The sequence below is a fragment of the Rhipicephalus sanguineus genome, chromosome 3 (genome assembly GCF_013339695.2).
Source record: "Rhipicephalus sanguineus isolate Rsan-2018 chromosome 3, BIME_Rsan_1.4, whole genome shotgun sequence".
In the NCBI taxonomy this organism is placed as follows: Eukaryota; Metazoa; Arthropoda; class Arachnida; order Ixodida; family Ixodidae; genus Rhipicephalus; species Rhipicephalus sanguineus.
In genome coordinates this window covers 192,661,947-192,795,488 of record NC_051178.1, presented here as the reverse complement: position 1 = coordinate 192,795,488, position 133,542 = coordinate 192,661,947, and the positions used below count along the sequence as shown (strand labels likewise).

At 47.6% G+C, this 133,542-nt stretch overlaps 1 protein-coding gene across 1 annotated transcript; it reads left to right on the top strand.

The window, feature by feature from the left end:
* Positions 1–34,345: 34,345 nt before the first annotated feature.
* Positions 34,346–114,465, top strand: LOC119387950 (zinc finger protein ZIC 4). The gene is made up of 2 exons (XM_037655535.2): positions 34,346–35,275; positions 108,149–114,465. The coding sequence occupies exons 1-2, from the start codon at positions 34,435–34,437 to the stop codon at positions 108,655–108,657; spliced, it is 1,350 nt and encodes a 449-aa protein (XP_037511463.1). The 5' UTR covers positions 34,346–34,434; the 3' UTR covers positions 108,658–114,465.
* The last annotated feature ends 19,077 nt before the right edge of the window (positions 114,466–133,542 follow it).

Below are 133,542 nucleotides of genomic sequence, written 5' to 3'. Positions count from 1 at the left end.
TATCATCTTCTGCTTTGCTCCCAGAACACGGGCTCCAATTAGTCCGGCGCTTGATGAAATAGCTCTGATGGACGAGAGAACGAGTACAGAGAGAGAGAGTGAGAAAGAAAGAGGTAATAGAAAGAAAGAGCAAGAGAGATATAGAGAGAAAGAGAGAAAAAGATAGAAAGACAGATAGATAGAGAGAGAAAGAGATAGAAGGAAACAGACAACAAAAAAAGAGATACAGAAAAGAGAGAGCAGCAACCATGTACAGTGATACTTCACTTGAACGAACCTGAAAGGACCTCAGGAAAAACTTTGCTAAAGTGAAAGTTCACTGAACTGAAACAGCTATTTTGCAGCTTGTTAATTACAGCTATTACAAGATGAAGGAAAGATCAAGTGTTCGAATTCAATTTAAAATCATTTATTTCTCGTGCTGCCTATTTGCATCTGAACTTATGCTTATTGAGTATCCTCTGAAGAATGCAGTAATCTTTTGCTGCATTTGTGCTCTTAAGACTGCAGTAGTCACGAATTGAGTTTCTGTGTCCAAGATCTCAGAACTAAAGTGCGCTGTGCGCTGAATTTCGTTAAACTGAAGTGCGTTACAATTGGGTTCAATGACGCTTTTTGGGGGTATTTAAAAAAGAAGTTCGTACAACTGAATAGTTCGTTTAACTGACGTTCGTTCAAGTGGTATTTTACTGTATAGTATGTATATAGCAAGATGTGGGAAAGGAATGTGAGGGCGGTGACGAGGGTAAATGATAGCATGTTCTTGTATAGTATAGTATGGCAAAGGGAGGGAAAGGGAAGTGAGGTTGAGGGGGAGGGAAAGGAGGAAGCCACCGGCTCCGATGCTGCCTCCGCCTTCGCACCACTGCTGCGTAGCTGCCCCAAATTTTTTAACCTCGAAGCTGCTTAAGCTAGCCGTAAGCTGTGTATGCCATAACACGATTCATAAGCGGGTATGTGCCACAGAAATTGGGCAAGTCTCACTACTCACCACATGGTCCACTAAAAAAGCCCAACACTAGGGAACGAGAATGGCAACGGCGGATGGCGACGTGCCCGCAGATCTATGAGAGGTACAAACGCGTGGTTTTCTGCGAGAGTTTCTTTCTCTGGAGTTTGGACATCCGTGTCGTGTCCGTGACTGTGTGTGGTCCTCTCTGCATGCGCTGAGAATCAACATAGGAGAAACAACCTAGCATCACCTGGCTAAAGCCTAGCAACGACCTGGAAGCAACCTAGAAACAACCCTCATCACGTAGCTAAGGTCTAGAAACAACCTAGAAGCAACCAGATTAGTCTTCAGAATCGTCCACTTTCGTTGTTTGAAGGCTTGCGCTGCTTAGTGCTTAGTGCAAGCTTCGCCAATTTTTTTTATGGAACATTTACGAATTGGCTAAATTAGCACCACAGCCAGAAATATGAACAATCACTCGCGCTAACCGCTAAGCCGTTCAGCTTAACGTTTAACGCAGTAGCGTTAAAGAGCTCGTCTCGCAGAAATTCTGGCGTCGGTGTTTGTGTCAGCGTCGTTGGTTGTGAGCAAAAAATCATAATTTTGTCCGTGACCGAAATATCAAGAGCGATGCAAATAAAATAAATTATAAAAATCCTCGGCTCGAGTGACAATCGAACACAGGCCGTCTGCGTGGCAAGCAGGTGTTCTACCACAGTGCCATGATATTGTTTCAAACTGCTTCGGAAGAAAACACTATATGAATGTCATGTAGTGGAAGGAGTCTCCTTAACGCGTGTAACATTGCGTGGCAGCAGCGCGTAGAATCACGCCAGGCGTCAAAATATGTGAATTGCTCAACTAGTGGGTGTTTTAAAGGCCCACCCATTACAAAGCGCTCAGGTATATTTAATCATCATCAGCTGCAAAAGCATCAACAAGGTGAGCAGCTGCGTAGGTTCGCGTGTTGCCGGGATGGACGCCCTTCGCTGACTCGCAAAAGAAAGAATTATAGCGTAATAGGCACTTAACAACTGTACTTACAGTAGGCATTCAAGGGTACTTTGAAACGGCTAATGTTAAGCGCACAGTCGTTCGTTTCCTTACGGCACAGGCATGCACCGAGAACCGAAGCTAGGCTAGCAGTTGAGAAGGCGATGCGCACGGGGCCCGATTACGCTGTCACGTTCTACTCTTGAAGGCGAAGCGCAAGCGTCCGCCAAGTTTTTTTTTTTGTTGTTGTTTCATTTTATTTTTATTTTCAGACTCGCCGGGGTCCATGGCTCAATGGCTAATGTGTTGAGAGAAAGAAGTCTTAGGTCGACTCATGGGTACGGAAACCACGTTCAGATGGAGGCGACGTGATAATAAATAAATAAATAAATAAATAAATAATAAATAAATAAATAAATAAATAAATAAATAAATAAATAAATAACCAACGACCACTCGTCTTCCTTACTTTTCATGCATCTGAAAAAAAAAATTCCCAGCAGGCGTTCAAAATTAATCTTCACTCCCTACGGTATGGCGAAAACCGATACAAACCCCTCAATATATTTTTTAGGGCGCTGTCGTGCTCGTCAACGAATATTGACTTGTTAGGAGGCCTTCACTCAGAAACAATCGTACAGATGCAACGATTATATTTTTGGCAGCGGTGCCTCGAGAGCTGAGCGTGTTGACTTTTGCCTCCACTTAGTGTGAAATATAAGCAACTCCTCGGACTGCATACTCGAGCCGGGCGAATTCAGTGTTGGTTCTTGAGCACAGCAATCGCCCGCTTGCCTTTACGAAGCGGAGTTGACTCGTCGCTGTCAAAGTTCTCGTCGCGATGACGTCACACGAATTTAAGTTTATGCATACACCATCTCTTGAATGCTGCAGCAATCATCATGATCACGACGATGATGATAGTTGTTTCTTTGAAGCCCAACATGGTTTCGCGTTCGGTTTTGCAGAACAATGAACTTGAAAGAAATGGGCATGGGCAGGGCGATAGCGCGTGGGCAAGATAAGCGCTGGTCATTGAGAGTAAAAGACTTGATTTCAAGAGAAGGCATGCACGTGAGGGGGAGGCAGAAAGTTAGGTAGGCAGATGAGATTAAGAAGTTCGTGGGTATAACGTATGGCCGCAGCAAGCACAGGACCGAGTTGATTGGCGGAACATGGGAGAGGCCTTTGCCCTGCAGTGGGCGCTCAGGCTGATGATGACGATGATGAACTCCAAATATACAGCATTTGTAGTTTTCTAAGTTTTTACGTGAACTCGCCGCAGTGGTTTATTGGTTATTAGCCCCGAGAAGTTGGGGTGGCGCCGCCTGGCGGGAGGCGTGGATGACGTCACGGCAAGGACCCTTCGACGCCCGCCGTGACGCGCCGGCATATATAACGCGCTTGCTTCGTGCGCTGTTCCGCTGTTTACGTTCGCTTTTTGCCTGTCTCAAGGTTCAGATCAATGACGAAAACAGCATCGATAATGTTCCTAGTAAAACGGCAAAAAGTTATACGCATTTTTTCTTCACAGTCCCCAACGGTGCCCGCGCGCCGTCGTGCACACTTTGAAAGGGGTGATCAGGTTTGTTGTTGTGCCGCGCTGCCAACTTCGGGGATGGGTCTGATTCCCGACCACAGCAGCCGCATTCCGACGGGTGTGAAAAGCAACATTCCTCTGCTTAGATACAGGAGCACGTTAAAGAATTCGAGGCGGTCAAAATTAATCTGCAGCGTGTCTCACCATCATGTCGCGGTCTTGACACACAAGACACCTTAGTCAGTCAGTCAGTCAGTCAGTCAGTCAGTCAGTCAGTCAGTCAGTCAGTCAGTCAGTCAGTCAGTCAGTCAGTCAGTCAGTCAGTCAGTCAGTCAGTCAGTCATTCAATCAATCAATCAATCAATCAACCAGAAATTAGGGAGTTTATACTTGTGTCTGCACTGTGAGCTTGAGTCGATGAGACTATAGAATATATGGACGAATCTATCTATCTATCTATCTATCTATCTATCTATCTATCTATCTATCTATCTATCTATCTATCTATCTATCTATCTATCTATCTATCTATCTATCTATCTATCTATCTATCTATCTATCTATCTATCTATCTATCTATCTATCTTAACATAATCAAATAATCATAGCACAAATAACACAAATGACATGATGCAAACGTCGTGAAGCCGTCACGGTCATTTCGTTACCTTATTCACATAATTAGGTTGTGTTTTTCACGGGCGATTTCCTTAAAGAATATGATGGCTTCGCCTCCACAAGTTTTATTTGCATCGGACGCATCCGCGATCTGCAGACAGTGTTCTTGCCGATGTACCAAGCCCCGCGCACGATTACGAAAGCGCATGCAGTATTGAGCTTCGCAACATATCTATAAAGCGCTTGCCCGAGAATACTGCCGCAGTTGTGTTTGTTTTTCTTGTGTACTCGCTCACTCATCATGTTGTTTAGTTTCACGTTTTTCTCGCAATAATTTCGGGGCTTCATTTCACAACATAAAATATTGAGGCTAATTGCGGAAACTCCTTATTGCTGACAGATTGTGTCTTCATGCAGCATCATAGTAACGGCGCTGTTACACTTGTATAAGTACTAGTTTAGATAGCCAGCTCGTAAATGAATCTTCTTTGCATTTGATATACCCCTGAGCATCATCAACTTTTATGTGGACATGACGTGCGAGACCAATAATTGACTCATTGAGGCGAAGGACGTTTAATTATTACGTGGGCCACGTCGCTGAGAGTGCCATCGAAACAGTTCAAAACGCTCATATCGACTTTCAGGCGTTTGTTTTGCAGGCGATTGCTATCAACAGTGCTTCCACGTGAATTTAAGATTACCGCTTGTGACCCAGCGGTTGATCGGACCAGCAGTTCAAGAAATCAGGGCATACAGCCACATAATCCCAGACGAGTGTTGAGCAGAAATGTTTACATAATCCAAGTATACTAACACCTCAGAATTTCCGAAACCATTGTGTGCGTGGCAGTATTATTTTGTTTAATTTCCCGGATCATATTAAGCGATTCTTTACGATAGACAGATTCATCTAACGTCCCCTGTAGCAGAAAGCGCAATTCTGTCAAATCACCTATAATCTGCAAAGGTAGACATAACTTGTACGACAAAACCGCAATGTAGTTATTGGATTGAAAACGTCTTATAATTTAATTTGTGATCTTCGGGACGCGTGTTTTAACCGTGGAGTCTACGCCAAGTTGTAATGAAGTAAGAACCATTAGCGTAAATTTTTTAGCACCGATGTCTTGGAGTACGCGGTGAAAACAACGAATGTCTTGCTCTCGTGCATCACCATTTTCACGGTGAATATTCCGTTCGGACGGGAATGCGCACAATATAAGCTATATTATCCAAACTTTCTACAGCTGACTAAACTTTCGTTAGTAGTGCAAACTTCCACCTTCTTTCTACCTTGGGAGATTTGCATCGCAAGAATGAGCAGTATAATGGTATAATCACCACCGTATCGCGAAAGAGCGGGTACGCAGCGGGCGCAGAAAAAGGCGATCCTCCGCGGAGCAAGCGAGTCCTTGCCGTGACGTCACATCGCCGCTACTGCCGCGCCGCCAGTGTTCGTTCTCGGGGCTAATAATGCTCGACTGCCGACCCCAACAGGTCGCGGGATCGAATCCCGGCCTCGGCGGCCGCATTTCGATGGAGGCAAAATGCTAGATGCCGGTGTGCTTAGATGGATGCTATGAGCGTTCCCTTTACAACGGGGCGGTGACATGTCTGCCACCAGGCTCGAAGGAGAAAAAAAAAAGAAAGAAAAAAAACTTCCTTGTTTCATGTTGTCCTAATGCCTTATCTACGTTGATTAAATCTATGTTATTATACCAAAAAATATAAACTCACGGTTCATCTGCAGAATGACCTTTTTTTTCCCCAATTATTTATTTTTGTACTTTATCTCTACTTTTCTGCCACCAATACTCTAACCGTCTCTTACTTATTTCTATCGCGGGCGTGTTCAGCTTTCCATTGTTGTCCCTAAAACCCAAGGCTTCCTGTAAACTCGTGCCCACACGTATACCTGGGTGAATATCGCCACATTCAATCAATACATGTTCCATCGTTTCCTTAGTTCCCCCGCAGCATGTACATTGTTCTGCAATTATGAAGCACAGAGCTTTATGGGGATACAATAGGTACGAGGTGCTTCGAGGGCTGTGGAAGGGTGTGATGGTTCCGGGGCTTACATTTGGGAACTCAGTGGTGTGCATGAAGTCAGAGGTGCAATCAGGAATGGATGTAAATCAAAGGACGGTGGGCCGCCTCGCGTTGGGCGCTCACGGGAAGACGACAAATGAGGCGGTAACTGACTTAGATTTAGGTTTAAGGTGCCCCAGGCGGTCGAAATTTGCGTCACGGCTTCTCTCATAATCTTATTGTAGTTTTGGGACGTGAATTTCTAACAGTTATCAAGTTCTTACGCTAAGAATAGACAGTGATGCAGCAGCCAAAGAAACAGGTGCACCAAACATTATGTGCAGCGATATCCGCAAACCTCGAAAATTACTTAGCACCTGGCACATGCGCAGATGCACTCTCATAAGACGTGTGGGTCTCAACAGCAAGGCAGAGGCACATGCACAGGAACATACTCGTTCGTTTTTTTATTCTTTCCTACTTCAGGCCACTATACGGCGTTTGTTGACGAGACGACGTATAACGAGCGTATACCTAGCGGTGTATACGATGTCCGCTTTATTTCTTTGCGCGGGAGCTTCCCGCGTCCACAGTTCCATCTGAGTTGCGCACTTAATTAAGCGTTTCGGATGCCGTTGGTCGGCCGTCTCCCGCTGACGACTACCCGCTGTCTGGGGCCCGCGCCGCGGGACCTCCGCCATCGCGCCTCCCACGTGCAAGGCTCCTGTGAGACCGGATCCGAGCCGTGCACCGTCTCCGCGTGAACCACGTGTACGTATACGCTGCACACACACACCGCGCATATACGACGACCACCGCGTATGGCCCTTATCGATTCGAGATGCACAGCTGGGACCTCCTTTCCGCTCGCCACTCGTCTCCGTGGTATGAATGGACGCTATCGTTGTTCTACACGGCCAGCCGTTTTCTGGCAACGGCCTCCATTCTTGGGATTCTGAGGAATATATATGAAGAATTCCGTTCTTGAAAATTGAGTGCAGAATTAATTCTTGAGAAGCTTTAGGAGTAGTCGTTGCGAATGAAAACAATGTTCGCGTATATTCCTTTTATTCTATAAAGGGACACTAAAGAGAGAAACGATTTTTCTATTATCAGTAAATTACTCTTTCACAATTCCAAAATCCCCACGCTTGCCGCTTGAAGACTCCTGGTAAGCGAGAAAACGAGCGAAAACAAAATGTGCACTTTGAAATTCACTCACCAAACGCCATGACGTCATAGATTTTGCCAGCGTCTACTAGGGCCTAAGTAGTTCCTAATCGGTAAAAATGAAGCACATTGACCTCTGAGGGGCCCACAGACTTCACATACCAAGCTTCAGGAACTCTCGTTTAGCCAGTGTCCTTTAGATACGACAAACACACTTCGAAATCCGTGACATAACGCGCGGAGATTTCGGCGCGAAATTTTAAAATGAATCTTTGTCCTTGATTTCCTCCTGTATTAATAAACTTATGATGGTCAAATTAATCACATTTTAGTTCTCATAGTAGACTTTATCAGTCTAAACCAATTTATTGTTTCACATTAGTGTCCCTTTAAAGGGGCCCTGCCACAATTTTTCAGTCCGAAAACACTGCCGATCGGTAGTCGAGGCTCCGGAGAACACATGCGCCAAACAATATAGCGCAGCACGCGGCCTGAAATTTACAATGAATTCTCAAAGTCAGCTAGAAATCTCTCTTTCTTCTCTCGACAAATGATGCCATGCATACACCCAAATGACTGTGCCGTAAACCCAAAGTCCACGGCCATTGGCTGATTTGAGCATCGTTAAGTGCACAGTTACTGCGGCATGCCCGAGCGCTCGCTCGCGATCACACTGAAAGCCGCGCGTTTGAAGAAAAAAAAAAAAACAGAAGGACAGAAAAGAAAGTGCTCAAGGTCATGACGCGCGCTGAGGAACGGATGCAACTTCTTGCCCCCTCGTCTATACCCCACTCCTCCCGGCGTAGCTTTCAGCGCGCTCCCTTTAAGCGTTCTTCTAGACAAAAAGGGAAAACATTTTTTTCAAGAAGAATGCTTAAAGATGGAGTTACTCGATAGAGTAACTGCGTGGAAAAGGAAAACAAAAACATTGCAGCAGAAAATGAGTTGTGACAATTATCTAATTATCGTCGCCAATGTAAATAGCATATTAACAGTGACTCGAAGACACTGCCCCAGCGTTGTGAAAACACGTCAAGTATCTCAACGCTGGCCTGTATACGAAGGAAATTCTTCATGAAACAGTAAGCGTTGCGGAAAAACGCGCCATTGCCAGCATTTGAATGCGCTTGCTTGTGTTCCGCCTGGTGAGGCAGGCTGTACGGCACAGTGTTTAGAAAATCTGGATGCCGTACTAGAGGGCCGGAGTTCAAACCCAGCTACCGGAACATCGTTAACGTTATTTCATGCGGTTACTACATATCCGCTGCACTGACGTCACTTGCACGAATATATGTGGCGTCACGTCGAGAGGTGAGTCGTTGTATAGAGACCCGTCGTGCTGGCCAAATAAATGCTAATCGCATTTCAAGCGAAACGGGGAAGGAAGTTCAAAGGAAAACCCCTTATATTATGTGCAAGCCAAAACAGCAATAGCCGGTTAGGTGGTGGTGGTGGTAAATGTCGTCGACGAAGATGACAACAGCATGGATATAGCAGCGGCGGGGCAACAATGAAAACACGAACATTACGACACAATAATGACGTCGACCGCACCGACAACGTCACGACGATGACGACTCAGACGTCACGTACATTATTGTTACTGCTGTTTCTGCTGCTGTTGTTGCTGTTGATGTTATAATGGTGATGAGCGAGAACAAACGACACCACGAACGTTTGCGGAGGTGCCCTTGAGATGTGTGAGTATGAAACAAATCTGCAGGCCAATGTGTTGGTGAGAGCACTCACGCCTTCCTAACCACACCTTGCCTTCCGGTTGATATTCGTCCTCTGTTCTTTCACTTCCTGCCTCTATACCTGGGACTGTTATGAATCACGAAGTCAATAAGTAGGATCGGCATTCGCACTTTCGGCAAATGACAGAAGAATGCGTGGGTATAGTAAAGTTCAGATCTATGCATGCTCTTAACTGCGAGATGGGAAGCGTCATAACAGCTTTACGCCTTCCTCTCATAAAAAGACATTATGAGATACTAAAATACAGTATAGGAAGTCACATGTGGCGTTCTCTGAAGGAACTCGTACTTGTGTTCGGTACTGTAGTACTCGGTCACCTTTCTGGAAAGTAGATATACTTTTGTGGTGAAGACCGGCACGCTCAGAAGCCCATCACCATTGGCTGGCTTAATGGACTGCTTGATTTGGCCTAGATGGACTACGTTTGTCGTCACCATCCGTGCTTTGTGCCTTCATTGGAGCTTTTCTGACTGGCAGTCTTCCAAAATACCTTCGCGGCATGTTTTGACGTCGCATTTACGTCCTTAGCGCATCTATATAACTTCTAACTCGGCGTCTATGGTAGCGCATCCAACGACGCACAATGCCCGGACACCTGCGGCACTAAATGGGCCGTTAAGACAGCGCGCAGCTTCTTCGAGCGAGAGAGAAAGAACGAGAAAGACCACGTGGCATCCTCTCCCCGAGAAGTCTAAGACAAGAGCGTGCCAGCTGCCACCGCCATCGCCTCCTGCGCTCGTGCAGCGCGGATCTCTTACGCGCCGCGCCACGAGGAGACGACGGAACAGCGGGGAGTGCAATGTGGAGCAAGCGCGGCAGCGGGAAGTCGGCGTCTAATTGCGTCAATTTGTCACCGTGCCGTCCATTGATTCAGGGGCGACCACCTTTCCAGGAGGCCTAATGATCGCGTACCTCCCCGCCGCCGCCGGCGCGGCCTTGGGACGCATCGACGCGCCGTCCGTCGATCACCGCTGACTTGCGCGCGCGCGCCGACGCTGACGCACAAGACGCCGGCCCCGCGACGCGACGCACGGCTGCTCTGCGCAGCGGCGATGCCCTGCCGTGAAGCATCTGGTTGCACCGCGGGGGCGCTTTCGGAGCGTCCAGAGACGATCCGACCGCACGCGTTGATCTAGTGAATGCAATATCTTGGAGGAGCTGGTGGTGCAGTCTCACCTATCACCAATCACGCGGCATTGTGCTATCGCGATGAAAGGAAACGCGAACAGTGCGGCATCTACGTGCTCTGCTGTTCCGCATTTCTTTTCAAGCAGTTGTAGCCTGGACGAAGCCACTGGAGTCGTCCATGATACAATCAAGAACCACTCCAGCATATTTTTCATTGCCACCGAGGTCAGAGCGCGATGAAAACAGTGTGCCGCGCTGTTCGCGTTTCTTTTCATCGCCCCTGTGCATCACGCACGTTTTAAAGTGCAAAAATAAAAAAATAAAATATCGAGGATATACTACTGCTGAAATTGACTAACTAATGGGCCATTTTAGATGTCATATAGGCTTTCATATTACTTCATTAATTATTATTTAATTTCCACCCGTGTTATTCTTTTTCTCTTCATGGCATGCCGAACACCTTATATGAAGTAGAAAGGTGATCAGGCCCGTAGCCAGGGGAGTGCCCTAGCCCTCCCCCTTCCCCCCTTTAAAAAAATTCCTGGCTACGGGTCTGAAGGTGATATATTCAGTTTCCATGTAGAACTGTCATTCTTTTACTACTGTGTACTTGTGGACTTTGTCTTCTTACTTTTCACTTTATATTACTACTTGAGTAAAGAATCTAGGATTTTAGAAAAGTCGACTGTAACATAGCCCACCTTCTGGCGTTCTTAGATACTACTTTAAAGAAAAAAGCAGTTTGACCATATAACGCACCCCGGGGGTGACTAAAGACCTTGAATATTGCACGACTTGACGCATCCATGCAGACCCGCAGAAACGAGCGGCAGACCGTTTATAAATTTTTATCGGCTTCGTCACAGCACGACTGTGTCCAGCAGTGAAGCACCTGGTTTGGAGTGCTCAGCGTGAATTTTTTTAATGAAATGAACGTGACGCATGACAATTGCGCGCCGATTCCAGGTGCTCTTGTAACCCTGCGCCAGATGACTATATGCGATGTACAAGTCAACAGAGTTGTTGCTGTTATACCTTATTTTTATTGCCGCAACGACGACGCATGCGCCTCCAAAACCTGCTAACGCAAGCGTCCCTGTTGCTAAACAACGTTCGTTGCTGAAAGAGAAACCTAATCATACGCGTGTGCTGGGTTCTTCATTAGGGATGGGGGAGGAGGTGCCCCCCGCCCCCGCACGCGTTGGTCGAGTCCGCAAGAAAACAATCTTCGTAATTGATGCAGAAATGAAAATCAAGCATTGACATGCTTCTCACAACGGCCTGCCTTTGAACACCGGCTTTCCAGGGCTAAAAAGTGGGAGGCATAGAAGTTCTTGGAATGCAACATCAGGGGTTTTAGGTCGCCATTATTGCCGAAAGCCTGCGTGGCCGTAACCCTGCAATTTGAACAATGGTGGGACTGACTAAGGGTAAGAGGCAGACTTTGCGGCCCCCATAGGTGATTGGTTGGGGGGGGGGAGTTCATGCCTATGAACGTAAAATATATTTTAAAAAATCCTGTAACTGAGGTGCCATGGTATGCTACCATGCCTTTTTTTTTTTTTTTTGTAAAGATCCGAGTTCTATTTGATTTGTGCATTTTGAGAAAACACTGCGCACACGCGTGGACATTTCTGCTCCGATTGTACTAAACTAATTAGGCTTACTCCGACTGCTGATGTGCGATAGAACCAGTTGTGCGTCTAGAATGCCGCCTCGGGGAAAGTGGCCACAACACGCGCGCGTCTTATGTGTCATGCCAAGAAGCGCCCACGCACGCGGACCTATTGCGACACAAGGCAGGTGAGAATTCAAGACGGAGCGGAAAGCCAGCTTTATGCGCGTATCTGCGTCGCTTTCTTGCGCAGTTTCTTGGAAGATCAATTGTCATCGAACAAAGCCACGGAGTGCTGCAGCAGCTGCCCGCACATTGACGCGTGACTAATTAGCGAGGCATTGCGGAATACTCGGCGTCCTAACTCACCGTCGTGGCGGGAGAGATATATATATATATATATGATTTCCCGCATAAATTTCACGTGTTACAGTAGAGACGCTAAGCGAACGCGTTCGTCTGCAGTATGCTGCCAGATTTCGTGACTGGAATATATCGACACATGAAGGTCACCGTTTCTTGCGTCCATTATCTCCGTTTACAACTAACTGCGTCTTGAGTGTGTGCTATACTCTTCGTATAGCCAGAGCAAGGGTAGAGAGTAAATGTAGGGCTCGTGTATAGCCACAGTATGCCACACACGTACCGGTACTAAGAGAACCAACGAGCGGCTAAACGAGCCCACACATTCTAAACGAACCGTGTTGCTGGTGATAACATACGGCAAGTCAGCACGTGTCCGCGGCCTAATCGATCAGAGTACTGGCAGATTTCTCAAAACCATGTATACTGCGAATAGATCGCTGAGGCGCTCACTAATGAAAACCACTCGAAACCGGTCGGTCCAATCGGTTCCGCGCGCAGCCAGGGGTCGACCTTCGTCGTACAGTTGCCGGACGACGGCCGCGGAACCAAGGCCTTCCGGAGCGCATGTACGACTATGCGTGGTCGCGAGCGCCTATACACAAACACGGTGTGAGACTGTGGACACTGAATGGGCCAGCAGTACGAAGTCTGTTTCGCATCTGTTCCGTGGCACCCTGACGTGATGTAGCCTTACCCACAGCCAGATAGCGAGACGGCTTCCAGACAAACTCCGAGGCTCCCGTCTTCCGGCCAGCCCTTGGAGCAGCACTCCTGGGCAGAGGGGAAGGGCTACCGCCGGGAAGCGCGGGAAAGAGAATCCACAACAGTGGGTCCAAGACGAAGGAGACCGGTTGGTGTGGCATCTCTGCGCAACTTCTGTACATGCACATATCGGCACAATCGCCCCGTATACAATCGCGGGAGCGAGGCTTCTCTTTCAAATCTCCCTCGTTATCTCCCTCTCTCTTTGTATGGAGTTCTCATTCTGCTAGAAGCAAGACGTGCACAATTTGCGCGATGACGAGATTACGACGAGATTACGCTTTCGGCGGACTACTTAATGCAAGCCCGCCCGGGGGTGCGAGCTTACGGAGCTTCGATCGGTCCGCTGAAGGAGGCATGTATATATATATATATATATATACAGTCTGTGAGGAATTGGCTGAACGGAGGGGCGATAACGACGTCTAGCCGAAATTACGGACCGCGGTAGCCGCGCCCTGCACATCGCATGGCTTGTGTGAATCCGACGAAGCGCTCCCGAGGCACACATTCGTCTTGCCAGACAGCGCCATGTGTCACGCTAATAGTGGCTCCCGACTTGCTAATGTCTTCTCCTCGTGGGAGGCAAGGAAATGAGTGAGCTGGAGAGATAAAACTCGAAAATAAGTGGAGTAACGGAGAAAGTTAGCTTTCACAAAGCGCGAAAGCCATCTTACCTCTCCATTCACAAAACCTGAGTGCACGAGGAAGCATGCACTAATTGCCTCTGCACGATATGCGCGCTCCGCTTCGGTGTGTTCGTGAAGCTTTTGGGACGTTCGATGCACATTGAGACGCTATAGCATGGACATTCTTTATTTGGTACAGTATACGTAACGCGTTAGTACAACAGTTCGAAAATATTAGCGGTGCTGGCATCAATATATATACTGAAATGTATAGATTGATGCCGAACATTCAAACTCACTGACATTGATGCCAAAATCAAATCGGACGACTCTTATATAGTTCGATTAAGCGGAGAAAATAGGTGACGGCTCCATTTAACAGGAGCTAAGTCATGCAGAGCACGTCGCGCTGTAGTGACGGCGACGTCCATGGACAAGTCAGACATTTTATGAACGGACTTGTGGCCCGGAAGCAAAGTGATAATCAATTAAAGCGCAACGAAAGCGGTGAACACAGTCGCCGGTCGCTGAAATCTCATCTGCCGGTTAAACGCGTCAGTTATATTTATGCGCAATTCATCGCGCATTCCAGCGTAATTACTGCCACACGCGTTTATATACGAGGATTATTCAAAAAGGAAGGGCCATTTGGTCCCCAAAGAATAAATCTTCGTTAGTAAACGTTTTTATTGGCAGGTTTAGTTTAGTACAAACCTACTTCACTTTTCTACATAACCACCGTTCACTTCTAAGCACTTTTCGTACCGCTGCACCACCAGTTTCTTTAGTCCCTATGCGTACAAGTTTGCCACCTGGTAATTTCTTGCTGTTTGAGTTGGTCGATAAGCATTTTTGGTACCCACCTTGCACACACTTTGTGATACCCGAGCTCTTCAGTTACAAGCGTGCAAATTGTAGCGCGGTCAACAAGAGGCAACTCATCCGACATGCAGACCACTAAGAGTCGTCGATCTAATCGCAATTCCCAGTCCACTTGCTGGACGGTTTCATTGGCCTGGATATTGAACCTGCCACTCCGCTCTTCGTCGTGCACATTTGTGCGGCCATATGGGAAGTGTCGACACTATTTTCTGACCTTTACTTCACTCATCACTTCAGGTGCGCAAACTAGACATAACTCCCCACAAATTTGAAAAGCTGATGATCCTTTTGTCTGCAAAAATCGAATTACAGCTCGACTTCACAAGAGGCGGGAGCAACGATTTTCGCAGACATTGTCCGCTCTTAAAAAAAAAAAAAAAACTCCAGTAAAATGCTTGTCCTCTAGCAACCCCCCTACCCCCCCCCCCCCCCCCCCCCCCCCCCCCCCCCCCCCATTGGGAGTTTTTTATACTCCGGACTTCCGGAGTAAAGCTTTTAATCAGGCTGGCCGGAGTTATTGCGTCGCGCCTACGGAGTATTTTTTGCTATTCTTTCACTCCGGCGGGCCGGAGTTTTTTCGCGGAACCTCCGAAGTATTTTTTGCTGTTCTTTCACTCCAGCTATCGGGAGTTTTTTCGTGGCACTTCCGGAGTATTTTACGAATTTCCTTACTCCGTCCGGACGGAATTTCAGTGAGATGCATCGGGAGTATTTTTTTTTTTTTTTGCTCCGCTGTTACAGCTTTTTTCGCTCTAGGCTGGTTACATGAAGGAAATCTCACTCAAACACTGCAGAGTCACTGTGTATTTTTTCCTCTAGCAGATGAAATTCAAGAGAACACTTGAGTTCTTATTATTTCATTCATTCACAATAAGCTGCAGTTTTTGGTTGATGATCCAGCATTTGGGAAAGCAATACAAGAAAAAACAAATATGCAGGAAGCCACCCAAAAAACAAAGCAGAAGACAGATCACAGAAATCAACAGCACTCAAGTTTTAAGCGCAGTGAGTCGAAATGCACAACAAACGAAGGAAGCGTAGTCGCCGGGAACCATCCACGAAGGACCATCCATCAGATCTATTGACGACGTAAGAGTTCAGCTGATTGCTTCCTGCCTAATTTAGTAAAAAAAAAATAGTGCATGAGAACAGTAAATCATGCCCCATACACGAAACCTGAGGACACTGAAGCCACAGATACTCATTAAATCCCATGCAGGGTGCCAATCCATGAGAACAACGATGTTCTTACAGCATAGTCAATACTAAAATTAACGACAAAGTTTGACCGAGCAGCGCTAATTAAACGGACCACACAAAGAAGTCAATATCAATAAGCAGATACCATGTACTCTGGTGTCAGCCAGCCGATGTGATTAAAACACACCTCCGCGCCGCGAACGAAGTGCAAAACGCGCGAAATTTTTCATACATTTCTAAATCGATACCTCTACTTCAGCTCAATATTTAAAAACCACTTTTTCACAGAAATGAGCGAATTTCGGTACTCTTGACGACAGTGTCAAGAATACCTCTCCGGATTAATTTGCTAATTTTATAAAGTATTATTACTGATTATTACAGTTGCATTCTAATCTGTGCTTATCGTCCTACTTCCCGCATATTAGGCGCTTACAGTTTGTATGCATACGAGTGCTCCATAAGAAATGTGTACCTCTATTCTGCTTTGCAAAACTGGCTTCGGGGCAAGTTGGCGTTGTACCTTTCTTTCTGAATTTGCTGCGCCCACTCTGTCATGAAACTTTCCGTAATGGACATTTTCAAAATAGTTATTGCGTGAGCATGTATAGATTCCAAACGTATACAACCTCGAGCACAAATTTAAAAAAAAAGTTTAGTCCCACTGAACAAAACAAATTAACAATAAAGGGTACAAAAAGTTACACCACCAATGCCAATTGCATCTTCATCGCATACTGACAGAAATGAGGGAATATCAACCAGTCTACTCAACACACAGGTGCTTGGAAACGTCCGGCAGGAGGCCACGGATGGTGTTGCACGCCGAGGCGACACGACGTGTGCACCAGGATTCGAGGAATTTCCCTATTCCCTCTTTTGTTCACGGGCCAGCGTCGTTGCATTGTCCAGGTCCAACCTATATATCCTATCTTCGAGCACTGTTCGTCAGAGAGGAAATGTTTTAATCACAGAGACGCTCTACTTGAAGGTGAACATCTTGACAGTTTTAACTATCTGGTCGAGGAGATAAACTGAGATTTAATAGTGCCTCCAAACCTCCTCCCCCCCCCCCCCCCCCCCAAAAAAAAAAGAAAAATCTACATACACGGCCTTGGCAGCCTGACGGAAAAGAGAGACAAAAAGAAAAGCCGCTACTCAATTGTACCCTCCCCCCTCAGCAACACGGAAAAGACTGCTAATTTCTCAAGAAGGTGCCCTCTCTTTCTCTTTCATTTTCTTTCACTACCATTTCCCCTCCCCACAACGACGCTGAGCCGTGCTCTCATGGGTTGCAGAAATAAGCGCTTTTTTTTTCCTATCCTCAAACCATTACTACTACAATAACCCCCCTTCCTACGAAACGTCAAGCGCCCCACAACCCGTTTTTGTGTCTAGCGACCCCTGCCTTCCTTTCGCATTCCCCGCCACACACAAACTGGTCTCGTCAACCCCCTCTCTCCGTTTCTTGTTATGGACGGACCACATCCTCCGAAGTGTCAATTACATTTCCATATTGATATCTCGGATACCACTTATCGTACCAAAATAATTTTTTCACCAAAATAAGCACGTATATTCGCTCTAAAAATCTGTACCAAACACCTTTCTCTAGCTCAATTCGCTAAATTTGTAAAAAATTTATACTGATTTCAGTTCTTCATGTTTTATTAGTTCAGTTTACACGAAAGGTCAAGATTACTTGCACGTAATGATAGACCTCGACCTGGCGTTTATTAAAGGGACTGTCTACCGTCCTTCATCGCTTTTCTGTTTTGTACCGCAATAGAAAGCGTACTGTCTGAAGTGCTCAACCTTGCAGCGGTTTCTCTGGAAAGTGAGCAGAAATTTTTAAAACACAATTTTTCGATCTCCGTTCGGTGTTCTTCCATTGGCGTGAAGCATGTCCACAACACTGGTTGGTGGACGCGATGACGATTGCAGTGCCGGTAAAAATTGAAACCGAAAGCACATGACATTTCTGTAGGATTACCTTATTTTCGCTGAATACTAATGTAATGAATGTAACAGTCGTTTTCAGCACGCTAGCGGTTAAATGAAGCCTTATTATACGATTACAAAACACTTGTTTTGCTGTAATCGCACTCTATGCGTTTATTCTAGCACCGCTGACGCAATCCAAGCTAAGTTGATTCATCAAAAAGATACGATAAATGCACGCCTTCACAGCGCAGCACATGTGAGACATCCTAACAACAATACAGCGGCACAGTACGACCAGCGTGGAGGGCTGCATGGCATAGCGCTTGAGTTGAAGCAGACGAAATCGAAGACGGCGCCGCAAGCAGCGCCACCGGGCGCCTTTTTGAAAGCGTGAGAAAAAAAAAAGCAAGAAATTACTCTCTGACGCACCGAAAGCTGCCTCAAGTGCGTAAAATACAATTTCAAGTTATGCATGTTTGTTTTTAAGCAAAAATGAGTCTACCTGCGAGGATTTCTTGCCCTACCAGTAGATTGACCACATCGCTGTTGGGTGACGCTAGCGGTTTCTTTCACGATCTTCAAGATCAAATTAAAAATATAATTCCCTTTTTATGGAGCAAAAGCATGCTCGTTGCCGCCGATGTGACAAACGCACTTCTCATTTTCGCCACAATCAGAAATTTTTTTCCGAGCGGTAGACAGTCCCTTTAATATCGAAAGGGGACAAAAATTACCCTTTATTTATGCTAACCAGACCAAAAATATCTCTTTACCAATTAAGTTTACTAATAACTCTTAATAACTCTTTATTGAATCAACCCACAACTATGATGTTTTCCATTAATGTATATCTGTAGATTCACTCCGTGCTCCAAATATTACAGTGGTGTGTTTAAAGCTACTGCAGTTATCTATATTAAAAAAAAACAAAAACGCGTGGTCCAAACAACGCGTTTTCAAAATTTCTGCAGGATTTTTTGTTTATTTATTTTATTTTATTTTTTATTTACAGAATACTGTGGTCTAAAGACCAAGCAGGGGGTCATAATAAAAAGTAATTCACAATGTAACTTCAATAGAAAGAAAGTTCAAGCAATAAAAATTACACCATTTCCCGCTAAAGGGGACCATGAGGCGATGCGAAGCCGGAGCACTTGCACGATCGCGTTCCGTTGGCGTTCGTTGAGCATGCTACCAACCTGGCGTCGTGGAACGCGAAGAGAAACGCTATGCGCGTCTTGTCTTCCCTCTAGCCTGGCCGTGAATTCTCACAGGGCGAGCGGGGAACGCGGTCGACAGGCACGCGAGAGGGCGGCAGCGTAGGAGAGGGGAGAGAGGGGGAGGGGACGCGCATGCGCAGGGGCTCATCGCGGCGTTGCGCAGGAGAGAATTTCGGCATGTCTAGCCCGCGTTTCAGAGGAAGTGTGGAAAGGGGGAGGGGAGAAGGGAAGTGGAGAGGGGGAAATGGGAGAGGGGGAGGAGAGATGGCAAGTGGAGAGGGGGGAGGGGGAAGGGGAGAGGAGGTGTGTGGAGAGGGTATGCGCATGCGCAGTAAGGGTGGTCACGCCGCACACCACCACCACCACCACCACCACCGGATTGAACTCCGCCTGAAGATACTTCGCATCTAAAACATGTTAAGGCTGTAGAACACATGTTAACAATTGAACAAAGTAAAAATGGCAGCAAGAAAATGCAAAACGCATCTAGAAAATGCAAATCAAATACAACGTGAGACAGTCTGAGATCTTGAATTGTACGGTTAAAAACGGGAAGATACATAGTTATCAAAGTCAGGATTTTCATCCTGTAATGCTAGCCTGGTCTTGGTAACCTGTTTGTTTGGTTATCAACATAACAGTACCCAATTTTAGCACTTTTCGACAAAAAATGACCACAGATAATTCAAAAGAAACTCACTCACCAGTTTTGCGCCGCACCCGCGACCGTCCGCTTGTTCGCCACTCGCGAGATCACAATGTGTCGTTTCCTGCACGGCACCATCACACGACTGAAGTTCCCGCATCTTGCTGCTGTCGATGACAACCTTCGTTGACGCTTGTAGTCGCTTGTAATGTCCACAAGGTCCACGGAATGATTTCCTTTTTCTGAACGCGGCCGAAGGCTTCGCACAATCGTCGCAGTTCTTCGAATAGGGTGGCTTGGCCTGTGCCATGATGGTTGTTATAAAAGGGTTCGATTTCAATAACTCGATGACGCTAGGTTTCCAAACGACAAAAAAAAAGTTATTTACATATTTACAACGGTTAGAGAACTCAAGAAGGATCCTTCACCTATCGTTGCTTGAACGCGTCTCTCTTCGCTCCTCGGCCGCCGACTCCCACCGCGCTGCCACCCTCTCTCCTTGTTAGCTGCACCATCCGGTCCAGCAAATGGGGGTACAAGCCTGGTCGTCATCCCGTTCCCAGAACATATACGCACGGGTCCCAATTACCCAACCTCTACCGTGGGAAGGCAAGTGTCGGTCAGAGGCTCCTCGACGGTTCGGGTGAAAGGGAAGATCTTTAACATTGGTTTCTGGGGACCGGCCACCCGGCGAGGCTACCTGCGTCACTTCTCCAGCAGCCAATGAAAGCCGCTGAGTGATGCGCCGGAGTATTTGTGGCACGAGCACCGGAGTATAATCAGGGAATGGGCGCTCTTTTCCTCCGTCTGTCGCCCGCGGGAGGAGAACGGCGGTGAATGGACGTATATACTCCGGTACATTCCGATGTGTTCGAGTTGGGGAGAGGTCACCGGGGTTAAGCGGGAGCATCAACCCCCAAGACCTCCCAGCTGGGTATATTTTCGTTTACAGTGTCGTTTGCATTCCCCGAAGTCAGACGATTACTGAGTCAGAACAATAACTTCAGTACCTACGCGAAGAATTAACAGATGGCTCTGCACAATTAAATCTTTATTATGACGTGTGAATAATATTGCGATAGCAATTATATGGACATTCTCGGCTGATTTTTGCCGTCGCCGTCTGTCGACGCCGCCATGTCCCGGATATGTATGTATGTATGTATGTATGTATATATATATATATATATATATATATATATATATATAGATATAAGTGTGTGTGTGTGTGTGTGTAAGGCACAAAGAAAAATAAATCAGCAAGAAAGAAATTCGGAAGTACCCGACCGCGGATTCGAACCAGCAACCCCTCGCTCCCAAGCGCGCTGCGTTAGACAACTCAGCCACACGCCATGTATGCGCCGGCGAAATAACGGCGAGCTATTTATATACACCATGTATCGCTGGTGGTAAGCAAATCTCGGAGGAGCGTGAGCGTGTTTTCTGTCACGCAACGCTCCTAATTTTCTTTCAGTTTGAAAACTGCCCTTGACTCGCGCACGACAAAGTGGCCCTTTTCTGTACCTCGTGATGTGGAAGAAAAAAAAAGAAAGAACACCGGGAACACTTTGCATCAGACGCCCCCGTGTGGCTGGAGACGCAGGGGGTAACTCCACGCGCCACAGTTTAAAAGAAAAAGAAATATCTAAGAGCGTCTGATTCTCCATTGTCGACACTTGCAGACGCAGCGCTCCTAATTTTCTTTCATTTTCGAATACTGCCCTTGAGACGCGCACGACAAAGTGGCCATTTTCTGTACCCACTCGGGATGTGGAAGAAAAAAAAAGACAAAGAACACCGGGCACACCTATTGCCTCAGACGACCCCTATATGGTAGGAGACGCAGAGGGTCACTCCACGCGCCGCAGTTTAAATGAAGAAGAAATATCTAAGAGCGTCTAAATTCTAAGTTTTCCCACTTATATTAACCGCCGATTTCATGGCCAATCCCTCGTAGTGGGTAAGAGCCAAGAATTAAGGGTCAAGCAAGCAAGCAAGCAAGCAAGCAAGCAAGCAAGCAAGCAAGCAAGCAAGCGTCTGATTCTCCATTGTCGACACTTGCAGCGTGTTGCCCAAGCACATGGGCGTAACAAGTGTGACAGTTTAGTTCACGCTTGCCCTGTGCATGCCTGTGCGTTCATTTAGGGCGTCCTTCTTTGTGCTTCAGCGGCACGCTGCAAGTATCGAGCTCCTTCTGGTTCTTCGTGCGACATTTCGATTTCTTGCTATCGCATTAATTGCTTCGCCCTTGCGGTGAAACTGTGACTTTTTATATATTAGCAAACGGTCCTTACTTTTTGAGTACCCCAGTACTTTCCAAACCGTGTGCCACTTCGCGCTATAGTAATCTCATTACAGACAGAGCTACTATAGAATCTGCGATCACATTTGAAAAGGTTCGTATACAGGAAGGTGCGCCTTACGCCGAGCGATATCTCTCTTATGCCATGGGACCATTCTACACCAGCTAAGAAATGTTACTACAATTAATGTACAGGTGTCAATATGGTTTCTGGAAGGAGCATATACTCACGGAGCTGATGTAACACAAAACGATAGGATACACTACAGAAGGAGAGATATAGGGAGGAAAATGTTGGCGTTAGAGAGATCTGAAGGAAAACCGAGAACTATATAGTTCAGTTGAAAAAGGTTCGAACTCTTTCACACCGACGGCCAGCGCACACTGCTTTAAGTAAAGGAAACACGCCATTAACATTTCTTACTTCAGCATGCTAAAAAATCGACGTACATGCAATATGTGGGGGTATCAGGCACGTAGGCAAGGGGGGGTCCCCCCCCCCCCGAAATTCGTCCAGCTTTCCATATTTCCAGGCAACTTTTTTTTCTTTTTGCCATGGAAAGGCTTTCTTTCGAACAATTAGGCCTTGGGCCCCCCCCCCCCCCGAAAAAAAATCCTGGCTACGTGCCTGGGGGGTATGTACGGTAAACAACATGACATGTACATGTTGCATCATGAGTCCATATATGTGCCGCAAGTACATTTGCAGCTTCATGCCATTAAGCACATACAACATTTCAGACAGTGAATAACGTCGAATCGTCGGAACACTTTCACGGAGCTTTGCGTACTTAACACACTCGAAATTCGCATGCCAGCAGTCGACCCCACACTAAAGCCCTTCCCTCGGAACACACACGTCACTTATCACTCGGCCCGCAGAAAGGTCCGTGCAAGGACACTCCACAATTTACATCGGAAGCCGACACCGTATGCACGGGCAAAGACGCGGCAATTTGCAGTCATTGATTAAACACTCCAAGTTATTGTGGAAACAGGCAGAGGGCTGGGCAGAGATACTTGGAAAAGTATTCCGGAATACAGATATCGAAATACATGGACTGGAAGCCTAATATACAGATACTTAGATACATTTTCCTTTACCGTAACGGGATATTTCGGAGATACTTTCGCAATAGGACGAAAAAAGTATGCCGGAATACAGATACAGCAATACAGATACTGGAATATTTTTTTTTATTTCAAGCATGCTCATACTCCGCAAAGACATTTATAAGTGCAGCGTAATGTTGTAAGTAAAGTTGCAGCGCATTGATACTTTCAGCTCATTTATTTATTTATTTATTTATTACAGCACCCTCAGCGCCATTAGGACATTATACAGACGGGGGGGGGGGGGGTTACAAAGTGCATAATTAGTAATAATTACATAATTAGACGTATCAATTGCAATAAAAAAGTACGCTTTTTCACAGCAAGAGTAACAAGCATTGGACACCGAAATCGACATACTTGGTGACAACAAAATGAGCTATGCTAGAAATAGCACAGTTTAAGCAAATCACTCGAATCACTGATGAACACCAGTGAACTGAGAAGAAGTATACATTTATTTTGCACATAAATTCTGCTTTGCTGAGAAGGTTGCTGTGAGAGCATCTCAAATAGGCTGTCTTATAGACAGCGTCGGTTCGGCCTCAGCACAACACTCGCGAAAGAAGAAAAGTCTCTTTACCGCTGCAGACGAGCACAAATTCGTGTTATAGTAAATAAATACCGCCTTCATAGCCGTATAGCCCTGCAGCGTGGCGATATCTCTTCTCGGGTCATCTAGATACCGAAACACTTCTTCCCTCACGTGGGTTGTTCTGACCGTTCAGAAGCCGAAGTCGGTCTCCATCTTCGGAATCCTCAGCCATCTGGCCCGGTCGGCACCGGGTCAGACGGCTGAGGATTCCACTGCCCACATAGCCGGCCATAATTACCTAAGCGCAATGGAACCCAATGCGTCAAAACTGCACAATTCATACATTGGCTTTCTAAAATCACGTTGTTAGGGTGTGAGAGGGTTTAAGCCCTCCCAAGTCGCTCCTGCTATCTCTCTAAACATATGTGGAAACAGGGACGGCTGCTCAGAGCGCCCCATCAGAAACTACAGCAAGCACTCGTTGCCTGGGCCGATAGGGTCACTCTTCAATAAAGCTATCACCACCACCGACGCTACCAGCACCCATTTCAGCAAGCCGCAACAGGCGAAGTCGGCTCCGACGGTGGGGGAGCCTGGTACCACAAAAGACCGTTTCACGCTTGTGATCAATTAGGAACGCACCCCGACACGCTGGAGAGGTGGCTGAAAGCGCGACAAAGATAGCCATCTTCTAATCACTTCCGCTGCGACAACGGGAAGTGCTTTTCTAAGTGCCGCCGCTTTGAGAACTGAACGCACGCGAAGCATTGCAAATGCTCTGTTCCAAGGCGGTATCCGCGCGGGGGGGTCACGAAGTAATGGCTTACCACCCGAAAAAAAGTAGGCGTGCTGCACTGGCCTTGACAGACCGCGACTTTCGTCGGCAGAGGCCGACAATATTGTCTCCGCGATTCTGCCGTCTGTGGCGTCGCGCTATGGCATAGTCACGCGCTTTACCACATGGGCCATTCTGCGCATGAGGGGAAACCATCGCCGCCCTTTCTGTCGGCGACCGGCGGCGTGCCTTTGCTTGTCTTAGCACAAAAAAAAATTGTCATTCCCCCCTTGGAAACGCGCCTCAACTCATTCCCGACAAAAAAAAATACAGCATATCCACGGGTGAATGCTGAAGAGCTTGGGCGAAGCTCCTGAAGCAATCATGGTCTCGGGATCCGCTTCTCGTTGAGCCCGTTTCGCAGCGGCGTCCTTGGCGCGCACCGTCTCGGGATCCGCCTGGCTGCCGCCAGGCGAGCGCCAAGCAAGCGAGCCTCTCGGGATCTAGAGGCTGCCGCCAAGCGAGCGCGGCGCCAGGCGGATCTCGAGGCGGTGCGTGCCCGCGAAGCCGCCGCCAAGCGCGCGCGGCGCCAGTCGGCAGCCTCTCGAGCTCGCACCTAGGGATCCCGCCGACGAGCACGAGATGCAGCGGCCTTCCGCACCCGGCGCTCCTCGTCGTCCATGGTCCGCCAAGCAGCCCGATCCGGCAAGCGCACTCCTCCACGTTCGGCGACGATCAAGGAGAATGAGAGATAACGGGCGCAGCAGCCAATCTGAGAGCAGCGGCACCTATAACGCCATCTAGCGTGCATTCACCCAACTGCCATATTGCACGTATCTCTATGGGACAGCGCCATCTAGTATATCGTCAACCAACTGCAGTTTGCATGCATCTCTATGGGACAGCGCCATCTATTGAATGATACGGGAGACGCGAATGATACGGGAAGCGGGAGAACTCCGGACGGAGCGACGACCGACCAGGTGATGCTATATTGGCCGCGAGATCGAGCAGAATCGCCGCCTGGCGGCTACTGGCTGAAGCGCGCCTAGTGTGGATTGCTCCCTGCGTCGTCTTCTAGCCACGTCGTGTATGCATGTGCGCGTACGTCCTGCACGTTCTCAAAGGGTGGTTTGTTCTGTTATATTAGCGCGAGTTTAACTGCTCATACGTATACCTGACATGGTGTACAGAAGCAAATGGGCTTGCTCGGCTGCATGTGCATTGTAATAAGATTAGTGAGTGCGACTTTAGAGAGGGCTGTGTATTGCTGTCGTACCCTTCGTTCGCCAGAATCATTTTAGTGTTCGTGCCGCTTTCTGGTTCAAGCACGTCGTAAAGTGCGCTTGGCATAGTCCCAAACATAAGAAGCATTAAATAGTGTGTGAATGCCGCGTTTTAGCGACTCGGTGGTAAACAAAAGCGAGGCTCATGCACTGTCGCGTTGTTGTTAGATGTATAACTGCGGCACTGTAGTTCATGATGAGCTTTAGTTGTGCTTGAGATGTCCTTTTATTGCGATAGCAATTATATGGGCAGTCTCGGCTGGATTTTGCCGTCGCCGTCGCCGCCGTCATGCACCGTATATGTATACGTATGTATATATATATATATATATATATAAAAGCCCCAAAGAAAAGTAATTCAGAAAATGCTTCCGAAGCGCGGAATCGAACCAGGGACCTCTTCCTCTGCAGCGAGTGGCGCTAGCCACTACGCCACGAAGCGCAGATCCTTCACGTAGGTAACGGCGAGCGTTATATACACACCCTTTAGCGCTGGACGGACTCAGAGACGGCTGCGCTTATAAGCGTTTCTTCATTACCAGCGAGATGGCGTTAGGAGCGCGACAGGCGCATTTAAAAGTCGTCGGCGAGATCGCTCGCTACTTCTTATACTTGCGCAGGGAGAACCTTGCCCTTCCGCTGTCTGCTCGCGCGGTTTTCTTGTGCTGAGGGGAAGAGGGATGTTTCACGCTTTCACCGTGATGTCCGCGCTCATGTTACGGAGCGTACGAAAGCCACTCGAGCTCAAGGGACGCCGCTAAACGAACAAACAGAAGATGAGCGCGAACTATCAAGTGTCACAGCTCGACACTTGAAGCACGCTAGTTTCCTTCGCTGCTTCGGCCGCCTTTGCAACAGGAGCGCTGTTCAAACTGAGAGTATCCATTGGCGAGCCTCACTTCATATAGCATTAGTTTCTTGCTATCGCATTCATTGCTTCGGCCTTGCGGCGAAACTGTGACTTTTTCAAATGTATATCGATACAGTATACAGATACTGAAAAGTATCTCTGAAATACTATCGCGATACTTTTGTATCGCGATACTGCCATAAGCGTGCGCAGGGTTCCCCTTCAGGGGGGGCGAAGGTTCGTCGCAGCGCCCCCCTCCCTATTATGTCAATGTATGCGGCTGCCTTTGCGCCCCTCTTCTCGCCCCCCCCTACAATGTATAGGGCTGACTTTGCGCCCCCCCTTCTCGCCCCCTTGCCCCCCCCCCCCCTGCGCACGCCTATGGATACTGCCCAGCCCTGATCTGGCAGACAGGCATCGATGCTAGGAGTCCAAAAGTTATATATTTCATCAGGAGCCATTTAGACAGACAAGAACAGGAACAGGCGCAGCCATCTCGTGCTTGGCGTGTCGTCGTCGTCTTTTCTTGTTCGGATTCTTGTGGCGCGTACTAGTGCGCTAAAATGCCCATGCACCTTCTAGCGAGCAAGTCGCGGGTACGTTACAGGTGGCCAGGAGCAGACTGTTGCGTTGCGAAATACACGCAGCGAGAATGGCAGCCTGGAGTGACTGTAAGAGCAGAAGTTGTCGAAGTGTCGGTATCCAAGACGCAGGTTTGAGACGGTCGACGGAAACCGTATCTTCCCGGCCGTTGATGAACAGGATGAAGTACTTAGGTGTGCAGTTGAGGACTTTAAACGGGCCATCATGCGGTGGCTGTAAGGGAGGCCGCACTGAATCACAAAAAACGTGCGCGCAGTTTTGTAGGTCAGGACTGACATATATAGACGACGGGCTGTTCGTCGCTGTCGGGGAGGAAATATATATGGCACGCATAGCGTTGCGTAGACGGTAGGCGTAGTCAGAAACATCTGCAGGTACCATGGATGAGTGGCTGAAGAATTCGTCAGGAACTCGAAGAGTGGTGCCAAATGTCAGCTCGGCGGCGCTTATGGAGGAGTCACTAGGAAGAGACGTGCGGATGCAACGAAAGCAAGGCGTTCGGTCCACGGTGAATGAAAAGTGGAAGCCATGAGTGACGCCTTCAGATGGCGATAAAACGTTCAATGATTCCATTGGCGATCGGGGTCAGGGGCGTAGCCAGGGAGGGGGGGTTCAACCCCCCCCCCCCCCGATATTTTTTCAATTTTGCATGTGTATATATGCACGCACACATACAAACGCACGCACGAACATACATAAAGTATGGTTGAACCCCCCCGAAAAAAAATTCTGGCTACGCCTCTGATGGGGGTGATACGAGCTATATATAGTCTTGATGCGGTTGACACCGAGGAGCCGAGGTAGATTGGCGAACAATGTTGAGTCGAATTGGCTGTTTCCACAAATTATATATATTTCATCAGAAGCCATTTAGACAGACGCGAACAGGAACAGGCGCAGCCATCTCGATCTTGATGATGATGATGATGATGATGATTGCCTTTATAAATGGCTCACTTGGCACTTGACTCCAGTGGCATGTACTAGCGCGCTGCATCATCACTGCTTTCCATTTGTCTGGCAAATCCAAACTGGAATCGCCGGAACAAGCGGCACTCGCGCTTGCCCTCACACGCACTATTGCCCGATACGTCCCTATATAAAGTTTCAAAAACTGCACCCCTAAACTTAGCACAATGTCTGGTACACGAGACAGATTTGAGCATTATTAGCTCGCCCCCCAGAAACATACTCCGCCATGTGGAGCTGATCTGGATATGTGCACTCGGGAAACCCGACAACGAACCCGCCAATGGCCCCGTTCCAGGTCCCATCAACCAGGCAGCGGCGGAACCACAGTCGTATACTCTTCCCGGGAGCGCATGAATTCTTCCAGCGAGCTGACTTCGCGCCGAAAACCGGCTATACCCCGCACCCGACCAATCAGTTGACACTTATCACCAAATACTGTGGCGCCGCCTTCAGACAGGCACCCTTCCCTCCCCTACCTATCCCGCATCCACCACGCAGTAGCATACAACCCCTCCTGTCTACATTGCACCCACCCCCACGCTACCTTTACCCACATTGTACTCGAATGCAAGGTGGACCCACCCCCGCGGGGTCTGGCCACTTGGGAGGAACGCAAGACACTGCTGCGCAAGACGGACCCGACCAGACAGAAGATTGCCACTGACCGGGCGGTCAACGTCGTGGAACTCTATGAACTCATGGTGTATAATTCACATGGGTCGTGCGGGGACCCATGAATCTGCGTGCCCAAATACCTTGGTCAAATAAAAGTTTCTCTCTCTCTCTTCAGAACTCCAACTACCGATTATACAACCTCAACTGTAATTAGCAACAACAACAACAACAAAAATTCGCCGCAGGGGCGAAGAAATGAATGCGATAACAACCAATTAGAATGTCACCCGAAGAACAGCATAGCAGCTCGAGACGTGCGAACAGGCATATACCATCGGAAAAGGCATCGCTACAAAAATACCGGCCCTGTATGCATCGTTCTCGTATTATGCATCCGCATGAACAACTGCTTTCATCTGGGTATAGCTTATCAGCATTTTGATCAATGCAGTGCATAAACTTAAAGACATGCAGAGGGAACACCGGCCGCGCGCACACTGCTTGAAATTGCGCTCTTACTGGATTAAAGTAACGACAATAGTGCCATATAGAATAAAGTTACACAAAATTTATTTAGCGTGTCACAGTCGCTTCGTGTCACGTTGATTTCACACGTCCGTAAGATCTGCATAATTTGCGCTATTATGCGTCTCTGCGTAGAACTTAGCAAACGTTAGATCTGCTGTCATTTTCGTTGCCCCCCCCCCCCCTCCCCTTCTTCCTTTTCTCTTTCTGACATATGCTCGAGAGAAAACAGAATAATTCCAATAAAATATCCAGCAAAATTAAATTCGTCACATGCGTGCTCCACTCCTCTCTGACTTCTTGCTGTCTTCTTCTTCTTTTTTTTTTATCCCTGCAAAGTGTCACGACGTGCAAGACACGTTAATGCACTGGTCAAAATTAATCTGAAGTACCTCGCTACACGGCGTGCTTCATAATCATATCGCAATTTTGGCACGTAAAACCCCAGAATTTATTACTATTAATTATTAACGCTTGCACTTACCATGATGTCTCGGTGGTGGAGCGGGTTAGCGTAGTTGTCGGGGCCGAAGGGTGCAGGGTTCGATCCCATACGTCGTGAGACACTGCTTACCTATTATTCGAGCTGAGATTTCTTCCCTTATATTATCCCGTGTTTTGTCTCCTTCGATCATGTCATTCCGATTTTATCGGCTTGCATAGCGCTGCATGCTGACCTACACAATATTGCCAGTGAGGGCACTTGTGTGATGCTTAACAAAACGTTATGTTACGGAGTATGGTCTGCATAATGTTTCCGTGCAAGGATCTCTAAACCCCACGGACATTTTTATGAAATAGCGCATGTTATTCGACTCCTATCTTTATTTTCTCAATATATTTTTTATCATTGCACTGCGTGAACTTGATCAACTTATTGATATTATTATATTTTGTTTATTGACTGCGATAGTAAAAAGGATGCTTGGCTACTGAAAAGCCCACGATCTTAAAATTGTATGTATAAAAGAAATTTCTTACTGAAGAAGAAAAAAAGAACGTAAGTGTAAGTCGAAGAAAAAAAAAAAGAAAAAGAAATCAGAAGCGTTCAAAATCGTCATGAAGTGAGAGAAACACACTACATACGTGCACTATAGAAATCGTACTAAAATGTGTCACAGAGTCGTAAATCATTAACATCATGAGCAGTAACACAGTGGACAAGCACGATTTTTGACAAGCATGAATACAGTATACATATATATATGCTTAATGTTAAATTAGTTTTGTTCGAAGCAAAGCGCATTAAATTTAATACAAAATACGCACAACTTTTAACATATTTGTACATGTACCAAACGTCTCTTGTATAGAAGCCTTATATCACCGTTCTTTCCTCGACAGATATCACATATGTCACGAGGAAAACTCACAAGGTTCCTTATGCATTTGCATATAAGACGACTCGAAGGCGAAAGCCTTCCTCTTCTCAGTTGATTGTATTGATCCATGCGCCCTCCCTTCCCGAAAGCTTTCTGCACCTGACGTGATTTTGCACCGCCTCCGGGATCGGAGGCATTGCAAGCGTTCTGCACCTCACTCGGTTTGGCGGCGCCTCCGGGATCGGCCCGCTTTTGACCAAGCGACGATGACGTCAACATGGGACGTCATGACGACGTTATATGGTGACGGTCTTTCGACGATCTCGTGATGACGATCTTTTGCATTGGTCGTGTTGACGCCGCCGACGGTCACTTTTCGCGTTCAAGTGATGAGGCATCCTTCAATACAAGACGATATATCATCTTAGTTCACACGACATCGCTTAGTCAAGATTAAACAAAAATGAGCGGATCACATTCGATTGCGTGGTATTTATTCAGTAAACCGGTGCTTCACTAACGCTTCGCTTCACACAGATTCCAAATGTGTACGTTGGGCTGCGTAACTTTTGCCAAACTCTTACGGTGCACCTCTATATAAGTAAGCGCACCGTAACATATTCACTTACGGCTGAGCTTATATGACAGTTTTCTTGGTTATACAAGGACGCACGCAAATATTCTTGACGTTTGCTATGTAACGTACAAAAATACACACATGAAGGGGGCTTCGGCTTATGCATATTCGCATTGCAGAAAAGCCAGCTTTGACGAACGACTATCTGCGAGTTACGCGCTCTGCATGTAACCGGCAGGTATTTGTTCGTCAAAGCTTGCAGATATTCCTTACGTACTCCTGACGTGTACATGAAGTATATAACCACGTACAGGATTCTACAATCACTTGCACGCCGTATCACTCTTCTGCAATGGAATACGCCGGGTTTTTCCAACGCGCGCCTGTATTCGATTGACCCAAATTTGCAACTTCGTTTGCCATCAGGGCTCTCAAGACGCAATGCAACTTTACTGTGCCGCATGTGGTTGGGCGTGGCATTTACGAATGCGTATTCGTGTCTCATTGGAATGGCCAGCAGTGCGGCATGCAACATTTGCGCCTGCGAGGAGACGCTTGAACACATTCTATGCCACTGCCCATCATACCAAGCTCAACGACGTAGTATGGAAGTCAAGCTCCGTCACCTAGACTCAAGACCGCTGACAGAAAAGAAGATCTTGGGACCTTGGCCTACGGTCTCGCATACGCGCAAGGCCACGAAAGCCCTCTTGTGCTTCTTGAGGACCACCGGACTTCACGAGCGCCTGTGAACTAACAGCGCGAGTTCGTGTTGTGTAGTTCATCCATCCCTTTCTTACTCTTCTTCTTTCTTCTTTACCCTTTCTTTTCTATTATTTCCTCTTCCCCCACCCCAAGTGCAGGGTAGCCAACCGAGCCAAAGCTTGGTTAACCTCCCTGCCTTTCCTTTTCGTATCTCTCTCTCTCTCTCTCTCTCTCTGTTTATAGCAGCAACATTCGTACTTTAAGTGCGTGTGTGCGAATAGCTCATCGTGTCGAATATCGCATCAACTTAGTTTTAATTTCACTGTTATTTTTGCCTGGCTGTCTACTTCTCTGCGCAGCCATAAACTTTCAGTTGTGAGCCAGCGCTTAATTGTGTAGTGACGTCGTTCTTACCTTATTTGTGCCTGACGTGCTTGCACTGTGTGGACGTAAAGATTTTTTGCCACAAATATTCATTCCCGGTGCATTTGATAGCATTCTGCGTGCAACAGACAGCCTTGGGCCATCTTTAGTAATCTTGTGATTTTCCTTTACCCGTGCCTCAACCTTTTTCATGCATCCAATAACCAGCAAACTGGCTTTAGAATTACCTTACAAACTTTTGCTAATGCTAGTGGCATTGCATACAAAGTCCCAGTGCTCCTCCGTGCGAGGCTGGCAATAACAAAGACGAAAGTGTCTTGTCAAAAGATGATATTCTTGTCCCTCCGCAACTGTCATGTATTCGACGCATTTCATCCGTCTCATTTCATACCCGCTACTGGGATAGAAATGTATCCAAACTATTCAATTTAGGGACCTGACGCTGTCCACCACGTTGCGAAGCATTAATCTCGTTCAACGCACTCAGGTCTTCGAGGTGCTGCAGTGGTGCAATTGGCTGAGAGTCAAACTCGTAATATAAACATCCCCGGACCTGATCACAGCTTACGCGCCTCAAGTGGTGATAAAAACAACGTTGTAGATCAATAATGACAGCACTCTTGTTCCCCGCGATGTCCTTCCAATTCGTTGACTATCCAATTAAAAAAAAAAAAATGACAAGCAGGCTTCTCCCCATAAACACTCTTAATGCGGTGAAGCTAGCTTCGACGAGCCGGACTAAAGACCTTGGAAATGTCGACAACCCGAATGAAAAAAAAAAAGCGACATTTTTAGATTATGTTAAATGTATAAACAACACTTTGAACACATGGATTTTAATGAAAGGACGAAACTGTGACTATAGAGCACTCGTTTCAATTCGCGGTTACTGTGGCATGCTGAGCTGCTATCCCGCATACATAAAGGCAAGGCAACATATAATAAGCGATTGCGGCTTCGCTGAAATGACATTTTATCGCAAAGCTAATAATCATATCCAGTGATACTTCAGGCTCGCATCCAAAACTCCTTTCAGTATATACCATATATGTCCGCTACACAGGAAGACCAGGAAAATGCATGCATGCATACGTGCCACGCACATATTGTATGCGGTTGAAAAGGTCACAATTATTATTATAATTTTTAGTGCGCGCAGTTGTCCCACAGAAAATGACAGGATATTTTCGTGTGGCGACGGGTTGGTCACACTTGCCGTGACGAGCTGCGTGACCGCCAGATGCAGTTGGTCATGTGACTTCTACCACTCGCTATAGTGAATGGGCCCTAAAGGTTTCTCCAGCGCGTGCCTTTATAGTGCAAATGTGAAGCGTTACGGAGAGAGGCTGTTGTCAACCTTGACAACGCCTGGACTCGTGCGCGCAGACGAAACAAACTGCCATCGATCGGCCTTGAGAGCAACGCCACGGCGAGACAATTGCGCGAGCGCCGAAGTGGCCTGGGGCGAATATGCGTGCAGCTGCGCGTCAGCGCCGAGTGTCTGGACCGGTGCCATTGAATGTGTGCAGAAAGCGTGCTCTATCCTGGCTAGCCGCGCGCCATAGTGCGTTAAGTGCTACACTACGCGCTTCCCAATGACGGAAGACGACCGTGGTCGATTCAGCTCACGTTTACTACCGCCTGGTCGGAGCCCGATGCGTATGCGCGAAGGCGCCCATGTCACCTTATGCGTTGCCTTTCACGCTTCTTGGGGAGCGATGAAGAATATGGTGCCGCTGCGCGGTGTGCTTTCAGCCGTAGTGACTGAGAAGCGTGTGCACCTGCCTCAGGAAGCAAAACCTTTCGCCAAGGAATATAGGGGGATACCAACGTTTTGGAGCTTTCATTTCTGCTTTAGCGCCTAGATGAGCTTCGCGAAGGGTTAAGAAGCTGGGTAAGTGAGCAAAGTCTCGGAACACAGTGGCCACCAAAGGATTACAATTAAGGAAACTTGGCGACGCGTCCACTATTCGTTAATGCACTCGTAGCGTCGTCTCGCCAGAACTTCGCCGTGACTGGGCTGGCCTCCAAATGAAGCGTAATTCAAAGCCTCGACCGACTCGCCGCACCGGGCGCTGTCAGCGAGCGTCTCGCTTCTACTCGCGCGATTTCGTAAATAGCCGGCCAGCGGAGGCGAAAAACAAGCCGGTCGCGCACGCCGACCGACGAGTGTGGGCGTGCCGCGCGGAACTGCTCCCGTGACGTCATGGTTTGGGAGGCGGGGCGACGCTGCGGGATTGGCCTCCCCGTGGGCGTGGTTCGCGGCGGCGGCCGTACGCACCGCAGCGCCGGGGGCTGGGAAGGGAGCGGGTGTAGGCAACACGCTACGGGGAGTAGCAGTGCCTGAGCGCGCTCAGTGCGAGTGAGGAGTCGTCCCGCAGCGTGCGACGATGCTCCCGGGAGCAGCAACATGATGGACACCGCCGGCAGCCTAGGCCGGCCGCGCACGGCGGCTGCGGCGGCCGCCGCAGCCGCCGCGGCTGCCGCGCGGCTCGACACTTACGACCAGGAGCTGGGGGTGTCCGAGGCGCCGCACTTTCAGAACGGATTCGCCATGCACACCCCCCACCCGCACGTGTCGGCTGCCGCCGCGGGATATACGGCCGCCGTGGCCAGGGACTTGCTGTTTCGCGGCGCTACGGACCTGGGGCCGCCGCCTCCGCACCACCACCATCACCACGCGGCGACCGCCGCCGACGGCATGTTTATGCACCATCATCACCACCACGCGGCCGCGCAGGACCTCTATTCGTCGCGACTGCCGCTCACTGCGGCCGACGTGTATCGCGGCGAAGCGTTCCAGCCGCGGCCCGAGCCCGTGTACGCGACTTCGATGGGGGGCCATCCGCACGGAGCCTTCTTCCGCTACATGCGGCAGCCAGTGAAGCAGGAGCTGACCTGCATGTGGGTGGAGCAGCCAGCCATCCACCACCACCACCATCCGCATCACCCGCATCACGCGCAGCTGAGCAGCAACAGCCCGCGCAAGCCGTGCGGCAAGAGCTTCTCGTCCATGCACGAAATCGTGACGCACCTGACGGTGGAGCACGTGGGGGGACCCGAGTGCACCAACCACGCCTGCTTCTGGCAGGACTGCGTGCGCAACGGCCGCCCATTCAAGGCCAAGTACAAGCTGGTCAACCACATTCGCGTGCACACCGGCGAGAAGCCGTTCCCGTGCCCGTTTCCCGGCTGCGGGAAGGTGTTCGCGCGGTCTGAGAACCTCAAGATCCACAAGCGAACGCACACAGGTCAGTCTTTAAGCACCATTCTTATTTTGGCCTGCGAACAGTTCACGAACACGACGGCATGGGCTCATTGAGGAGCATATATTTTCTTGCAACTCCGCCGTGTTTACGCGAATAATCCCGAAAGAAGCAGCTCATCTAGAACTTGCTTCACTGCGGCCCGCTCGCACCAATTAAGAGAAAATATCGCGGTTAGCGAACAGCACGAGTGGCCTTCGCAGATCCCTGTCTCCGGCTTGGGAAATCGCGCATTCGTGAACAACGCGTGTGAACGACCTGCAGGTTTATAAACTCCAGCCGGGAACCCTGTGTTTGTTTCTATAATTTCAACTCGAGGAGCGCGAGAGAGAGAGAGAGACGTGCAGGCGTGCCTTATAGAGTCGCGCGCCCTTTTCGTCGAAAAGAAAACACGACGCGCATCGTTCATTACACTCGCCGCAGGAGATCTCTCAAAAGCGTAGGCGTGCACGTATCGGCGCATCGCGCAGATCGAAAGTCCAGCGGCGACACAGCAGCCTGCCGTCCATTATTTACGCCGTTAGCCACAAGGTGTTTCTTTTCGCGCAATCCGAGGAGCGAGCGCCTTTCCTTCTCTCTCCCCCGTTCACTCCATGCGGTGGCGACCGACTGCTTCTTCCTTCCGTCACCGCAGCGCGGGGGGCGTCGCGAGCATATTATGCACACATGACCCGAACGTGGACTCCCTTTCCGCTGCGTTAACGCATCGACGGCGACGATGCGGGCGGGTGTGCATCGGCCCGTCATCGGCAATTTGTGAGGCCTGCTGCCATGCTCGAGCACTCATTTGTTAACCGGTCGACAGACGCGCACGCAAACCTTGTCATTTCTTGACGCGAACAGGTTTCGTGACAAATTCTCCCCTGGTCGGCTAACCGATAGAACGGCCGTGTATTAAGCGATATGTAGACGCTGTCTCGTTGTAAAAGCGTTAATGAGGGATTGTTTTAGGACTTGGTGGGTGGCGCCTGTTTGACTTTATATATTCAAAAAAGCGCCTTGCACGCGTATGCAAAAACCATATTGCTAAAAGAGTTCCTCCTCACTTCTTAATGCTAATTCCTTGTTTGTTCGACTATATATACATGAATAGGTAGATCTGTTAAACGAAACCAGCTGACTAGGTATTATTATTATTATTATTATTATTATTATTATTATTATTATTATTATTATTATTATTATTATTATTATTATTATTATTATTATTCATGGAAGTGTTCGAAGTAACCACCCCCTTGTGGCGTTCACTAACCTGTCGACAATAATCTGGGGGTTCGACGTGACTGTGCTCTAATTAAGAAGTTAACACGCAACCTCCAAAACCAAACGATTCTTCCGCGTAAAATATTTACAATATTAAGAAAAAAAGAGGGGTGGGACATCGAGTACTCAGAAATGATGTGAAATGCAATGAAGCTGTATTCCATGACAACGGCAACAATTAATAGTCATTGCCCGCTAATTAACAAGTAATTTGAAACACTTTCTGGCGTGTTAAAATTGATCAACGCATTGGTACGGGCGTGCAGTATTGGTTGGATCTTATAACCTCTTGCGTAATTATTGACTTAAACGAACTGCGGACGCACCATTTTGTGCTAGCAGGAGGCAAAAATCAATGACCACATAAAAAATAACACACCATATTTAGTAAATGAACATTACCGAGATGTTTCAAAATTATTATTGCAAAGCCAGCAAAAGCCACAATTCAATGACAACGCAAGTATATTACAGTGCACTTTAACACTACACACCGAAAAAATATTCCTCGTGCATATTTCCTGTGAAATCCAATGAAGCGAAAACATCCCGTATAGTAAAAATAAAGAGCTCAATTTCAGTACTGTTTTGGTGTTTAAAAAAAAAACTGCATTTGTATGTATTACTTTAAGTAAAACAAAAATGTGATTATAAATGGTAGCGTTTGCAATCAGCCGGCCGTCGATGGTTTCCTTGTTACTGCATTTTTTTTTTTAATTCTGGTGACACGGTGTAGACTTTAACCAAGTGCGCATAACAGATATCTAAGCGAATATAGCATGCATACGCACAGGCACGTAGGCAAGGGGGGGGCCCGGGGGGCCCGGGCCCCCCCACCGAAATTCGTCCGGCCTTCTATATTCCCGGGCAACTTTTGTTTTATTTTTGCCATGGAAATACTTTCTTTCGAACAATTAGGCCTTGGGCCCCCCCCGAAAAAAAATCCTGGCTACGTGCCTGCATACGCACACAAGTTATATGCGAGACGGTATACGAAGAAAACTTCACGTCTTTCAGTTATAACTGCGCACCGCTTTCGGCAACACATGGTTTGCGCAACGCAGAGAGCATCCAGACACACATATTTCGTACATGCAGATACATATTTCAGCAAGATGTACCTTTAACCTTCTCTTGTATAAACCGAGAGATAATGGAATGCAAAACATTCTTCGTTTGGTTTTCCTTGGTTCCGTCGGCGGCATTTAGATAACCTCGTCTCGGTGCTGCCTTCCATAACGAAAATACGTACCCGCCCCTCTTTAAAAAGAAGCCTTCCGTTATATATATGTATACACGCACTCCGTATTATATGCATAAGTCACGTCTTTGCACATCTGTTTAAATGTTGTAGCATACTTGCCGTGTTTTTTTTTTTCTGTTTTGTTTTGTTGCGTGACTAAAGGCGTCAGTATATTATCTGGATATATTATCCTTTACGTGTACTTACTGCGTTTCTGTTACGCTCGTTAGCCCGATGGTTAGCAATAAAGACTTCACTTGTACGAGGAAAGATACAGATTTGTGATTTTATTGGGACCTGGGACAGGGGTGAGGCGCAATCCGCGAATTTTATATATTTATGTCACTCGAGTCCTAATGCGCGTTAATTATTTGGCATTTTGTTGCAGTCACTTGTGTTTGATCTGTTTATGTCTAAGGTGTGTGTCTCCTATAGGTATCGTTCATCTCCTTGCCTTCATTTGAAGAAACACCTATAGTCTGAAATAGAAAACCCTGCACAACACAAGGCTTCTATAGCACCATATTTTATTAATCTATTCAAACGTAAAATCATGAAAATATCAACGAGATGCTGCTGTTTATGTAAAGGGACGCGAGACGCGTCGTTTACAGGCGATCTCCCTCAAAACCGGACGTGTGAATGATGTTGAAATTCAAACGTGAAACGTATCTATGCTCTCTTTATAAAGGTCAGTGGTGTTAGGACACCGTTTTTGCATTCAGCGTAAGAGCGATTCCAAAATAGGACTATCAAGCCAATGTTTAGGGGAACGGATGGTCAACATGCGTGCGCTGCTTTCTTTGCATAACGATGTTCTCTTATAAAAGAAAAAAAAAATCAGGTTATGAAAACACTGATGTAAGAGTTCACTTGTATCTGTGCGTTCATATAGAAATGTTTGAGGTTGCCCAACCTTCCGATGCATGCGTTCACGGTCTCTTCCACTGTATAGGTATGCATGTGAGAACGTGATGCTTGGGATATACGTGCTGTACACCACGTCTGTCTCTTCTGTGGACGATTTCTGTATTCTATACACCAATTAAGTCAAAACTCGTCGTCCGCTTTTTTCAAGTGCGTTGCATAAAGGCCATTCAACACACACAGCGAGAGCACATAGACTATTGCTTCTGAACGCATCATATACATTTTGGCAAGGGATGAAACGTTGTACTTATACTAAAAGGAAAACTATACGTAAGATGAAATATACATTTATAGTGTATATCCTTCAAGCGGGGATTATTCAATACACGCGGGCGTGAGTTAATATTATTGGTCGAGGTATATATATTCTTTCAGCTGTCTATACTCCCTCCTTTTATGTTGTCATGTGAAATGCTCCTGTCTGGATCCCGCAGCTGAAGTGCAGTATAGACAGTCCTCGAACAGCAGCCATTATACAAAATATAGTCACTGCACCTTCACGTATAATGTCCCTTATACAGTGTGAAACAATTCTATACTTTCCTTTATATTGTTCCGAAATTGATTTAAAAACCAACAATTAAGGGCTAACGGCCCCAATAAATGTGTGTCAGGAAAATAATACGCCACACGCCTGTCAGTGACGTTTGGCATGTTTCGTTGCACATGTATGGAAGCCAATTTATTTGATGGTTATAATGAACATTCCCAAAATGCCACATAATAAAAAGGAGCTTGAATGAGTGTCACACATGTATGAAGTTAGGATAGAAAAGACAAATCATCAACAGAACTGTTAATCGGTTATGAATATAATGCCCGCACGCGCAAGCCGGAGAATCCTTCTGCCTGGCAGCGGGTGTTTACCGCAGCGCAAACACTTATGTATTCAGCTCTGCCATGAGACTCTGCTAATTCTTTATACGCCACATATCGTATAGGTACATAGTGCTTGTGATAATATTTCTCTTTTCTTATTATTTTATTTGTTCTAGTTTTTTTTTCTTATTTTCCTGTGTTTCATACTACTATCGTTATGATAAAATGGCCGGCTCTAACGTGACCTACCTTCCCCATGTTTTTTTTTTTCATATATAAATAAAAAGAACATGTTCTTTCCTTCCTTTTTATTTTCTTTTGACTAATTCGTGATTTGTCATTAAATCACGAAAAACCTGTTGGTCAGGGTAAGAACTAGAAAAAAGAAGCAAGAAATCGACGACTTGTAGAACATAATCCAGCTGCGCCGAGAATCTGGCAAATTATTTATTTACCGAGCTCACACTAAAAGCAGATAACTAAGAGCATCGTAAACCAGTTTTATTCGCTGCGTTTCGAATCCGAGAGAGACCAGCAAGACAAAAAAAAAAGAAGTAGTATGCCCACAAATGCTCACGCGGTCGCACTCATCCACCATGATTTAATCTGTGCCCGGTCAAGCGCACTCTCTTACACGCTAAATTAACAGCAGCTTCTTACTTCTTAAACCGAGTACGTCGAAGAAATGGCAAGATATGTATCAACGTTGGTTGCCGCGCTAAATTTGCCTAAATGTGATTCGTTAAATGCTCGCGCCATAAAGATGGGATCTCTGTTCTTCACGCAAGCTGTATACACATGATAGTATAAACATTTAAACGCGTGCGCCCCCTTCGCAGAGTCGCGTGGACACACCAAACTCAAACGCGCACAAACAGACGCGGATGCTATCGGCAGCTCAATCAAGTCGTGAGGCATTTCGGGGGCCAAAGAGCGGCGCAGGACATCGACGCAAAGCGAGGTATACACCGCGCACTGGAGCCGCAGTTTATCGGCCGCGGAGACACGCGCCACGCGCTTAATCCTCTTGTAGAACCAGCCGACAACTAGACCCCGCCGGCCAGTCGATCGATACCGGCCGGGCTCTTCTTGCGGCGAGTGCAGTGGCTCATTTGGAGCGGACAGCGCTGTTCAGTTTGGCCCTCCCTTTCGCCGCATGCACAGACAAACCTCTGATCGTGCGCACCATTTTCTCATGAACAAGCACAATCCGCAGCGATGTATATATATACTATACATAAACTATTGCAACGTGATCGATTTGACTTAGCCGCTCCGTCGTTTTATATATATTATCCTGCACTAACTATACCCTTCTCTTCCAAGCCTTTAGCTCCCAATAACCCAGCTGAGATAAGCTGGCTATCAAGAATAAACTTGAATCTGGGTTTCATAGTGCCCAAATTGCGTTACGATCATGAGGCACTTAGTGGAGGACTTCGGATCAATTTTAACTACCTGCGGTTCACTAACGGGCACATAATTTATGCACACGAGTGTATTGCATTCTGCATGCACCCATCGATATGCGACCGCCACGGCCAGGAATCGAACCCGCGCCCTTGTGCTTATGTGCCAAGTGAGAAATTTGACTTGGACAACATACGTCGTCTTTTAAGTATTTTCCTACTCCAGGCTGCGCCATCCTTTCTGCTTAATAACATCGCTTCCTGTCTTTCTCGCGCAACCCAGCTCAGATAAGCTGGTCATCGTACGGGCGTCAGAAGGTGATTTAGCTATAGACGTTTACGGAGCAGCCACTACTGAATCTTCTCCTCTAATAAGGCGAAAGCCATAAGTGGCTGTGTTGGTGCTGCCATCCGCGAGGTTTTGCGAGAGTTTTCGAAGTTGTAAGTTCTCGCGAAGGTCTCGTAAGGTCGCGCAAGGTTCCGTCCGAAAAACCACGCGACCTTTTCCGAGCGAGCGATGACGTCACATCATGACGTCATCATGGCGTGACATCATGATGTCACGACGTGATGTCACCATGACGTCACATATCACCAATATTTGTGGCCTCACCACACGACGTCACATAATGACGTCACCAATCAACATCGGGGCGATAGGTCGAACGTGGGCTGATCTCGGAGGCAGTGCAGCGCCACCTGAGGGGCACAAAGCTAGAGTGGAGGGGGCAGGAACATTGACATCGACCGAGATCGTCAAAGCAATTTAGTGCGTGTCTCTCACACTGCGGCTCGTTGCGTCTTGCAGCAGGTCTGGTCCCCGATTGTATAACTTAATGCAGTACCAAATGCGCGCCAGGCTTTCGCCTTCAAATATTACAGCGAGTGTAGCATATGTTTCCCATTTTTAAAATATGGCCTACAAGTTAATCGACAATTAATTATGTGCATCGGTGTACATTTATACACACTCACATGAGTGCTGCCTATATGACGTATTGTTATAATCTTGGATAGGTTAGGAAGCATAAAAGGTATACAACTCAACAGAAGCTGATGATGACTGTGGGCCGTCCGTGCCGTTTTGGCAAGGGAAAACTAGCTAGCACGTGAATGCTGGCTTGTAGTAGTTGTTCATTAACGTTATCAGATCCTGCGGCACCAAGGGACGAACCACGTGTTATCGCAAATGTCAGAAGTAAACACCAGCGAATAAAATATATCCTAAAAAAGGATATATTAAAGAAAAACAGAAAAGAATTGAACAGAGGAGTAAAATATCGCATAAATCATGCATAACCTGCGTATACTACATGCATGTATTCCTGGAACAATATATCGGCAACGCGCGAACGCGCAATTACAGTACGTGCATTGCCGTAACATCTGTGCAGTGGCTGCACGAAAAACAAAACATGAACCTCTAGCACACTTGGAATATAAATCACACTGCTACGTATGCACACACATGGAAAACGTGCAATATATGTTAAAAAATAAAACATAAAAGTTCGAACTTGTAACCACTGGCACACTACAATGCTTACGTAATCTTAGCTCGCCTTATATAACGTTGGCGAAAAATATATCAGCTCCTTTCGGATCAACAATTAAAATGTAGCCAGCATTGTGAGAATATTGCCGGATATAGCTAACCGTGTCCGAAAAAGATGTATAATGCAGATAGCGCAAGATCACGGAGAACGTAACGACAAAATACACGACTGCAGTTTGCAATATTACACAGCGACACATTAACAGACTATGACAGCTTGTGCAAGAGCAGTTACTAATGCTTATCCGACACAAATGATCGGCAACTCTAACTCGCCAATACGTTGAGTGCTTTCTTGGGGACCACGGCGCGCTTTAGATACAATGAATACAATTGATACTCATCAAATAAGCAATCTATAAGAAGGACTTAGGGAGGGAGGGGGTTCTAGGCTAATTTTAATGATGAAACAAGCCCAATATGCACGAAGACTTAGAAAGGACACAGGACTTGTTTCATCATGAACCTTTACCAACATGCCCAACTGGCAGTCGTCCTAATTTTAATGTTAGCCTTAACGTTTTCTCCCATTTCGCCTGAATAAGAATGCAGTCATCCCGGCAGGGAGTCAAACCCGGGTCTACGCAAGCCATATCCCCTATAAGCAAAAGAGGCGATTCCATTAATTCTGGACAGAAACATGGATAGGTAAACGCGTATACTAAAATACAAGGGTGTATAAGTTTACGTTTTCCGAATGAACACTGCGATGCCTGACGACGCTATTGTGCTGCTCGGAACGTGAAACCGAAGTCACGTGCTCACTGTAAGTGTTCAGGTGCACTCACGGTCGAGCCGCGAATCCCGCAGGTTCACGGAATGATGAACTTTATGAATGTAAACGACCCCTCCATCACCCCATTATTTCTTCAAACAATGATCACAGAGTAATGCTCAGCAACTATGCTTCGACTCTTTTATCGCAAACGTCGGTAAAGCGTCAATCTCAGGGATCGTCGAACTGATTCCCTGCATGTAGATTAATGGCGCCGAGGTGTTATTCACCGCTTCCGCATGTTTCGAAACTATATAGCATGAGAAGGTATATATAGCCGGCTTCCTTTTTAAACGCCGGAAGTTGTGCATCGTCGTTTAAGCTAAACAAAGCTACTCGTGACGTTATCGAGGCGTTGTCCGACAGGGGACTTTTTTACGCCCGTTTTTTTTTAAGTATATGTTGTTCAGAAGATGTTAGCGCTCTTATACAGCGCCGGCTACTCCTTTTCACAGATAATAGGATGCGTGAAAACCACAGCAATGAAACAAAAATTACATAGACGAGCACATATAGGGAGAGTTCACGGATGTCACTCAAACCACAAAGATTATCATATAATCACGAAGTCCGTTCACGTATAGAGACACGAAAAAAAAAAAAAAACAACAACACGAAATAAAGCCTAGTCACATAACGCTATAAGTTCCTATAAAATACAGTCACACGAACATCGTATATGCTGACAATGTCACTACACATAACGTCCAGTCCCTTAGCAACACTGAAATTGGCAAAGTCCAGTAGTGATTTACATATCCCGCAAATTATTGTCGGAGCTTACCATCTCTATCTCGCTTTTTGCAGAAGTACGACATTATGAACACTATCAGGGCCCTGTAGCTTCTCTATAGCGGGAAATAGCTTCGATCCCATGCTAGCATAGCCAGCAAATTTTTTCCAAGGGGGGAGTTCAACCATACTTTATGTATGCTCTTACGTGCGTTTGTATTTGTGCTTGTATATATACAGATGCAAAATTAAAGATTTTCGGGGGGGGGGGGGGGATTGAAACAACCCTCTGTGCATGTAGATTACTTGACGTGCATACTGAAACAGCTTGGTGGGACGAAAGAATGTCATAATGTCATTATCGACCAGCTCCAGCATTATAAGCCTTCTCTAACAAAAATCGCGCATAGCATTAAATAATGTCTAACACGTACGGCCTACTGCTTTCGTTACCCGCCGTCAAGTCGCTAACAGCCCCTGGTCAAACCAGCGCTAGTACGACCTATTTAATAATATATAGTTCTTTAAGATCATCCAGATGTTTCCCAGCAGCTTTCAGAATACTATCTATAGTTGCTGTGCATGGGCGGCATTGTTATTACCTGTTATACATTCCACTTTTGGCTAACATTAGTTTTTGCTCCATTGAACTAGTGTATAGCTCGCGTGGCATTACCACAATAGGAAAGCTTTATTTTCATTGCCTTTGCTTCGAAAGCTAATTCAGGATTGCGCTCCCTTATACGAACGAAATACTTGTCTTTCGCATGTTTAGGAAAACACCACCAGCCATCTCGCTTTTCCCTTTCACCCTCCGAATGAGGGATCCTAAACCATTTACGTTTCCTGCTACTATCTGTATCATCTACATGTATACATATCGTAAGTGTGTTGCCTTTATTCCTTCAATTCTCACTCCTATTTCCCAGTTTCTGTGAGTACGAAGAGGTCGCAGTTTCTGAATACATGTTCTGTCCATAAGATAAAGGTATTTTGAAAGAATACCCCAACTCCTTTTGCTGCTTCGCGTTCCTTAAGCCAGATGCTCGCGTTACGTGTATCTCTGGCCCCCGCAGCATGCACTTTCAAAAAAGTTCATATGCTGCAATTATTGTCCGTAAGAACAAAATTCAAGCCATTCAAGCGAACGATGTATTCCGATAACAGACAATGCACTTTGGCTTTGTGAATTCGGGATCTGTCGCTTTGCCTTGTATTCTTTTGTTTTCTTTCCTTTCATCTTTTGGTGACGGAAGGAAATTTGTGCACATCTTTACGACACATATTGCGGTGACGAGGTGCATTGGTCGTAAACAAGATATGGCAGTTATCGATACGCAAACGGTATAGCACTGTTATAGTACACCACTGTGGCGTGGACGTTGCAGCATACCTTAACCACGCGCCCCGCGTGCTTAATATATCGACGTTTGTTTTAGCATCATTGCTTTACTGCTACGGCGTTTACGCTGTCGTAAGTGCCGCCTAATTAGGATAAAATCGAAGAAATGCATATTGTACACGCTCTGCATGCTCACGTACCGGGTCACGTATCTGTCTGTTGCGTGCGTATGTATATACAGAAACATTTACTCTGGTAGTATGGAATGTTCGACGAACTTCTACAACTGCATTTTGTGTATACCAACAGCGCAAAAAAGAGACTAACCAAAAACGGAGAAGGTTGGGCAAGCGCTAACTCACAACAAAGTTTCATTCCTAGACAACGAGGTATTATAAGCACACAAAACATTAAAACATTACACCAGGATCCTTTACATATGCGCAATAAATATGTGCATGTAGTGACAAAGTAACTACATATATACCCACAACGAGATATCAACATACGCCATTTTCTTTGGCGAGAACTATATCGAAGCCAGAATAATGCAGTCAACGCACTTGAATGCCACATCCTGCTGTATATAGAGCTGGATAACCCATGTCAGACATGTCTTCGAGTTGGTCGACTGTTTTGCGGCGTCGATCCTCCCATATGAGATCGCGGAGTTTGGCGACGTTGTCGCCGGTTCGCGCGATTGAAGGACGACCGGCACGGGGCTCGTCTTCAATTGCTATTGCCTCAGTTTTAAACCGAGCAAACGATTGCGATACTTGCATTCTACTGAGAGCATTTTCTTTGTCGGCTGTTTTGCATTATCACTAAAAGCTTCTGCCACGTTCTTGCCGAGTCGAGTAAAGAACAAAATTTCACGGGCGCGCTTTGTTCGCGAGAATCTGTTGTTTCTTCGTGTCACAAGTGCACTAAACAGACATACACAGAGAGACGCCAAAGAACAAACTCACAGGGTCCCTTATGCATTCACCTAAGACGATTCGAAGGCGAAATCCACCTTCTTCTTTCTCTTCTCAGTCGATATAGTGATCCTTCCCCGCTCCCCTCCGAAAGCTTTCTGCGCCTAACGTGGTTTTGCACTGCCTCTAAGATCGGAGGCATCGCAAGCTTCCTGCATGTCACCTGGTTTTGCGCTGCCTCCGTGATCGGCCCACCTTTTACCATGCGACGATGTCATGAAATGACGTCATCATGTGATGCCACGTTATGTGACGCCATGAACGTCATGTGGTGACGTCATCATGTGATGATCTTTTGCATCACTCCTGTTGACCCCGAAACCGTGGGACGAAGGTCAATTTTCGTGCTTCATGAGATATATAAGGCTTTCGCCTTAATGAAATGCATCTTTGTCAGTTGACGCGACTTTGCGCGTATATATTGGCTCAGAAGAGGTCCTCCCGCAGCACCCTATAGCGGCGCAACCGCGTGCTATATATAAGCATACGATGCACAGGAGTGTGATTGAATATGGGTATGCTTTCAAAACGAACATTGCCCTTCGGCGCGCCACCAGTGTCGTTCTGACGCGAAGGGGCGTCGGCGATTACACGTACAACGCCCAGAAAACTTCGCGAAGTGAGCCATGAGAGAAGCCCCGCATCATGACCGATCGGGTGAGGCCGAAGTTCGCCAACCGCTGACAGCGCGCGCTGTAGACAGACAAAAGGCTGCTTTGCCGCGGATGGCTGCGGCATATAGGCGCACGTCTATCGCGGCTGGCATCGCAGATGGTGCGCGAATACCCGCTTCGCGAATAGCATATAACATATAAATATACTTTTATGCGTCCGTATACGCCGTTTTCGTTCGTTACGTACGCGGCGCCTATCTCTCCTCGCACGGGATGCATACGCGCCTCTATTCTCCAGTATGCGCACAGTGACCCTACAGTTCATCCGGGACTTCATGGCGCGCAGGTGGTGGACTGGCTTTGATTGACACGCCTTCCGTGGCTCGGCAGATTCTCCCGAAAGCTTGTGTTTGTATGGCTGAGAGGGAGGGAGAGGCGTCGAGCTGGCAGACAAGCCCGCCTATGTACACACACACACAGTACGCGAGGGAACCTCAGCGGTCGTCATGTACACGTGCTGCGGAAACAAACAGTGAGCCGCGTTCTTATTATTTGTGCACAACGTTCCAGCGCGTTGCGTTCAGGGTCGCATTCTTCGATCTGCGGTTGCGAGTTACTCGCAATCATTACACAATCCGCCGACAGACACATGCGAGCGTAAACGTATGGTAAAGTGCAGATGGATATATGTATACGTAGCACAAGATGATCGATATTAGGAAATGATCACTATACAGATGACATTTGTCTGAAAAGTTGTATGTCGGTGTGTTGCTTTTAGACAATGCTATTGTCATGACATTGCAGTGACTCTCTTCTCCTCTTTCATTCTTTCACACTCCCTTTCCCCTTGGGAATTACAGGGTAGCCAACCGCATATTTCCTCCGGTTAACGTCCCGGTCTCTTTCCTCTACCTTTCTCTCTCTCTCTCTCTTGCGCTTTTGTTATTGGCTTTATGTTAGGTTCTTTAGACTTTTCTCTCTAACCTTTATTATCCGGACGACGCTGTAAAGGAATTAAATAAGCGTTCAAGTGCCGTTTGTTGTTTTGTTGAGTAGTTATGCAGATAAAAACGTTAGCAGCTACATCACATCTGTGGAGGTTGATCAGATGGACATGAATACAAACAGTGGGTGTCGACGCGCTGTCGACGGCCAAAATCCCAGAAGCCATGCGTACATCAGGGTCATAGCTTACTTCAAAGATATGCCCGGCACATGACTTCAGATTTTCGCCTAGATTGTAATAGAAGGACCAATAAATGACTTAACGAACAGGCTGTAGGTGACTACTGGTCGCCACAATGTTTCAAAGGGAAGGCTAATAAATCTGATCGGAAGCATGCAGCATCAGACACACGAGGACCAAGAGGCTCGGCAAAAGAGACAACAATGCTATTAGCATTATAATGCTTATAAATGAGATAACCTGATATGTCAACATGGGAGCGCTCGCGTGTCATGTTCTCTTCTGCTTACTATGTCAGTAAGTGGAAGAAGAAAGAAGGATATGTCTGGAAGGCCCTATACGTCCAAACGTGACAGAGCAAACGAAGCTGCAGCGAGGCCGCCGCCTATTCCGTGGGGTCAGCGAAAAAAAAAGAGAGAAAGAAGAAGAAAAACAGACAAATTATTGCGCAAACAGACCAACCGCGAGAGGGCCGTCCAATGCCGCTACACGCGAGGCATCAACAGGTCGAAGAGCAAAGAAAAAAACACGATGCACTGCTCTCGGCGATCGAAACAGTGTATACGAACTAAACAATGCGGCAGCGTTGTCCAAGGGTTTGGTCCTCGTGTGTGTATACAATGTACGGGTGCCAGGGCAGCTGCCGAGGGGACATAAAACAGTACCGCGTCGTGTCGACGTCGCCGAAATGAGGCATAAATCTGTCAAGGTGGCGAAACAATGCGGCCTTTCCCCTTGCACTGGCAGGCGCACGTATCGACGAGGCGTGTATGTGCGCCGATGCAGCTGAACGAACCGCGGCATATACGCTGCAGTCAACAAATGTGCGGCCGCGCTGTCGCGAACTTCGCATGCGTCTTTTCTAACCTTGGACTTCGGAGAATGGAGTGGGAGTGAGCAGAATGGAGTCAGTGAGCAGAGTAGAGTGAGTGAGTGGAGTAGAGTGAGCGAGCGAAGTGAGTGGAATGGAGTGGTGTGAGCGCGTGCGAGCTGTGTGAGCGGAGTGTGCGGAATGGATCGAGTGAGCGGAGTAGAGTGAGCGAGCGGAATGGTGTGAGCGCGAGCGACCTGAGTGAGTGGAATGATGCGGCATGAACCGAGTGAGCGGAGTGGTGTGAGTGCGAGCGAGCGGAATGGAGTGAGTGGGGTGTGAGAGAGTAAAGTAAACTACTAAAAGAAATGACGGTGAAGGAAAAAGCTTGGGGAATGAGGAACAAGATCATAAATCAGAACATGCAAATGCCAGTTGTGCGGTTTCCTTCCTAAATACGCAGCGTGGGATTACCGAAGATTAACAACCGAAATTAACGAGCATATAAGACTATGATTTGACACTGTTCCTGGCAAGACTGGGCACAAAGAACGCTTCGTTAAATGATGGCCTTCACACAGCCGTTAATCAGTTCTTCTCGGAGCATTGCAACGCACCGTCGTTGCCTTTTTTTCGTGATAAACGCACTGTCTTACACGGAGGGCCGATTTGCTCCGCACTACGTCCAAGAACAACTGAACAACGCCCCATAGAGCAGTGCAGCAGGTGCTCCCTCTATCTCTCTATCTCCTTCTCTCTGCCTCAGAGGGCGCGGGCAACGCCTGTGCACTAGGAACAACAGCAGCATCGCACCGCCGGAGTTCAGCAGCGGTCATACACTGCAGCAGAGACGCAAACGACGGTTTCCAGGGCCAGGAGACGACGCAAATGTGGGCCCATTAATTGACGAGCGAGGCGAGGAGCACCATCACGGTGTGCGCTGCAGCTGCAAGCGTTCGATGAATGCGCGCTGCCAACGGCACCACTACACGCACAGGGGAGTGCCCCGTTCTCGCGTATACGCTCTACGCTCATGCGGGAACCAATTGACGCTGCCGGGTTCCTGTTTTACTTCGTTTTTTTTTTTTTCTTTGTCCCGCTCTCGTTGCGAGTCATTGCAACATAGATAGCTCGCAGCAGAAAAGGCTCAGAGCACGTGAAAGAGGCAAGAGAGTCAAAAGGAATAGAAAAGAAGCCGCGGAGAGAGGAGGAAGGCGAAGCCATTTTGAAGCCACGCGCATGGACGTCCGAGAAAGCTGCATTACGAGAGACACGCTATACTCGCGCGCGCGCGCTCCCTTAAAATAGGGGCGACTCAAGGCGTGTCCGGCACTTCCATTCATCTGGAGGCCTGCTCTGCTTTGCGGGCCGAAGAGCAGCGACCGGCGCGGGCGCGCAATTCTCCATTAACACAGCCTCGCCCATCGGCATGGATGGCCGGATGACCGCCGCCGCCCCGAACGAAACCGCAAACGAGACAGGCCTTCAATTTGGCCGTCTCTTCTTCTTCTTCGAGCCCCGCGGCAGTTTCGCGTCCGCGCGCTGGCTGCTGCTGCCTCGGCAACAACCGGGGGCGCGGACGGACGTTCCATTACGCACACCTCGGCACGTCCGCCCCTTTCCTGCCCCACCTGCAAGCCGCGGCAGCTACCGGCCGCGTTGATGCCGCCGAGCGCCCGGTCGTCGAAGTGACGACGACGCTGATCCCTCGGAGCCGCGCGCCGACTATATACCACTCCCTGTTGTATAAAGCGGCCGCCTTCGTCGGCGTACTCTACCAGATGCCTCGCCAGAGACGTCGACCACATATATATATATACACATACACGAACCCTTGACGCGCATTTCCTCTTCGTCGATGTCGGCGCGTGCACCGGGTGCCCTTGCAGTCGCTGCCGTCCAGCGCGGGTCGACAAAAAGCGCGTGGCAGCGCGCGGGCGCGTCGATCAGCGCCTGGACGCGATGTCAGGAGTGAAGGACAAGGTCAAGAACAGAGGAAACGTCCGATCGCGATCGCCGCTCCTCGGCGTGCTGGGCTGCGCCGCCGCGCCAGCGTTTAGTGCTCGGAAGCTCGCTCACGCTTGCGTCATGGCAATTGCGTGATATACGGTCGGTATATAGTGAGCTTTCGTTGAACAAGCGCCAATTCGCGTTAGCGTCATTCGCCGGCTGTCGCGGGAGAAGGTTAAGCGACACTGTATGATGGCCGAGTGACGCTCGGCGAAGTCGCGGCTGCCTTGTTCGAAGGGTCGAAGTTCGCATAACCAAAATTCTAAGCACAAACGCGAACGAAGCAAAAACTCTGAGTCTCATAGTTTTGTTCTACTCATCTATATATTATTCCAACTGTGGCTGTTTCAACAGATTAGAAGAGCTGTCTCGAGTTTCCGTTGCTCTATTTCAATGGTATACCTGCTTATGTGTCTTGATGTGGCGTTCCTGCATGTGTTAAGGCAAGTCAGGAAACTGCACAGATGAACGATGTGTTACTACATACCAAAGCACTTTTCTTGAACGCAAATAAGTGTATTACAATAGGAACCTTCGTGATTCAGTCTCCAAATGATCATATCATATGCATTTTGTATATGTACAGCAATTCCGCAGCTACCATCAGTTCTGAATTACGCTTCGTCCATTTAGCTACAGAAATTACACTCAGTAATGACATGTCATCATCATCATCATCAGCAGCAGCAGCAGCACCTGACTATGCCCACTGCAGGGCAAAGGCCACTCCCATGTTTCTTCAATTAACCCGGTCCTGCGCTTCCAATAAGAATGCCATACTCCCTTTTCAAAATCGCGCAAAATTTGCCGGTCTGACAGCGGTCATCATTCGGCGGACATTAGTTTACTTTGAAAGCGTTTTCTGAAAGCGCATAAAGGATGTGCTATACATAGACCCTGTGAGCACTTCCTCTCAAACGCCCGCATTGCTTTGTTTCACCTGCATGTAAGCACCCGAATAGCCTTCCTCGCTTTTTTATTATTATTATTTTGATCAGCCTGTCTGTTAAAAACTTTACTTTTCTCCTTCCTAGACGGTTCCCACTTTGTCATACTGTTGCTGGCTGTTGACGCCGTGCCACACATAACGCGAAAACTCAAGAATGACAAGATCATTATAGAAGAAACATGGGAAAAAAAAATCGATACAGATTGAATGTTCTTTCGTTTTGACACGGCGCAGTGCTTTTCACTTAGCAAAACACGACGTATAAATAGACGAGACATCAATAGAACTCGCAAAAAATTGTGTACCCTATTTACCAAATATGAGGGTGGTCGGGGTGGGGTGAAAGAGAAAGAAGAGCTTTTTCTCGCCAAGTTTGCGGCAAGTCGTAGGTATACTAGCCCAATCTCAAAGCTTGCTTCCTAGGTACTGCTGGTTGTTCGCAAACGTTCGATTCAGCAGGCATGCACGCATTCACGCATCCGCGAACTCAGAAAAGAGTCAAGGGGCCCCAAAACGATCGGAAGAATGGCGGCTTAACGGCGGTCTTCACCGTCGCTCTCAGAGCGCATTGACGACGACGAACGACGCGCACGAAACGCGCGGTCTCGTAGCCGCGTCGCTAGAGAAACTGCCTGTCAGTCGCACTCGCGCGAGTTCACCGCCGAGACTCTCGCCTGCCGTGTTGTAGTTGCCGTTGAACGAACGCACTGTGTCGACTTCGCTTTCCCGTCGTCTCCTCTCTCGCTCTGCTGCTGCTTCACCGCGCGGAGAACCACTTCCTCCCCCCGACTTCATCTGCAGGTGGTTCGCTCGGGGCGGTCTTTCATTTCGCTTTATGCATTCTCCCCTCTCGCAGTTTCTCTATTCGCTTCTTCTTCGTTCTCCTCTGCATCGCTTGCTATACGTAAGCAGCCGCCGTCATGTTTCGCTCTGACTGCATGCGCTGATAGAAAATTGGTGTCTGCGGTTTGTGTTCGGGCTGAAAGCAAGCTCTCTTCGCCAGCGGAAGAGGGGAGTTGTTGGCTCGAACGAAAATAGAAAGAGACGTTCGGTGAGACTTCGGCATCGCTGGGCAGGGGGACTGCTGCACGTGCATGTGCCTCCCGAAGAAGCCCCCAAATTAATGACCGCGATTATTGCTGCGAGGACAAATGGGACGACGAAGCTCTGCCCCGTGGCTAACGACTCGCCGATCGCGGGAAGATATCGGCAGGCTCCGTCGAGAATTGGTCGTTTTGTATTGCCCAGAGGACAGTCTGAAATACGCGACAATATAATATGTCGCTAGGTGTGGGAAAGGATGTTAGTAAATGCGAGGCATGCATTTTTGTCACGGGTGAACGCTTCGGGTTCATTGAAGCTCATCTATCCACAAGAACTCAAGCACTTTAGTGCCATGCGGCGTTATGTACTGCAATGGGAACCGTTGCTAATTTCTTAGTAAGGCAAGCATGTTCCTATAATATATACAATACACTGCAGCATGAAGAATGCTCGAAAGCTCATCTTGAACACATGAAGAGCAGCTTGGGCTTCTTGGTACATAACGTAAGTGTAATAGCACACACTTAGACAGGGACGGAGTAAACAAGACGCTTGTGTCGTCTTGCTTACTCAGCCCTGTATAAGTGTGCGATATTCCAATTACGTTTCGAACACATGGCCCCCACAAACCTTACGTGAACATGCACATAAGTTTCTGCGGGGCTTTTGTTTGTAGGTGGAAACGGCCGGTGTCGAAATCAGCGTACACATATGTAGAAGAGAGAGGGAAAAGAGAACCCGGACACAGCGAGCGCTCTTTTGCTGCGATTACGGCTTCGTCATGTCGAGGTTAGACGTTATATACGCGCTTCAATGTGGCCTACAGGCCTCACAACACAGGCGACGTATTGCCGCCTTTTATTCGCTGACGACTGTGCGTGTACATACGTACATGCAGAAGCGCCAAGCGGAACAAGGAGAGCGTAAAACCCGCGCCACATTCAGGTTCAAGTGAGTCGGTCAACAACCGAAAAAACCGCGGCGCTGTAAGGCGCGCGTCCTCAGTCGCGCCCTCTCTCTCGCCCTCTTCGTTATTTCGGGGAAGCTCGCCAGCACTGCTTCGTTGTGCGAAGAACCCCGTGTGCGGCGGGCCGCGCAAACACGGCCCGATGTGTACACCCGAGGAGAAAAGAAGAGCGTACCGGACTCGCGAGTAAAACACTCGGACGAAAAAGAAAAAGGCGCGCCATGCCGTGGCACAAGTCGCAGACAAAAAAGAACACGCCGTGACCACAGAAGGAAGGCTTCTTCGAGCGCGCAACCGAACGCGTTCCGCCTGGTGGCAATTAAAAGAAACAAACCGCTCTCGCCGGTGTACACGAATGGTACACACACGTACGGCAGGTCCCTTTCTCTACGTGCTGGCAAGGGCGCGCATGTCTATCTGAAGCCCTTGTCTTTGCTCGCGTATGTACGCAGCGCAGACAACTCGGGCCTCCATGCAACGCTCCGTTCACATTAACTGCAGCTAGGCACCCATCAGTATACCGCATTTACTTCCATTTAAGCCAGCGTCGAAGTATCAAAGCGCAATATGAGCGGCGACCGCTATATCTGAGAGGCAAGACTTCTCTTTCGTATATACGATCCGGACAGGACATGAACAGATCTAAGGCGTTGTATGCGATGTCTTATACGCACTTGCCTCAAAATCACAACTTTTTTCCTAGATTATTGAGCATGACACGTCATAAACTGCCCCTCGTAACGTATTCGCGACCTTCAAGCGGACTGCTAAAGGTGACATTAGTGACTGCAAATCAAATCACCTTGCCTTCAGGAGTAACCCAAGCGCTCGATCACACGACGTTACAAATACATATATTCGTCATCCTGACATTCCGTACTGACGCTAACAACTGCTACCCCTAGGTTGCAGTCTTATTGTTCAAGTCCCCGAGTCGCTTTCATTGACGTAATTCGTCAATAGTCAACAGCTATGACAAGCAATCATATATTGCCAGCTCAATTCATCAGTAACGGCACCCTCTCATAGACACATGCGCATTCCCATGCGCGTTTACAAAGAGCTAATAGAAGGACATAGGCAATTTTGTTTGCGTTTACAACGCCGTTCCTGCACTCGATGAACCGCGCGCAAACGAGATGTCGTAGTGAATAAGATCGGCACAGACAAACGCTGCAATTCTTGCTGTAAAAAAAAAAAAAAAAAAAAAAACACTGAGGATTCAGTCGTTTCCTAAGCTGGCAAAAGTGACGTTGATTTAAGTAATATATGTTCTAATTCAACGGAGGACTCAATTGATAATTGGAAAGAAGAAAGAGAGGAAGGAACGAACTGTACATACGCAGCAGGACCAACTTATGAGCTGCTTTCAGAGTTCCAGTCGTACATTTTGAGGATTTGTACCTCAAAACACATGCAAGTCAGTAGAAAAATATAATAACAGAGAGCTGAACTATAGTTGGTACGTATTCATGTTAAAAGACAGGGTGTGCGAGCACCGACACACAAGAGAAGTCAAGACACCTCAAAAGCCGCGGTTTCTTGACTTCTCTCTTGTGTCCGTGTTTGCACGCCCTGTCTTTTAACACCAGTAAAGGAAGCATGGGCACGAGAACGATGTTTCAGCAAGTGACAAAGAGACGATAAGTGTGGTATACGCGCATCTAGGGGTACACGTATGACATTACCTCCCTTAAGCCTGCGTAATAAAAAATAATAAAAATGCTTTATTTACTTTTGGGTTCGCCGTCGTATATACTAAACTCGGATTCAATGCAGTACAAAACGTCCAGTTACTGCGCATATAGCGGGCTCTCAATAGGGATTCGCTAAACCGTGACAGTGTATACACTCACGCGCACTCGGACCCGCAGGTCCGCCCGCCTGTGTCTCTAGCGCGCGCACTCGTTTTTCTGCCCACGCTTTGGTCTGTCCGTAGTCTGCCCGCACCTTTTGTTTTCTCTCATTGTGGCACCGCTTTTACACACACGCACGCGCGCGGCCGTCTGGCTTCGAATCGTCCGCGGTTGTCTCCTATCCGCGCGATGCGTCCGGCACCTTCGCGCGTCCCCGCCCTTTGTTATTGTTATCGCCGCGCAAACCTGACCGCGCCGCGCGCGCGGGAGTCGCCGTCGTCGTCGTCGCCGCTAGTTTCGAGCCGACGAGCCTTTTGTTACGGCCACGAACAGGTGTACGCGTTGCCCTCACCGCAGCTCTTGCGGCCGCCGCCGCCGCTGCTACTACATCGCCTCGCCACCCAACGCTTGTTTGCCGAGCTCATCAGAGCTCGGCGAGGGTCAGCTGCAGCGGGAGAAGGGCCTCCGGGAGCTTACCAAAAAGCGGCGTACCGCGAGAGCGTGTTTACCGTGACGGCCGCGCCGTTCGTCGCCTACGTAGTGTTATCTGAACGCTATACGCCTGGTGCTGCACAGAAAGGCTCGTTTAGAATTAGTTTATAAAGGACAAGAGAGAGAGAGAGAAAGAAGGAGAGGTAAGAGAAATGAAAGGAAACGAGGTTAACCAGGAGAAATATCCGGTTTGCTACCTACGCAGTGAGGTTGGGAGGTTGGACTAGAAAGAATGAAAAAGAGAAGTAGAAACAGAGAACATGCATATGATCATTGCTGTTACAAGGATGACGTTGTCAGTTCATCTATACATAGAGCTTCATGCGCAAGCATAAGCGTGCGCAGGGTTCCCCTTCAGGGGGGGCGAAGGTTCGTCGCAGCGCCCCCCTCCCTATTATGTCAATGTATGCGGCTGCCTTTGCGCCCCTCTTCTCGCCCCCCCTACAATGTATAGGGCTGACTTTGCGCCCCCCCTTCTCGCCCCCTTGCCCCCCCCCCCCCCCCTGGGCACGCCTATGTGCGCAAGTCGGAGAGGCGCGAATTCAGCGCCCTTGCGTTCTACCGCATGACTGAGGCCTTCGTTCTGAAAGGATGGGTGATCGCTTGTCATCTATAATCGAGGGATCTTATAGTATATATATATATATACTCGGCTTAAAACATCCTAGGCTGAATTCACAAAGCTCGGGGTTCGTATAAGTGCTCTTTGCCATAGGCCAGCCTCCATGGTTTAATGATAAGTCCAGCGTCCTCTTTTAGTCCATTTGACCCTTCCCCCAGTGTAGGGTAGCAAACCGGACGTGCGTCTGGTTGACCTCCCTGCCTTTCCTGGCCGCAACCACTGTACCATCGCGGCGGCTTGCCTCACGGAAGTGTGGCTCAATACACCTTCCAAGCACAAGAAGGGAAACGTAGGCGGTTTGTGATAGTTCCTTTTTTAGAGTTCACAGCACTAAAGGGACGAGGACAAAGTACGAAGAAGGCGACGACACGAGCGTAGACCATACGCATGGGTCAAACGAAAAAGAGCTGCAATATTTAAATTTGAGATTGTCATCCTGATTAAGGCGGGAAAAAGTTTCTTTGCATCTCTTTTAGTTTTTGCTTGTTTGTTTTCTGGACGCACGCGTATGGTGTATACGTGTTCTGGCTTCTTGACATCACTTGGACGACTCTGCTGCACACGCGCAGCCGCTCCGCTGAGGCGTGGTTGGCTTTTGTTTTGTATTTATTCGTGCCGTACCTTTAGCTTAAACTTTAATTGTGAGTCAGCGCTCGCATCGTCGCCTTCTTCGTACTTTGTCCTCGTCCCTTTAGCGCTGTGAACTCTAAAAAATGAACACCTTCCAAGGTTATCAGCACTTATACTCAGGTGGAACCAAACATTACATCTAGCTTAATTTTTTGATCAAATTTTAGGTGTTGCTACAAGCAAAGGTGAAGCTATGTATCTTCATAATCCATACTGACCTCAAGGTTCGAGCAGGATATACGCAATAGAAATGAAAAAGAAAACAGCAATGAACAAATCAGAAAAAATAAACACGAATGTTGCTACAGTAATTTTATTGCGTAGTTTCAACATGTAATATTATATGTGGGAGAAGTTATATGCCAGATCATTTGCTGTTCTAGTAAAAGGAAGAAGATCCAGCAGAAAGCATTGATGAGGATGAAAGAAGCAAGATGATCAACGCGCCCTAAATCCTTATCTGCACCACTCGATCTTAAGCTAAAACTCTTCTTATTGTCTCTCTCTTTCTCTAAATCCGAATCCGTCGTTAGCTTCAAAATTCACAGGAGAAAAAAAAGAAATACATGAGACGAAATGCAAGAAAAAGCACGAAACGAGGACCCACCGCGCAGGGTTCAACGACGGGTGTGGGTATATACGCAGTTTAGGAGGCGAGAAACGCCCTTGGTCCCATAAATTACGCTTACAGGTCCGTCTTTGCACCCTTTGAGTTAGATATGCAAGACCGCCGCGGCAGCAGCTGCGGTGAATGGGTCTATATATACCGTATATAGTATATACGCCTTATCACTTCCCGCCAGGGCACGAAATAAGACGACGTGAAGTGCACACCCTTCGCGTCCTCGGTCAGCGCCGGTAATTTACGTCTTTCGCGTGCACGCTCGCGGTCCGGCCGAACACGCGCGTGATGCCTTTGGTGAAGCATCGCGCAACCAAAGAATAATCGCTCCTTGAGAAGTGCAGTGCATTTACACGCGCGGTGTGGGACGTCCGGAAGGCCGAAAGTAGAGCAATGGCCGTTTGGGGCAGTGTTTCTTGCAACGGTCTTCGCATTGAAGAACACTCTACGTGTGAATATAGGAAAGAGAGCGAGTCATAAGCATTGTTTTTGTGAGTACATACTTATACCTTTATGCTTTATTGCTTTTGCACTGAGATCTGTATACGCGCATACGCATATACGCCGGAATGGTGTGAAAAATCGCATGAATCTCTGCGGCGTGGCTTTTATATAGGCGGGACATATACTGAATGCCCTATAGTGACCTGTATGCATTTTGCGAGATGTTTGGCGTTGTCATGTATAATTCCAAAGGCGCACTCATCTAAGGGTGTAAAGGGGGGCACCGTTCGTAACTGTTAATCCAGTCCCACTGATTCATCGTGCCCTTCATCATGCTTCTCGCCTGTGTTCGTATACTTTATCGAGGTATTTGTGTATGTTTGCGCGCTTAGCAAATGTTCTTTCGATCGAATGGGACAATGCGAGTCTACTTGCTAGGTCACTTTAGGTATGCTCTTCGTATTTTAGAGATGGACTTATATAGCAACGTCTGATTAAACTCCTTATCTTCTCTCTATCTTATACTCCGTTCCCTGTATGACACACACACACACACACACACACACACACACACACACACACACACACACACACACACACACACACACACACACACACACACACACACACACACACACACACACACACACACACACACACACACACATGTGCGCGCGCACACTTTAAGGTTCTTTCCGCGTCTGTGCGAAGAATTAAAAAAAAGACAGGGTCACCTTCTAGTATACCCTTGAAGGGTTGTTATTCGAGATCACATGGGCATCGTCACCCAAGGAAACGTCTTGGCAAGCAAAATATGCATATATACAGGCACTGCCAGCAGGTCGTTTGTTGGCTTTCACGGTGAGTTTGTTCCCCAGTATGAAAGCTGCGATGAGTGGATGCAAAACTGTATTGAAAAATCGCGAGAGATAAGAAGATAGCGATGCGTTTAAAGTTTAAGACATTGCAGAAACGTCCACCTCATCGCCGTCGTACACCGCATAACTGTACATTATATATACGCGACCTATAGAGGTGCACCACTCGTCTTGTTGCACTTTGCGGATGTGCGTGTTCACTCTCTCTCTCTCTCTCTCTCTCTCTCAATCTATTTGCATAATGAATCCTTTATTCATGTTACTGTTGTGCAATTGGCCAAATGCCTCTACTTCATCTGCCTTATAGATCTGACCTCGCCGTGTTCTTGGCTCGAGTAAGGTTTTGATCTCTCGCCCTCCATTGCAATCCTTTTAGTGTTTCTTCTTTAAATGTAAAGTCATTTTCTCTATGGAAGCGTTTAAAGAACAAGTGAGGAGGAATTAGAGCATCGGAGAGGATAGCCAAGAAACAAGTGGCCTGAAATCGCGCTCCCTTAACAATATAGCGTGCGCACGAGCCGGGTCCTTGTGTGTTGAACATACTATATACATTGTTTGTGCGTAGTGTTTTAGAAGGGTAACCTCATCATATTGTGTAGCGCGAGGAACACGTCCATAGGCTTAAAGAATGTGCGCGTATATTTTTTTGTATGAGGTCGTTTCATACAAGACAAGTATGTATAGTGATCCGCGTTATACACACAACATATGCGCACTGCTGGGTCCACTTATCTGCGACACGGCAGACATATATACGCCAACATTTTCGCTGCTGGAAACATGCACGTTAACATCGTTTACTTTCCGCAGAATGCAAGTGTCCTTATACAACGAACACTCTTGTACTTTATGGCACGTTGGTTCAGTGCCGCATATTAAGCGTCAAGTTGCGCAAGCTCCAAATGTTCGTCACTCGGTTTTGTAACTTATGTTAACCCTCACCCCTCCCCAACACATCTGCTTTTTTTAGCTGTTATTAGTCCGTGGTTGATATGTGTTGTACGCGTGTATACAACGCTGTAAGTTATTCTTGACATCGTAGTGCCCTTGTGCTGTTCTAGAGAATAGCACAAAGGAGGCTCACATTTGCTGTATTTATAGTTATCGCGAAAAAATCAACACAAGCGGTGCCCAGTTGCCGCAGCTAAGAAAGATCTCAAGCGAGGATCCATTTCTTCGTGCTTTACGGCAGACGCCGGCGCATCGGTGTGCAGCATGCTCGTTCAACGTGAAAAATGATCCTCATGGGGTACATTTTTTACATCTCGTCTAACAAGGTCACGATCTCGCGTGCGGTTCAGAGATCCGTACTCGCTCGCGGGACAGATAACGAAGGAAGCCTTTCTTTTTTTTATTTCTCAATAACCCGCACCTCGTAGAATGGAGAGATAAGACCACTTCGGGCGCGTATATAGTTCTATACATGCCGTTGTATACACAGAGCCCATCATCTCGAGAGTATCGATCTCGGATGCCTTTGCCGCCTCACCGGCGTCAATGATTCGAAGTGAATCCCAGCAGTATCGGCTGCGGGGATCGGTCTGGAAAAGCCCACGGGCTACGTCAGCGAGTTGGACGAGCGTTTGAATGTCGCCATACATCATCGAAGACACCTCGGGGTCGTAACGTGTGTCTACAGCAGTAGCCGACGTGAGCGGTCCTCGCGACGACCGTTGTCTATACACATGGCTATTGTGTTGCTTTATGGCGAACACATGCCTTTGAGTTCCGCGTATACGGTCCCACTCGTAAATCCAGCAGTTGAATCTCTGGAAACACGTGAGCCGAGGCGAAAGAGTGAAGGTTTTTCTTCGGTGCTCTAGACGTTGGTATCTTTGTTTCTTGATATTGTTTCTTTTTTTTTTTTCCCGCTCTTTCTTATCGTTATTCCTTTCGCCCGCAGCTGTTATCGGGAACGCGCATCAGACCATTATACCGGCGAGCCCAGCTCCCTGGCTTCTCAATTTCACTTTGTGGTGCGCTGCTTCTTGTCGATAGCCGAGCGCAGAGGAACAAAAACACACATAAGTATATAAGTAACGAGGAAGGAGGATTGAAAAACAGTCTCCGTAGAAGCGCGCGCTTAGATCTACGGAGGCGCTCGAACAGCGATCGGGAAAGAAGGGGCGAAGGAAATAAATACAATAATGCGGCTCGTCGTATACGGCCGGCTCCCCCATTCTCCCCATACATTATTTCCTCTTTGTCTCTAACTATGTGTCTGTATACGTGAGCTTTCCTTTCTTTCTTTTCATTTCCTCCGTGACCCCTGCGCCAACCAGCGAACCGCGATGACGATATCGATCGGTTAGGGTCGAATTCGCGAGATCGCGCTGCGCGAAACATCCGGGATCCTCCTCTCCGTGGGCCGGATGTACGGGGCGCGCTTTGGCGTCGTCGCGATTGCTACCATGGGAGTGGCTCTCTCACAAACGGCCGGGGCTGCCTGACGCATTCACCGTATGCTCCGCTTGCACGGCGGTAAAGCACGATGTCACCCGTGAGCGGGAGTGGCGCGCTTAAAGGGGTTATTTGGTGGCATCATAAACAATGATAGATTTAAAAGACTATACATTGTTGGGCGTTGCGTTTGCCAACGCATATACGTGTACCGCATTGGGATGGCCGACACCGCAGCTTGTGATCACTGCGGCAATGCGGAGACAATTGGACATTCTTTGTGAATGGCCACAGTGTGCCCAGCGACTATTCCTTTGCAAAGCACTCAAGAAATTACACGACCAGCCTCTGTAGGAAGAGAAAATTCTACGCCATCGACATGACACAACGTGGCAGAAGGCGGTTCTGAAAGCGCTACTGCGCTTCTTGCGATCCAGCGGCCTTTCTGACTGCAGTCAGAACGCCCTTCCTGTGGGCGTTGTTCTTTTTTTTTTCTGTGTGGGCGTTTTTCTTTCTTTTTTTTTCTCTCCCTTTCTGTCTCTCTACACCTCCTTTCCCACCCCTATTTCCCTGCCCCAATGCAGGGTAGCGAACCGGTGCTAATATCTGGTTAACCTCCTGGCCTTCCTCTTCAGCTCTCTCTCTCTCTCTCTAAAGCCTGCACTGTATTCATTGTAAAGGCGCCATTCCGACAAATCGATAAGCATGCATATAGTTCAGCGACTTGTCGCTATATATACGCTATAGCTCTGCCCGGGAAAAAGACTGCTGAACTTTATCAACCTGCCGATGAAATCCGGTACTTGTGTAACCTGAAACTTACAAGCGCTGTACGCACCGACAAAAAAAAAATTGAAAAAAAAAAGAGAAATGGAGTTTACGCTTTTTTCGGAGGGACCGCATAAGCTTGTCAACTCTATATATGCGTTAGCGCTTCTTCATTTCCTTTACCGAGAAAGTAAGTATCATTTACCGTAGCTTAGCTTGTGCAGGACAAGTATATTTTGGGACTCTGTTGCCAAAAAAGAAAGAAGAAAGAAAGAAAGAAAGAAAGAAAGAAAGAAAGAAAGACAGAAGAAAGAAAGAAGAAAGAAAGAAGAAAGAAAGAAAGAAAGAAAGAAAGAAAGAAAGAAAGAAAGAAAGAAAGAAAGAAAGAAAGAACAGCTAAATGGCGTGTTTTTTTTGTATAACTCCCAGCAGCGGCCTTGTAAAGTATTCGACACTGTTTATTCGAAAAGGGTAAAGCCCTCTGCTTCAATCAATTATATCGGACCCTCTGCGGTGATTTACATATGGTTATGGCGTTCTCCTGTTGATCATTGGTTTATGCGATAGCCCCGTCCGCGTCCCAGTGTGGACGGAATGCAAGAAGAATCGTTTAGAGTGCTCTAGAGTTCAAATTGTCAAAGAATCTCAGGGGGGTATCGAAATGAAATTAACCCCCCCCCCCCCCTATATATTTTTTCTTTCTTGCGCATCAGTTCTATACGTCGCCCGCCTTCGTCCTCCTAGCAAGTTTTACCGTGAAGCTAATCGATTCAATCTGCGCATGCGCAGTCACAACTATATAGTGCTGCGCTCCCTGCGCTCCTTGCGAATAAGACAAATGAATTTGTCTCATCCTAAGTCGAACGGGGCCTGCAATCGCGCGTGCGCATACAAACACACACGCACAAACACACTGCGGGCGCGCGAATAACGATGCTTGTTCGTCGCATTGCTTATCGGAGAGGGGGATCATGCTCGATCTCGAGGCTGCCGCGAGGGGTCAAAAAGGCCAAACCGCACAGTCAGGCTCCGTAGCATCGTCCTCCCGAACAGCGGCGACTTGTGCGCACCGCCGTTCGATGCTATACACATGACCTTCGAACCTGCGCCTACGCCACAATGTACGGCGTTCGTCTTCTGTCATTGCGCTCGCGTATGCCGGTCACTGGCCCCTTTATTCGAACTTCGGGGAAGCAAGGGAGGCGGAAAGTTAATGAAAAAGGACGGCGTGAACACGTCCAGAGTGAATAATCAGGGTTGTTTTTTGCATTAGAAAGTCGTCAAGACTACTAATTCAGTGAACCCTACTACTTTGTTTGTTAATCATAACATCTGGGATTTTACGTGCCAAACCCACGATATGATTATGAGGACGCGCCGTAGTGGAAGGCTCCGGAAATTTCGACCATGTGGTGTTCTTTAACGTGCACCTAAACCTAAGTACGTGGGCCTCTTAAATTTCGCCTCCATCGAAATGCAGCCGCCACGGCCGGGATTCGATCCCGCGACCTTCGGGTCAGCAGTCGAGCACCATAACACTATAGGCCTGCACGACGGGTCACGGAAGGAGATAAATGAATGAAAAGTGACAGCATGAACACTACTGCTTCGATAATGTTTAGGGTTGATTTTTAATTAGAAAGTCAACAAGACCACTCATTGAGTGTATCCTAACTTTGTTTCACTAGGAATGAAATACCAGCACAATTAGCAATCAACTAATTTTTGTTATCGCTAATCAACTAGAGCTTGTTCAGAACCTCTATAGGGTTTTATACATGCTTCGAACTGTAAGTAACGCGAATGAGAACACTCGCATTCACAAGCGAAATATCATTCGTACGCCATCTCACACGAATGCGCGTTCTCAACTTGCTGCAGCCAATTCCAATCAATTTATTGTTATGTATCAATAGTAAACTTGGTGCCAAAAACACGACCACAAAGGAACGCAAAGGAACACATAGACATGAAGAGCGCCCGTTTACTACTGATACAAAACATGCACCAACTGGCCGTACTACTAATTCATACTCACTTTTTGCAGCCAAGACGACAAAAATATGAAGACGGCGCAACCGACAACCCAGCTAAAAACAGTGCGATGTGAAGAGCGTTAAAAATTTGTGCGTATATATAGCTGCAAAGACGAAGAGAAGGGCCTAGCTGAAAAGAGGCAATGAATGTACAAAGCGAGAACGAGACAAAAGCTTTCACAATGCGCATCGAAGCATTTCTCAGTATACACAACAACATGCCGCGTGGGCGCTGACCCCTCGCTCCGTCTGTGCATTGTTGTCTGTGCATACGACGCGGCGAACGTATAAAGAACGCACTCCGCCTCGATATAACATCCACACTCATCGAATGCATGTATAAGGCCGGGTACCGAACAGTCTGATCGCACAGGTTTTGCTGCAAGCGGTAACATTATTTTTCGATCTGCATGGTCGCCTTACTTCACTTTCACAGCGGAGCTCTCTTAATCTATACCCTGTGCCGTCGTTGTCGTCGTAATAGTAGTAGTAGTAGTAGTAGTAGTAGTAGTAGTAGTAGTAGTAGTAGCAACAGCAGTAGTAGTAGTAGTAGTAGTAGTAGTAGTAGTAGTAGTAGTAGTAGTAGTAGTAGTAGTAGTAGTAGTAGTCACGCGGGTCACGCAGGTCACGTAACCATAGCGGGTAAAGAATAAAGAAATAAAACAAAATGATAATGATTATTATTATGCACGAAACGATTATAATGATGATGCCTTCTTCGTACCGAAAGTCATCACCACCACTGCACTTTCGCTGTCCGATGGTCATCACGGCGTGGAACCGGCTCAATTTTTTATTCTTTATTTTATTTTGCTGTCTCTCAAACAAAACGCTTCATTTCCTCTGGACGTTGCTGTGCCATTGGCATTGCTCCCGCAATGCCAACCTGAATTTTCAGTTTTGCATACACGTATGCGCAGACCGCACGACCTCGGTCATTGCCACGAACATGCAATGCATGCGTCCAGCGCCATCCGCCCCCGTGGACACAGACTTTCTATATTTAAATCGCGACCTTTCGGCCGCGCCGGCCCGCCGGAATGCCCAGCTTGCACGCTGTAAATATACGCACCCAACATGCGCACTGCTTCTCGAGGTATTCCATTTGCTCTGAAGGTTGCGTCCTATTCGCTCCCTGCACACAAACCGTGCCAGCTGACGCGTCCTTGGAACGTTGTATACGCTCGTATAATATAAACCAACTATAGTGAACAAACACGCTGTTCGGCGCGTGCATGCATGCATGATGCATGCCTATATAGAGCTTCACTTGCTGTGTGTGAGTGGTAGAACTGGTGATCAATGTGATTCACCCTCACACCGAACCCACAACTACAGCCGGAGCCGTAATGTATTATAGTTAACGTTAGTTTGTGTCTGTGGTTATTTCCGTTACGAGGTAAGTTCTTATACGGCAAATTCACTAATGAGGAGACAAATTCGTCTGTTCAGCTCTAAAGCAATTACGATGTCCACTATTCAATATGGTATACTCTTGCTAATGGGCCACACGTGCGCATGTCTACTCTTGCGTGGAGCAGGCGCGCGCGTTTTCCATTTCGAGCAGTGAAAAATATATCGCTCTAATGTTGCTCCGAATAACAATTAACTGAAGACAGCACACATAATAATAGTTTAATGTTGCCGATATTCTATTAATCAATAGGAAAGTTAGTAATGGCTGCTTCCCTTTTCCTGTGCCACTTTTTCCACAGAAACAATAACACGAAGTCAATAAACCTACCGGATTGGTTTGGGCAGAATTAAATTAAATATATTTGGTCATGCAACGTATGAACAGCTCGTACAACACCTTCGGACATCGTACATATTGTCGACTTTTCTTTTTTTTTTTGGGGGGGGGGGGGGTCGCGCTTTTTGTCTTGGACACGCGTAGGCAAATATCAAGTCCTAAAGGAAGCCAGTAAAAAGGAGGAGTATTCCTGGAATACGCGAGTTGTTCTGCTCAAGCTGTGTTGCATGCAGCGTAGTTGAGTATATATACAAAGAAATACACGTGTAAGCTAAAGGGTACCGCAGGGCAGTTGTTATAAGTGCTCGCATATTCTACAATGTGTAAGGAGTGAATTTACTGACAGTATACGCATACAGCTATACACGCACTTGAGAGTTCCGCGGAAAGAGCAACACACGCACAGACGTAAGCGCTGCAGAGTAAAACGCGCTCATCCTCGTATATATACTACGAAGTATACCTCGCGTTCAAGCTGTGCCGTTGTTTTTTGTTGTGTGCGCGGCCGCGCCGGCAGTTGTCCGCATTTAGCGGCGCGAGGCGTACGCGAATGATTTACGAGTCGCCTCCGTATCACCTGGAAGATCTGCGGCGCAGGAGGGGGCCGACTCTGCAGCAGCAGCAGCAGTAGCAGCAGTGGAAGCATGAGGGAATTTCAAAAGCGCGCGCGAATCGCATAACGGTCGGCGGCCCGATCTTGCCGCTTGGTCTTTTCTGTTTGCAGACGTGTGCAGTCGCGCGTCGTGTGCGCACCTATAATGCGTATACGTCACGTGTGCCGGAACAAAGAGACGCGCCGCTTGACGACATCGTAAGCCCCAAACTTGCGCGACTTGCATCGAGCAGCGGTAAAGGTCTCAAGGCATGGCATCCGCGACCGTTTATACGCGTGCGGTGATGGCTGTTAATGCAATAAAAAAACTTTATTGCCTACCCAGTCTTCACGCGTCTGAGATAGTCCATCGTCTGCATGCGCTTAAAGAGTGGGAAAGATAAGACGCGGAGAATGAAAAATAAAGTTTTCTGCTACCGCTACTACTACGCCGCCATCGAAGCAATCCGTAATGCTGGAAAGTCACCCTTCCTCTTTTGTCGTTATGAGTCCTTCAGTCGGCTTCAAAGTTGCGAATTGCGTCGTGCCTTAAACATGGTGCAGTGCAACAGCATAGACGTCACTGGCGGCCTGATGACGTCACAGACGTCAGTCCTAAGTGAAGGACTGAAATTTGGGCTGTTGTTGACACAAATTCGTCGTTGTGACTTACAGAAGTCAAGCGAAAAAAACAAAAGGAAGAGGATGGACAACTGCACTGAATTTGTCACCGTTGGTCGGCCCTATTACTTCGCGTTACTCCTGCACCAAGTGCACCAATTGACTAGCTCCAAATATATATCATTCTTGAATGCATATATAGGGCATCTGAAGAAAAGGAAAACGTTGAGAGGGATCAAAGCCAATCAGGCGAACGAACTACAGTGCCATGAACGCGAGCTATAGACCTTATCTCAGCGTTCAGCCGTTCCGAAGCATGCAGATAATGTATAACCTTCGGATTCACGCCATTAGATATATGTGTGTATACGTGCGAACCAGCTGGTCAACAGCACGCATCTCTCTTCATTTCATAAGTGCGTCTCTTGACGCATGCAAACGATGCAACGAGCAGGTTAGCCCAATTCACGATGCGCTCTTATACATTTCGGCTTCACGTCGCTAGCCGCAACTAATCCCCGTTCGCCGCATTGCGCGGGTAAGCGCACCCCCCACGTAGCATACAGTTGACAAAACGCTTTCAACAAATTGGACGGCATGCTAAGTCGCTATTGTATTACTTTTATCCAATAGCCCGGAAAGCTATAAGCGACAACTAGAACTACTTTCCCAAAATTGGCGCGGTGCAACTTGACGCGCCTAGTTAAGTCGCCTATCTCCGAGCACATATCGTCTATATATTACGAGCATCTGGCAAACTCCTATATTCACACACGACATGCACGCAGAAGTCCAGTATATATCAATCGCTTCAGTGAACACCTGAATGTGTTCCTATCCTCCTCCCTTTCCAGCATATCAGGTTTCGGTTTTTCACTGCGCGCCTGCGCTTCCTCTTAAACGCGTTTTCATGGGGAGCTTGGGGGCCAGACGCGCTAACAGGCCAGGGGCGTAAATATAAATTACGACCGTCTCCCGGCGGAATCCGCTAACGGGCCTCACTGATTGGGGAAGCCAGCATGTCGGCCGACGCGTATCGCGTGGCGGCGACGCAACCGATTGTTTCTTTTAACGAGCTGCAGCCCTTATCGCTGGCCCAATCAGAGTGGCTCACGTCTCTTGTCGGAGGCAACCATGCGTTTCAGTCCTCGCCTGTATCTGTATACACGCCGCCAGACTTCTTTGGCGTTATTTGGATACACGAAGGCATGCAGGGCTATACCGACGTATAGTATTTGAACCAAGAAGAGCGAGAGAGAGAGGGGGGGGGGGGATAAGCTTGTTGAAGTAAGGGCATAGAACGCATTAGTTACGTTCCAGGTTGTTGTTCTGTTAGTGAACGTTGGTGAACCTCGGCGTCAATCGTGCTCAGCAAGCACGTAACGAACCATTGTGCACTGACGCCAAGGGGCCGCTCTCGCCAGTAGACAAATCGAATCTAATTATTAAGGTTTTAAGCTGGGTTAGCTTCAAATACGAGTTTGTATCACGGTAATTAGCGCAGAAATTCACATTGATACAAGCACAAAATATAATTAGAAACATAGTACGTGTCTATCATAGTTGTTTTCGTCCTCTTGTCATTGTGAACTTTTGCGCTGATTACTGCGAATACTAATCCGATTAATTCTCACAGTGTATGGGTTATTATGCAACCACTGGCCACGGGAACTACGATGACACAAGGAAATTCGCTGTCGTATAAAGGTATCGAACGTAGTTCATTATGCGTATGCCTGCGTTTATGTCGATATATGTGTTATTTTCATTTCATAAAATCTTTTACAACACAGTTAGATAGGCGTTTCACTCACACTCGTGAGAAAAAGACAGAGAAAAGTGACTACTCACATCAGTATCTAAAAAAGGAAAACAAGGACGAAGGACTTGTGTACACTGGATCGCAAACACGTATACACATTTGCGTTCAAGTGACAGGATATGGCAAAAATGAAAAAAGAAAGAAGACAGTTTAAGAAACGCGGCGGAAAACGCAGCAACCTATACAGTGAATATGGCTACAGTTGTTAAAAGCCCAACGAATAACAGCATCACCAAAAAACGAAGAAAAACCTGTCAGGCAGATATCTTATGCGCGTGCGCGACTTGAATAGCAAAAGGAGGGAGATGCAGGAGCCGTATTCCGAAGGGGGCTTTCTGTTGCTTATACGCTTTCAAGTGTAAGGCGCTGCAGCCTCGAATCAGTACAACCACGGCAACCTCGCTGATTGCCAATTTCGCTTTCCTGCAGCCGCATGCTTGCGACATTACTCTTACGGGACATGCCGAACTATCGCGCTGCGTTTTTGTGATGCAAATGGCATATCCTTTTTAGCGCACGGGGAAACGAACTCAATCCTGAGCGGCAATTCATTAGGCCCTTTCGTTGATTATTTTGCGGGTTTTGTTGACATCAAAGATCGCATATCGTATATCTGCTTGCTATTAGACGCGTGTTTTAATTTCTCCTGTACGCATATTTCACTTTCAGGATTTACGTAGTTAGAGGCAAAGATTTATTTTTTCTCTGTTCGACCTTGAGCAAAGAAGATACAGTTAAGGACTGGGCCATAAAGTGGCTGTGATCGCTATAGTTGAGGCAGGACTTGGACCAGCGGCCCACACCCGAAAATGCACGCACGGATTGGGAGAGAAGGAAAGTGCAAGCAATCATTGAGACAATTTCTGAGGAATTAAGGACTAAGGCATGGTTGATTACTATTTCACTTGGCTTCAACATGAGAACTTGCGGCATCTGCTTTTATTTTTTATCCTTATTTTCTTGCACGTATGCTCTGGAGCATACATAATTCAAATAAAAATACGAAGGCCTGTTTCCTGGCTAATATCTATAGGCGCGGCCGTTACGAAAGACGATGTGACCGTGACGGATGTCAGGTGGACGCCCTGGGTGTTAAGCAAAGCTTCGTAATTGGTGCACGGCTAGCACGGGAACCATTGTTTTCAACAAGCTTTTGGACGCGCTCTCTTAATTACAAAACGTATTTCAAGTTTTATCATAACGTTAAAAGTGATTAGAACTGAAATCATCAGATAAATTAGGAGGTTCTAAGTGCCAAAACCACGACCTTGATTAACGCGCCGCAGTGGAGTACACCGGAACCATTTCAATCACGTATCTTTATATATCATACACGCATAATAATGGAAGAACCGCACGCTTTTTGCATTTAGCGAGCATCGAAATGCGACCACCGAGGCCTTGAACGAACCCGAGGCTTCAACCTCTGCAGTGGAAATCCCACAGCCACCTATACCTACCACGAACGGTAAAAAATAAAAAGAACTTACTGAAATTTTCTCGAAAGCTCCCGCAGTATTTTTAGCACCTCCTCTATCCTTCCAAGCCTAAAACAGCACTGATGATTACATCAACAGCTTTGAGAAAAATACATTGTGTACACATACACAAGAACTGCAGGTACATCTGCGTCATTCAGCGAGTACAAAAGAGAACGGGAAGGAGACGATACAACTAAATAGGAAACCTGATACGATGCACAAAAGGCGCATCTATATACATTCATGTTCGCTATCAATTTCCATGGCACTCGCGTCGCACTCGACCAAAGTGGGCGAGCGATTACACAACGACTGACGACAGGCGAAGATCGAGAGGGCGCTGCAATGAGTACAGAAAAAAAAAAATAAGTAATAGAGTAACGAAAATCTGGGCCCGTATTCACAAAAGCGTTTTACGCCAGAAATTTTCGTAAGAGAATATTTCGGCCAATCACGATGTGGGACACATCATTAGCGAAACCGGTTGACCAATGTGAAAAACGTACTAACGAAACAGAAGTTTTGTGAACTCGGCCATATAGCCTTCGTAAAGCAACAGTACGATAGGCGTCCTGTATAAGGACCGAACAAGCAAAGGGTGTCTTGTTATGTGACGCTGTATATCGAAACAACGTTTAGTGCAAGCGTCGCTTTGTGAAGACGGCTGATTAGTGAGGCAACGTGTATTCCTTGTTGGATTGAGAGAGCATACTCCCATTAGCACATCGATGAGCACGCAATCGAAGCGTAAAATTTCCCGGTGCCTACGGCGCGAGACCGCGTACAGCCTTCGTGCTGTCAAGCCATATAGAAAAGCTCGCGCAAATGCGACGATGGCGGAGGCAGATTATGCGCTTCCGATACGTCACCGCGGCTGTCTACCGTGGTCGGCCGTATTGGGCAATCGAGTTCTATTTACGGAGCCTTGGCGGCGCGACAGCAGGGTAGCATTTCCCGCGGCGCCCATCGCCGCGAGGGGCCGCGGAATTCAACAGCAGCGGCGCGGTTAGCGGCGGTAGATTTCGCCTGTCGTATACATACGCACGCTACGCACACATGCGAACTCACGCTGCGCTCGCCTGTTGCGCGTCCTCTTTCCGAGCTTAGGTAAGAACCGCGGTCGCACGCAGCGCGTCGCATTAGCGTATGCACGCAACTGGGGCGAATGGATGAGGAAGATAGCATGTGCTCCGCCTTTGTAAAACTGGGCATCGTTATGCAGCGTTACATAGAGCCGCCGGTGGGTGACCGCGAGCAAAGCTCCTGAATTCGACATGTCGTTTCCGAACTCCCCGGAAGTGCTGCAAAGACAGGAACTATAAAGACATACAGGGAGAAAGAAAGGCTAAGGAAAGACATGGAGGTTAACCACGAGGAGCTCTAAAGTTCGGTACCTTGTACTTGGGTAGGGGAGAGAGAGAGAGCGATATCTTTATTTGCCGAAAGGCATGAAAGTCGGCCTGAACGACGATATATATATGCTCCAGCCTGCTACTTTACACCGGTGGAGGGGAGCGGGGAAGAAAAGGGTAATGAATGACGATGGTAAGTTAGGGAGGTGAGCATACAGTGCCGTCAAGTTGGCCCAAACTACAGCCAAGCATCCAGTCCAGGGGAAATGGAGAAGAGTCTATGAAAGTGACACAACGTCATTGTTAATATATGGCAATGTCCGTCTAACATTCGATAACGTTATCCAGTGACACCTAATTGTCGCGGCAAACGTAGGCGTGCTCCGGTGGTCATAATATAGTCAAACAATTTGCTCTTCCATCCGTTTATTCCCATAAATGCAGCTTTAAGGTCGTTTCGCACGCCATTGGATAGCACTTCGAGAGAACTAAAACAAACTCTCTGATATGGCCGCTTGCTCATTGGCAGTACGCTTCTCGAGCATTGGACAATCGCTATTATATGCGAAAACTCCGATTATATATAGTCACGGGCAGCATTCCTGCGAACGACGTTTCCTGAAAAAAAAAAAAAAGGGTCGAGCGAGTTTTTTAGCTGATAACATCTATGGACAACTATACCGTGCAACTGCTCGGAACCAGAGAAGCCATAACGGCCTCGCGTATATAGCGTGCATTCTTTCATCTCTTCCGTGCGCACTAATGTTAGCTGGCTGTGCGGCATTCGACCCTGAATCACGGGGGCGGGGTGCGGTCTAGGAGAGGCGCATACCTGATACGGACGGAGCGTCCAATGCGGCCGTCCGCCGCTGCCGCACGTGTGAATTAATCGCGGCCCCCGTGGGGAAAGAGGAGTGTTGCTGGGAGCGGAAGAAGCAGCGAAAAAAAAAAAAGACAAGAAAAAAAGGACATTCGGGCAAGCAAGCGAAGATGAGCGAGAATCGGTGAGCGTACAGAGGTTTCTGCGCGCGACGAGAGCGCGCGAGAGAGAAAGAAAGAGGGAGAGAGAGAAAGAGTGATTGTGATGCAACCGCTACGGGATGCGTGCGGCGCGCTCAGCCGCGGCGACTCATCCATTGTATGCGCGCCGCAACCAGGCGCAGATGCGTGGGTAGTACACACACATGCGGCTGAGAGGAGAGAAGGAGCGTCCGGCTCGGCTGCTGCTGCAGGTATATATGCGGAGGAGAGAAGATACGACGACGCATCTCGCCCGCCCGTTCGCGGGGCCTTCTCTCTATTGGCGGTGTATATAAATATGTCCGTTCGCGGGTTATACGTATATGAGCGTGTGTGTACACATCTATACACCCCCGTCCCTTCCATTTTTAATATTTCTTTTGTTTTCTGTTCCACCGGGCGCCTTCTCAGAATGATGCACTCGCATCCCTGCACGCTTGTTCCCGAGCTTCGCATTCTCCTTGTTCCCGCTTCGTTGGCGCGTAATAAAGTGTGGGTGGGAGTGGCGCGCCAGCGAATTCTCTCGCAGTTCGCGGCGATGAGTTCTATTCCGGGATCGAGGGCTCACAATGAAGGGTCCTTGCCTGGAACATTGGATCGCCCCTTGTCGGCGCGCCGTCTACAAGGTTTAAAAAGAAGAGTCGCACGTATAGTACATATGGGTTCAATGTATACGCGGGCCTCCGCTCTCGCTACGGCGTCTGCGCGTGAAAGGTGACGCAACGAACCGCGAAGTGGGCGGAGCGATGCGCTCTGGCCTTTTTTTTCTATTACACAGACTACGCCGTGATACCCAGAAGAGTTCACACGCTGGCATATAGACCATATATGGTGGAACAAAGGCACCTTCGCGAGCCGTACGCATGCACCTATGGCCTCTCGTGTTTACTCGTGTTATCAATTATATTTTGGAGGAGGCGAAGTGCTATAGAGACCCGTGTACAGTTCGATGTCAGCGCACATTAAAGAACCCCGGGTGGCCGAAATTATCCAGAGCCCTCCACTACGGCGTCTCTCATAGCCTGAGTAGCTTTCAGAATCAGGATCAGTTTATTCATGGTAAGAAACGATGACAATTACATGACACGTATACGTAGACATACATATCATGGGATGTTAAACCCCATAAACCAACCAACAGAATTTATTTTGCTCTTCTTTACGGCTTTATTCCTCCCTTCCCCGAAGTATAAGGTAGCGAACCAACAATTTGAATTCCGAACAACTTCCCTATCTATCGCTCATTTGTATATATTTTTCTCTAAAGAGTGTTGCCAGATGGTGTACCTCAAACGCTCCATTTTTAACGCAAGGTCGCCACCTGATGATGATGACCACGACAATTTGATTGGAATTTTGTCTGCTTTATGTTTCCATTGTTCCCATATAAACGCCTTCCTAGTTATTTTTGTTCATTGTAGGTCTTATTACATCCTTGTGGTGGCGAGGTGCCCGCGTGTGAAGTGGCAAGATAGCTCCCGATTTTCTAAATCGGTATATATATTATCTCTTTGGTATAAAGTGAAGTCGTGGAATGGAATGTTACTCGAAAATTTCTGCGTGGCTATTCTAAACGCTACAAATGGTCCGTCGGACAAAGGGTCACAAGGGCAAAGTCGCTAAAAGTCAATCGAAGAAAGTGCGATTGTTCTTAAGGTGACTAAAAACTCTGTTCTCGGCAGCATTCTCGCTAAATTACCACGTTGATGTGCTTACGCTTAAGTCTGTTCGGCCATGCATTTATTTCGACGAAATAAATGAAGTCTTCTTGAGATGCTATCCTCTGATACATGTGCATACTTTTTTCCCATATTTGCACTGTGTACGTTTACGGTATTTCCTTCTTTATGTCTTGTCGCGGTGTATAATTTATCTATGTCCACATCTTTGTCCTTTTCGTTCATTGGTGCTGCTCTTGAACTGTTGCTGCGAAGGCTGAAAACGGGTCCAAGGATCTCCTCAAGCCTTCAATAAGGCTCCTTTCGCAATATGTGATCGTAATTTCAGTGGAAAACAAACAAAAATCAATGAAGTGCTGCTTTGGCTGTGCTGCGCTATTATACTATATATATAGCACAGTGATTACAAGACAAACGTTGGGGCACCTTCGAGTAGCACGTTGCGTAGGATACGGAGAAGAAGAGCGCGTCTCCTTGGAGAGGCACCAAGTGCGCGGCCCCCGAATGACGTGAGCCGTGAAAGGGGCGCAAACAAGCCGAGAGTCCGTCACGCTGCAGCGACAGTCACGGCGACGTCAATCACGACGTCGTCGTCGCCGCCGAGGCCACCGACGCCTCCACAGCTCAGTGACACGCGGGAGTTCCAATAGAGTCCTCTTTACGCCGTCCTTTGAGCGAAACTATACATGAACGGAAATGGTCTTTTTCACAGAAAAGATACATACACATAAATAAAAACGTTATTAAGGCGAAAGCCTTAGACGCCTCATCAAACACGAAAAGTCACCGACGGCGTCGGCGTCAACACGAGTGATGCAAAAAAAAAAAAACATTATCATCACCCTATATGATGTCATCATCAGGGCTCCGCTGGCCTCGGACGCCGGCCAGGCTTGGTGCACATACGCACCAAGTGCGGCCACACTGTAGTGTGACTATAATTGTTCCCCTATGTATCAGATTTGGACAATTGCACACTTCCAACTGCTCCTAGCTCTCTTTGATGGTTCCTCCTCTGCTTACCTAATTTACAGTTAAGCGTTAAATGTTCTCATGCCCACTATATATGACATAGCATGGGGCTGCCTACCCTGCACAGGCACCTTGTCTAGGAGTATTTTGTCGAGAAACGTGGACGCGTTTACACTTTAGCCTCATTCTAGAGGCGGTTTGAAAACGTTCTGAATAGAGATATACGACAGCCGCATTCGAGAACTCTCTTTAGAACGCGTTGAATATGATTCGGTAGTCGTTAAAAAAAAAGCCTGAAAGCTGCGATATACTAGAACACGCACGTATTACCGATAATTAGATTTGATGTCGCTGTGAAGAATGCTTATGGTCGCACTTAAGCTTAGTTGCTGCTTATTGTGCGATTTTCGTAATGCTGGCCGGGGCGATCTATAAAGGCCAGTCGAATATTCCGTTAATAATAATGACAAAGAGATCTGTTTGAACTAGTGGGCTTCATAATTTTACAAAAAATAACTTAGGTAGTCGATGTGTTAGGATATGGTTACTTTCCTTTTCCATTTCTCTCTCTCTCTTGATCCTTAAACAAAGGTTGTTGATCCTTAAACGCATTGTTCAAGTGTCCACATTGATCCTCAAACAAAGATTGTTCAGCGAGTGCGTCTATTTCATATGGTCTACCCTGTGGTTCGAATCGCCAAACGAACTACCTGTGGGAAGATTGCGGGCATTATTCAGGAAAACCTGCAAGGGCAAGTCCACCAGGCTGTCTAATAACAGTTTACAGATACTTCTTTCTTTGTCTCTTTCTTGAACGAGAAGGAAGCAAAGAAATAAAATGGATGCGCGAAAACTCAGTTCATAGCAATTTCATAGACATAAGACGCCATTTACTACTTTTTTATACGCTTTCTTAGCTTTTTTTTTTCAACGAGCGTCCTCAGAATTAAACTTTCGGTGTGAGCGTGCGTTGTCACGTTTCTTTCATGGCTTACAATGCGGCTTCTTCCGAGTGATAAAGTCCACTCCCCGGACAGTAGCGTCGATCCTTTGTCGTCGTGTAACCGCCCCATTGTCACATGCGAGCAACTTATTTCCTCTCGGGGAGCGCAGAAAAATCTGCCGTTGCTCGCCGAGTACGCTTCCCCCTCTTCATCGCCGCCTGCGACGGTTGCCGTCCACCGTGCACGCGAACTATATACTACTCTCTCGCGTACGCACACGCGAAATCTACGAAGCGCTCAGGAAGAGAACGAAGAGAGAGAGTGGTTGAAGGGTGCATTGAGGAAGGGTGGGGAGTGAGGCTGCGTGCTCCATCACCTGCGTTTGACATCCGCGGGTCGGAGGCTAAGCGGCGAGCAATGGAAGGAGACCCCCTCCACGTAGCAGTGCTGCTACGAGGAGAAGAAGGCCTCGGTTCTATATAGCTCTGTACAGCGGGCGCGCTCTTCTAGCAGCAGAAGCAGCAATCCAGCTCTGCCGTTGCGTTGCACGCGGATGGACTGGAGGGCGACGACGGAACGCAGCCGTGGCCGCACTTGTTGCTTGGCCTGCGTGTGTGCGAGCGACCGTTTTCGCTCGATGAGTTATAACCAGCGCTTTCTACCCTCTTTCCTCGCCTGCCTGCAAACCTTGTGTTCGTTTGTTTGCTTTCTATTTCCCCCACCCCCTTCGTAGCTTTCTTTTCCTAGACCCCTTCGCTTGATTTCTTCTTATACTTCTCGGACGTCGCCGAAAGAATTCGGATGAATACACGATTACCGAGAGAATGGTGGAAAAAAAAAAGGCGGAGAATGACGTGGTCTAAACGAGGATAAGGAAAGAATAACAAAAAAAAAATTCTCAAGGTTCCTTATGCGTTTGCCTAAGGCAGCTCGAAGACAAAAGCCACCTCCTTCTTTTTCTTCCCAATCGATTGCACTGAGCCCCCCTGAAAGCTTTCTCCACCTAACGGCATTTTGCACTGCCTCCGGGATCGGCCCACCTTTGACCAAGCGACGATGCCGTGTAACGACGCTATCCCGCGATGCCCTGTCATTACTTTATCATGACGTCATTGTGATGTCACAAAAATCTGACATTGATGACGTCCTGATTACGTCACAGGGTAACGTCATCACGTGATTTTTTGCATCACTTGTATTGACGCCGGCAATCACTTTTCACGTTTGATGAGGCACATAAGGCTTTCGCCTTAACAATGAAAAAGTCTGAGGAGGGTGGGTGCTGAGACGATTGGGGTCTGTATTGGATGGTCACTCGGCGAAGGTTGCCTCATGCGGAAACCATGCACTCACTTTCTATGCTTTGTTCTCATGCCTAGACCATTGTCACGGCCAAATGGCAGTGAAACGGGCAGTGAGTTAGATAAAGGGCGGTTGAAATAGGCAGCTGTATGTAGCCATTTACTCGCTAAATAAGCGAAGATTAACAGCAACAAGATGCAACTTCTGTACGTTATAGACATTCATCATTTACTGAAAGCCAAGTTTCTATATGCAGTCGGCTAAAGTATACAACACTGAAAGAAAGACAGAGAGAGAGAAACGAAGAAGCAAATGCTGGGAAGTGAACCATGGGACATGCCTAATTGACTGTACCCTACATAAGAAGAGGCAATAGGTTTCTGAACGCTAATGCACTTTAGTGAACGCGAGTTACGGAGCTGGGAACCAATAGAGCGCGGTGCTCGGTCGTATATACTATACACCCTGTTCAATTGAGCGTATAGAATCAGGACGATCAAATGTGAAGAATCCGGCACTGAGTTTATAGTCGCGCCGTTTCAGAAACCAACACTTGTCACATCTATACCGCCTTCGGTTGTTTGTTTGTTCGCGCTGTTCTTCTTGAGACGAACAACAGAACTTCAAAAGCGTACAAAACAGTTCTATTTAGTTTATTTTCATGATAAACAGCAGCACAAAAAGACGGCGATGCGAGACGAAGAACTATACACAGGACCAGGAAGAACAACACAGACTTGTGCTGTGTCGTTCTTCGCTTCGTATGTTGCCGTCTTTTTCCGCTGCTTTTACCATGAACAGAACTTCATCCGTACACTTCAAAGAGCTATAGTCAAACTGTATACACGCTTGAGTTGAAATGTCCAGGACGCATAGCAGGCGGCAGCACGTGAGGAAATCACCGAAACTCCTCCGAACACGTGCTGTGATATTACTTGCTCATTTCTGATGCGCGCGTGATAATACACTCGAGTGGCCTGAGCATGCAGGGAGCGATGTTCCGTGGGTCCATTTCGCGATATCGTTCTCTGCTTGCGTACGTGCACAATGTAACGATGTCGAACTGTTGCCGCGCGGAACAAAAAGGACCCCGAACCACACCCTTCGTTCATTCTTGCACGCATGCACGGCATGCGGAGGCGTCGAATACGTGAGCGCACCGCAGCGAGGCGTCTCCCCCTAAATGTATACGGAGGGAGAAAGCGCGACCCGTGCATGCGGTTATATCGTGCAGCTGCAGGAGTTTCGGGTTACGCGGTCCCGGTGTTCGGGCTTCTTTCTTTGGAGAGGAACTTTCTCCTCCCCACCTATATCCGCGGCCCCTCATTGTATTCTTCTTCGTGCCACCGGGCGGCATTGTTAATAGACGTGTTTGGGGCGATCTCTGTTTGCTTTACCGGTACACCTGAGCCCATACCTTAACGGTGTATAGTGAGGTGTAGAGCTTAGCATCTCGAAGATTCACAGGTTTCCGGATTTGCTAGGCCAAAAGCTTGCGCATTATCCGGATATTTTGACCATTAGAGGCCATGAAATGAGCCCGTCTCAAGCGCGATTACTAGTATGTTTCCGGTCCCACAAACTTGAACATTAAAAGTAAACAAGGCATGGACAGTTTGCTAAATGCGAATGCTCTCGCAATTTTGTGTGTTTCATTCAAATGTCTCATTAAGTTCCTTTTTTTTATACATGGTATTTCGTTTATGTACATCCTGTAACCGTATTTGAGCAACCTTCTCGAAGAACACTGCCTGCAATGAAAGTAAAACCCAGAGGTTGTATAGTAATAATTCCATGTGGTTCAGACGTTTATGACAGCACACTTCTGGATTATATAACCAAATAACAGCTTATTTTTTATTGATTTGCACTTGCAAACATACATTGGCAATAAAACACACTAAGAGGGTTCAAAGTTAACCTGTCTCGGTGAATTCCGGTTAAGAAGCCCATAGGATTAGTTTTAAAGTATAACATTGTAGAAGAAATTAAATTAGGTTTACATATGAAATATAATTCTTACGAAAATTATAGCAAGACAAAGCACTGGCACGAGACCGCTATAAAGCCTCTTAAAGGGACACTAAAGGCAAATAACAATTTATGTCAGAGTGAAAGCTCAATGTATGACAACTTTTAAAACGGCAATATTATCGACAGCAGTGCCCTATACTTACCGAGAAATTAAGCTAAATGTATCACAGGATGAGCGCCACGAGTGGGACATTTTCGAAGTAATCCCGATAAGGCACGTAGCCAGGATTTTTTTTCGGGGGGGGGGGCCCAAGGCCTAATTGTTCGAAAGAAAGTCTTTCCATGGCAAAAACAAAAAAAAAAGTTGCCTGGGAATATAGAAGGCTGAAAAATTTTCGGGGGTCCCCCCCCCCCCTTGCCTACGTGCCTGATCCCGATGACGAATGAGAGTCTGCCTACAATAAATCACTAGTAATCAAACTAGCAGCAATAAAAAGAACCTTCCGTGCATCAAAAGACGTAATGAACTGCTGTTTGTTCGTTTCCGTTTGATTCATGAAAAAAAGAACCTCTTTTGCGTTGCCATGGGGAACGGTGCGCGTGGTTCAAAATTTCCGTTTTCGCCGAACTGCGCTTCGCCCGGCGCCCTGCTCGCTCACGCGGTCGCGTCTCAGTGGTAGTTTCCGGATCACCTACTGCCGCGTGTGTTCTGCGCGCTCGTGAAAGTCGCTCTGACAGAAAGTTCGACAAAATACCGCATGCGTGTGATGTTGCCGGATGCCCGAATGGTGCACGCCGCCAGTGCACGCCGCCGCGCAGTAAAGGCGGGCAACGTTGGGCACGGCAGCAGTGACGTATGAAAGTCTGATTTCAGGCGGGTGATTTGAAGTGCGCTAACGCGATGCGGACCACTAAAACGTGATTTTATTTCAAAATAAGCACTTCCTTGGCATAAACTACGAAGTTTCTGGACCGCTATTTCAACAATCAACGTCGACTTAATATTTGCCTTTAGTGTCCCTTTAAACCGTAGTCCCGGTCACCATAAATACAGAAAAAAAAAAGAGTTCCAGAAAGAAAATTGCCGTAAGGATTATTATTACACATAATTACAGGAGAAAAAAAAAAACAGAGATATAATCGATAAGCTTTTTGTACTGAAAAGAGCAAATGGTAACCACGAAGTTTCCGAAACATGTTATCTGCTCACCTTACAACAGAGCGTTATTCCATATCAAGGAGATTAAAAAATTTCAGATGAGTATTCAAAACCTCATCAGCAATAACATTTGACAAGAACTTGAGGCTTCCTAAAGGAACAGTATAACACAAAGACGCACGTTGAGCAGCAACTCTCTGCCTTTCTGTAAAAAAATTCTCCCTCTCTCTCTCTTGAGCAGCAGCAGTCCTGAAAATATTGCCATGTTAAACTCACATGGAAGGAAGACTCTTCCTTTTCTTCGATGAACGGTAACGTTTTATCATGCCCCTATCAATATGGCGGCGGCCACTATCTTTTGGGGGCGTGACTTCACTCTTAAGGCATAATTTCCACTCCAGCAATTCTTTTTAAACATCCTTGTTTCATATACACCCAGCATTCGTATCACCACAATTATTTTGGCATTGCTCAGCTGAGCGCATAGCGCGACTGCAACATTCTCTTTCGCAAAACCACGGCGGCAGGCTTGACACATTCGGACACTCTGACGTAAAGCGTTTTCTCATAATTTCGCGGCGGCCACATGCTCTCGCGAATTCGCTCAAAAGCATCGTTGATAGTTCCTGCGCGTGCAGCTCTTACGAGTGCATGGGTACGGTGTTCGAGTGTCACGCATTCAGCCAAACACGAATACAAAGACCTTGATCGATTCGGTATAAGTATATGCACCTGCCGCACGGCGGCGCTGCGCACGGTCGCTATGAAAATGTACTCTCAACGAGAACGCGTGGCAGCATTCGAGTGTAATACACCCGACCGAGTGTGACTGACACCGACGACCCTCGCGGATCGTGCTAGCGCGTTTCGCGTTTGTCGGACCGAATTGCGACAGCGTGCGGACAGCGAGCGCTATGGAGACGGGCGACTCTCGGCGCTGTCAGTCCTCATTCGCGCAACCTTGGAAGCGAAATGGACACCTCGTTTCCGATACGCGCCATTGCGACAGTATACGCGCGTATGCATACAGTGCGTCGTTGGATTCTCCATAGCTATAGCTGCTCATATTGCTGGCCTCCTGGCAGCCCGTGGATGTCGTCGTATGGTCTATGTTCTCGAGTGTCCGCTGAGCCCGCGCCGCGGAGGCATCGTAGATGCAACGTTTCACATTAACGATCGGCTGGCGTCTTCGGCCGAATGCGTGCCGGTGGGTGCTGCGAGACAGGAAAATAACAATAACAAACGAATAACGGCGAGTTTCGGTTGAAACGAACAAACGAAGCAGACAGAATGGAAGGAGGGGTTTCGGAATTGCGCGAAGCCGCGTCGCTGCGGAAGTGACAGCGGCTGACCTTCGCCCGTCTTGTTCCTATACACCCGCGGAGAACGATCGAAGATCGGTCACGCGCCTCCGGACGAAATATTTACACCGTGCGCTATGTGCAAACCACGACTCGTGCAGGTGGAAACAGTGGGCGTGACACGATTACGTCAAAGTGTCGTATTACGGCAGGCCGAGGGTCGTTGAACGGACAGCGCATATTACATTTCTGTGTTTTGTGTGTGTGTGTCATTATAGCTGCTTGTAAGTACGACATGTGGAAGACGCGTGTTCGATATACTTGGGAAGTTTGGCGTCTGTTTAGCGCCGAGTATAGCAACTGCGTGTGTACGGACGTCCGCATGCCTTCTTTTCACGAGATTCATCACTGTACATATATTTTTTTACCATGTGACAGTTGTGCTTCACTGGAATAGTGGCACAGCTGTCTAAAACAGCAGGAACACGGAAAATTGTTTCCCCCGTTGATCGTCCTTCCAATAATGTGTAACTGACGTAAATTGGCACATTCCGAACAGAAAGAAAATGCGTTCCGGCTTTCTTCCGTTCGAAACAGAATTTCTTTATGCAAGTTGGATAAATGAGGTGCGAAATAAAAGAAGGTTAACCGGTCCGGAACACGAACGTACTGTTTGCTACCCTGCGCTAGGAAAACATGGTAAGCAGATACAGGAATATATATAACAAAAATTGAAGATACACTTCTGTTGGTTCGCGGTATCTGCGTGGCGAGACTAAATATAAACGAACCTGAACGAGGCAACCGTGTTCATTGTCGCAAACGCACCATTCCTTTTCTCTCATTAGAATATATGGATGCCACTGTGTAATCAAGCATACAATGGGGCATTGGGCCCCAGATAAGAGTAAGCAGTAGCAGCTCGCTGCAAGCACATCAGTCTGTGCGCCTCTCATAAATTATTTTGGGTTCAACCCGTCAACAGGTCAAATAATGGGGAGGCGGAAGATGTCGCCTGGGCGCTGAGACGAAACATGCGGACGCCGCGCATTTTTTGTGCAACGGCCACGATTTCCTGGAATCGTGTCGATATAAGGGTTCGCAGTGTGCCAAGAGAGAGACGGCGCGGCCGAGTCGCGCTTCTGTTTGTTGACACGGAGACGCCGAGATAGAGACGACGACAGCGGCGTCCCCCAGGAAGTATATAGACTCTGCGCCACTCCATAGATCACAAAGGGAATCGCGCTTCACCATATACAATTCCGAGAGCGCGTGCCGCATGTATTCGCATTGTTTTTTATCTTTTGAGCCGTCGCAGCATGCGGAACGTATAAGTAGCCAGATGATGTACTTGAGGAAACTCAAGCTCTGTGCGGCAGCACGAGTGTACAAGACGTCAAGGGGTGATATGGAGGGTAATTCCACACACGCCACGCGCGAGCCGTCGTGGGTTTGCGCGGCAAGTTACGTACCACGAAAGAAAACCGCGACGATCTTTGTCCGCTCGCGGCGCGCTTGACGATACACAGGGTTTCATCGGAATGCGCATTACGCGATGACTTTAAAAACGTTGTTTACATCAGGGGAGGGGGTCGGGGGGAGGCACCTCCTTCATCCGACATGGGGTCAGGGCAGATAAATGTGGTCGAGTGTCATCTTGTGCGCTGTATCCTATAGAGAAAAAATTTTCCGGGGGTGGGGGGTGGGGGGAGGCACGGGCCCGGTGTGCCACCCCCTGGCTACACCACTAGTGGAGATTCTGTGAGAAGCCACAGTTGCGAGATTGGGAGATAATCAATCAGAAAGAAAGAAAGAAAGAAAGAAAGAAAGAAAGAAAGAAAGAAAGAAAGAAAGAAAGAAAGAAAGAAAGAAAGAAAGAAAGAAAGAAAGAGCGCGCTTTATGGATCATTAGTTTCAACTGTATCTTCCGCAAGGCAGTTTGCCAAGCTAATTTACGCCGAAGTCATTTTTTTACGACCAGAAGCTGCGTGCGCGCTTCGTGCATATTACAAGGTAGAAAATGCATACGCGTGGATGTCATGTTGAAACAACACTCAAGATCGAGTAAAAAGGGCATCTTTTTGTCCCACAACAATAGTCGTCATCTGGCTGGCTCGCGTATCCTTTCTTGAAAACCCGGCTCTCGTCACTTTCCTATCAACAATGCCATGTCACGCTGATAACGCGCGCGCCGTTCGTGACCAGAAAGTGCCGGGCGCGCAGCGATAATGCGAGGAAAGGGAGGCAAAATAAATGGCGATTATTGTTGTGGGACAAAAAGACGCCCTTTTTACTCGATCTTTTCTGTCAGTGAACGTAACGCAAGCAATCACCAGCGTGCGCATTTCCAAACAAGGTTTTCATTTCATCCATGGAGAGGGATACCGCCAACACTTGGGCACATGTGCAATGCGGAGAAGAGAACTTTCGAATTAGGAACTCGTTCGCATATTAATCAAAATCTGTGGTGCCATAGCTTAGAAGGCACTGCCAAAGGAGCAATGTAAGTGAGTAGATGTGAGAATAACCGATGCTCGTAAAGCATAGCTCCAGTTATCTTGCGAACACTTACACTATATACACGCTGTTTTTCACTACACACGCATTCACAGCGCATAAACGCGACCCTTGTTCCCTCTTAAAAAACTGTCGTCGATAAACGTCGGCCACCATCGGCTGGAGGGCGGCGTTGCTGCTCGACTGATATGGACACTAGATTTAGGTAACATAGCTCAACGATTAATAATATAATTGATCGGGTTTACCGTCCCAAAACCACGATATGATTCTGAGGGACGCCGTAGTGGAGGACTCCGGAAATTTCGACCACCTGGGGTTCTTTAACGGGCACCTAAATCTAAGTACACGGGCCTCAAGCATTTTCGCCTCCATCGAAAATGTGGCCGCCGCGTCCGGAATTCGATCCCGCGACCTGCGGGTCAGCGCAGTCGAGCACCATAACCATTAGACCACCGTGGCGGGTGTAGCTCAATGACTGCTAATCAGTACTTTCGTAGTCAAGCACTTTGCTGTTTGAACACTCCAATAATTCCTCGCCGTATAGATATCACCGACGAGCGTAACGGAACCCGCAGTGACGTATCAGTCAGAACTCAATTCAACGAAACGTGGTTTTACAGAATTAAAGGTTTAACTATCTGCTTTAGGTTTCCCGATACATAATCTCAAAGCAGTCTAATCGAATTCGATGGGTATCACGTATACCATTTCTCTTTTTTTTTCTCACAGAAAAATAAAATTATACGCCCTCTGAGCGTGCATTAAGCGTAACATGTTCAAAAAGTATAAAGTTCAGGTTGCCGTATTATCTGCACTTCAAATAAAATTTAATCGTTGTCTCTCTGTATTTATTTATTGATTCCATGACTGTCGTGTTACGATAACCTCAGCAAGGCACTTGTGATATATATATATATATATATATATATATATATATATATATATATATATATATATATATATATATATATATATATATATATATATATATATATATATATATATATATATATTGGCTTGAGCGAACGAACGTACGAAAACCTTTATTGTTCCAACGTTTCGGCCGGGGTCCGGCCTTCGTCACGGAAGTCCCTGACGAAGGCCGGTATATATATATATATATATATATATATATATATATATATATATATATATATATATATAATATATATATATATATATATATGTGTGTGTGTGTGTGTGTGTGTGTGTGTGTGTGTGTGTGTGTGTGTGTGTGTGTGCCGTATAGAGATAGTGATGTAGTGAGAGTGCCCGTATAAATAAAAGGAAACTACACACGTATACCTGTATACGGACGGCTTCAATCGCTCTAAGCGCCGAACGTTTCCTTGCGAGCAAAGAATACGACGTGTAACAAGTCCGGCTGGCAGTACCATGATGCAGATACACGCCGCTGAGGTATAAGAAGAGCATCAACACCTCATGAATGGGCGTTCCTGGGCCGTGTAGTCACCGCTGCGTTCGTTGCACGCATTTTCAACTGACAGCCAGAACGAATGGACGGCAGCGGTAATAGCCGCGGGCGCTCATTGTTGGGCGAGCTCTTTTGCAAAAAGCCCAGTGCGATTCATCACGCGGACGGATTGTAGTGCATCACGCGCTTTCATCCGCCCTTTCTCCACTCGCGCGAACGCTCTCGTTCAGAGACAGAGAAAGCATATATATGGTTCGTGCATTCGTTCCTGGAATTATCCATTCATGTTTATTCATTCTAGGCACGTTCGTCAGGCCCGCTAGCGTACACGTTAGCCAAGAGCAAATTTCTGATCAAACCGAATGCAATAGGTGGCGCCCGAAGTCACGTCCTATAGCGACGGTTTCCTTCTGTAGCTATATGAATCTCAAAGCAAATGCATTTGTGCACCGTGAGAAAAAGATTCTATTGTATGGGAGCCGCAAACACGTCATGGCCGCCATGACGTCATGTCTGAACCGCCATAGCATCAATACATATAGACACTTATCGTGAAGGTGTACTGACAACATATATCTACTGAATAGGCTCCTCGGCTAAGAAAACAGCAACCTACGTAAGCTCATATAAGATCGCATACGTGTATAGAATGCTGCGGACTTTTGCTGTGCGTTATTATTTCACCTGGCAGCGGCTCCGACGTTCAGATAAACGCCATGTCGTAAACGGTCTTCTGACTCATCATCTTTTCAATGAAAATATCAGGCAGCAATAATAAAGAAGCGTGTCTTTTTTTCTTCTTTTCCTTTTTTCACGTGTAACGTGGATTTCAACCAATGCATAGACTTCTCTTTCCGCGTTGTTTCGGCTATTCGAAACCCAGTGAGGCAAGCAGAAGCGGTGGAAGCTGGCGAGTAATTAACCGTCGCGTTGACTTCGCACGTAATCGAGGCCGAAATCTCGCAGATATAGCGTTTAACCTCTGCCAAACAAAGCATATACTACCGACGTTCTCACGAGCCCTTTCAGACCCGTGTTGATACGCTTGCGTACATTAAACTGAGCACTTTTACAGATTAAACCTCCGAGTTAAATCCAATTCGTAGAATAAACTCGTGAAGGACTAAGCAAACACGGCGGCTAATGCAGGCCGATTTCTACCCAGTAATTATACAACGCCCGTGAGACAGGCTTTTACAACAACCGCCCATGGCACAACAACTCGAAAAAGTACGCCGTTTTATGGCAAGCGGCGGCTACGCTCACACGCGCTCAAGCTAACACGCGAATATGCGCGAACGACAAAGCACGTTCTGTCACTCGCGGCGAGTTCGCTCGTGTCACGCTTTCGCAACGGGCATTGTGGACAACTGAAAGCTCATCGGCGACGCCAGAGCTAGCGCGGGGCTCCACAGAAAGTCGAGAGAAGCGTGTCGAAAGAATGAAGCGAGCGCACAGTAGCGCATTACAAAGGCACGCTGGGCAAGAAGCAAAAAAGCAAACAAGCGCGTAAGAGAGCAGACAAGCAGGGAGAGGAGTACTAGCCGAGTGAAGTAGGCATAGCCCGCGGCAACAAGGCGTTAATCCCGCAGCTATTCAACCAAGTCCACCGCACCGCGCACTGAAGGAGGAGTGGGAGAGGAGCCGTGCGGGCGCTTGGGTGTCGACCCCGGAGTCACGCCTTCCCCGCCTTGCAGCCTTGTTGCGCGGCGAAACGCGGCCGGGACGATTTCGTGAGCTGTGAATTAGTTCGCCGCACGAACACGGGCGAAAACATTCGCCAGTTTCTACGTCGGCTCCCCACCCGTGCCTCTTTCTCTCTTTGTTTCCTTTCGTTACTGCCCCGGTTACGCGGCGTGAACGGCGCGGTCTCCTTTGATCGCCGCGTGAATTCGGCTATAAGGTTACGCGGCGCTTAACTGCTGCACGAAGAGCGCTTTGGTTGCGTGCGCGCTTGCTCCATATTGGCGCGTGCCGGGCTGTTGAGTGTAGGGGCGTATGTGGGCTTGCCCGGTGTTGCCTTCCGAAACGGCTCATTTGTTTCGCGGCACGTGCTTTTTAAACGGGCGCCGGTAATTGCGGCCTTGCCTCTGCGCACGCCCGCGCCGAGGTGGAAGCGTTTAAATGACCCCCAATCGACATTGATTTCGATTGCGCCTGTAGATCAAGTAGAAGCGGCGTAAACGTACGACAGGAAGTTGTGAGCAGACAAGGAGGCGGGTGCAGCTCGGACGAAATTACTGTAGTATGAATAGTTTAAAAGAGTGGGTATGGGTTTATGATATTGAGATTGATGGGTGAAGAGGACATAAAAGCCGTGTTGTGTAATGGAGCGCCTGTGTTCCAAGCTATATCAGGGCACATGCATCTTGTGGCTTGCCCTACATGTCAGGCCTATAAAGTACGCATGAGCGCAATCTATGCAACATCGTCCGAGCACCGTTAGTGCGGCACCTTAAGGAAAAGAAGAATTAAAAAAAAAACAACAACGAGAAAGCCGCACATGAGCACCCACTGCCTGCACATCTAAGCCAATAGCGAAATAAACGAATATCATCAAATGAATACGCTCGACTTAAGTTTATTGACCTCAGTCGGTTAGCCGAATGATGTGCGGTCACTTGTGCCAAAGAATGCTTGCGAATTAAAACAAATATTGCCTGCTTGAATTGTAATGGCAACGACGGTGAATATCTGTGACGTCAGACCCCATGGTTTCGTGTGCGCAGTAAAGGAAAAAAGATAAGGGTTATTCTATAAAGGCTTCCGCCGACAAAAGCCACGGGCAGCCGGGCACGGAAAAGTTTCCTTCTCGACGCGGCCGCGGCTTCCCCATCTCACCGTCGCGCCCGAAACGCGAGCAGTATCGCGAGCGCGAGCGCTAAACCGGGCGAGCGACACCGAGCGTAGTATGCGTACAACTGCGCGCTTACGAGTGGAAAAGCGAGAAATGAAGGAGAGTGAGCGTTTACTACGAAACTCCCAACTGTGCGCTACTCACGCACGGGAGACGCCCCGCGAGGAGGGATGAAGCGGCGGCCCAGCGAGAGACGCTACCGAAACGCCAACGTCGGCTGCACAGGCAGCGTCGGCGGGCGCAGCATGCCCGGGTGGAAACCTGCGGCGATCCCGACAGCGCGCACAGCTTGAGCGAGACAAAGGCAGAGAGCGATCGCGAGGAGGGCTCAACTGCTGCTGCAGTCACTCCAGCGCAGTCGCCGTAGAGCAGCAGCACGTTGCGGCCACAATTGCCGGGGCGGCAACGGCGTGTCTCCGATCCCCGCGGCCGCCTGACAGCAGACAGATGGCCATCGACGCCCGCTCTGGGCAACGCGTGTGTGCGTGCGTACTTACACACACACACACACACAACGCCTCTTTGCCCGGCCAAGCGCCGCTATATGTGGCAGAGGCACCGCTTTCTGCGCCGTTGTTCGAACGGACGGGCGATCGGCTTGTGCCCTTCCGTGCAACTCCCCCTGATGATGCTCCGGACGAGTGTATATACACTGGTGTACACGGCGCTCTCTACGCAAGCAGCCGCACGCACCCCTCCCCAGTCGTTGTCTCTTTCCACCTCTCCCTCCTATTCCCTGCCACGCATGTACGACTCGCGAGCGATTTGAGCGTTTAAAATCCACTTTCACAGAACGGCGTCCTGCCTCCCTTCGTGCACTCTCCTGCGCCTCTTTTCTGTGCGCGCGTCAGTGAGCTATTATGTACTCAACACATCGATTCTCAAATGTCCTCCCGGGGTTTAGTGGATGTGTATACACGTGATCACCGGTGGTCGTCGTTCAAGCCATTTTCACTACGTGTTTGCGGGTACACAGGTAGTCTCATTTTGTTTGTTTGTTTCTCCCCTTCTATCTTCTTTACCTAAGTGCTCTGTGAATTTGATAAGTCTCAGTTTGTAATAGCTGGTCCTTCGGCACAGCTTCACCTTCCAGGTGTTCGTCGCTTTTCCAGCAATTTTTGCGGCTAGTTAGAGTAGATGGTCACACGGAGCTTTATATGGACAGTATAATGTCTTTTCGCGTGAACTGTGGTGCATCCATTTTTCTCGAAGTATCTCTTCAGCTTTCATTTCAGCAACACTGTTGGAATCGCACTCGTACATATACAAGGCGAATCCACCCCTGGAAGTACAGGCGCTTACCTTTCTCGTGCGTTTTCGTCTACGTTTTTTTTGCATTGTACTTACAATGAATTCAACCAACTGTCACAGCTTCTGCTACTCTTCTGGAAGTATGCACTTATTTCTTTCGGGATACAAGCAGCATCGGAAGCACACCCGTGTACAGTGGCAAATTAACCACCCAGCGCTGAGCGCACGTCAATATCAACCGCGGCCAAGATCACATATATATATATAGCTATGTTGTTCGCTACACTCGCATATAGCTTCCCCGGCGGTCGCCCTGAGCGCTCCGCTTGATCGCGGCGCTTGCCGCCTGCCATACATCAAAGTCGGCCCGCTGATGGAAATCTTTCTCAGACAGGAGGCACGGCCGCGTCCATCCTCGCTCTAGACGTTGCCTCGCGATACACCCTCCAATCCCTGTCCGCTCTCTTATTCTCTAAAGCCGTGAGTGGCGATGCCGCATACTGCATCGTGGGGCACGCGTGACGTACAGGTTATTAAACCACGCATGCTGCCGGCGCCCACGCAAGGAGCAAGGCATACGAATACAAAAGTCTGGTAGAGCCTTACGGTTTCACGTCAAGCTGCCTCCTTTCTTTATAGTATACACCTCTGCAAGTCACTCACTATATATATAGTTAACGTACTGAAGGTGAGTGGCACCGTTCCAGACTCGCCGGTGCAGAACTTGTTTTTATCTTTATGTATACGGACACAGAGCGGGTCATCCATCATGCTGCTTGCCCGTCACGCATGCGCTGTTGATCGGATTTTTAGTTGCTGAGTTATACTTGCGTTATACTCTGATGAACTCGGGTGAAGTAACGTGCCTTGTTAATAACCTCGCTTATGGAAACATAAACTCAATGTCAGCGACAGTCATTCTAAGGAGGCAATTCCATAAAATGAGTTTCTGTCATCGTTTAGAAGCCACGTCAGCGAAACAACAACAACGAAGACAAGGGGAGAAGCAGCGTCTCCACCTTGCCCTTGGGTCCTCGTTTATTGCACGCTGTATGTATACACCGATAATCCATTACACCACCCAGCATGCATAAAAAATCAATATAGAACGACAATGTATGGCGGAGAATCACACAGTTATATGCAGTAACAATGCAGAGACGTGTTACATATATATATATATGCGCACAACAGTGTCACCGCTTCCTTTTCTCTTATCGTGTGTGCGCGTCGCCTTTGGACTTAACCGAGAGATCGCGCCATCTATATGCTACGCGGCCTGTTTCTGGATATCCAGAATAGAGAGTCCTGCTTCTGCTTTCAACTCGGATGGTCCCGCGCACATCCGACAACATCGTAACATATATCAAGACACAAGCAGGCTACACGATACATCAAGTTACGCCGCAACTTCAAGCACTGGTAGCGTATTATGAAAAATAGAAGAAAAAAAGCAAGAAGTCCAACTAAATGAGTTGTTAACTAACGAGCTCGACGTATACATTTAATAATTGCGTTTAACAAGGATACACCAGTCTGCTTTTGGCTGAGCGCTGGTAAGATGAACTGGTGCCTATTGAAGACGTCATCAAATTTAGCCATGCATATATTGTCAAAAGCAAAGACAGGGAGCTGAACCATGAGATACCTCCAGTTGGCTGCTGTGCACTTGGGAAAGGGAAATGGGATGTGAAAGAATGGAAGATAACCAAAGAGGAGAAGATGGCGTACGAAGGTGCCACAATGTCAATGTGTGACTAAACACACGAAACTTAGCTATAAATCCAACATATCAATCTGACAAGATGTTGAGTTAGGACAACATGGCGGAATTCGACAATGTCCGCAAGAACACCGCCGCGGGTTGAGTTGACTTTGTCGGAAAAGAATACCTTCCTGAGGAGAAAAAGGGCGCGAGCGGACGCCCGTTATCCCGCCTTGGCCTTCGTAGCTTGGACGATGGAGGACGTTGCGGACGCGCGCTCCGCACGTTGTCCCTAACCTCTTTTGTTATTTTATTATTGCTCTGCTTCATCCCCCGCGGCGTCAAACCGTGTCCCCTTATTGATTTCATAAGATAGCACCACCTTTTCCTTCGCTATAACATTAACAAACTAACCTCCCCCACCCTTTCCCCTATCCCGCCTCCGCGTCCCCGTCACCCAGACGATGCGCCGTGCGGACTCGCGCGCCTCCTCCTAGATCATCCGCACGCCCCAGGAGAAAGGACAGCGGCCGCACGACGCTAAACACGACGCGCAGCTGACCGTCATGATTTACGAGCCGCCAGTAAAGAGAAAGAGCGCGGTGGTGGACAACGCGTCGAGGAGTTCGAGTCGAGCAGCTAGCGCTTCCGGGGATGCGGCTATTCCATTCTTTCCACAGCGCGGCTCACAACTCCCGCAGAGCGAGCGCACAACAGAAGAGGCTCGCAAGGTCGCTACAAAACAGCGCAGCCGATTCGAAGCGTGTGCGTCCCAGCTTGTCCGTCGCTGTCTGTGCGATGACCTGCTGAGAAGCGCGGCTCGCGTGTGAGTGAGCGGTACGATCATCAATTTGGTGGCCGCGCGGGAGAAAGGCGATCGGCGGACGCACGCGGACGCCCGCCGATTCAACGAACGGGATGCGCAGTGGGTTTTCGGCTTCATACACAAAATAGAAAAGAAATACAACTGCAGCCGTTCGTGCATCGACATTAACCTTATACGTGCCCGTGGCGGCAGTCGCCCACGCACGAGAGCGCGCGCGTTATGATGCCCGCGTCGCTTATCGCTTATTGAAAAATGGTTTGCCCATTGAGAGCGGTAATGGAGCTTTGGCGCCGGTAGGCTGCAGGGTTGTAATGGAGGGTCACTGTCGGTGGAGGCCAAAACACTTCTTCGCAGAAGTCGATCGTCATTTGCTCTTTTTTCTACACTCGGTTTCTTCAATAGGTGAGATAGCCGTGTTTACGACTGCCTTTGTTGTTTGTTTGTTTGTTTGTTTGTTTGCTTGATTGTTTTATTTTATAACGATGGTTGGTCTGAAACGTGAAATTCAAAGGTTCGCTTCACAGTTTATCCCCGGTGAATGTTTGTCGCCAGTGCAAAGAAAGAGAGAAAAAAAAAAAAAAGACCGCGAGTAACGCTGCGTGCACCAACTAGCGGAAGAGTGCAGTCAAATAAGTTCATTGCTCGAAACACATACTGAAACGAAGAGGTGACAAAAATGGCGATACAGTCGGTTGGATCTCTAAAAGCAGAATTACGAACATTCTCGTTAGGTTCTCTTTCTTTGTACTTTTTTTTCGTAATTGAACTTGTAGTCTCAGCACTGAAGTAAGCTTTACCGAACGACGTTATCGCCTCGTCTATTTTTTTTTTTTTTTTTTTTGTAGACTGAGCTAAAATAAGAACTGATGACACATTCAAAGAACATGTCCAGGTCCCAGGATGGGCTGATATTCGAATAATGCGCAAGCATTTGCTATATTTAAGTGCAGCAGTAGCGAGATCATCACATCGGCTCATTTAGCAAATAGCAGCAAGATGACATTAAAGATGGTGACGGAAGAACTGTGTGTTGGTCTTTAATAATATTCAAGTCTTCATGAATGATATTGTGAAATTTACTTTTTTGGCTCTTTTGTTATCAAGTACAGGTTCACGCTGTACCGTTTATTCTTGTTTCTATTGTTTCCTTGCTGCGCATAATTTGTCTCTTAGCGAAGCTCCTATGTTGCAATAAACTGTTTTCGCGCGAAAGATTAATACATACACCGACGTCAAAATATTCAGCCGCATATATATATGTTAACCGTTTCGGCTCCAGCACAATACATTTCATTAAAGCTCCGTATAACCTGACATTATTAAGCCTCTAAGTCTCTCCTTGTCTCAATCTTTAATCATATTCTATCCCGTAGTAAGCCTAGATTACATTATACTCTCGACTTGATCTCAAATTTAGATGCTAATTTAGAACAGGCTACACGTCAGAAGAGTGCAGGATACTCTAACAAGAACGTTCGTGCGACGCTTCAGGAACGAAAAAGTTACGAATACTGCTGTTTCTGAGATTCCGCGCCAAAATGGCGGTGTTTATAACGTTACTTGGACGTCAATTATGAAGAGGTATATACTTTCACGCTTTGAGGTGATTATAGAGGAGTAAAAGGCCAATGAATTCTGGTTGGGTATTTTTGTGCGTTGGTGCAGCGCTCTCTGTGAGACTGTTCGAATCATTATTGAAGAATATAAAACAGGCTAATCATCATTTAATGGCACTGTTTAATAACTTCTTCTCCTTCTGTGCCTTTTCCACCCTCCTATTCTCCACTCCACTGCGGGGTATCAAACCGGAACCGCGCATCTGGATAACCTCCCTGCCTGTCCCCTTCATCTCTGCCTCTCTCGTTTCTTTTTTATTTGGGTCATCTACAGAGATGTTTCATGGGGAGAACATCTACCATTTCTGTTCATCATGAGGAAAAAATTAAACGTGTCGAGACACATCTGTCTACATAGGCCTTAATAATTGTTGGGGTTTAACGTCCCAATACCACGATACGATTATGAGGGACGCCGTATAGTGGAAGGCTTCGCAAGTTTCGACCACCTGGGATTCTTTAACGTGCACCTATATCTAAACGCACGGACCTCAAGCATTTTCGACTCGCGGTCGGGATCGAATCCCGACCGCGGCCACCGCGGTTGGGATTCGATCCCGCGACCTTCGGGTCAGCACTAGAGCACCATAACCACTAGACCACCGTGGCAGCTGTACATAGGCCGCATGCCATATATATATATATATATATATAATAAGTACTATCTGCAGTGTCTACGTCAGCTGGCACTGCAGTGCCGTATAACGGTACTGAAATTTAGTAATCTCTGTACGACAAAACCTTAGACGTAGCTCCCTATAATTCCGAGCACTTAACACAAATCGGGAAAGGAATTTGCAATGCTTTTATTTCGTAAGTACTCTTTCCCGGCGTGCCTCGTTTCCGGGGAACGCCAGGATACGAGCAACGTGTCTCGTATCCAAGCGTTAACATTCATCTAGCCCTCTATATGGATACGTGAATGCTCGCTCTCTGTTTTCTTTTTCCTTTTCTTGAATATCCGTTGGGTGTTGATCGATGTGTTACCTATATACCCACGCTTGTGACACTAAGCATGAACTAAAAGAGGGAAGGGTAATAACAACAGACTGATCGCTCCACCGGGGCTTGTTATGGTTCGAGTTCAGTTCCGGATGCAGAGATGCAAACAATAGTAAACACGAACTCGCAACAGCAGCACTCACAAAGTGAACAGAAGCAAGCGCATGAAATAAAGAAACGAAAGCAAAGAAAGAAAGGGAAGTAAGTCGGTCGCCGAGTTCGCCGCTAGACGGGGCTACGAGTCGCAGATGCGCTTAGCAGACGCGTGTGCAGCCCGGAGGTCGTCGCCGTTTGTCACTCGCTCTAACGAGCGAGCCGCGCGAGCATCTGCAACAAGCCCCTCCACATCGCTCCCTCCTCCTGCAACTAGCTTGCCACCACTTCATTCACACACACACACACACACACACACACACACACACACACACACCACACACACACACACACACACACACACACCTTGTGCTTTGCGGTAGTAGCCAGCAGCCGCGCACAACACACCAACTTTCCACGCGGCTCAGCATTGGCTACGGCTTGGATCGACTTCTCCATAGCTACAAGCACGCACGCACATACGCACATGGACTCAGCAAGGCACCGCTTGGCCGACCAAGCGATATGGCAGGCAAGCGACAGGGCGTCGCTTACATCTCTGACGCTCACGGCAGCACTTTTTTTTTTCCTCTTAGGCGAGAAGCGCCCCCTTGCTGCGGCTACCGCGGCCGCCGGTCGCGCCATCTTATTTATTTTTGTTTTGTTTTTATCTCCCGGCGTACGTTTTGGTCTTTTGCTTAGCGCGTCCATTAGAGGGGGCAGAGGAAGAGCTCGATCCTCTTATCTCTTCGTCGCTGGCGAGCGATTGGCGAGCCGATTTCGAGTTTTCACCTGAAGCGTATATACGCTACATCCATACGAGTGACGGCTTCTTCCGGGAAGACAAGCTCTCCTTGTCAGCGCGCACGTCGGCGGCGGCGGGAGATTTCGTGTGTACATCGTCCTGTGGGCATCTATTTATCGCATAGTTGGCGATTTTAGGGCTCGTGAACAAGCGTGCTGCGACTGCGAGGACGTGTCGAGTGCGGAGGCGCAACTGTGCCAGAGCACGCGGGAACGGAATAAGCAGCACGACCACCGAGGTATAGAAAACGCTGATCAGTAGCTTCTTTTTCTTCACGATGCGTTTGGTCTTGGCGCGAATTATGTTTGACTCCGTAGGAAACTACGTTGCCACCGGATTTTATTGCAGCGACGTGCCGGATGGCAGTGCGTTATACGTGCACGAACTACAACCTTCATACAGCTGCATTTGTGAACCATCCACCTGTACTCAGACAAAGTAAAACAGCTTTAAAAAAAGAATAAGAGGAAACTGGAGGAGGGTAGAGGTATCATTATCTTGTCAAGTAAACCTCTTTGTATCATCAAAAACCATGACATTTTAAAGCTTGATATGTACTTCAGAAACCTAATGCACAATAGAACAGTTGACGCAAACAGTTATACGTATAGACGGAGTTACAGCTGCACACGGGTATTTATGTGATTTCACACACGGCTGCATCAATGTCGCAAGTCAACTGCTATAAAGCACCACTGCTGCCTATAGCGCCATCTCACTGGAATATGAAGAAGCGCTTGTCTACACTGAGCGCGCCTTGTAGCGTCAGGTAGAATGCATCAATAACCTTAATTATTGTAGCTAATGATGTGGATTGGGGTTTTAAGTCACCAAATTTTATCTCTACATAAGAGAAAGTTGAACGAATGGCTCGAGAGTCTTACAGATCAATTAAATGTTTAACGACTGAATCTAACCGCTTTTTCAGTTAAAACGGAGGAAGAACAGTGTCGCGCAGACTCCTGCTATGCATATACACTGCTAAGCTTTAAGAAATGTTTTTTTTTTTTTTTTTGTCGCATACAGCTATAGGTAGCGAAAGCGTTGCAAAGAAATCCTCAGTTTCTGACACTTATTACGACAACGAGATGTCTTCTCGATCGTCTTTATCTAATTGAAGCGTTAGTGACGTCAAAATAGTGTTTCTCTTGACGTTGGCGGCTTCGAAGAACGTTTATTTCATTATATGCGTGTAATCACGATGAGAGCACGCCAGCAGTTCCTCATCAACGTCACGTAGCATTGCCATAATCACTGCATGATGCAAGCACGCGGAGGACAAAACCAAACAGAAACATAGATAATTATGTATGTATGTATGTATGTATGTATGTATGTATGTATGTATGTATGTATGTATGTATGTATGTATGTATGTATGTATGTATGCATGCATGTATGTATGTATGTATGTACCAGGCACGTAGGCAAGGGGGGGGCCCGGGGGGCCCGGGCCCCCCCCGAAATTCGTCCAGCCTTCTATGTGCCTGGGCAACTTTTTTTTTCTTTTTGCCGTGGAAAGACTTTCTTTCGAACATTTAGGCTTTGGGCCCCCCCCGAAAAAAAATCCTGGCTACGTGCCTATGTACGTATGTATCGGATTGACTCATCTATCTAGCGTTCTTGGCCATATATGCAGACTATAATATTGTCTCATTTCGGGTGACACTGCCCAGAAGCCACCGCAATTATTATCGCAAAACTTCAGTGCAATCGCTAAGACCTTTCAGTCGAAACGCGGCGCGCCCAACAACGGGTATCGCCGTAAAAAAAAAATGATAAGAAAATGGGATAGCAATAAAGCGGCTCGCAATAAATATCTCGCATCCCGGAACACAGCGGGAGCGCATTCAAAAAGAAAGAAATTTCTCGTGTAGAAGCCGCCCTTTGGTCGACAACGTAACGGCAGAGATAACGATAAATGTGCCAACGCGCCGTCGGGGTTCGCAGCTCCGCGCGCTAAATGTCAAAGAATGTGCGCGTAAAAAGAACCCAAGAAAGAAAGAAAAAAAAAAAGACATTTCTCGCTTGCAAGAAAGAAGTTCACGCGCCTTTGTTTGGGGATATTGTTATTATTTCTTTTTTATAGGCGACGCGCGGTATTTGTCAAGGAACGTGATGCCCCCGGCAGAATGCAAGCCGTCTCGCGCGCGACGACGCATTTAATTGGCCGCGCGGGTATTTTCCCGGCTTTTACGTGTCGTCTGCGATGCCAACGCGTCGTATAATCGATTATTTATTTTTCTTTGCGGCGTTCTTCTTTAGTGTGGAAAAGTGAACATTGTTTGAATATATTATTCGGCCGTCATGCATATATGCGACGCAGAAGCGTTTGTATTATCTCTCTTACCCTGCTTGACAAATGTGTGTGTGTGTGCGTATATATATATATATATATATATATATATATATATATATATATATATATATATATATATATATATATATATACATATATATATATAGAGAGAGAGAGAGAGAGAGGAGGGGGAGATAGGGTGGTTACGATAACAATGAGCAAACAGCCAATGTTTACCAAGGACATGACATATTAATGACATTAATTTTATTTTACTGAAAAGGGCAATAAGAATGTGCGCGAAAGCCATGGCGGTGAGTGGTGGCACTAGCTAGCACACTCCAAGGTTTCGTTCTCAGCAGTTATGAAAGTGGAAGGGAAAACGGCGCTGCGGTATATAGCTCAATGGCAAGAGCAATGCGCATATTGCGAAGTCACGGCTTCGTATCCCACCTGCGGCCGGCTCTTTTACCGCCCACTGTTCATTTCCTTTCCAAATCGTTTCTTTCTCATTTCACTAAAGGAAAATTATGTAATCCCCTTTATGATTTCATTGGTTCCCATTGTCTGCTGGTTTCAGTGTGAATAACTTCCGCCAGATATCACACATTGTGAAATCTGGGAGTCGATTTAGAACGAAGAAGTCAGGGAGTAGCCTAAGCCAAATTGGTTTTGTTCTTGTTTTTTTCTTTTTTTTTTTACACTGAGCCAAACAATTCGATGTGGATCGACGTTTTCGTGTACTTCGAGTATGGCTGTAGAAAGCCGTTTAACTGACGTTTGCCCCAAGGGGCAAACGTCAGTTAAATGGCTCCGGTACGCTGACTCCTCACACTGCTATATATTAAGGACAGAAAAAAATAAATTGCCCACACGCACAGCGAAGGAGGTTGATGCCCAAATACGAGACGCGATACGCGCCTCGCTCTCATACGCCTCGAGCTGTCTTCGTAGTGCCATGACCACTCACTGGGGCAGCCGCGGTTTGACACCATATTTCAAAGCGATCTGAAATTCACTCTCGCTCTCGAGGGCACGGCAGCGTCACGTCTTCGGGGCCATAGGGCGACGCCTTCTCCAGACGGTCGCCTCATCGCGAAACGCACACACGATTCGCTCCCGTGGCTTCTTCGGTCCGCCGCCGGCGGCTCGGGGGTCAAGCGCGGCGCCGGCCGCTTTCGATTAATTCGCGGCGGCGTCTCCAAAAGCGCGCGCGTGAGCGACGCTTTCACTTATTTGTACTTCTTTTCCTCGCCCGTCGAAAGAAGGACCGCCAGTACGGCACACACGCCACACTTTCGCCGTGGTCTAGCCGTACACACCGAGTCAGCGGCCGAAATCGAGTGAGAGAAGGCATCGAAGGACTCGCTCGAAGCCCTCAACGACAACGCATCGCTCGCGTAGCCAGCGACAACGAGCAGTCGCGGCAACAACGCTCGCGCGCGCTCCCGAGAGAGGAGACGACCAAAGACCGCCCGTCGAGAGGAAGAAGAGGGAGGACGCTCCTCCTCCTTCGGCGGCGCCGGCGGCGGCTCCTCGCAACAAACTCACGCACATGCTTTGCCGCGGTTAACTTGCGGAGCCTGATCCACATATGATCCCAGCGCGCGCGCTTCCCATAAGCCGCCGTGGTCATTATGGGAATGCGCATGCGCTCTCCGGTCACGACCGTTTCTGGAGTCACGTCCGCGATCTCTTCTCCCCCACTACCACCCGGCTCCGGCACCTCATTCCCCCCCGCCCCGGTATTCCTCACCTATGCCTGCTCTTCTGCGTCGTCATTGCTGTTGTTTTCCAGCAGCCGCTTGTATTTTTTTATCGCCCCCGTCGGTCGCTTTCGCGGAGACCGGTTCCGAAGCCACGCGATGCTCGGCCGCGCCGTCGTACCCGCCGAGACAACGCTGTCTCGACGGCAGCAGTACTGCAGCGCACTCTCGAAAAACATAAATAAAGAGAGCCTCGCCGCGATGCCGTCCCATCGATTATCTGCCTCGCGGGAGAAAACGCGAGGTGAAAGAGACTAACGACGACAAGCAAAGGGAGCAAGAAAAAGCGAGGAAGCGGCCGGCGCGCTTTCGGGTAAATCGCCCGACTCCGATGCGACCCCGTAATGCGAAGCGCGCCGCTCTCCGGGGCCAAACGAGCGAAGCTCGATTCGCCCCCCAGCTGCCCCAGCGGCAGCGTTGTGAACGCGCGTGCGAGCGCGCACAGAGCAGCCCCGTGCATTCCTTGTTCTTAAGCTGGCCCGTCCTCTTAATTCTTCATCTTCTTTTTTCCGCTTCCATGGCAAAACCTGCGCAGTCCCCAATTTTAACTCTTCTGTACTCCGAACGAGTGTTCTCTCCGGTCGTGACTCGGGTATCGAGTGGTTTTCATTGGTTCGCTTTTGCATCGCAGAGCGAACTGCTGATTCTTGCTCGATAATAATATATAGAGCATGGGAATCACTACTTTATCGAAACGTTCCGACATGCCTGTAACGTGAGCAGGATACTCGCTCTAAAGGTGGTGAAACTGCTGCCAACGGGACGGCCGTTTTCTCTAGCAGCGTATTCTTCCGCCTTTTGTGGAAACCAAACCGAGTCACCTCCAAGCTCAGCCGCGTCACAAAAACGAAAGGACACGACTTCCACGGAGCATACTCGGTAAATTGGTTCAGAAGAGAGGGATGTTCTCTGAGAGCTATAAACAGGACACACCAACTGTGTATAAAGGCCTGAGGGGACAGTTGAAAAAGATGAGATGTAAAGATGAAGAGATTCATATGCAGAAACAAAGCCTATAGGAACACGTAAACTGGAAGTATACTTTGCAAGTCTTAGTTGAGGCCAATCTCCCGCAGAGAAGCCAAACTGCCTCCACTGCACACGACAAATGTATAGAGTCTGTGCTCTTCTCTACGGCCCATTGCACGTGATCAGAAGCCCAAAAAGATATATATTGTCATTATACATGCAAGTGAAATGCATTGTATAAAATTAATACTTCAACTCCTGCGTAGCATTCCAACACGTACACGTATTCACAAGTGTGTGGCAAGAAAATTCGCTAATTATAAAATAAGCTTACGCGTCGGAGTATTAGATGTGACAACGCTCGTTCGAGCAAGCCTTCCTGATCATCGCAGTTGAGTCTGTTGGTGCAAGCGGGTTATGTACAACTGCTAATGACCACTGCAAGCTATAGATATATATAAAATAGCCCAACTTGTATAGGCAGCAAGGCAGTTGTACCAAAGAGCTTGCCCTTTCTATAGAAAGGGCAAGCGATAGCGCGTTCTCGACACGCGTGAAAACGTTTACACGCCTGATACGGCGGACAGCCTGCCGCGTGACAGAAACTGGAATGGCCCATACAGCCGCGGGCGGCATGTCTATAAAAGACGCTTCGCATGCATTTACTGCAGAAAATGAGCTCTATCGCAAAGCGCAACTAACAACGAGTATAGATAGCCTTCTCTACAACCTTAATCTCTATCAGACGCGGCACTCCGTGAGATAAATATTCCCGAAGGCGCTTGTACAACACTATGCAGCCCCCTCCCTTCGAAATCGCACACTTTTTACGTCGGCGTGGACAATTTGCGAGGAGCGAAAGACCTCTCCCACTGCGCGCGCCTATGGTGAATAGCAATAACGTCAAGCATCTACGAAGAAAACGGGCGAGATCGAAGGAACAACAACAACAAAAAAGAAAAGAGATAATATCGAGAGACGAGGATGGAAGTTCATGCAGTGCCCCGGTGTCTGAGAGAGAGGGCAGAAACGCGCCAATGCAGGCGGAATCCGCGAAGCAACTTGTGGTGCGCCAAGAGAGACAACGTGCGTGTGCAAACCGACGGCAGCAGCGGGTATATGGGACCCGAGGAGGCGCCTAAAAAGATGGCTCCCCATCCCGCGGTGACCATTTGTCAGGGGCCAAATCCGGATCTCACACGAACTCAGGACCGGTTTGGTGCAAGATTCCTGCAGCCGCCGCGTTCGGGCCTCGAGGACTCTCCCCCCGGATCAGTGGTGGTGCTGCACCACACTGACACACACATGCATGCAGGCTGCGCACGCCGCCCCTTGAAAATTTTGTGCGTGCGCGATACGCCTAATAAATATCCACGATTCTCGAGCTCGCACTCGTATAAGCACGTGCATAATGGGTCCATGCACTATAGGTATCGGTCTGCGTTTAATTTATCTTCACGGGCGCACAAGCGCACCCAGTGCGAAGTCGGGCCATCAATATGAAAACGATCTGAAATACACATTTAAAATGTGGATCTCGTTAGTCAACGTGGTCTGTACAACAACACACTGTATCGACAGAACGGTGGTGTATGTATACGCAAGACAGGGGCTCTCGTATCAATCATTCGCTATGCTGCTGCCCTCGATTTGCCTCTGAGAGAAGAACACTTTCTGACGCGTTTCGACGATTGGACGATCGGCCTGTCACCATCGTCATCACCATCGACGGTACTGACGATCGATGGTGATGGCCCGTCACCATCGTCAGCACCGTCACTATCGCTCGTCGGCTCACAAGGCAGTAAAAGCACTTTTGTGCTCTTTGAGGACTACGGGCCTAAGCGAACGCCTTTGACTATCGTAAAGTGCTACCGCAACATGCGCGTCAGGGCATTTACTGATATTTTCCATCTTTCCTTCCGTCTCTCTTCCCCTTTCCCATTCCCCCAGCGTAGGGTAGCCAACCGGGCATATATGCCTGGTTAACCTCCCTGCCTTATCTCTTTTCTTCCTTCCTTCCTTCCCTCCTTCCTTCCTTCCTTCCTTGCTTCCTTGTATGCATTAGTTGCATATGTCATGCAATTAATTAGTTTCGTCAGGAATGTGCGTGTCTATGCGCTGGCGACAGATAGTCGGCATGGCTTACATACTTTATAGATGAGTATGAGCAGCTAACAAGAAGCGATGCATACATGCATGGGCGTTTTCAGGACGCCGGAGCCACTGGGTTTACGAGACAATAGCAGCCCACATGAGGATGCACCAACCCTCTCCTATTGACTTTATTCCATCCTACAGGCGTATGTTTAGCACAGTCCAGCATTCTACGCGAAAGCTGCCTATACTATACGGGTTCCTTGCAGAGATCTGTATTGATAGCGCGGCTGCTGTAGTGACGTAAGTATACTAAACATTAAGCTTTCTATGTGAATGAAAGTGCCTCATGAACGAGACTGGAAAGGCGGCTTACGCGCATGCAACTAACTCGTCGTGCTGCACTGCCAGTAATAAAGGAGCTCGCAAAGCCAACAGGTCGTCGTAACGCCCATGCAGTCCATGTTAGACACGAAAGCAGTGTATACCCTCTATAGTATCGATCATTGTGACTTAGGTTAAATCGGCTATTTATTTCTTATTAGTTAGCAACATACGTTCGGAAGCTCGGGGGGCGGGTCGAGGGTACCTCCGTGTACACTTCATGAAGAGTCGCGGACACATTATTCAGTTCTTTGTTTGTTTGTTTGCTTGTTTGTTTGTTTATTAACGAAACCTCGCCGAGCGACAAGAGCGAAATGGCAATGCCCCGTCGAAAATGAACGAACATCGGTGCTGTCTATGGCACCGAGTATAACAGCCTCTCGATTCTCAATAATCAGAACAAATCACCGCCGCGTTGCCCTTCTTCGAATTGCAATCCGCGAAGACAAACTTCGCAGTCCTTCGAGGGGCCACCGCGAAGTTATGCGAGAGCGGCCCCACGCCCTCATCGACCACCACACCGTCTCAGAAGGCATCGCACGGTCCAGAAAGAGGACCACGCAGGGAAAAAAGAAGAGGCGTCCGTAATACAAACCAATAAATTTTCGCTCGATATAGTCCGCTGACTTCGAACGCAGAACGCGCTGCAGCATACCCCGCCAAAGCAATCTCTCCCCCTCTCTCATACAACTGGCTGCTGCCGCGCTTCTGTAACTCGGAGCTTCTTTTTCCTTCTGGTGCTCGCCTTTCGTTTCGCCTTTCTTTTGGCTATTTCTCGCTTCCGACAGCTCATCGCGCTCTCTCATTTTTCAACTCGCTCGCAGCCGACACCTCACCTCTCTCCCTCTCTCGACTCCTCCTCTTTCATTTCTCCCTCGTTGTCGCCGTCGGCGAGCGGACACAGGTGTATACAGGTGTGCACTCGCCGAGATCAGAGATGTGTTCCTTGATTGCCACAGAGCGCGCTAGCAGCAGCAGCGATGGCGGCTGCTATAGAGCATCGTATACTTTTGGGAGTGGCGCTTTGGAGTGAGCGAAAGAGGCTCTTTGGGCGCGTGCTTGCCCGCGTCACCGAGATTCATTTCGACGATTAACCGCACGGAACGAAGGGAGTCCGGCACGGCGAAAACGTCTCACGTCGAAAAAACATGGCGGTGCAGTGCGTCACTGCTAAACGAGACCAACTTTTACAGCAAATGTCAGCATGCGCCTTGTTTAATAGGTACAGTATAGCCGTCACTGGGGTTGTATCGATGTACCACGGAGGTGCCCACACTAACGCTCAAAAAAGCAAAAAGAAAAAAAAAACGACCGAACACGGAATGTCCGTGTGTCTGCAATTCTGCGGCGCATCAATACATTTTCAGTTATGTAATACCATCTAGCCCCGGTCAAAGCATTTCTGACCGTTAATCACAGCCATCAGCGTCTTTCTTAAATGCGACGAGTTTTATTCACTGATACGTGTCTGGCCACAGTGGAGATGGGGTGCCATTACGGACAGCAGTCTTGCGCTCAAAAGAACTTCTTTGTGTGTTCTAGAGTACTTCGGGTTATTATCAAAGGTAAAAGTTAAGTGCAATAAGCCGAGAAAGAAATGAAAGGTTGTGCAATAATTGTCGCACGTGTGCCGTAAAAAACACTGCATGTCTGTGAGCTTGATTGCTTTAATTAATTTATGTATTCATTTATTTTCTGACTCTATGATATAGGGAACTGTACAATACCTGAGGCATTTTCCGTGCCTCAATCTTTCTAGCCCTTTCAGCCCTGGATTTTTTATTTTGGTCAGGGGATATTTTTGTGTGTGTTTTCCTAATAGATATGACCTCAGAAGACCAAAAACGAAAAATTGAGCCAGTGGTGCAAGTATTAATGGATTTACAGACATGACGTCAAATTAGGTCATCAGGGCTCAGCGGTTGCGAAATGAGAAAAATTGCATCTTTTTTTCTGCTAGAGTACACAAAATGTGAACCACGTCTCATTTTTCAGTGTGATACTCATTGAAACAGCTTCGGTACGTCGATCCGAAAATGGCGCTTACCCGCCTCAGCTGACCCGCCTCGGCGTCACCCATGACTTCGGTCAAGCTTCTTCTTCTTTGTGGCTCCCAGCTCCGCAAGCATGTCACCATTTTGGTGTCAATCGCAGTGGGGATGATTGAAGAAGTATTCCCCCAAGAATCGGCAGTTTTGGTTTCATTTCCAAGATGCTAGGGCAAGTTTTGTGTGATGGTGTCAATTGACACCGCCAGGGCCGAAAGGGCTAGAGCACCTTCATATAACAGAACGGAGCCTGTTGAAGACTTCTCACTTGAGCGGGCTATGCTGCATACCACCAGTACAGTGCCCAACATTGGTGCACACAACTAAGTACGGTTGTGAGTAACTTGGAAGAGCAGGAGCTGCTAGTGAGTGGGAGGCGCAAGACGGTGAAGCGGGTCGGGCACCTCACGTTTTAGCCACGCGCCACCATGGCTCCCGAAGCGCAGCTGCGGTAAATATCGCGAGCCCTCCCATGCAATTACGTGGGCACCTCCCCTCTTAACCGCACGCATACCGGGCTGCCGTGCCCCTGCCCTGAAAGCTTTGCGTCCAGCTGCCCCAGAGGCTGTATATATAGTAGTACTACTCACGGCTCAGTCTGCAGGGTGGCAGTGCATGCGCTCGCTCCTCTTCGAAGAGGCAGGCCCGATTGAGTGTGCCCCACAAATTTGCGGTTGCCCGACGGGGCAAGCAGATTTTTTACGCGGAAACGAGCCCCATACATCGTCGACGCATCCCAGAGCCGCTCGCGCGGTTGTTGTCTCGCTCTGTGTTGCGGTTGTATATAGTCGTGACCATGCGTTCGACTTTGCGCTGTGAAACATTTTTTGCCTGACCGTTTGACGACGAGTTCCGTTTTTTCTTGGCACTCCTCGTCGCAAACAAACGCAAACGAGACGTTTGCGTAAGCGTGCTTCTTCTGTGCACGCAGCCATTTCCGCAAGTTCTCTCTTCCTTCGCTGACAAGTCGCAGCTGTCCAGCAAATGAGTTGTGGCGTGCTGCCTGTCAACTTGTTCAACAGTCAATCACATGGTATAGAGTAATAGTAATAATAATGACATGCCAAAGTCTTCCGCTGTTCACCTTCATTATTCTAATAAATGCTCTACCAGAATGCGCTCCATTAAAACCTTTCAGGAAACTTAAGCTGAGTTCCGCAAGCGGGCTTCGCCGCGCAAGAAGCTCACTGCAACCGTGAGGACGGCATTGTGGCAGTGGTGAAGGTACGGTGAAAGAAGAAATCAAGTTATGTTGACAAGATAGCAGGCCGTCGAGTTACGCGGTTACATTTTTCCTAATTTCCACCTGCAGCGTGAAGACAGACACACTATAGTTACATGTCTTGGTTGGGTCATACAAGCAGCGTGGGAAAGCAAGATTACGGAGTACTGCACAGTATGCTGTCAAACGAGGTCAACTCCGAACAAGATCGCGATGCCTGTATGTTTACAATCCGCATGTTATAGGCACTCCAGGGAGAGAGCTTGAAAGAATAACAGAAAACTTATGCTAACTGATGAACTGGTCGATGCTCTCATTGCCTCTCGCACGTTGTAATCGCCTTTCATGTTCTTCGTCGCGCACCAAAGATAATCGATGAAAGTGCTATTCCCGTTACTCGAAAAATGCCCTGCCCTTTTCTTTCATTTTACGAGGAGGGTGAAGATAATGAAACCAGTTGCTTAGCACTAAATAAATAAATAAATAAATAAATTGTACACCAAACTACAAATCAGCTGTGCTTGGCTCCAATTTCGCAAAAAATAATTATTGCCATGCCAATACAGCTGCCGATTAGTGTCTCAAGGCGCTCTTCGTTTGTCTGTTCGCAGGTGAAAAGCCGTTCAAGTGCGAGTTCGAAGGCTGCGACCGGCGGTTCGCCAACTCGTCGGACCGCAAGAAGCACTCGCACGTGCACACCTCGGACAAGCCGTACAACTGCAAGATCCGCGGCTGCGACAAGAGCTACACGCACCCGAGCTCGCTGCGCAAGCACATGAAGGTGCACGGCAAGTCGCCGCCCCCGTCGCCCTCATCGTCGTCCGCCTCGGGCTACGAGAGCGACCCGGGGGCGGCCGGCATCACCGCAGCGAGCCTCGGCACCGTGACAGGCTCTTGCAACGCCGCGAATCCCGCCGTCGGCGCGCTGGCCGGGACGCCGCTGCAGCCGCTCGGGCTGTCCGCGGCCTCCCACCAGCTGGCAGCGCCGGCATCGACGGCGCTGAACGAGTGGTACGTGTGCCAGACCGGAGGCATGCCCACGCCGCCCAGCAACGAGCACTCGCCGCTGGGCGGGCCGCCACATTCACACCACCTGGCGCCACCGCCGCCACCGTACTGACCCCGGCTGACGGGGGCGACAGGCTTCTGAGGACCCCCGCCACAAAAAGCGTGGACCCCTACTTCGGCAACACCGGCGCGCCGTCGCCAAGAGACGCAGCGGCGAGCGACCGCAGCGTTCACAAACGCGGTTACATCTGCCGCACAGCCGCCGCACTGCGGCGACACGGATCCACCGCGTGAAGAGCGCCACCGCCGCGGTTAAAACTTCGTCCTCTCGTGCTACGACGGGCACAAGTAATGCGAGTGTCCAAGTTGGAATCACCGCTCACCCGGAATGAAGAGCGCAAGGCGTCGTTGAAAAGCGGTTCCTTCCTTCGTCAGCGCGTCGTGTCTCTCTGCTCCATAAAACGAACTCCGCATGCTCGCGAGCTATGGAGAGCAAGGCGACGCCTGATGAAAACAAAGACTGACCAATGAGCGCGGTCACTGTATAGAGTGCGACAACGTTGTCCAGCGAGAAAGTGGAAAATACTCTGCGTACACTGTTGTAACGCTTCCGCTACCGTTCTTGCACCACCGAGGCAGTAGAATACGTGTCAGTGGCAGTCGCAAGTTACCACACAGTTGCGGCGCACGGTAGCGGTGACGTGACAACATGGTACAAGGAGGGCTGCGATTAATGAAAATCCGATATTGCGGTGATGTGCAGCATGTGCGCAGTGTCACTGTTGCGCGTTCTAGAAACACGCACTGGCACCGCGCACTTGCCACGCGCCGTGAGTGGATCGGATTTCCGTTGTGCTGCTATTTTTTTCAATGACTCGTTGGACAACGAACGCGAGATCGCGTCTGCCTATTCGCCTCTCTTTTTTTTTTTTTTCTCGGTGCACGCCACAGCACATCCACGCGGCTTGTCACTTCTTCAGCTGCGCCAAAAAATACATGCAAATTCGTACTGCGTCACGTAACAACGATGTACTGTATACGTGGCCTTTTCGTCCTCACAGCTTTCAGTTCGGCGTTATTTGATGCGTGAGGTTCGTGGTCTACAAAAGAATTGCTGAACGCCTGCCACCTTCTTCAGATTTATAAGCTTGAGGACGGGGGTTCGATTCCCGGCCAGAGCGGCCGCATTCTGTGCGGGGTGCAAAAATACCCGTATACTTTGATTAAGTTACTCGTTCAAGAACCAATACTAATAATACCCCTTACTACGGAATGCCTCGTAATCATGTCCTGGTTTTGGCACGTGAAACTGCTGGATTTTAAGTATATTTTCTTTGCCTCTAGTAATGTGCAGGAAGCAGGTCATAAGGATTAGAAGATGTTATGACTGCAATAGTGGCGCTTTCATAATCTCATTATGCGCACGGGCCCGCTTAATTTAGTGGTTAACAGGTGCTTACATCGAGAAAACACGCAAGAACAATCCGGACTGCTCCAGTGGGGGGTTTTTTTAGCATTATCTTTGTCAGATCATCAGAAATCATCGAAAGAAAAAGATGCGAATTTTTTGGCGCAGCAGTAAAAGCGTCACACATTTGCTAACACCAAGCGTGACAAGTAAAACGCTGGATGCTTGAGAATGAGACTTTCACCGCTCGTGATTTTGTTTAGAATCTCTTGCGTCCAAAATAAGTGTACAGATATGCGTGTTTCCGTATGCGTGCGTATGTGTATGTGTGTTTTCTGTTGTTTACCATGCCTTGCCCGACAGATATTGCTAAGTGTACGAATGAAAACAGAAAAAGAAAATCTTCTGTTCTTTTTTTTTTTTTTTGTGATAGAGATGGTTTTGTCCTACATGTATAACCATGCCGCTTCTGCCATTTACGTTGAGCCGAACCGGCGACCTCAGGACGATCACACGTGTACGTCTGCTCCCGTGCGCAAAGAAATGTGTGAACATAAAAACACGAGCTTAAACGAGATACATTTGGCACCACCACGGAAGTTTGAAACAATAACACGACCTTTAGCAGGCCAGACAGAAACAAAAAGAGGAAGTCTACGTATGCAAATGCGTCGCTGGTCTCACATAGGTGAAATGGCGTCTGTTTAGTAACTCACAGAGGCAAGATGGTCTTCATTTTGGCATTCAAATCGGAATCATTACAGCGTGAAAAAAAAAAAAGAACAGACAAAAGAAAACAAGAAATCCATGACTCATCAGAAGAAAACCGCTTCAGCAGACGCCTGTAATTTGTCTCGCACAAGATTTACAAGCAAAAAACAAAGAAAGTGAAAACTGGCGAGGTAAAGACATAGAACTGAGTGCAGGCTTTAACCGTGAAACAGGTTAGCTTGATAGGACCGCTTGATCTTCTACTTATGAGATGGGCGACTTGCCGATATTTTGCAACTTGGGAACAAAAGAAATGGAATGTTTGCACGTATTGTTAATAAACACGTGCGAGAATAATATTGGCTAGACGAGAGACTTAGTATTCACAACTTCTATCTGTCTTGCCAAATGCCTCTTGCGTTTCGAATTCATCCCTGAAGCGATCCGGTATTTCCTTTTTCTTAATTCCGTGACGAAAAACAGGAAGACAAGTAGCTGTGTCATTTCATTTCTCATTCGGCCAGAATTAATAATTAAATTAACCCCTAATTGATGACCAAGTCTGACGATAAGTAGAAGCAAACAGATACCAAATGTTTCTAAGATTAAATCAAAACGCAGAATGAGGCGAGCTGGTTAAATCCTGTAGCAGTTTATCGGCACAGTCATTTATCATTCATCGTCGCTGTCGGTTCACGTGGCAAGCATTTTCCTTATCTCGCAGATTGGGCGTAGGCAAGTTGACGCGTAAGGCAGAGAGAGAGAGAGAGTAACGAAGAGGAAAGGCAGGGAGGTTAACCAAGTTTTGGCTCGGTTGGCAGACATTGTTAAACGGACACTGGCGGTGAAAAATAGATCGGGTTAAACATGGACTTGTCTGAATCTACCCTCACAAAATTTTTTTCTTGAAATTCTATGGGCTCTCTGCAAACAGCGTATGGATCTGGCCTTGTCCTTTCAACCAACTTTCAACAATTAAAATGTACTACATAAATTGGTAAGCTGCAAATGAAATTAACGTCATATGTAGAAGCGAAGAAGCTTGTAAGATGCCCGTAGAAGACAGTATCCATACCTCAAGGGCTCACCGAGTTTCTTGTTCGCAGGAAAAACAACATTAGTGTCAAAATTTACAAATAAAAGCCAGATTTTCCGTCTGTAACTTTTCTTCACATTCATATACCACCGTAGCGCCAAGGTATTTCCGCGATAAAACAGATTTCGCGGGATTTCACCGAACGGTATCCCTTCTAAACTTTCAGTGGAAAATGCCTATTATAAATGCCAGGGCGACTCGCTTTTTTTCTTCTTTGTTTTCTTTTCTTTTCTTAGTAGTGACGCTATGTTTTTCAACACTCATCAGTCATTCGGCCTCAGTATGACGCTGCCACAAACTGTGACGTTACACGAAGATGATCCGGGAATTATAACCGGACGTCGCCACAGGCGTTTCGCTTTCACGGCGTTTCCTTGCGTGCCTATATAGAATGTATTGCCTCAGTGACAGATAAATATTCAGTGTGTCAGTATTGCAGTCTGCCAGGCTAACTGCTCCATATTTTTCGCCTTTAGTGTCCTTGTATAAGCGACATTCACTACCTCAGACGTTGCGAAGCGAAGGTCGCGGGTGCGACAGCACTAGCGCGACTTCGTGGCGCAGCGAATAAGTATTGACACTTCCCTGTATACCGCAATTGTGGTGGCGACATCGAGAGCATGGTCGCTTTCGAAGCTCGTGACGTCATTTCGTGGTGGGCGGTGTACTCCTTACACGTGTTGCTTCGATTTACGGCAGCGAACGTGGCGCCACGAATTAAATGTGAGAGTCGATGACCCGAGTGTTCTATTTTGACGGTGGATGTGTACTTAACAGTGACGCACGTATACAATATTACCGGAGTGAAAAAAAAAAAAGTTATTTCCTCGGCGCGCTCCTTAAGTCAGGGCACGTGATATAATTAAAGTCAGTCATCTTTTGATTATGTGTAATTACGTGACGAACGAAAAACAAACAAACAAAACAATACCGTGTTCCAAAACGCTCGAAAAAACAAAGAACTGCCACTAGTCTTCCAAGAGCCAACGTCGATCTTATTATTATAGCGCCACCTATTACAACTGCGCTTCTTTGTTATAGCTTGCCAAAATTTATCCTGCGACAAGTTGCAGAATTGTCGATGTCGCTCGAGTCTTCCTCTTGCTTATTTACTTCTGTTTTAAAGTAACAAGAACATAGTCTCAAAATCGCGAATGTTTCAACTACAGATAGGCTTCTACACTATAAATCCACGCTTAAAGAGAATTGTGACACTTGTGCTACTTAATAATGTCAATTCATAGTGGTTAGTCAAGGAAATCATTCTACTCTCTCTTCTGGCTGTCTACTTCTAGTGTTCAAAAAAAGAAAAAAAAATCACGCTGAACGAAAGTATACACTGTACTGTTCAGTGCGTTTACGAGCAACGAAAACTGTTTTCATGTTTCAAAGATGAAAAAAAAAACAGTTCCAAAGGAGACGAAGCACAAGCGAAGAAACACGCAGGACGAGTGCTGTCCTCGATTTGGAATCGAGGTGACAAAATCGAGAGCGTTTCTTCGCTTGTTGTTCGTCTCCTTTGGCGCTGTTTTCCCCTTTTTAAAGAATGTGTAACCAAGTAGCCAGTTGAACCACACTTCTGTTTTCATGCGCGCAAACTGAACAGCGAAAAAATTTAAGAAAACATAAATGCGAAACAAGAGCCTAAAGCGTTTGGTCTTAGGCCTTCGAAAAAGAGAATGGAATATAAAGAAGAAAAGAAAAGAAAGAAGACGGGCACGTTTATTATCTGCTTATCGACAGAAAACCCAGTCAAAAAAAAAATTCTGTCATCTACGAGACTGGTCGCTAAAGAAACACGCGTTTTCTTTTTGTTTTTTTTGTTTTTTTTTGTTTTTTCATGCCTGTGTATTATAGTCAAAGGCTGGCAAGCGACGGAGCACTTCACCTCGTATGCGCGTACAGTCCTTGCCAAAAGTATCTGTCACAGCGCTTACGACGGGAGGCATCTCGAAGTAATATTTATGCTCGGTGTGTCACATTATACGAGCTAAGTCATTTTTCAGTATCTTCGTGGCTTTACAATAGGTAATTCTGTATGATGTAGCTCAGTGGCCATGGCACTATGCCGCTGAGACGAGGTCGCAGGTTCGATTGCCCGCCGCGCAGGCCGGTTGTTGATGCTGGCAGAGGGCATAACATGCCACTACGGATTTCAGTTTATTCCAGGAAGCCTATAGACGTACAAAATTTCAGTAAGTCTTTAGATGTACAAATTTTTGGAAAGCGCCAGGCGAATAATTTGTTATGTACACCCTGCTACATACGTTTACGGCACATGGGCTCCACGTCAAATGTGAATTTCTGTCCTCCTAAATGCATCACGCTCCTAATGTAATGGAAAACTGTGTAGGTCGCAAAAGCACTGCTCGGCTGCTTACCTAAAGGACGCGGGTTCGATCCCGGCAGCGGCAGTCGCATTTCGATTGAGGCAAAATGCTATAAACCCGTGTACTTAGATTGAGGTGCACGTCAAAGAACCCCAGGTGATCGAAATTTCCAAAGCCCTCCGCAATGGCGTGCCTCATAATCATATCTTGGTATTGGCGTGCACAAACGCCAGCAATTGTTATTAATGCTGAAAGAGGTATACTACTGGACGAAACTTTTAATCACAGGTTGTTCCCAAGCTAAGCGGGAATTCATGTTTTCGAAAATCCAAAGTAACCGTAATACTTCGTTGCTAGGTGTACTTACAACTTTCAAGAATGCAAAGGCTACACATATCCCGGTATTCAACCCAGTGAGTTAAAAAAATAATAAAAAAAGCTCCGGTGACACTCGCGGTGACCTCATATCTTTTGGCACGGTCTGTACCAGCAACATGCGAGGTTCGTTCGCGCCCTCGCTTTGCGCGCCTGCGTTGTAAGATACCGTATGCCTGCATCATTTTTTCATCCGCTGTGTGTTTCTCCCATGTTATGATCGTTGTCGTGTACGTGCGTGAGTGTTTGCGTGTGCTCGCAAAAGTCAAGCCTGCGCCCATGTGCCGGTGCATGCACTCCGCAGACTTGTTCGAAGTCGGGTTGCCCAGCCTACAGGCGATGGACTTGCGCAACGCTGCCGCCGAACCGCGCCTTGGGACCACAAACAGAACGGATGTACTCCGTCGCACCAGTCATGCCTCGATACAAGAAGAAAAAGTAGTGAGTCTTCATCACGTGATAGACCTCTCGACTGTGCGCGTTTCCACGCATGCGCAAAAGTGGGATGGACATTGTGTGTCTGTGTGTGCCTGTGCCTACGAGTAAACGAATCAACTGTCGTGAGCAAGCGGTGACGGATGTCTGTGCGTGAGCCGGGTCGTGAACTTACGAGAACTGGCGAGAGTAGAGGACGCTATACATGAACATGCATGCTTGTGCGCTCTATATGCGGGCGTGTCTACGTGTGTTTAAGTGCCGTGTGCGCGCGCGTGTGTGTGTCTGTGTACATTTCGAGCTCTCTATTTTATTACGGCGACGAGAACACCTCTTCTATCGACGCCCTGTTCCCTGGCCCGAAAGCCTTTCACCAACATCGCCGATCGACATCCCGCCGAGAAGAAGAAAAACAAAAAATCGCAAGTGATAGCGCATGCAATTCACTCGTCGTCTATTTTTGCAATGAACTTGGCTGAAAGCGTAGCATGTGAAAGTGAGTGCAGCATTAAATAGAGAGAAGAAAAAAACACGAGTTGCAAAAACCGAAGTCGAGTTTGTCCTGTGTTCTTGTTTATTCAGACCGCACCGGGTGACGGCAAGCCGGGAATCTGCTTGCTCACATCACGTGCGGACAAAGATCCGAACGCTGAAAAGCATGCAAATGGTTCTTAATGTGCACTTGATAAACAAACAAACAAACAAACAAACAAACAAACAGGCAGAGAGTCATACAGACAATGGCATATGTTAAACACACAGCCACCGCATGGTTCCATGAATGTATTGGTTTATCGGCTAACCTATGTAAACCGAGAGTAGCGAGGATACTTTTAGTGAACATAACGTATACTTCACGCGGTTAGCAATATGAGCTGGAACACCGAATTCATGTTTGTTTAATGATCACTTGTAATGTATTGATATGAATGAGGCGTACTGAATGGTCAGAGATACTTTTTTTTTTGTGCGAGTATTTAGTATCATGAACACTTCAACGCTTGTCAACTGCGTTTAGCCGCTATGACCCTTAAAAAGTAATTTCAATGTTCCAGCTCATAGTGCTCACGAGTATACATGACATGCGTACCTGCTCAGTGGCTCCAAATGCTGCCAGTATTTTCTGCATTTCGAAGCTAACGTTCTGTATAGAACATCCATGCAGCATATATAGTGAACCAATGACACGTGTGTGCGCCGAAGCCCTTTTGTGGACCACACAATTCTTCGTACGTGCGCTTTGGTGTAGTGAGAAAAAAAGTTGTCCCCCAGAAGTAGAGATGGCAAAATGCTCTTAAATTAATTAAATTAAATTGCAAAACAGAGCTGACCAAAAGTAACCAAATTACCATGCAATTACTTTAACAAAAGTTCATCACTCATGCACCAACTAATGTGCACTTTATTTACACACCTTTATATCTCGGAGACCTTTGTTGCACCGCAGAAGCATCTGAAAGGTGTCCTTGTTTAAAGGACAGAGTATCATTCGTCACACGCTCAGATTAAGTGGTCTTTGTTATTTTTCTTATTAATGCCACAAGGAAATCGTACATACTATATTTTAATCAAAAATAATTGGGGAGTAAAGAGTAATTTTCTCGAAATTACTCGTTTGAAATAATTCCCAACATTACTAAATTACCCGCCCAGAAACGTAATTCGTGACATTAGTCACTACAGCAGAAAGTAACTTAATGATCGTAATTTCATTACCGACAGGTCTGCGCAGAAGGTACATCGATCGGCTGAAACCGATTGTGTGAATAATTGCTTTCCACTGTAACGGTCAATTTAGAAATTATCTTGCCCCAGAAGGTAAATAAATAAATAAATAAATAAATAAATAAATAAATAAATAAATAAATAAATAAATAAATAATCGTGTATAACGCACCAGTTGCGCGACATGAAGTGACATTTCACGCAGCTGTAGTCCTCCTGCTTAACTTATTTGTGATTACCGGTTATGCTCTCCTGTAATAAAACCACATTAGCTTTTCGTGCAAGAAACCTAAACGTGATCTCTATAGAGGTTGTGGGGTTATCGTCGTTATCCGAGACAGCATACACGTAACAGTGTTTTGTACGTGAGTTCAATGAGATAAGCAAGTGCACCGTTGCATATGCGAAGACAAACAATATGAATGTCCTATAATATAAAACAAACGCAGAACGCGGGTAATTACGCAGAAGATAAAGCACAAGATCACAAGACATTGTTATAACACATTGATATATTGATGAATGATCTTTCAGGGCACACTGAAATTTATTATGTACACAAGGTAATCGCAAACTAGAAAAAAATCCGAATGCTGTAACACGGACATTTGCACAGCAATTCTGCGGTTGTTCTACACTGCCGCAAGTATACACAGATATGCGGCTGTCGGTTCATCCGATTGTGAACGAGTCTGCAATTGGTAAAGGCGGCACCAAGCCGCGACCGGGCACAACCGCTTCTTCGCGTCTTCTTAACACTGGGATACAGGTTGACCTTCAAGACAAGCGCCAATGAAACTAGGCGACTGTTCGTGGTACTAATTGTGTTTTACGTGGCAGATATACAGGGGCGTGCCATGCCTCGATGTGGAGCATTTTCGTCGATTCTTGATAGCGCAACTGAGACATAGCTGCCGCTGTCGTGCCAAGATGTGGCGGATTAGTCGGCACAATCGTTCTCACGGCGAAATACCAGCCTGCCGGCAGCCACTGACAAAGCGTATCTTCACGCTTTTCTTTTAAATTTAGTGCACATGTAGTGATGAACGTGACCATCAAGAGATGCCAGTACAACACTCAGCGTATTCAATACATACATTGTACTGGTTGTCTTAAGAGACACCAATGACGCTCTTATAGTAAGAATATGACTCTTCAATCGGCAACTGGTATACAGGTAAGCTGAAGGCAACGCTGTTTATTTGCAAAGTCCGCAGCCGGCCTAATTTGCGGTGAAATTCTTTCAGTGACTACGCCCATACAGGTATACTATACACCTCTACAACAAACCTTCCAATGAGGCCCATGCAAGTATACATACACAAACGCGCACCTTTCTCAACGTCCACCGCGCTTGCGTGACCGAAGCCTATTCATTTGCCACCGCTCGGACATGCGTGATCTCTTCACGGACAACAGATCCGAGTGCCACGAAGAAATTCATTGAATTCGATTCCGCGCGCGTGCAACAGGGCGGGAAGGTTTTCGATGGGCCCTGCAGGCAGGTCGGCCGAGAGCTATACAGCATATGTGCATATACCCTTAATGCATGTATATTCCCGCGCCGGCGGCGACACGCATATCGGTGCGTGGAGTCTTTCAAGGCGCGCATTATAATACGGAGGGTTTCGGTTGCGAAGACTCCCTTGTGCAGCTAGCTGGGGGAAGAAGAGGGGGCTGGGGGGTGGCATATCGTGCGAGAGCGGCTTGTCAGATAGCCCGGGCGAGCCGTCGCCCGCGCATCGCGACACATTCGTGACTTGCTGGCGAGCGTTTGTTGCGTGCCCGCGCATCTATCTCGGAGTGTGCACGCAGCCCCCTGTGTGCGGACGCGAAAACCAAGGCGACAGCAGCAGAGAGGACAGATAGCTTTCATGGCGCGTCCCGGGCATCTATAGCCATATCTGCGGGAGCACGTGCGCGAACAGCCTCTGCGAAGAGCTTGTGCTGTGCCAGGTCTTGCATGCATACGATATAGCTCGTCTCACGGAACATATCCTTTTGTTTCTTTCTTTTTCGCCCACTTTGGTCCAGTCTTCGATGCGTGCTTGCACGTTGTTTGATGGAGCTGTCTTTGCGAGGCAGGAACTACCCACATTGACAGGCGATTACACGAGACTCGGCACTTGAGGCTTGTGAAGATATTCCATCTGTGAATTACCTGAAGGGCTAGTTTTTATTTATTTATTTTTTTATCTGCCCAACATTGCTTCTCCTTTCTCTATCACATGGGCGCGATACGTGAGCTGTATAGCAGAGCGTGCGTGATATTTAAATAAGTCTCAACGCTTTGGACACGCGGCTACCGATGGTGCGCGATGTGCACGAAGGCCGAAAGAGGAAAGCGTACACAATACACAACACGCGGCGTTTGGTGCAGTGCAATATCAAACGTCTAAGGCAATGACCTTCCGAACCAGCAAGGAGGCTGCATGCAAGATTATTCGAAATCGTGGTGTATGTCATAGGCGATGCGGCACACCTCAGCATGCTACGTCGCACTGACTTCATGCATGCAACGCCACGGTCGACCACGTCGAGTCTTTGCGCATGCAGTTTACTGCGTCATACAAGTATCCTGTATATATATGCGGATATGGCTCTGAGCAAGTGTGACGCTCAGAAAATGCTGACAAGATGCTTTATTTTGATACTAAAGTCACTTTTCGCATGGAGCACCTACTCACATCGACACTATATAGCGTGACGTCAGGGCAGTATCCAGTGACTCACACATCAATTCCTGTGACTTCATACATCAGTATGCTGGTTGTGATGACGTCAGGTACCAAAACATACAAAATGCCCACTTGCGCGTCGCCAACGGAGGCTCGGAGCAGAGCGGCCGTGGAAACGTCACGATATTTTGTGCGAGCACGTGACGATATACCGCGTCGGGACGTCAGGGTACAGTGGATACCGAGCTCTTAAGAACATGCTGTAATTAATTTTTCAGAAGGCACTCACGCTTACCAGTACATTTTCTAGGCTCTTGAGCGCTTGGCCTTTCATATATGACGCAAAAAAAAAAAAACTGGATATTTTCGAGTCAATACCCCTTTAAAGAGCCAGAAAATTCGGGAATAACATGTACGCATAGTCGAATAGACACATTCCACTACAATGGTTATGTATAACAGCACTGTGAGCCCCTTTAAGGCTAACAATTAATAGCAGCAGAATAAGTTGTTTGCATATATACGTACGCAGCCATAAGTTTTCGCTTTCTTCATGAAACCTCTACTTTATCCAATGTAATAAAACGCCATTGTATTGTGTCGTGCGAGGCAAGCAACATTTTCTTCCAGCCTGTAATTTAAGTAGCAGTGGAAAAACGGCACTGGTAATGAACGTATATGGAGAAATACCATATGCTATCATTGTGACGTCGTGCGCCTTTGGGTTAAGTGGTGGACGATTTGACGAAGTTGTTTCGTCGATAACGTTTAACTTCGGACTATAATTTGTTCTGTACAATTCAAGGTGTACAAAGCGAGTTCTTCAAACGGGCACGAAAACCAAAGACAACGACAAACACGATCGCTTCCCTGAAATATTTTTCCTCAAATCCCGCAATCCGCTAATTTCCGCAAATCCCGCATTCCGCAAAACGATTTTTTCTCATATTAGTAAAGTGCTCTTTCACGATACCAAAAACACCACGCTTGCTGCGAGAAGACGCTTAGTAAGCGAGAAAACGCGCAAAAACAAAATGTGGGTGGCGACGCCACCTTGAAGTTCACGCACCATTCGCCATGACGTCACATGTTTTGACGGCGCTTACTATCGACTACGTAGTTCTTAATCGGTAAAAATGAAGTACATTGTCCTCTGAGGGGGCCATAGACTTATCATGCCAAGTTTGGGGCAATTTTGTTGAGCCAATGGCACAAAAATACGATAAATACACTTCAAAATAATTAATTGTTGGGCTAGTTGGTTCAACATATCTGGGTTGCAAGTTGAGCGTCTGTTCTTCTGTGTCGTCCTGTCCTTCTTTCCAAGCCTTCGCTCTCCCAAGCCAGATAAATACACTTTGAAATCCGTGACGTCACGCGAAGATTTCGGCGCGAAATTTAAAAATGAAACTTTGAACTTGATTTTCTGCTCTAATAATAAACCTATGATGGCGAACTTAACGACATTAGAGTTCTCAGAGCACAATTTATCGATATAAACCGATTCATTGCTTCTCTTTAGTGTCCTTTTAATGAAGTCTCAGGTTGTTGCCGCCAGAAGCTCCGGTTGCCATCTCCAGTTAAGGCTTTGGTATTCTCTGTGCTCCGTTTTTTCATTATTAGTCATATAGCAGATTTAGGCGCCTTTAAGCCGTGGCAACTACTTTTCATATGCATGAGAGCAGGTACTCGCTAGAAATGTATTAAGAATCCGGTACTGAACAAAAGAAACGCGACGAAAAAAAGAAGAAGGAGTCGACGGACCCCCGGACACTGGAAATCTGTGAAAAGCGAGGTGCCATTCTTTTATACCCTGCATGACCGTGCGGCATGACCACTGTCGAGGATTGGCCATGAATCGGGTGGTTAATATAAAAACAGTCGTGACCATGAGAATCGAAACACTGTGAACTACCAATTACAGCGTTCTCGTGCGCTTACCGAAATGTCCTTCCTTCACCTTCTTCACTCGTCCCAAATACAGGCGCTATAGTTCCGTTACGTTCCCTTTGCATGTGCCTATGGCTGTTTCTGCTTCCTCATCAGTTCAGAAGTGAAAAGAAGTGACACATCTTGTCACATTGTTCCGCTTGTTCATCAGGGCACTTACCCAGTAGTACATGGTCCTGCACTCTGATTGATTGGCCAAGCACTTTTTCCCGTACCCACGCCACATGCCCAGCTGCACATGCCCATATCCAACACATCATTTCTCAACCGTATCCCGCAGCACATGAAGTGTACCTACACGCGCGCTTTATCTAGGGAACCGAGCTGCATTCTACGTAATACAGCAACAGCTCGCATGTACCTGAAAACGGGTTAAAAAATAGCAAAGAAAGCTTATAGTTTGAAGGTCAGACTTTGGTTCAAACGTCATAAATGCCTTAACAGCTCACAGCAATGTTCCAAGAACACGCTGACAGCGAGTTCTCAAATAAATAAATAAATAAATAAATAAATAAATAAATAAATAAATAAATAAATAAATAAATAAATAAATAAACTCTGGGGGGTCACTTCTCCTTCATGCACGTAATGCAGTGAAGTAGGCGGTACGGAGCACTTCATCTGCATTTGCAAGCACTTTAGTCCTCAAAGAAGAAGGCTCCTGGAGAGCACGAGGAAAACAGTATACTTCACCGCGAGCGCGTCTTCCCTGCAGAAGGACCGCGGATGGGAAGTGTCGCACATTCTTCTGGCTTTTCTGCGTAGAGCTGGATTAAATACACGGCGTGGAAAGAGACGCCCAGGCAGAGCGGGTCAGGTCACCCGTGACAGCACCGCCTGTGTCAACGTCACCACGGACGGCCTCCGCCACACACTAAAGGAAGCAGGAAATTATGTCGCATATATAAGTGCATGTTAATTGCACAACTGTAAGTGCAAATTTGAGCGTCGAATAAAAAAAACTATATATTTGGAGAAAACAGAAATTATGATCCACTCGTTACGGAGATTACATGGCATAGGCGTGTCTTCTGTTTTCTTGGCTGCAAAATCTTTTCATCGTAGATTACTGTACGGTAGCAAAGCTGCTCACTGGTAGCAAAGCTGCTTTTGGAAATGTCGTTACGTGAATGGCTCGTTTGTCAATGTGCCTTATGGCCGTTGCTTCAAGGGATTGACAACCAGTTTTTATGATACCTGTTTTCTTTAGCGCAACCGGTCAGAGTGTCTAATCACGGAATGGTGACGCGGAAAACGCCCTGAAACATTTATAATCAAAATTTTTCGATCTGCGGTGATTACGAAGTGATACACACGCAAAACATGCTGCAAACAGTGGAAGGTGAGAGCGAGAGCGGTTTGTGTTTGTGCGCGGCGGTTCGTGCGCACGCGCGCACTCCGCGCATGCGCAGTTGGCTCGACATGTTCCGCCAGTTGTCGCGAAGGCAGCGCCGCTTCTCGGTGTCAACTGTTTTTACCTCGTAACCAGCACAGAATAGAGCGGGGATGGATAATAATACGCATGTTCTAGTTTTGAGCACTAGTCATAGTGCGCATGAAAGCATCAGACTGCGTACAGCAAAGTGAATGACTCCATAATCCAGCTTAAAGGCTCTTCCTCTAGGCTGCGCGACATACCGTTTTTTTTTTTTCCTTTGTGACTTTTAAACACGATTTAAAAATACAAATCCTACTTAGATATCGAAAAGGATACTTGAATCTGTCGCTGTATATATTCATGGTCTTTCCATTTCCACCAGTATCTAATCACACCTTCTCGCCAATTGTCGGTCCCTTTAAGTCCTTGTTCATTTTGAGAACTTCATGTCACTCTCTATATATATACGATTAATACAGAGTCATTCCACACCAAATGTTCCAGCCATTCTGGAGACCATTTCAAATGTACTGGAATAAAAATCCTGCTTGTTTACTACCTTGGAAACGATGAATTGCTGGAATATTTCGGACGGAAAAAAAAACCTGTGGTCCCGTGGGAGCCTTCAGAATTTCGCAGAATGTCTTCCTAGTAATATACGTCAGAATTTTGGGAATACCAAATTTGGTTACCTATTAAGCAAGGATGTTTGTGTAACAGGTTCGATGTTCACTGAAATTACTCCAATTTTTCTGTCATGTACACCTGCGGAAAATCTGCAAAAATGCGCTACGTTTGCATGTATGCCCCCTTAATTGATATCGCGCTATGTCTGAATATGTGAGTAATCAATACTTACTTATAAGATATATTTGGTGCTGAATATATTTCTCTACGAGTGAAGTTTGGAAGTCTCACAAAAAAAGATCACAGATTTTGACCACATTGACATGCGATTTACGCCATGTGGTACCCCAATTAAATGTTGGATTTATACATAAACGCAAATAACTAGTTCTTATTTGGCAAGCTTTGTCATTACATTGTTGTCTTAAGCAAGAAAACACTTCTTGAAGTTCATCATTGACGGCAACCTTCCCATTGGTTCATACCGCAGCTTCACTACATGGTTTATACATGTGACGTGATGGAGCGCATCGCGTTTTTTCCCGTACAACGCGACGGACTGACGCAAGATACTGCGGCCGCACAGAGGAAAGAGTGAAGTTCAAAGCTATAGTCACGCGACAGAAAAGTGTCTACCAGCTCTGTGAGCGATGATTGCTGTCAAACATAGTAGAGACAACGTGAAGCGAAAGTGCCAACGCGCCATGTGGTGAAACTGCCATATGAACCAATGGGAAGGTTGCCGTCAATGATAAACTTCAAAAATGATTTTCTTGCTTACAAAAAAAAAATGTAATAATAAAACTTGCCAGATAATAACAACTACTTATTTTCCCTCATTTGGGGTATAAAGCTGATTTTCAATTTGGGAACCCCAAGGTGTAAATTGCGTCTCAGTGTGGTCCAAGATGCAGATTTTCTCAAACTTGTGATTAGTACAAAAATATTTTAACATAAAACCTATCTTCCAAGGAATCATCTGCAGTTCAAAATACCATCGAGATAACTCGCTGCTGTTTTTTTTTTTTCCTTCGTTATTGTCTCGGGACAAAAGATGCATAGTCATTACAGGCTTACTGTGCTCCCCCTGTGATTAACTCCGCTAGTATAAATTCCGTCATAAGCTGCGTAGTTTTGAGAACTTCGTTAAACGCATCTTACATTATGCGCACTTCTGTTAGGGTGTAACCTCGATAAGCGATATAGATGGTGAAGGACTCGGGATATAAAAAGGTCACCAAATGGGAAGCTGGTATATCAGCAATTCTTGACGTGTCGTCAATGCAACGTGCAATAACGTTATTATTTGATTGGGCTAATCGATCAGTGCATGCCTTCCTCCATTTATTTTGGTAATTGTATGCGCAGTGATTATTGCTGCGTTGCTGTTGCATGGAAGGAATATTTCTGACGTATTATTGATTAGCACTTTCATCCTTAAATATGTACATTGTTCTATACAAATATTGTAAAAATTAAGAAGGAGAGTATGAGCAATGAATCCTGATTGTCTACATATCGCGGTGTTCGACTCTGCCCAGTAAAAAAAAAATTTAAAAAAAGAACAAACGGTTCTTTAAACAGCGTCAGCTGCGCATTTAACTCGAACATTGATCAAATTGATCAATTTTGTTTACACACATCTAGCACAGCAAATGGCGCACTAATAATGCGGCAAGTCCCACCGATCGAGCTGTCAGGAGGTGGCGATACGTCAAAGACTAGAACGCGGCGTACCTCGGAATGAACAATGCGCGGAGCATCCGGGATTCTAGGTGCGCAGCTCTGCACCTGCACAAAGCGCTCGTACAGACGAAGGAGCCCGTTTTACTACACTTAAAGGACAAACGTAGAAAAGAGTGTAAGACCTAAGAAAGAAGAAAAGAAGCCAACGACACAAAAGAACGCAGACACGACGCACACCTCCATCATGTGACTCTCTGCCGCTGGCGCCTGAACGACGGCTGTTCTGTCTTGCACTGTCTTTTTTTTTTTTCCTTGTTTTTCACCGTGCGCTGTTGCGCCTGCGAAGCCCCCGCCCCCCTTTCATCTTGATAGTTATTCGTGGCCGCCACCATCGACTTCTTCGCGGAAAAGTGCGTTCCAAATGTCGAAGAGCGCGGAACAAAAGAAAAAAGAAAAAAAGAAAGCGGACACAAAGCTTCAATGTGAGAGCTTTTTCTGGCTCTGTGAGACGAAGTCACCACCTGTCCCGTAGAAGGCGTACAGCACACAATCTCGTGGGCACAAGTGTGCAGCACAACCGAGCAAGCGTTCCAGCCGACCAGCGAGCATGCAACATACACATATAATGTGAAAGAGAAACACACGCGCGCAATACGCAAGCGTCGTCGTCTCCGCAGAAAGGTATACGAGTGGCTGCAGTGAAAGGGGAATCCAATGACGTCGCTGCTGCCTGTTATGTACGCTATTCTCTTATTCTCTCGGCTGCGCGTTTTCTGAGCGTCCCCCCCCACTCCCTCCCCTCAGCCGCGTGTTTCTTTTGCTGCGCAGAGAAAGCTGTAAATGCTTCCTTCATCGCCGACGAGATCGTAAACGAAGCCATTCCTCCTTTTCTGCTTGTGGCGAACCATCACTGCATGCACCCTCTTCCCCCCCCCCCCCCTTTCGCTTTCCCCGGCCCTGTCCAATTCCTCCTCATCCCTCCGTGCTCCAACAAAGAAAGCCTCGGTTTCAGAAGCACCTTCGTTAGGGAGAGCTTGTTCTTGACCTGTGTACGCCTCGTGCGTCCACCTGACGGTCGAAAACGAGACGAGGCTCCGAAACTCAAATAACGAATGAAAGAGGGACATGGAGATTCTCGGTAGCTGCATGCGCATGGGTTTGCCTTTCTTTCACGCACTCTTTGTCCAGAGACAGCCGTTCCTTTTCACCTTCTTTTACTGCTTTCCAAATGACCTCACGCACGAGGTTTCCCTGCTAGCTCCTAAGAGTTTGACGCGGTTAGTGAGAAAAAAAAGAAAGCAGAACGGTTCGTAGAGTCGGCCCACATTCGCGAGCACAAGTCGTACTCGGTTTGTCGCCTGCAATATACAGCCTGAGCTCAACAAGTCCCGTGTTAGCAACAGTATCTCCGGAGCAGAGCGCGCAGCGTGACAACGCATTACAGTCGCGAAAGCCAGAGAAAGGAAAAGAGAAAGTATAGAGGCAAGGGAGCGAGAATCACTCAAGGTGCACTCTGGGGGACCCCTTAAAGCGGAGCTCAAATGACGACGAAGCACTGACCCGGTCAGGCACACCGCGAGGAGAACGGAAGAAAAAGTTAAGCGACGAACGGAGCCCTGCGGCTACGTTGGAGACAAAAGGAAAGACGGAAGGGCGCAGCGAACGCATAAATGGGCGACATTCGAAAGAGACACCCAAACAACGCCGGGAGGTATGCGGAGAACAGAGTCTACTGTGCTGGAAGAAGAACAGACACGCGGCTGGCGCTAGAATCTGGGCCGTAAACAATCTTTCTGTTGTTCACAGCCAAGCCTCCAGACAACAACAGCGACAACATGTGACGAGTAGGAGTGGGCGGAGGTGCTCGCCCCTTCGCGAGAACTCCACGGTGCTCCAGTAAGGACTCCGCGTTGATGGCGCTCTGCCCCCCGTGAAAACGTGTCCAAGGTCACTGCAGGGCGGGGGTTGAACAGGTAAAGTTAAGGCAGAGAGGCGACCGTGACATGTAGGGTTGCTTGCACTGCGGTGGATGAGGTAGCACGCTGCTGAGAGGCGTCGTGGAAACCAGCGGGGCAGCCAAGATGACATCGCAACGGGAGCGAGCATTTTCTCACGAAGTCGTCAAACTGAGTGAAAGCTGCTGCGGGGGAAGGCGAGATTTTTGACGGCGACGCCCCCCGCGCGCCGGTGAGACGTTAAAAAGCCGGGCTGGACACAAAAGGGACCAGAGGAGTCGTGCAGTGACGCGCAGGCAGGTAGGCAGCATGACCGAAAGCGATGTATACAGCGCAATGCCAAGGAGTCGTGTATGTAATACAGGACCTCCCTTGTTGACGAAAATTCCGCGTACCTATATATGCGGTCCCGAACAACCCAGGCGGTCGCGGAGTGAACGGGTGGCAAAAAAAGCGACGAAACAGTTAGCACGCGACCCAGTGCCCTACCCGAGGCTTTTCGTCTCTTTCAGAAGCGTGCTTCTTAATAACTGAAGACGAGCGCTTTGCACTGGAGCCAAATCAAGCGAGCGCTGCAGGCCCACTGCTATCCAACAAAGCTCGGACGCTTTGGCAGAGAGCGTGCAGAAGATGATGGTGGGGAGGAGGGCGAAGAAGTTCTCCAAAGCGGTCGCCGCGAGTCGCGACGCTGAATGACAGGGGAGAAACAACGGACAGGCAGGCGGCAACGGACCAATCGCAACAACCTGTCGCATAGCGAGAAAGAAATAACGAAACGACACACATCCGCTGTCCGGCACGAAGATATGACGTCGAAGCGCGCAGCCAAACGAGTAGCGAAATATGCCCGACAAAAAATTTCGGTCTGGGTGTGTCTCGACGCTTCTTTCCGAGTGCGCTCACTAAGCATGCAGTCGTGGTGCATCAGAAGCGTTGCCCCCACACCCCAAGCAGTTCGGACTCGTGGAAACACAAGAGAGCACGGAGGGAGGGGACGACGACGAATGAGAGCTCTGTCGAAGCGAGTCTTCATCTTGCGCCTCTTGCAGCACGGTTCAGTTTGAAAAATCACCAGCGGGAACCCCCCCCCTCCTCCTATATCCCGTGTTCCTCCCCCGTTCGCTGTCTACTGCTCACCGCCGCGGCTGCTGTGTAGCCTTTTGCTTTCTCCTCGGTGTGTCTCCTCCGGCCCAGCAGCGGCGGTGGGACTACTACTCTCGCGGCGCACGTAGCAGCAGCAGCAGCAAGCGAGCACCGGCGGCATCGCGAGAGAGTCCTTGAAGTGCCACTTGCCCCGCCGGCATTCCCGATGCGCGTTCGTTCTTCGGCGTGGCAGCAGCAGCAACAGAGCCGTGTTCTCTTGTTTTGTTTCGCAGTTCGCTAGTGCACGGCGCGCCGCGGCTCGGTCGGTCGGTCGCTTGGTCGGTCGGTCGGTCAAACGCCGCGGTGGCAGCAGCATCGTCGTGCGTCGTGCGCCGAGGCATTCCAGGCATGCTTCTTCCTTTCCGCCGCCTGGACAGTCAATCCTCCGCGCGCCACCGGCATACCACCACCCTGATTGCTTTCTCCAGAACGCCCCCGACAGTCGAATGCTCGGCATTTGTTTCTTTCTTTTCTTTCTTTCCCGCGAGTTCGCATTCGCAACAGACCGCGATGCCGTTTTAAAAGAATCGGGGGAATCCGACGGGCCGAACGGGACGAAAACGTCAGGTGTGATACATGCTCGGCCCGCGTGTGGGTCAGCACCCGGCCGGGGGCCGCGGAAACCGTTTAGAACGGTCGACAAGGGAGGTAATTGGTTGGCGATAAAAGCTGAGCGATGCCTCACGCACGCTGACATGTCGAAGTTGCTCTCTCGCTTTCTTTCTACCAGTTGTTTTCGCCTCATACAAGCTCGCCCTTGTACGCAGATGCGTGTTACACAGAGAGAGGCAGCTCTCGTTTTACGAAGCGCAGAAGTCTTCTCAGCAGTCATCGAAACGTGGATGCCTGAAATACCTTCGTGCAGGTCGACAATCCGCTTCTCGTGGGTGAGTCATGAGACGAGAAGACCGGCAAGAAAGGGGAGCACTGATTTCTGCTGTGCGACGATGCTTATTCATCGGCTGTCCCTCGCACTATGATTGAATGCGATGATAGGGAGTTCACGTGTTCGTGCACAGCGCGTCATTGGGGGGTTTCAACCAGTGTTCGTGAGTGTCCCTGTGACACTTGCCGCTGACGAAAATTTTCAACCTACCCAGCCTTCTATCAAAATTACTTTTCCCACTACTACAACAACGTCTGGAAACTGTCGACTGGAACTCCTCCTTGCTCAGACAACGGTGTTTCTTCCCACGTAACATGTTCTACAGATGATAGCAAAACCCTTGAATGCGCGCAGAGCCGCCTCTGACGATGCGAATAGGTGTCAAACTGTCATGTATGGTAATCGCGACTTCATCCGAACCATGTTCAAACATCGTCTGAAACACTGCTGCCCCTTGCGCATTCTTGTGAAGCTCGGCAATATCTCCTGCAGGCGCAGAGAAATTTATTTACATTCATGGGAGCGCTGGCTTCGCCATAACGACACCTCGACTCTTGCTTGGTGGTGGCCGCGAGAGAAGCGACGTTAAAGAAATTGGCTGCAGCACCGCCACCTCCTGTGCACCGAGCTTAGAGAGCGGTGCCAAGTCATCACTTTGTTCTCTATTATAGTACAAGTATAACCACTTGTCGGCAAAGTAACTTCGAACGTATAATACAGTTGAGGACACGAGCACTTATAAATATTTCCAAGATCTTCAAGGCGTCGAGATATATCGATGGTCAACAATTTCAGAGGTATCCACAAATGTTGCTGCAGAGAGAGATTGCAAAACGATCTCGATATCATGTACCCCGCAGAAAAAGTTGCCCAGGTTTGCAAGTTGATGTCTCGGTTGCTTTTGAATGCAAACGTCACCATATGTGGCTTGTACTGACGTCACTGAAACAGCCACGTTGGAGCACCAACATTGTGGGGCGCGAACTTTGTGATGTCACGTTAGTCTTATCAGCACATCAGCATCATCATCAGCCTGACTGCGCCCACTGCAGTACATCGCATGCTGATTATTTCGCTATTGTAGAAGAATAGATTATTTCGCTGTTCATGCACACAGGCCCAATAACGTTCCAGCGACGTCGTTATCACACTGAAGCAGGTTAATCGCCGCGTGATTATACTGCCTTGACGTCATCTAAGCCGCCATGTTGGAGCCATGTTGTGCGTCCGTGACGTCACGTGCAAGCTATCAATTCGTTCTTGCTAAGGGCTTGACTGTGATACGAGAGCGTTGTCACAGCGCATGACTCTGGGAGCTGGTTCGACGGAGTTTCATTCTAAAGGGTTGCATGCCCCTTTTGCGGCATTTATTCCTAATCGATCCTTTGTTCGCACAAAGAATGACCTTACGAGCTGTAATTGCATAAATGTGACATACTAGCAATAAGTTTTTATTTTTTCTTTATTAAATGCGAGAAAAGAAGGCAAGCGTGGCCCCAACTAGGGGCCAGATATCCCAAAGTACATATATATTAAAAACAAAACAAAAAGAAAACACCACAACGAAAAAAAAAGTGAGAGTAGTATGAAAAATTAAAATGAATGCATGAAGGAACGTTAAATGTCAACAAAGTGGAAAAACGCTAACTTAGTAAGGCCGCGGCGGCCGCACTTCAATGAGGGTGCAATGCAAGAAAAAAAAGAAAAGAAAAGAAAAAGTGAAAAGAGAAAAAAACGCTTCTATAGCGTCCTTTAAGCGGCAAACATTAATCATGACCTTTCCGTTGCGTCGTTGCTTATAACGCACTTGCAATTTTGGGACGTCAAAATCCACAATTCGAGAAAAGAACAGCACACAAACCGATTCTCGTTAAAGCCCTGGTTGTAAAGGAGCGTTAAGAAGGTAAGATTTTGAAGCCGATGTCAAATGCGCCTGAGCGCGCGATATTATTCACCTGTTTGCTTACAATATACGACCTGTAAAGATAGGGTCTGCGTTACAAAGGATACCGCAGCCTGTGTACATTACGTAGCCGCAGCACACTGCTGAAAAACCTGTGGAGCTTGTTCTTTTACACTCTCAGAAGTTCTTGCTCTCCTATATACGCAACACCTTTAAACAACAGGTGGCGCTCACAAAGAACGCCTGCGCAGAGTGCAATGCGTGCAGCGCATGCGTTTTCGCGCCAGTCCTCAGATGATCCCCTTGCGCGGCTACTTTCCAGCAGGGCCTCCGAGACTTCCGTGTGTCACAAGTTGGATAATCTCGGAGTCAAAGTATTCAGCTGCCACAGACACGACATTTCCCTCGCCTTTTCCTTTCATTGACGTGATGAAGCCCGTTGCGTAAAGACACGGGCATTCATTCCACAGAGCGCGCAGGAAACGAAACGGTTTTTTTCGAAATACGCGGACGGCCCGCGCACTTCGACACAAAAACACAGGTGCCTCGCGAGGAGAACGACGACGGCTCCGCGCAAGCGGTGAGGACGTCCGTAAGTGGAACGAGTACAAGTAGATACCTACAAGGAGGGGATAAGAAAAAAGAACTAGAACCTTTTAACCGCCTGTCAAGCCTATAGCTTTCTTCTTTTTGAAACATTATTTATCATGTTTGTGTTTTCTCCTTGGTGTATATCTCGTTCATTGTTCAACTCCCGGGAGAGGCCCTTTCGAGTCAGTCTCGTTAGGTTGTTGCTGCCATTTAGTTTTTGTGCTTGCGCCCTCCAAAACGCCTGGTGCTCCATTGGTGGAAACCAGTTCCAAGGAGACGACAGCGGAGCGATGGAGAGGAGGAGCACAGAAAGAGAGGGAGAGGGCGTGAAGGGGGATGAACGTTCGAAGAAAAACGCTTCGCTCACACAACGCAATCTGCGGGTAGGAGAGAAGGAAAGAAAAGAAACGTGAGGGAGGGAAGCGTAGTCTGCTCGTTTTGGAACAATGGTCCGTTAAGTGATCGCTCATTTCTGCTTGACTCGCGGCGCTTCCTTCTCGTCACACCATTTTGTTTCCCTTCACCGCGTCGCTAGCATCGCTATTGACGCATGCGAAAGTCCTCCTACGCACTCGTTTTCATCAGCTCCCTCTGTTTGCTCGCTGCTAGCTTTCCGTTCGACTGATTTCGAAAGTTCTGCTTTTCTTTTTACGCTGCTCATATCCTCGGCTTCACGATTCTTCCCCGAGTTTCTGCGGCTTCTTATACGAAGCGCGCGTTTCCTTCTCCGTGCTTTCGGGTAGCTGTTCCGCTTCTCCTTAGCGCTTCTTCATTAGGCCGTACAGTCGCCATTCGCGTTCCTCTCTCTTGGCGCCGTGCCTACGGCAGCGATTGCGAACGGATGCGGCGAAGACGAAGGCTTTTTTTTCGCGATCGTCGTTGTAGCGAGTTGAGAAACATGTGCCGTAAGTTTATAGTTTGCCACGTCTTGCCGTTCAGTTTAAGTTTCTTATGAAAATAATCGTCTTCGTGGATCTGTGATAACTTCTTTGCAGCTCCGCATCGTGATGTCGACGACATGTGATCTCGACGATGATTTCTGGCCAAATTCAACTATTATGGGGACTGTTGAAAGCCTTCAGCAGAAACGCAGTTCGACGAGGGGAGAAGGGAGGGCCTCGTGAAAAGAGGGTCTCGTGAAGGAGGATGCAAAAGGGTCGCTAACGTCAAATGGTCGTTATCCCGTCAGACAGACGGGATAACGGCTATTTCTAATTGAAAGTCGAGCTTTGAAGTATGCATGAACGTGAGTGGCGATGCCTTGCTTTGAAACAAAATGGCCGTGTTAGCAAGGACAGGTCATTACTCAGGACTCGTTGAAATGCATGGACGAATGAGAACCGCAGTTTATGATTCGCGAAGCGGCGAATGCCGCAACTACAGCCACTGTTCGTAAAGAACGCTAGAAGATGGAGACAAACGGCCGTATTATTATTATTATTATTATTATTATTATTATTATTATTATTATTATTATTATTATTATTATTATTATTATTATTATTATTTCTTTCCTTACCGGGTGTCGCTGTCAGAAGCATCCCACACCTTTTTACAAAGGATATATAGCATATTTTGCCGCAAGAGAGCCGGCTCCTCGCCAGCTTAGTCTTCTAATTATAACATTTATAAACAATGAGATCACGGAAAAGTGGGCCACCAAAGGACTAGATGTTTCTCGTACCTAATCAAAATCAAAGCTGGAAATGTTATTGGTTAATAAACACTGAAAATAATGCTCAGCAATCGTTCCACACGGGAGCACCGAGCACTCTCCTCACACTCCCATAAAGCACAAGGTATACACACACACTCGACTCGCGGTGTACGCGACGCATCCCGTGTTGCAGATATTTCGGCTGTTACGAAACACCGCCTCGTTCTCGTCCTTTCCCTCGCCTCTGACGAGCACGTCTCGAGAAGACCGACGAGCGTCGCTCAAGACCACCCCGCTCTGTCGTAATAGGTGCCAAAAACCGAGTCACCGGGCGAACGAAACAAAGAAATGCGACGCGAGGCGTAATGCTGGCGAACTGAGGGCTGCGGAGAGGGTCGTCCGCGGTCCACTGACGCGCCGGACAGCTGGACACATCGGGCCGGAGCGAAGACGAATCGCTTCT

What these genes read in the sequence shown, in the direction of transcription:
- LOC119387950 (XM_037655535.2), top strand. Translation starts at nt 34,435, where the DNA reads ATGATGGACACCGCCGGCAGCCTAGGCCGGCCGCGCACGGCGGCTGCG. An exon ending in CCACAAGCGAACGCACACAG is followed by an intron (nt 35,276 to 108,148) that starts GTCAGTCTTTAA and finishes GTCTGTTCGCAG; the next exon opens with GTGAAAAGCCGTTCAAGTGC.